Here is a 144179-nt window from a genome sequence, read left to right as displayed (position 1 = left end):
ACTTTTAAGTTGCTTATTAGCTTGTATACACTGTAAAAAAAATCCCAGTAAAATTTACGGTAAAAAACCGGCAGCTGTGGTTGCCAGAACTTTACCGTAAAAAATACAGTAGCAATGTAAAAAAAATCTGTTAAATTTACGGTAAAATAACGTATTTCATTAACTGATATAATGTTAATTTACCAACCTAATGAAGCACTAATATCTGTTTTGTACCTTTATAATACACTGACAGTCACCAAACAGTGGTGATAAGAGACACATGATGAATCAAAGTTAATCACAAACAGCTTTTCCACAAGCTGAGCAGGACAATACTAATATATAGAAGGTGTACACCGTGTCATTCACACACACTAAACACCATCATGGTAACATGCATGAAATTTTAAAAATGCAATAAACATTAATTTAACAACATTAGATGTAACATAAAACCCTAATGTACTGATGTACCTAACTGATTAGAAAAAAATAAGAAAAACTAAGAAGAAACAGAGTTATTTCAACGAAAATATCAAATGTGAAGTGTCATGCAGGGAATTGTGGGAATGTCAATTTACGTTTTTTCACTGTAAATTTTACAATGAATTGTTATTTTTCACTTCCAAAAACTGTGAATTTAACGGTATTTTACCGTAAAATTACATTAAATGTACCGTTAGATCTATTACAGTTATTCACCGTATATAGTACGGAAACTTTCTGTAAACCAATTAACAGTTTTTCACCGCAGCATTTTTACAATCTTTTACTGTTAAAATCACGGTCATTTTTTACAGTGTACTACTAGGATATTGACTGTTTATTAGTACTTATAAAGCACATATTAATATCTTATTCTGCATGACCTTTAATCCCCCAATACCTAAAATTAAGTACTACAACTACCTTACTATTTATCAATAAGCAGTAAATTAAGAGTTTATTAAGGAAAAAGTCATAGGTAATAGTGAATATGTGTCCCCCTTTCTAAAGTGTTACCAATCCAAAAACTAAATATAAATCAATTTCTATTCTCATTAGCATAATGTGAAAAAAAGAAAGAAAAGGTATTGTAACTTATAATGTGAAAGGATTCGGTTTTGTTTCACTGTGTTCTGTTCCTGTTTTGCCTGCCTAATTGCTAGTTAGTTTCCTTGATTGTTATTTAGAACCTCACATCCAGCTTACTCTTCAGTTTTTCACCCTCAGTGTCCTGATTTGTATGAAGCCAGACTCAAGTATATTAGTCCTTTTGGTATTCATATAAAATCCCACTTGAAAAACATATAGGCATTCATTTAAAGAGAAACCCATTTATGCCCTATTCCTCCTTGGAACATTAAAAAAATTTAACATCATGTGGAATTTGGCCCAACAAAAGAAGAACTTGTCTCATCCAAATGAATATATACAAGAATTTGTAAGAATGAAATGTAGTCTTCCTCTCCATAGACCAGAGTATACAGATGGATCTAAGACAGAGAACGGTGTGTCTGCAGCAGCAGTGTTTGGTCAAAATATTTTTAGTATCCGTATACCAAGCGAAAGCTAAATTTTTACTGCTGAAGCTTGTGCATTGCTCCTGGCTTTAGAACAAATAGAGAGAACACAACAACAGATTCTAAATCTTGCCTCCAAACTCTTGAATCTTTTAAAACTGACCATCCTATAATAGTTAAGATTAGGGCTGTCACGATATTGGATTTTTCACACCACGGTTATTGTGGCCAAAAAATATAGAATTACTAAAAAATATTTTGCTATCTAAAAGTTAAAGATTTTTTGCATCACGCATGCATATATGTCTGTTTCCCTCATATTAAATATAAAACGCATGTGGACTGATATTTTTCCAATGTCTGGACTCCTTTATTAATGGAGTATATAAACAGATGTTTCAATATATTGGTATTAAATGCATTTTCTGAGAATTTATATTTCAAGTTTTTACTGCAAATGTCGAAATGCGCGCTCTTTGGTCCATCAGTGCTTGAGTCACTGATCACATTAGTTCTCATCAGTCGGAAATACAGATAAACGCTTTCATTTGTTGTATTTTTGATCCTGAAAAAACAGAACAACAAAAGAGCGAATCATAGGCCTACATGGTGTTATGCTTCTTATGCGGACTTTGAAATGTAGACTTAAATCAAACACATTTTAATTCAGATTCTGTATTTATATATATATATTTTCTGCTGGATTCAGGGTCATATGGGACTATTTGGTAATGATGCTGCCTGTTCTCTCTTTGAAAATTACAGACAATTACAGACTGTCAAATTCCTCCATCAGATCTCAAACCTGTGATAAACTTGAAAGTTGTTTTGTAAATTTTATTTTCGAGAGTAGACATGATCAGACTGTTTACACAAGATGCCAAATTGGTCATTCCAGACATACTCATTTGTTTTTATTGAAAGGTGATGTACCACCAGTATGTAACTCCTCTGTCTACAAAACATATTTTGTTGGAATGTACTGCTTTGAATGTCACTAGGCAACGTTTTTACACAGAAAGTTCTTTAATAGATGTTTTCAAAAATGTTTCACCAGGAACAAGATTTTTCTCAAATATTGAAATGAAAAATCTTATATTATGTTGATTATCAACTGTTGTTTTTTACTATTACTGTGCTAATTATGTTTATTTATTTATTTTTTAATGTTGTTATTGCCATGAAAATAGCCATAGATGCTGATATGGCAATAAAAATAAACAAACAAACAAACAAATTTAGAACCTCACACCTGTTTCTGTTCAGTTTGATTACCTTCTCCATGTATTTAAGCCCTGTGTTTCCTTGATTCCCTTGCCCGGTATCGTCTTAGCTTAATGTGGTTGTGTTAGTTGTTCCTTGTTTATTTTATAAAAGACTATTTTTGTTCTCTATTTCTTTCCTTGTTCATTACAGCCACCGTGACAGCTATAGCATATAAATTGTAAAATATTTATGCATATTTTACAATGTATATGATGTAAACTTGTTCTATTCAAGCAGTGTCTTATCATTGACTGACAGAATATGTTTTCACACATCATTTTTAGATGGTAAAAGAGTTATGTCTCATCAATTTAGTCTAAAAACTGATTAGGAAAATTAAAAATAGTTACAGCTGAGTCAATTGTGAACAAATAAGATTACAGAGAATCAGGATAGTACAGTATAGGTCAGATTATTTGATTTACTATTTGAAATCGCTGAATTTAATATCTGAGCAAAGTTTGAGACACTGGCAACACTTTAACTGAAACTGTAGAGGAGACAACTATGAAATTACTGAAGTCTTTTTCTCAGGAGAAAAATCTAAAAAGAAGGAGCGAAAAGAGTCTGCATTTAATCACTTTATTGCTGTCTAGGAGAGATTTCATTGAGATATTTCTTTCCTATGGCATTGACTTCACAAAAATTCAAAATAACTTCCCAGTTTTGCTCTTTTCTATGGATATATACAACATAGCTGCCAGTAGTTATATTCATTTTTATAACACTGTTGTCCTGGAAAAACAGTTGAGACATTAAAGAGATTCTAGAGCTCCATTCCTTTTCCGAATGTTTCAATTTTGTTTCGCGTGTGTGTCTAATCTTGTAAAATGCGCTGTGTGAGCTACTGTTGGTTGAAGGGATGATGGTCTTATCTGTTCGAGATCCATGTAATCTTATTGGCAGGTTTCATATTATTGACTCTTTGGTTCATTGGGGACTCTATATTCTTCTGCTGCTTCTGATGTAGTGCTTTTAAAATACACAGTTGATGGAGGCCGGGACAGAGAGAGCGATTGAGATGAAGCTAGATTTCCTATCTCTTTTTACTTGCTTCACTGGCTTTGTGGGTTTGGGAGCAACAAAAGAGGCTATGTGTGTGTGTGTGTGTGTGTGTGTGTGTGTGTGTGTGTGTGTGTGTGTGTGTGTGTGTGTGTGTGTGTGTGTGTGTGTGTGTGTGTGTGTGTGTGTGTGTGTGAGTGAGTCAGTGAAGAACTGATTGAATTTACTCTACTCTTTCAACAGTCTGTTCGTCCTCAACACCTACACACCTCTGAAATCTAATTTAACTCACACTTTATTTATTCAGCACCTTTCCAGCAAACAACGGCATACAAAGTGCCCCACATGAGAGGCATGACAAATAAGAATAATCAAAGGCAGAGATAATAAAAAAAATAAATACATATTAAATTGAAGTCAAACAAATAGATATTGCGAAAGATATTACGTAAAACAAATATGAATTTAATTAGTTTACCAAATTAATAAGAAGGATTAAATAAACCCAAGGCAAAAGTTATTAACAGACTTTTCAACCATAAGATAATTATTTATATAACCAACCTGCATTTTCCCAAAGGTTTGTCTCAGATCAGTTTTGTTAATCACTGTCACGGCTACACAACCGGCACCTTCAGACACGGACACTTACGCCACGCCCACTCGTTCACAATCACCGGAATACTGAACACCTGTGCATCATCACCAGAGCCACATATAAGCACACCAGTCCCGTTCACGCATTGTCTGGTCTTGCACCGATCCCTACACGTCACTCGACCTCGTCTTACCTGAACTTTGTACCTACCTGTTGTCTTCATCTCCAGTCCTGAGTTCCCCGTCATCATCTGTGTCTTCATCGTCATCTGCCAAGGAAAGTCATCATTGTCATATCTATTGTCTGTTCTACGTGTCAAGATTCTCTACCTGTGTCATCACCTGTGTCTGAAACCTCTGTCAATAAACACTGTTGCACTTACCTCATCTGTGTCCTCGTCTGTGTCTGACAGAAGACCAGACCAGATGCAGAGCTCTTCAGGCACAGGCGGGGACCGCACCACGGATCCCTTCCTGGCACTGGTCAACGCTGTACGGTCCTCACTCCTTCAAAATACCACAACCACCGCACCGTCATCATCAACACCTACTCCACCGCTCACTTCTTCAGCTGCCCCTGCGAGTCCCATGGCCAAACCAGCGACATACAGCGGCGCGGCGGTGCCAAACGCCAACGTAGCCCCGTCGACCTGAAAATTACTACCATACAGGGAAAACCGCTGGGCCGAGGTCATGTCCGTTACTTCTCCCCCACACTCATCCTTCGCGTCGGTCACTTGCATGTGGAGGACATCACATTTATGGTGCTGGAGGAGTCAACCGCTGACATTATCCTGGGACGCCCATGGTTAAACCAACACCAACCGTACATCCATTGGTCAAATGGTGAAATCCTCAAGTGGGGTAAGAACTGCCATGAAAACTGCATTACCTTACCAGTAAGAGTTCTTCAATCATCTTCTTCATCCAGAAAACCACCACTGCCGATCCAATCTACCTCAGTCGAAAGTCCAGAAACCCAAGTCCAAGTAACCATTCCTCCAGCTTATCGGGCGTTCCAGGATGTCTTCAGTAAGCGGTTGGCAACCCAACTTCCACCTCATCGGCCATGGGACTGCGCCATCGACCTCCTGCCTGGGGCTACATTACCAAAGGGAAGAGTATACCCATTGTCCATCCCGGAGCAGAAGGCCATGGAGGAGTACGTCCAGGAAGCTCTTCAGCAGGAGTTCATACGACCATCGACTTCCCCTGCCGCGTCGAGTTTCTTCTTCGTGGCCAAGAAGGACGGAGGCTTGCGGCCGTGTATTGACTATCGCCATCTCAATTCACAGACCGTTAAGTTCAGCTATCCCCTTCCTCTGGTCCCTGCTGCCCTGGAACAATTACGTGGAGCCACCATTTTCTCAAAACTGGACTTGAGGAGTGCCTACAACCTGATTCGCATACGGAAGGGGGACGAGTGGAAGACAGCGTTCATCACCCCGTCCGGGCACTACGAATATCAGGTGATGCCGTATGGATTGTCCAATAGTCCGTCTGTGTTCCAGAATTATATGAATGAAGTTTTCCAAGATTACCTGAACAAGTTCGTCATTGTATATATCGATGACATTCTCATCTATTCTCATCGTTATGAAGACCATGTGAACCATGTCAAACTCGTCCTCCAGAAGCTCCGTGAACACCAACTCTACCTTAAACTGGAAAAATGCGAATTCCACACCTCCTCAGTCCAGTTCCTGGGTTATGTCATCGATTCCAATGGTGTGAAGATGGACCAGGGGAAGGTGGAAGCCATCACTCACTGGAAGCAACCCAACACCATCAAGGAGCTTCAGAGGTTCCTGGGCTTTGCTAATTTCTACCGCCGTTTCATTAACAACTACAGCATGCTCAGTTCACCACTCACCTCTCTTCTCCGTAACCGGCCCAAGTCTCTGTCCTGGAACCCCACGGCCACGAACGCCTTCCATCAGTTGAAACTCGCCTTCAAGTCCGCTCCGATCCTGGTCCATCCCGATCCAAACCGTCAGTTCATCGTCGAGGTAGATGCCTCTTCCACCGGGGTCGGAGCGGTACTGTCCCAGCGGCAGGGGGATCCTCCACGACTCCATCCATGCGCCTTCTATTCCAAGAAGCTATCCCCGGCGGAGCAGAATTACGACATTGGCAATCGTGAGCTCCTGGCGATCAAGCTCGCATTGGAGGAGTGGCGACATTGGCTGGAGGGAGCAAAGGAACCGTTTGAAGTCATCACTGACCACCGCAACCTTGAATATCTACGAGACGCAAAAAGACTCAACCATCGCCAAGCCCGATGGGCCTTATTCTTCACCAGATTCAACTTCAAAGTCACCTACCGTCCAGGAAATCAGAACAACCGTGCTGATCTCGTCTTCATCAAGCAGATCCCGATCCTGAAACTCCAGAACCTATCCTCCCTCCAGCCATGATCGTAAGCCCTATCCAATGGACCATCAACCAACAGATCCAACAAGAGAACCTTCTCCAACCTGCTCCGCCGGGAGGTCCAGAGGGTAGATTGTACGTTCCACCTCATCACCGGATCACCCTCTTGGACTTAGCTCACTCATCTCCGGGCTCTGGACACCCAGGCAGGAGAAGGACCCTCTCGCTCCTTCAACAACGTTATTGGTGGCCATCCATGCCTCAGGACATCTCCCAGTACATCAGGGGCTGCTCAGTCTGTGCCATCGCGGATACCCCTAGGAGATTGCCTGAAGGAAAGCTTGTGCCTCTGCCCATCCCAGAACGACCCTGGACCCACATTGGAATAGACTTTATGACAGATCTTCCTTCCTCTCAAGGACTCACCTGTATACTCGTTGTGGTGGATAGATTCTCGAAATCCTGTAAGCTCATTCCTCTCAAAGGACTACCAACGGCCTTCGAAACGGCAGAGGCACTCTTTCACAACGTCTTCCGCCACTTCGGTTTACCTGAAGACATCGTTTCTGACCGCGGACCACAGTTCATCTCCCGGGTCTGGACCGCATTCTTCCGCCTCCTAGGGGTATCCGTCAGCCTCTCGTCAGGATACCACCCTCAGACCAACGGCCAGACTGAGCGGAAAATCCAGGAAATCGGGAGGTTCCTGAGGGTCTACTGTCACCGTAACCAGGACTGTTGGAGCCAGTATCTGCCCTGGGCCGAATACGCCCAGAATTCCCTCCAGCAGTCCACCACAGGGCTCACCCCGTTCCAGTGTGTGTTAGGATACCAACCTCCCTTGTTTCCATGGTCGGGTGAGCCCTCGGAGATCCCAGCGGTAGATCACTGGTTCCGACAGAGCGAGAGGGTCTGGGACTCAGCTCACGTGCACCTCCAGCAGGCAGTCCGGAGGCACAAGGAGCAAGCTGACGCCCGCCGATGACCCACTCCTCAATATCAACCAGGACAACAAGTTTGGCTCTCCACTCGGGACATCCGCCTCCGGCTGCCTTGCCGTAAGCTGAGTCCCCGGTACATCGGACCATTCACCATCGAGAGGCAGCTGAATGAAGTGACCTACCGTCTCCAACTCCCAGCACAGTACCGCATCTCACCATCCTTCCATGTTTCACTTCTCAAACCCTTCACTGACCCTTTGTCTCCTCCTTCCACAGAGCCTGGTGATGATGCCGTACCTCCTCCTCCTGCCATCGATGAAGACACCAACATCTACCGGGTGAGAGCTATCCTTGACTCGCGGCGACGTGGGTCCCAACTGGAGTACCTAGTGGACTGGGAGAACTACGGCCCAGAGGAGCGATGCTGGGTCAACCGCCAGGATATCCTTGACCCCAGTCTACTCACCGATTTCCACCAGGAACATCCCGACTGTCCCGCTCCTCGAAGCCGTGGTAGACCCCGTCGCCGCCGTCGTTCCCAGCCGTCAGGAGCCGCCCGTGGAGGAGGGGGTACTGTCACGGCTACACAACCGGCACCTTCAGACACGGACACTTACGCCACGCCCACTCGTTCACAATCACCGGAATACTGAACACCTGTGCATCATCACCAGAGCCACATATAAGCACACCAGTCCCGTTCACGCATTGTCTGGTCTTGCACCGATCCCTACACGTCACTCGACCTCGTCTTACCTGAACTTTGTACCTACCTGTTGTCTTCATCTCCAGTCCTGAGTTCCCCGTCATCATCTGTGTCTTCATCGTCATCTGCCAAGGAAAGTCATCATTGTCATATCTATTGTCTGTTCTACGTGTCAAGATTCTCTACCTGTGTCATCACCTGTGTCTGAAACCTCTGTCAATAAACACTGTTGCACTTACCTCATCTGTGTCCTCGTCTGTGTCTGACAATCACGTCTTAATGACTTCAGTTTTAGATAATTGATCCAAATTTATTTTTGACTAATAGTTTGGTACCGGTATACTGTGATAGAACAGAACAGAAAAATGACAAATGAGAGCTTTATAAATATAAATTGTGTCTCCTAGGCAACAATAAGTTTAAATAGAGATAAAATAGAGACTTTTACTTACATATCTTGCTTATCAGATGTTTCTCTTGAAAAAAAAGACCCTAATAATCTCATATCTCTAGAGTTCAGAAGGGATCTCAATAATATCTCAGCCAAAGTCTGCAATCAGAAGTTTCATTATGAAATCAAACTTTTCTCATCAAATACTTCCAAGACAAAAAATGATCTGAGCTGCCATCCACATTCATCTTTGGGGTCAATAAGATTTTTTTGTTTGTGAGAAAAAGTCTCTTATTCTCACCACGTCAACATTTATTTGATCAAAATAACAGTAAAACAATAATACCCTCAAATATTATTACACTTTAAAATGTAATTTATTTCTGTGATGGAAAAGCTATTTTCCCAGCAGCCATTAATCCACATAATTCATCAGAAATCGTTCTAATATGCTGATTTTGTGCTGATTTGAAATACACTGTAAAAATTATTTTCATGATTTGTTATCACATTTTTTCTTTTGTCAAATCAACTTAATTAATGTGGTTCAGATAACATATTATTTTGAGTTTCTGTTGATTAAAGCAATCGCCTTCATTGTATTAAATCAATTTTTTAATTTCAATGAACTCAATCTTTTTAGTTAAAGGTGCCCTGAATGTGCCCTGAATGTGTCTGTGAAGTTTCAGCTCAAAATACCCCATAGATTTTTTTTAAATTCACTTTTTTAACCTATTTTGGGGGCATCATTATAAATGAGCCGATTCAGGGCTATTGGCCCTTTAATTCTCGTGCTCCACGCCCACGGAGCTCGCGCTTGCCTTGAACAGTGCATAAACAAAGTTTACACAGCTAATATAACCCTCAAATGGATCTTTACAAAGTGTTCGTCATGCATGCGGCATGCATGCGTCGGATTATGTGAGTATTGTATACTGTTATATTGTTTACATTGATTCTGAATGAATTTGAGGCTGTGCTCCGTGGCTAACGGCTAATGCTACACTGTTGGAGAGATTTATAAAGAATGAAGCTGTGTTTATGCATTATAAAGACTGCAAGTGTTTAAAAATGAAAATAGCGACGGCTCTTGTCTCCGTGAATACAGTAAGAAACTATGGTAACTTTAACCACATTTAACAGTACATTAGCAACATACTAACGAAACATTTAGACCATTTACAAATATCACTAAAAATATCATGATATCATGGATCATGTCAGTTATTATTGCTCCATCTGCCATTTTTCGCTATTGTCCTTGCTTGTTCACGTAGTCTGTTGATTCACCTGTGCAGATCCAGACGTTAATACTGGCTGCCCTTATCTAATGCCTTTCATAATGTTGGGAACATGGGCTGGCATATGCAAATATTGGGGGCGTACACCCCGACGGTTACGTAACAGTCGGTGTTATGTTGAGATTCACCTGTTCTTCGGAGGTCTTTTAAACAAATGAGATTTAAATAAGAAGGAGGAAACAATGGAGTTTGAGACTCACTGTATGTAATTTCCATGTACTGAACTCTTGTTACTTGACTATGCCAAGATAAATTCAATTTTTCATTCGAGGGCACCTTTAAGTTAAACCAACAATTCTTTTTTTTACAGTGTAGGAATCTTTTATAACTTATAAATGATTTTACTGTAACTTTTGATCCATTTAATGCATCATTGCTGAATAAAAGTAATTCTTTCCTAGCTTTTGAAAGGTAGTCTAACTCTATAATCTTACTATGAACAATCGCCTCATTTGTGCCTGTTTTTCCTCCTCAGGAATCCTGAATATTATATATATTCTGAATATTTTAGATGTTTTGTTATTAGTGATGTCTGTAGCTGAAGTGAACTGAGAATTTGGCGTGGTTAGCAGTGGATAATGCTGCTAATTGAAATGCATGTTTGTGTATGAATGCGCTGTCGGCAGCAGCCGGGGTTGGTGTAATTGGGTGGGTGGTTAGCTGTCGGGTCAGAGTGCTGAAGGTCAAAATCATAGTGAGAGGTTGAAACCAGCGACCCTGTTTAATGAGAACAGCGAGAGAGGCCAGACGGATCAGCGCTCAGGGGCTCTGATAAGAAAAGCATTTGTCTCTGTTACTGCTCTATTGTCTATTCTAGCCCTCCAGCCATCCATGACAGACAGAACTTCACACATGCATCTGATTATGTTGAAGCCATCAGCATGTACAGTGTGGTTGTGCTTGCATTTTCAGAAGGATGGGCTTATAGCGAGAGGAACTAAACAGAGTGTTACTGATAGACTGGGAAGAGAGGTGCTGCAACAATGTCAAATATGTGAGAAATAATAGGTTTTTTGAACATTCAAGCAAGAAAACATATTCTAGTAGACCCCAAAAACAAAATCAAGACATCAAAAATGGGCATAATACTTTTTAATACTTTTGTTTGAGGTTCATTTATAACATCGTAAAATATTTTTTTGTATTAAACCAGTTGGCATTTAGTTTTCCATGAAAATTTTAAATTATTATTATTATTATTTATTTATTTATTTATTTTATTATTTTTTTTTTGTGCTGCTGTGCCTTTAAAAAATATCCTGAGCTTAAATACTTGGCACTTCACTCTTACTTGGCATCTATGGTTCCATGAAGAACCTTTAACTTCCATGGAACCTTTCTATTCCACAAAAGGTTCTTTATAGTGGAAAAAGTTCTTCACACTATGAAAAAAATCTTTTGAAAACAGTTCACTGAAATGTTTATTCGTTTATACGCAGTACTTTCCGGACTGTAATTTAAAGCGTTACCTTTGATTTTAATAATGTAAAAATCTGAATTTTTCAAAATCTTAGTTCTGAAAGTTAATGAAAACAAATGACCCCTTTAAAAACTGTAAACCTGTCCAGTCTGTCATTAGATAAGATACTGCTCTTCTACATCTACATATCACACTCACATCCACAGTAAGAGAGAAATGCAATATCAAACCTCATTAAAGCTAACACAAGGAGCAAAACAACATCTGCCTTTTTAGAGACCATTATTAAAGCACAGAATAAGAAAAATGCAAAACACACAGATGAATAAGAAAAAAAGGATCTCATCTAGACAACCTGTGGAGCATGTTTTTCAGAAACCTTTCATTCCAGCATCAACACACTGCATTAGTCATATCTGTCTGCTCTGCCTGGCCTTTTTATCCCTCCAAATGTGCCTCAGCATGAGCACCAGAGAGAATAGAGCATCTATCTGCAAATGAACTAGTCCAGCTTACAGCAGGCACACCAGCCGACATGGAACCAACAACTCCATCTGATCCCAGCATGCATCTGTAAGCCCACTACCATGGCCGGCACTCTGAAAGAGAAGTCTGGGAGAGGAGAAAGCAGCGAAACCGCAGGAAATATACCACTGCCATATTCAGCACAGCATTGCATCATGGTAACTGCCAAGTGCAATAATTTTAAAACATTTTTGTCCTTTCTGTCCCTCACAAGGAATAGAATAGATTCAGGTCTGATGATGCTGGTGAATAAAATGTGACTTTTGACTAATGACATAACATCTAGTCCTTTTTGCAGCCTATAAGACAAAAAACTGTCAGCTTAGAAAGAACCAGACCAAGGAATGTCAGTAATGCATTGACAACATTTTTGACAACACTGAGTATATGTGACTGATCACTCTCTTTGGAAAAGATTATATACACTACTGTTCAAAAGTTTGGGGTTGGTAAAATTTTTTTTTTTTAAAAATGTTTTTGAAAATCTCTTACACTGTATCCCAACCAGACGAGATGCAGCACCATAACACGTGATTTCCATGTTAATCGGAGTTTTTGTCCTAAAAAACTGCGACAGCGATACGTGACGATTCTATTTTAGAAACGGTTTCTATTTCTGCGACGTCGAGGCTGACAATGATAATCTCAGGTATGCTTTATTTAATGTTAAAAGTGTCTAATGCAAGTTTGAATATCATTTTTCTTTAACTTATAGCCATACTGAAAGCAACAATGGTTAATTCACCTCAAAACATGATAATAAATTGAAGGAAACAAGAAAGTTAAAACTGAGTGTGAACAAACAAGTGTATTCTATGACTGATTATTTTAGTCACTCAGTATCCTATGTATTTTTAATAATGTTAAAATGGTGTAATATTTATTAAAGGATTAGTTCACTTTTAAATAAACTTTTCCTGATAATTAATCATGTTGAACAATTTGAAGCTGCAGTGAAACTAATTTGGACCTTCAACCGTTTGGTGCCCATTGAAGTCCACTATAAGGAGAAAAATCCTGGAATGTTTTCATCAAAAACTTTAATTTCTTTTCGACTGAAGAAAGAAAGACATGGACATCTTGGATGACATGGGGGTGAGTAAATTATCAGGAAAAGTTTATTTAAAAGTGGACTAATCCTTTAATTTATGTACTTTTTTATTATGCAGGCCTACTTTTTTGATTAGGCTACATACTCTATTTCGTTGTGAGTGCAGTGCATTTGCAGCGAGACTCCGCCCACACGCTCTTCTGATTGGCTGATTTTTGATTGATTTTGTTGCGTCACATCAGGAGTGGACAGTCCAGTTGTTTGTCGCTGGAATCTTATCACATCGCGTCTATTTGGGACACGGTGTTATGCTCACCCAGGCTTATTATACAGTAAAAACTTTTCTATTTGCATATATTTTTAAAATGCAACTTATTTCTGTGATGGCAAAGCTGAATTTTCAGTTTCAGTTAGGGTGACCACTCGCCCCGCTTTGCATTGTACCGCATAGCATTTTCACCCCTTGTCCTGCACGTCGCATATTGAGAAAATGTCCTGCATTTTCATCAGTCTGTTGGTTTTTAATTATATTAGGAAAACGTGCATGCGTTCTTTTGCCTTTTTAAGAAAGCATTTTATTTATTCTTTTTGTTGCGTAGTTTTTCACCTATACACACACACACACACACACACACACACACACACATATATATATATATATATATATATATATATATATATATATATATATATATCAGTACAGTCCAAAAGTTTGGATTTTTAATGTTTTTAAAAGAAGTTTCGTCTACTCACCAAGGCTACATTTATTTAATTAAAAATACAGTAAAAACAGTAACATTGTGAAATATTATTACAATTTAAAATAACTGTTTTCTATTTGAATATATTTCACAAAGTAATTTATTCCTGTGATGGCAAAGCTGAATTTTCAGCATCATTACTCCAGTCTTCAGTGTCACATGATCCTTCAGAAATCATTCTAATATGCTGATCTGCTGCTCAAGAAACATTTAATGTGTACAATTGTACAAAATATTTGTGTACAATATTTTTTTTCAGGATTATTTGATGAATAGAAAGTTCAAAAGAACAGTGTTTATCTGAAATCTAATCTTTTGTAACATTATAAATGTCTTTACTGCCACTTTTGATTGATTTAATGCATCCTTGCTGAATAAAAGTATTCATTTCTTTAATTTCTTTTCAAAAAAAATAAAAATAAAAATTCTTACTGACCCCAAACTTTTGAACGGTAGTGTATAATGCTACAGAAGCTTTGTATTTCAGATAAATGCTGTTCTTTTGAACTTTCTATTCATCAAGGAATCCTTAAAAAAAAAGCACACAACTGTTTTCAACATTGAAAATAATCATAAATGTTTATTGAGCAGCAACTCAGCATATTAGAATGATTTCTGAAGGATCATGTGACACTGAAGACTGGAGTAATGATGCTGAAAATTCAGCTTTGCATCACAGGAATAAATTACTTTGTCAAATATATTTAAATAGTACACAGTTGTTTTAAATTGTAATAATATTTCACAATATTACTGTTTTTTTACTGTATTTTTAATTAAATAAATGTAGCCTTGGTGAGCAGACGAAACTTCTTTTAAAAACATTAAAAATCTTAGTGGTTCCAAACTTTTGGACTGTACTGTATGTATATATATATATATATATATATATATATATATATATATATATATATATATATATATATATATATATATAGGCTATACGAGCATATTAACTCATATGCAGTGTTAATTTCGTTGACGAATAATTTTCGTCATAATATAACTATATAAAACTAAATAAACTAAATAAAAATGCGTTTTGAATGACTAAAACTATGACTAAAATCTACTCTAATTTTCGTCAACGAATAAAAACGAGACGAAAATGAAAGAAAGGGACGATTTGGGAAGATATCCAGTCAGGACTGCAGCTGTCCTGTGTGGAAGATGCGCACATTTGAAGTGTAACGTGCTGATCTAACCGCGGGAAAATGCGGCGCTGTTGCGCGCTCTACAGGCTCGAGCAGCAGCGCTTCAGACTGCTTCGTAATTAATGAATAGCACACATTTATGCCAAGCGATTGCTTATACGCTAATGTTGATGAATTATGACAATGTTTACTACACGATGTTTATATGGTAGCATGTTTTAGATGGTTGTAAGAATGCATATTTATCACCCTCATGAGCAGCCTGCTACAGTGCAGACTGCAGACATTTCAGAATAAAAGTCTCGGTATATTTCGGGATGGTTTAAAATTATTACACAATAAACTGTATTCAATTTCATTTCTATTTAATTCAGAGTAAACTACTGTATCTTCTGTCACAGGAAGGAAAGATTAAGAACATTATTTGACACATTATTCAATATATTTTACAAGTATAAGGGTTATTATAGTTAACTAAACCTAAAACCAAAGAAATCTTCATTACTTGAAATAAACATTAACTGAAATAAAAAATAAATATATATAAAAAAATGTAAACCTATTTTATTTCATCTAGTTTCTAAGCTTTAGCTTAACCTGAGGTATTAAAATAACAAACAGAAATAAAAGCTTATAGACATTTAAAAGTAAAAACTAAAAGACATAAACACAAAAAATTACTAAAACTTTTAACTAAAATTACAATGAAAGCAGAAAAACTAAAAATGAAATCTAATAAAATTTTTAAACGAAAACTATAATAGGACCTCAATGATAAGTGTGTCAATCCCTGAAAAGTCCTGATTTTTTTCTCTTTCTGTCTTTTTGCACTTGAACGGTCAAAAACCGTCTGCTTTGGCGAGCAAGTACAGATGGGTGAACATAAATAATTTGGGGAATATCAGATCTATCAGTGTATTGGATCTGTGTATTGTTAACGAAATGCTTAATGCATTATCTAAATTAGATTTTAGTCGACTAAATTTACTGTAGATTTAGTCGACTACAACTAGACTAAAACTAAAACAATTTCCGATGACTAAAATATGACTAAAACGAAATGGCATTTTAGTCAAAAGGCTGACTAAAACTAAATCAAAATTTGGTGTCAAAATTAACACTGCTCATATGGACTACTTGGTTATAAAGCCTCAAATAAGACTTTCTTTTATTCTTTAATCATGAAAATGAAAAAAGGACCCACAGACTGTGACCCATCCATGGTGGAATTTGCTCTCCACAGTCTTGTCCTTTTGGCTCCAGAGACAATATGCTTACACCTGTCCAACAGCACTCATTAGAGACAGCAATGCTGTGCTGATGATTTGACAATTAGAGATGTTAACATCCAGCAGAGATGGTCCTGGATAATATCTGCTGGATGTGTGTGTGTGTGTGTGTGTTTGTGAGTGTTTGTAGGCGAGCACTGTCAGTTTGTATTAAAATGCATCTTGTGAATTCCCAAACTGCTAAACAATAGATCTTCAGGGTGGCTGTTGTATAAAAGAACCAGACAACTGTAGTCTTACTGACAGCACTGCACTGTTGAGATATCAGAGCGACTGCACAAAAAGAGACCCTCTGACCAGACACAGCATTTCCCAGTAATCTCTCTCATCTCTCGCCACCACAGGGAGGGTTTGAATTCATCCACAGCCGCCTCTCCATTTCTGCTGTCCCTCTGGAGGGTAATGTCTGAACATCTGCATCTCTGTCTGTCAGAAAGCCTGAAAGCATGACATTTATGTGATGAAAGAAGATCGTATCATGTAAGCGCACTCATCATCTCTTCTCAAGTATATCGTAGTACTTAATTCTGTTTGCTCTCAACAACACACCCTTTTATGTGTACTCTAGATCAATGTTGGTTGATAGGCAATGTTGGTCCTGGAGAGCCGAGAAGCGTCTCGCTTCAGCCACGGTGGACATCCAACCCGGCCCACATCCAAGTATGACATCAGAAGCCAGAAAGCGTGGCTTTCCAGGACTGACGTTGCCTATCCCTGCTCCAGATGGACACTCTTTTGTCCAAAACTATTTAGCTATTTTGTATGAACGTGTGATGGGTCAATCATGAACGATTCATTCATTTTGAAAGAAATTTTTATATGACTCTGGAATAATGAGTTGTCTCAGAGAGTGATTTGTTAATTTTGTCTTGCCATTATTGTTCTGTGATTTTGAAACCATTCTTTATTCATGGCAGTGTTTTTGGGCAGAATTGTGAGAGAGCCCTACTCCTTTGGATGAAAAGCAACCCCACACATCAATGGTTTCAAGCAGATTGGATCATTAGCCAATCAGGACATGGCATGTTTGCATTTGTTCCCATTAAGTCCCCTCTGTATCTGGAAAACCGATCGGATTTCTGTTTCCCGCACAATATTTAAATTAGGTCTGTGGAACGTTTGAAAGGCAGAAGCTTCAAATGTCTTATAGCATAATATGTCAGCTGGTCATTTTGTGCCAGGGCCAAAAAACTGTGAAATTTGGGGTTTTGGGATAAAGATTTTTTTTAATTTTACATTTTGCAATTATTTGAAATCTCACTCTGCACAATATTATTCTAATATGCTGATTTGCAGCTTTTTCAGGATTCTTTGAGAAATAGGAAGTTCAAAAGAATAGCATTTGTTGGAAATAGACATTTTTTTGTAGCTTTACACATTTTTTGCTATCACTTTTGATCACTTTAATGAATCCTTGCTGAATAAAAGTAGTAAAAAAATTAAATTGTTAAAAAAAATTACTGACCCAAAATTACTGACCCAGTAGTGTATCTATTTGTTTAATTATTTTATGTATCTACATAAAATACAAATAAATGTTAGTTCAGTTTTTTTTTTTTTTGTAACTTGGATGTAAACCAAAAGATTCGATCTCTTGTTGCATGGTATAAACTGTTGAAAAAGATGCACTAAGTAACTATGTAAATTAACAAAATTTAATTAATGAGTCAATACACCATTAATCCTTCATCCAAAACGTGTTTTAGTCTTACCCTGGTTCATTATGGTAAGCCTGATTATATTTTAGACCAAGCAGGAAGCTTTTTGTGGGAAATTGCGAACTTGCGTCACTCGTCTGTGTGTGTCTCATCATATGCATAAATAGAGAAAAGTTGCTCTGGCTACTTTGATGCGTGTATGGTGTGGGAGTGGCATAGGTTAGTTGTCAAAACGAGCAAGAAAGATTGACATGGAGCACACTAAATCTTGAACTTCTGGGGAATCACCTGTTTTAAAAACAGCTTCTGTTTGCAAAAAAAGAACAGAATCAACATTGGCTTGGCTTTTTCGGAGATGGCAAGAACTGAGGGATTTGAGATGTTGTAAAAGATGACATTTTTATTACTCAGCAGTTGAGTAAAGTATTTTATATAACAAAAGCCATATGTAGCTCTCTAACAGAATTCATTGTAAAGCATTATCTGTTGTGAAGGGTCATTACATTATGGTTGTAAGTTGTAACTCTGTGCTGGAATTTATTTTCAAGTAAGTACCATGTCTATTAATACTTTTACATTTACATTTATTCATTTGGCAGACGCTTTTATCCAAAGCGACTTACAAGTGAGGAATACAACAAGCGAGTCGTCATGATGAGGCAAATAGACAAGAAGTGCTCACAATAAAAGTTATAGGCAGTGCTCAGAGTATCATAAGCTACAATAGAGAGGAAGTGAAAGGATGGGTATAAGAATTTATTATTTTTTTTTTTCTTAATAGGTAAAGCTACAGTAATGTCTTCAGGTAGTCAGCTTAAGATTCTTTCCATCTAAACTGGTTATTTCTCTTAAAGGTGCCCTAGAACATTTTTTAAAAAGATGTAATATAAGTCTAAGGTGTCCCCTGAATGTGTCTGTGAAGTTTCAGCTCAAAATACCCCATAGATTTTTTTTAATTCATTTTTTTAACTGCCTATTTTGGGGCATCATTATAAATGAGCCGATTCAGGGCTACTGGCCCTTTAATTCTCGTGCTCCACGCCCACGGAGTTCGCGCTTGCCTTGAACAGTGCATAAACAAAGTTTACACAGCTAATATAACCCTCAAATGGATCTTTACAAAGTGTTCGTCATGCATGCAGCATGCATGCGTCGGATTATGTGAGTATTGTATACTGTTATATTGTTTACATTTGATTCTGAATGAATTTGAGGCTGTGCTCCATGGCTAACGGCTAATGCTACACTGTTGGAGAGATTTATAAAGAATGAAGTTGTGTTTATGCATTATACAGACTGCAAGTGTTTAATAATGAAAATAGCGACGGCTCTTGTCTCCGTGAATACAGTAAGAAACGATGGTAACTTTAACCACATTTAACAGTACATTAGCAACATGCTAACGAAACATTTAGAAAGACAATTTACAAATATCACTAAAAATATCATGCTATCATGGATCATGTCAGTTATTATTGCTCCATCTGCCATTTTTCGCTATTGTTCTTGCTTACTTATCTAGTCTGTTGATTCACCTGTGTAGATCCAGACGTTACTGGCTGCCCTTGTCTAATGCCTTTCGTAATGTTGGGAACATGGGCTGGCATATGCAAATATTTGGGTAACGTAACAGTCGGTGTTATGTTGAGATTCACCTGTTCTTCGGAGGTCTTTTAAACAAATGAGATTTATATAAGAAGGAGGAAACAATGGAGTTTGAGACTCACTGTCATTTCCATGTACTGAACTCTTGTTATTTGACTATGCCAAGATAAATTAAATTTTTCATTCGAGGGCACCTTTAAGCCTAGAAGTGAATATTTTATAAGCTGTGGGATAACCATATTCATCCGCAGAGTTACACAGAGCCGAAGCACAACCAAAACAACGTTCTTCCAAAAATGCATGCAGTTTTGTTTTTTAACCATTAGAGGGCCAAAAGTTACATAGTAAGGGCCAGATTTACTAAACAGGGCAAATAGCGTGAGAGTGCAATCCCATAAAAGCACCAACGGGAGTGGAAAGTTCAGCACACGATCTACTGACGATGCGCAAATTAAAGAACACGGACACAGCCGGATCATTTCCATAATGACCAACGCAATCTACCAAGAGTAGAGCAAATTAGCATCTGGTTCAAGACATGCTTTTTCTCTGGGGTAAATAATGGTGTATTTAACAAAAAGTTTTATTTCACAGCTCTAAATGTTCTTCTAATAAACCAGTAGTTCTAATAAACCATCTACAGACAAACTATAAAAACTTTACTTCATCTCATTAGTTCAATTACGTTTTCCCACAGCGAAAAGGCTCAAAAACATCTGCCCTCAACATCCAGGCAATCTCGACACTTTGTCATGGCCAGTCTCAAGCACACAATTAAAGTGACCATTGACAAAATGTATGTTAAGCTCAAGCAATAGTTTGAGCTCGAGAGATCGCCAGGGTTTGGAGTTTAAGTTGTTTTTATGAGCCACGAGTGAAAGCCGGAGAGCAGAAGAGTGAACGAACAGATGAGATAAAGTTTTTGTTGGGTGCGTTATTGATCTGTGGACTGTGGAAAATCCGTTTCCAAACACAGTAAGTGTCTCATTACAAGCAGAAACTCATTAAGGTTGTGGGGGACTATGGCGCGGCTTTTGTTTCAGGGCAGGCGACAATTAGCTCTCTCCCTTTGAAAACTTACTAATGAACAGCAAGCCCTAAGAGCGCACACACGGTCTCTCTTAGACACAATCACTTTAAATCAAACCCAGACCTCATCTCTTCTCTCCCAGGCCAATTTGCTAAGCATATATTAGTATTTACTGTTCAATTCCACTGAATTAAACAGCTAGAGCAAGACTTGACAACGAGAAGGGGTTATCTAGGCCCACATTTTCCCCACAATTTAATTAATCACAGGAAGAGGGATTGTGTTTCTCGGAGCCTCTTATAGTCTCCAAGAAAACAGAATATTAATCAGGCTCGGCCCGTCGTGTGCTGCTTTCATCCCTGTTCAGAAGGCAATAGTCAAGGAAGCGCTTTAATCCCAGATCGACAGCGATACGAATCAGAGCATTAATGCATTAGCGTATAGTCCCTACGGTCACGGGGACAGATGGCTGGGCCGTCTTTGTTTTTCTTTGCTAAAGATTACGACATGTTGTAATTTTTACAATGCAATTAGACGCTAATGAACCAGGATGAAAGGGTGATCTGTGAAAACTTTGTCGGGATTAATTATCCTCCATGCCTGTACAAACACATTTCAAAATATGCCTCCTCTCTTTAAAAATATGTCATTAGGAGTATGGTTCTTTGAAATACAAAAAAGGCATTTACCCATCATCGTGATATAATAATGCAGTGAAAGATCACAGCAGGGTTTTTCTCTCTTGGGAGTTTCAGTCTGCAATAATCTGAGCTGTGTGAAAAGGAAAACTGAATCTATGTGAGCTATTGCTAAAGTTAAAAATAATAAAGTTAAAACATACAGACCAGAAATAATGATGCGTGTGTGTATGTGTGTGTGTACCTACGTACATTATCTAAAGTGCCTATTGTTTGGCCATATAGAGGACAGCTTTTACATATTACAGTCAATAAACATCTACCTTTCAGTGTGCTCTGAATTTAAGAGCCTATTAATTCACTTCGAGTCCTCCTTGTATCATTATTGAATCATGTAATAAAGTTTAAATGAGGCAATCAGTACTTTTGTTAAAAAAAATGGTTTTAATTTCCTTATTAAATAAAATTGGCTCTGGTTGTTGGCAGCCCTAAATTATCCCATTTTTTATTCTTGTATTCTTCATTATGTGTCTTTTATAAGCTCCTCTTGGAAGGTAATATTCCATTTTTATTCAAACATTGTAAAGAAGCCGATAATGGCTAATTTGTTATTATTTCCGAAAGTGATTTCCATAATTGATCCTGCTTTTAAGAGTCACCTCAATCCTTAAAGCTTTTACTGAAGGCTACCTAATTACTTTAAATCATTCTTTATAAATCATGTACACATAGAAAATGTCCTGAAATATATTAAAGTAATTACAAAATTCTCTAAAGCAAAGAGTTATAAAGTTACAAAAGATCGAGGCTTTGAATTTCCATTCATTGAGTTTTCAGGTTGGCAGTTACAATAGAAATTAAAAGTATTAAAAGAAATTAAAAGACTGTTCCATATTGAAAAAAAAGATTTTTAATTTGATTTTTAATTTAATTTGAAAAAAAAAAAAAAAAAAAAGTTCTGAAAGTTTCACTGTCCAAATAGGAACAATTCACATACATAACTTTCAAGAGAGATCTACAGTATTAGCTGCTGCAGCCAACAAATGTACAAAAGCAGTTCTGAAGTAAGACTTGGACTTTAATTCAGAATCATCTGTAAACTTTAACCTGGGCTTCACTAAACTCCACAGGTATGGTGCACAAATTCAAAGCACGATTACAGGACATGGTAGTAATGGAAATCTCTATGACCGATTAAATCCTCTCCAAAATGAAAGACTCAGAGCTAAACTTATTGGTTGGATCTTATTTTGATTTGGGAGGACCGAGAGAGCACAGAGATATTCATCAATATGAGGAGCCAGTGGTCAAAAAGTGATATCAGAGAATTGTCCCTTTGCAGGTGTGTTTATGCAATAATCACAGTGGATATCTATACGAGAGAGCACTACAAACACAGCCAATATAGCCTGTAGGAGAGAAAAATAAAATCAAAAATGGGATCTCTGTAATATCTCAATTGCAAGATTAAATGTCTCCTAGAGTTTCAGAAGAGATCAACATCATAAAATGTCATATTTGCAACAAGTCAGATTCATCAAATTCATCAAAAAAAAAAAAGACTATCGCTATCCAAAATCAAATACTTCCCTGCTATACACGTAGTATGCAAAAAAAAAAAAAGTACACTAAAAGAATAGTATGTCCGAATACATAGTATTTGAAAAACAGTAGGAGAAAAAAGGTATCCGGATGACTTACTACTTCCACTGAGATTCTGAAGTGCGTATTCGATGGACACTTTACTATCCCATGAGGCCACGGGAGAGGATTTATGAATGGCAGTGAAGCAACACAACTGACACCTTAGGTCACGTGACAGTAACAACACGGCAGATGTAACATTTCTGAATTTCATTCATACTACTCATATTCATACTATATAGAACATACTTTATTAGTTGCAAAGTAAATTCAAATTCAAATGTAGAACCTACTCAGACAGTATGCGATTTCGGACATAGCATGTGTTTATTTCCATGTTTATTTTATACCCCTACACTCTGCTTGAAAACATCTTTAAACAGCTGGAAAAAAACTAAAAATCCAAGGAGTAAATCCAGTCCAAAAAAGTAATTTGTTTGTGTGGTGTTCTTATTCCTATATAATCCAACACTGGCTTTGTCTTCTGTCTGTTAAAAAGAACTCTCTTTTTACTTTTAGATCATAGCCAGGACATCCTCATGCTTTATTTATTTATTTATTTATTGTTTATGTATGTGGTTGGCTTTCTATATGTCACTTTAAATGGCTTGTTTAAAGGGTTAGTTCACCCAAAAATGAAAATTATGTCATTAATGACCCTCATGTCGTTCCAAACCCGTAAGACCTCCGTTCATCTTTGGAACACAGTTTAAGATATTTTAGATTTAGTCCGAGAGCTTTCTGTCCCTCCATTGAAAATGTTTGTACAGGATACTGTCCTTGTCCAGAAAGGTAATAAAAACATCATCAAAGTAGTCCATGTGACATCAGTGGGTTAGTTAGAATTTGTTGAAACATCGAAAATACATTTTGGTCCAAAAATAACAAAAACTACGACTTTATTCAGCATTGTCTTCTCTTCCTGAATCCTCTCCATTGTACTGATTCCATTGAATCCTTTCATCTGTCGGCGTTGGTAATGCACTTTTACATCGCTGTGGTTGTTTTTGGCGATTAGGACATCCGCGACATGCACACTTACGCACCATTTTAAAAAATATAGCAATATACAAACAATGTAGAATAGCTTGAATACAGCGTGCGTCTCCCTCAGACTGTAAACAAAGCTCTGGCGCACCGGATAACACGTCAGCAGCGTCTTACATCAGCAGCGTCACTGCGGAGTCATGAACCACACTCCGGAGCAGAAGGGGGCGGTAATGCACCAATAAGCTGGATGCTAACCGCCATAAAACAGGAAATGAAAAAGAAGAAGAAGCAGACAGTGCGTTCCAAACAGTGCCCAAGGAAGTTGACCGGAAGTTGAAGTCGGCCGGGTGCCGCCATCTTGTAGCAGAACTTCACTTGCGTTAGCATCCCCATTGACTCCCATTCATTTTGGCGTCACTTTGACAGTGAATAACTTTACATCTGAGGCGTTTAAAGACTCCATTTGTCCATTATTTATTTCTAAAGATACACGACAATGTATAGAGGGCTCCATTACCTTCTATGTTACATTATGGCCCCGTAGAAACAGTTTTTGTAAAAATAGGCTAACGATTGCGTCATAACCACTCGACTCTCTGTCGCACAGTAGAGAAATTACCGTAGAGACAGGAGGAGAAGCTCGCAGGCAATCGGGGTGATTATCTTAATATGGCGTACTGGCGTTACATTTTAAAATACTATACAAAATAATTAATCAGAATACTTACTCCTGCTCACTCACGCCAAAGAACTCCCCGCTCAAGCTCGCCGTCTCTGCAAGATTAACAATGGCAGTTTGCACGCACAGCTACTAGAAGATTTACATCTGTCAGACAGGTTGCGGACGTCATCAAGCTTAGTTTGAGTCTGCGCGTCAGAAACGGAAGTGCTAAAAATCGCTAAAAATGGGCTTCACTTCTCTCAATTGAGTTCCAATGGGGTCGCTGTGTCCATTTTTTTTACTGTCTATGGTTCCAAACGGGTGTGTCTCATACGTTTTGAAAAGTGAAGTCACGGGCTCTTTGATCGCCCCCTGGAGGCTGGATGCAGTACAGGTCATAAACCCCGCCCTCTCAATGCAGTCGAATGAGACTTCAGTGAAAACTTAAAAATAAATTCTGCTTCAAATAAAACTTTCTGAAAGATGGTTTTGGTCATTTAAGGTAGTTGTTATCACACTGATATATATTCAATTGTTCGTTTTTGTGATGATTTAGATTTTAGCTAGCAATTTGATGCTATAAAAACGGGGCGTGTCGTCATGATTCGAAGTTGATTGACAGCTTGTCTGAGGACTGTCGGAGCTTCGAGGGGAGATTGAAGATGTATTAACTAACTGTTAATTTTCGATTTCTTTGTTATTTAACACCAACAAAATGAGTTGTTCAGCAGTAAACTGTACTAACCGACCTACAGGATCTGACGGATCACTTAACTTTTTTTCTGTAACATCAAATGTGGGCGTTATAAGCTAATTAATAAATGTTATTAGTTAAGATAACGCACCTAATGTTAACCATGTCGGGAAAAAGCAGGTGATCGTTATCTGGCAGTTACTTATTATTTTTATGGGTATAAAATAATAATTAGCAGGACAAAACTAATGATAGCCTACTCTAATTACAGCAATCGATCTCCTGTAACGTTAGTTGAACTTGATTTAAAATGGAAGGACCGTTTCTGACGATTTAGAGTTGTTTCTAGTGGCATATTATATTGATTTTATCTACTGAATTTGCTGTTTCAAAAATATTATTGCTCTAGAAACAGAATAGCCTATTATTTTATAGGTAGAATTTTAAATTGTGTATAATTTTTATAGTCTATTTAAAATACATGAATGATGACGCAGTCGTCTGGGCGGAAGTTTGATATCGCGACTCCGCCTCCGGCTCCACTGACGATTCCTTCTGCGCATGCCCAGGCTCCAAACTTTTTTTTTTTGACGTATTGCGTAACGTGTCAGCGCCCATTCATCAGCCCATTTTGGCTTCAGTTCAATACAATGGAAGGAAGCGGCGTCGCGTCGTCCATCTTTTTTTTACAGTCTATGGTTCCAAACGGGATATATCGCCCTCCGAAGGGCACTTCGGAATGAAAATAATCATGGCCGCCATATTGAAGGGTCGTTCCAAACCGAAGTGCTCAAAACTGGCCACTTCAAAGGGCCCTTCGGAATTAAGGATTTCGAAGGGAACAACTGATGGACACTTCGGGCCCCCATGATCCTTTGCACAGGTAAGTTTGACGTCACAGAATGGGTACAGGAGGCTCAGAGTTCGATCAACTATAAAGGTATGTATAATATTTTATACATATTTTAAATATATAATATTTTTCTGTACTACTGTAGCCTAATATTTATATGAGTTAGATTTGGTACATTATTATGGTCAAAACGACTTTCTACTTCAACAAAAATACTTTACAGCTCCCTTTATCAGTCCATTCAAATGTTCAAAATACATAAATACAATATAGCCTACATGCGATAAACCTAAAATAAATAAATAAATAAACTAACGTTAAATAAAGGCCGCAGCTTGCACAATCTACTCCTCTTTGATTGTCTTGTTAAGATGACGCAGAAGTGCGTTCCAAAAGAAGAGTTTTTTTGATCCCTTCACCCTTCATCCCTTCGAAGCTCTCACTCCGGAGGATAAACCCTTTGAAGGGATTAGGGCATAGGGATGAGCCCTTCTGAATGGAACACAGGGAGAGTCGTGAATGTGAATTGACAACAGACCCGGAAGAGAATACAATGCTGAATAAAGTCGTAGTTTTTGTTATTTTTGGACCAAAATGTATTTTCGATGCTTCAAAATGTTGTGGATGTCCTAATCGCCAAAAACAACCATGGCGACGTAAAGCACATCCTGATATTGCTGAGTTAGATGCGTTCCTGGGTCAACATATTTTGTTGATCCTTGAACAACATTCTAGTCTAAAAATTTAGTCTTAACCCTATTCCTACCCCTAAACCTAACCTTACCCATAAGTTATACCAAAAATCAGAGGGAAATGATCAATGAATAACACTGATGAAGAAGCACCAATTCATGATTTTAAGCCTAAACTTGACATAATCTGTAAACTTGTCCCTAAAATCTGATTGGTTGATTTGAATGTTGTTCCAGGATCAACAAAAATGTTGACCCAGGAACATGTTGAACTCAGCAATATCAGGTTATGCACGACGTAAAAGATTTTTAGTGCATTACCAACGCCGACAGATGAAAGGATTCAATGTCAAGTCAAGTCAAGTCAAATTTATTTATATAGCGCTTTTACAATTGGTAATTGTTTCAAAGCAGCTTTACATATTAGAAGCACAGAAAAAAAAGGGAAGTGGTTAAAAATAAGCTGTACAAACAAGCGTGGTAATATGTAACATATACAAGATGGTGCTACATTAAGCCAATGTCGGCTGACTCCCAGGGGTGGAAAAAACCCCCTAGGAGAAAACCCAGCGTGGGAGAAAAGTCCTAGGAGGGAAAAAACCCCTTGGAAGATATATATAATATATGTAAATGGATATGGAGATCAAAATCTGAATTATACATTTTTATTATAGAGATTAAAAATAGATTATATATATATATTTGTAAGCGGATACGGGGATTTAAAAATCTATGCAGCCAGAACTGGATCTGTAGGCCCATTGTCTCCTGGGCTGCGTTGTAGTCAGGTCCAGACACAGGTTCTCCATCTGATCTGGATACGGCCTGGATCCAGCACCCGGAAAACCTCGGGATAAGCAGAGAGACAGATATTAGCGTAGATGCCATTCTTATTCTGATGTACAGGTATATCTAGTGTTATAGGAAATGTTCTCGGTTCCGGCCGACCTAATTATTGCAGCGTAACAATCCTTTAACGGATTTGAAAAATGTTAATGTATTGATAATGTGTTATGTGTATGCAAGAGCAAAGAGATGTGTTTTTAGTCTAGATTTAAACTGACAGAGTGTGTCTGCTTCCCGAACAATGCTAGGAAGATTGTTCCAGAGTTTAGGTGCTAAATAGGAAAAGGATCTGCCGCCTTCAGTTGATTTTGATATTCTGGGTATTATCAACTGGCCTGAATTCTGAGATCGCAATAAACGTGAAGGACTATAATGCATTAAGAGCTCACTTAGGTACTGGGGAGCTAAACCATTTAGTGCTTTATAAGTAAGTAGCAAGATTTTAAAATCTATACGATGTTTAATAGGGAGCCAATGTAATGTTGACAGAACTGGGCTAATATGGTCATACTTTCTGGTTCTAGTAAGAACTCTAGCTGCTGCATTTTGGACCAACTGTAGTCTGTTTAAAAGCCGAGCAGAACAACCACCCAGTAGAGCGTTACAATAATCTAGTCTTGAGGTCATGAATGCATGAACCAACTGTTCCGCATTTGTCATTGAGAGCATATGTCGTAATTTAGATATATTTTTTAGATGGAAGAAGGCGGTTTTACAGATACTAGAAACATGACTTTCAAATGAAAGATTGGTATCGAAGAGCACACCCAAGTTCCTAACTGAGGACGAAGATTTAATGGAGCACCCGTCAAGTGTTAGAGAGTATTCAAGGTTTTTTCGTGAGGAAGTTTTTGGTCCAAAGATTAGGATATCAGTTTTTTCTGAATTTAATAATAAGAAATTTCTTGTCATCCAGTTTTTATTGTCAGCTATGCATTCTGTTAGTTTTGTGAATTTGTAGGTTTCGTCAGGGCACGAGGAAATATAGAGCTGAGTATCGTCAGCGTAGCAGTGAAAACTAACACCATGCTTCCTAATTATCTCTCCTAAGGGCAGCATGTACAGAGTGAAAAGCAACGGTCCTAGTACTGAGCCTTGTGGTACTCCATACTGAACCTGTGATCGATACGACATCTCTTCATTAATTATTACAGACTGATAACGGTCAGATAAGTACGATTTGAACCATGCCAAAGCAATTCCACTAATGCCAATATAGTTTTCAAGTCTTTTTAAAAGAATGTTGTGATCGATAGTGTCAAAAGCAGCACTGAGATCTAATAACACTAATAGAGAAATACAGCCACGATCGGATGATAAGAGTAGATCGTTTGTAACTCTAACGAGAGCAGTCTCAGTACTATGGTACGGTCTAAATCCTGACTGGAAATCCTCACAGATTCCATTTCTTTCTAAAAAGGAACACAGTTGTGATGAAACTGCCTTTTCTAGTATCTTTGACAGAAAAGGTAGATTCGAGATTGGCCTGTAATTTACTAAATCTCTCGGATCTAGTTGAGGTTTTTTAATAAGAGGTTTAATAATAGCCTGCTTAAAGGTTTTTGGCACGTATCCTAGTGTTAACGATGAATTAATTATATCAAGAAGTGGACCTACGACCTCTGGAAGCATTTCTTTCAGTAGTTTAGTCGGCATTGGGTCTAACATACATGTCGTTGATTTTGATGATTTGATAAGTTTAGATAATTCTTCCTCTCCTATAGCGGCGAATGATTCTAGTTTTACCTCAGGGACACTACAGTGCACTGTCTGAAGTGAAACTGTAGACGATTGCATGTTTTTAATTTTCTCTCTAATATTATCAATCTTGCAAGTAAAGAAGTTCATAAAGTCATTACTGCTGTGCTCTATGGAAACGTCAGCAGTTGAATCTCTGTTTCTAGTTAATTTAGCCACTGTGTCAAATAAATACCTGGGATTATGTTTGTTTTCTATTAAGAGATTTGAAAAATAAGTAGATCTAGCATTTCTTATAGCCGTTCTGTACTCAATCATTTTTTCTTTCCACGAAAGGCGAAAAACTTCTAGTTTTGTTTTCTTCCAACTACGTTCAGCTTTTCTAACAGCTCGTTTTAGAGCCCGAGTGTGCTCATCATACCACGGCGTTGGATTAGTTTCCTTAATCTTCTTTAGACGTAAAGGAGCGACTGCATCTAATGTGCTGGAAAAGAGAGAGCCAATAGTTTCTGTTGCAGCATCGAGTTCTTCTAAGTTGTCAGGTATACTAAGGCGATGAAACTGCTCGGGGAGATTATTTATAAAGCAATCTTTAGTGGTAGACGTGATGGTTCTACAATATTTATGGCTGGGTGGTGGTTTTGTAGCCTTGGCTAATTGTATTATACACGAGACTAAATAATGATCTGATATATCATCGCTCTGCGGTAGGATTTCAACAGCATCAATATCAATTCCATGCGACAGTATTAGATCTAAGGTATGATTACGACAATGAGTGGGTCCTGACACGTGTTGTCTAACTCCAATAGAGTTTAAAATGTCTGCAAATGCCAATCCAAATGCGTCTTTATTATTATCTACATGGATATTAAAATCACCAACAACAAGGACTTTATCCGCAGCCAGTACTAACTCTGATAGAAAATCAGCAAATTCTTTGATAAAGTCAGTATGGTGCCCTGGTGGCCTGTATACAGTAGCCAGCACAAATGTCAACTTACATAATGTTACATAAAGCACCATCACTTCAAAGGAATTATATTTGAAATTCTTTTGAATGATTCTGAATATATTACTATAAATTACAGCAACACCTCCCCCTTTGCCTTTCTGTCGAGGATTGTGTCGATAATCATAACCTTGAGGACTAGATTCATTTAAAGTAATGTAATCGTCTGGTTTTAGCCAGGTTTCTGTCAAACACAGCAAGTCTAGTTTATTGTCTGTGATAATTTCATTTACAATAAGTGCTTTTGAAGAAATAGATCTAATATTCAGTAACCCAAGCTTTATCATTTGTTTATCTGATTTATCTGTGATTTTCATTTTTTGAACATCAATTAAATTTTTACCCTTAAAAGGTTTCGGAAGTTTTTTGTATTTACTAGTTCGAGGTACAGACACAGTCTCTATGTGATAATATCTAGGTGAAAGAGTTTCTATGTGCTGTGAATTATCTGAGTTCTGTGACGTGAGGCGGCTAGCAGACGGTCGGTTTAGCCAGTTTGTCTGCGTCCTGATCTGGGCCCTGGTTTGTCATGGTTTAGCTCTAAGACTATTTGCCAAATTTCTAGATAGAAGAGCAGCACCATCCCGGGAGGGATGAATACCATCTCTTTTCAACAGATCAGGTCTGCCCCAAAAGCTTTTCCAATTGTCTATGAAACCTATATTATTCTGCGGACACCACTTAGACAGCCAGCCATTGAGTGATGATAACCTGCTAACTATCTCATCACTCCGACGAACAGGAAGAGGGCCAGAACAAATTACTTCTGCTGACATTGAATTTGCGAGTTCACACACCTCTTTAATGTTAGTTTTAGTGATCTCCGACTGGCGAAGTCGAACATCATTTGTGCCGACGTGGATAATGATTTTAGAATATTTACGTTTAGCATTAGCCAGCACTTTTAAATTTGCTTTGATGTCAGGTGCTCTGGCCCCCGGCAAACATGTGACTATGGTGGCTGGTGTCTCTATTTTCACGTTCCGTGTAATAGAATCGCCAATAACTAGGGCACTTTCAACAGGATTCTCAGTGGGTGCGTCACTGAGTGGGGAGAACCTGTTTGATGTTCTAATCGGAACGGAAGAGTGGTGTTTGTTCTTGCCACTATGCCGCCTCACAGTCACCCAGTTAGCCTGCTGCGTGGCTTCTACAACCGGAACCGAATGTGCAGTGTTTACTAGGCTAGTCGCATCCAAAGCAGTATCTAAGGCCCTTTCATTCTCACTATCCTCAATTAAAGTTTGGATGCGTGTCTCTAATTCTGAGATTCTCTCTGTCAGCCTGACAATATCCCTGCATTTATCACATGTGTAAGTCTCACTGCTGACAGAAAGAGCTAAGCTGTACATGTTACATTTAATACACATGATAATCGTCGGACATGACTGACCGTGTGTTTGATGAACGCCGTCCGAAAAACTGCAACGCACACGGGACTCGCTGGCTGGATGTCTCGGTCGCTTGCCGGTGCCTGGGGCAAGGGTGATGTGCGGGACGCTGTACCTCGCGGTGGATCGATGAATGCCGGGCAGCAACGTCTCCACAGCTTCCCGATCTGTCGAGGACAGATCAGAATAACATACATCGGATAAATCCGCCATTAAATCGACAAGGAAGGTTGGTTTAGAGGAAAAAAGAAAGTAGACGGTAGCTAGCAGGCTAGCGGGCTATGGCTAACACTAGGTGATTACGCTGGTAGATAACTAGTAATAAATCGTTCCGTTTAGTAATACTATGCAATAGGTAATCTAGTGAAAAATAAGAAAGTTATATTATGTGAATAGGAATAAAGAGAAGGATTTAGGATAAACTCCACGAAGCTCCAAACGTAGGTCAGACAGCAGGCAGCAGCGTTGAGCAGCGTTGAACCGGAAGTCACTGTTGAACCGGAATCAGTTCAATGGAATCAATTCAATGGAAAGGATTCCGGAAGAGAATACAATGCTGAATAAAGTCGTAGTTTTTGTTATTTTTGAACCAAAATGTATTTTCGATGCTTCAACAAATTCTAACTAACCCACTGATGTCACATGGACTACTTTGATGATGTTTTTATTACCTTTCTGGACATGGACAGTATACGGTACAAACATTTTCAATGGAGGGACAGAAAGCTCTCGGACTAAATCTAAAATATCTTAAACTGTGTTCCGAAGATGAATGGAGGTCTTACGGGTTTGGAACGACATGAGGGTGAGTCATTAATGACATAATTTTCATTTGTGGGTGAACTAAGCCTTTAATTTTGTTTCTGTATTTGAAAGTCTAAAGGATCTTTAAGAAAGACAGAATGCTGAACAGAGACAAACAGCTGATCAAACACTTCACAGGACGTCACACAAAACTGAATCAAAGTTAAACGCTGTTGTGTGATGTCAAAACCGCATACGTGATGAAGGAATGGAAAGAAAGAAAAACATGAAAGTCATTTAAAATACTGGATGGTCAATTCCACAAATGGTTGTTTAAAGACAAACAGAAGAAATTAGCAGAAATGTGTGTAAGCTTTGTAATCAGAATTTCTGTTAATCCAAAATGAATACATACAGTTTATTTCAGACAGCAAATGAAGCAAAATGTACAATTCTGCTTATATCTAGTTTGTAGTACAGTAGTAAAGTTAACTAAAAAATCTCTGAATATCTTCCAAAGAACCTAAAAACTTTGGCAGGACTGATAAAACCTTAAAGGGTTAGTTCACCCAAATGAAAATTTTGTCATTTATTACTTCTCATGCCGTTCCACACCCATAAGACCTTCGTTAATCTTCAGAACACAAATTAAGATATTTTTGTTGAAATCCGATAGCTCCGTGAGGCCTCCATAGGGAGCAATGGACACTTCCTCTCTCAAGATCCATAAAAACATATTTAAATCGGTTCATATGAGTACAGTGGTTCAATATTAATATTATAAAGCAACGAGAATATTTTTGGTGCGCCAAAAAAAACTAAATATCGACTTATTTAGTGATGGCCGATTTCAAAACACTGTTTCAGGAAGCATTGGAGCACAGATGAATCAGTGTGTCGAATCTGCTGTTCGGAGCGCCAAAGTCACGTGATTTCAGCCGTTGGCAGTTTGACACGCGATCTGAATCACGATTTGATACGCTGAATCATTTATGCTCCGATGCTTCATGAAGCAGTGTTTTGAAATCGGCCATCACTATATAAGTTTTTTTTTTTTATTGAACCACTGTACTCACATGAACCGATTTAAATATGTTTTTAGTACCTTTATGGATCTTGAGAGAGGAAATGTCATTGCTCCCTATGCAGGCCTCATGGAGCCATCGGATTTCAACTAAAATATCTTAATTTCTGTTCTGAAGATTAACGAAGGTCTTACGGGTGTGGAACGGCATGAGGGTAAGTAATAAATGACAGAATTTTCATTTTTTTGGTGAACTAACCCTTTAAAGGAGCAGTAAATGATTTCTGAGAAAAGCTGTTGAAAATGGATCGGACCGAGCATCACAACACACTTGTAGCCAATCAGCAGTAGGGGGCGTGTCCACTGGGGGAGGAGAGAAAGAGAGTGAGCAAGAGGGAGAAAAAGAAGGGCTATGATCAGGCAAGAGCTTTAAAGGTACCCTTGAGTGATTTGAAAAAACATTTTAAATTGTTCCCTGATATCTACATAGAGGGTATGTGGCTTTTTTATGGCCGAAAATTGTCCAGATATGGTTTTACAGCTCCATTTATAACCCCACAAATAGCCCCTAGAATAAAAAGGTCTGTTTTTGCCTTATTTGGAAGGCTCATGAATAGTAATATGGTGCTCCGCTCTGATTGGCTGTTTCACTGTTCGGCTCCTTCCAGTAGCTCACACTGATAGCGAACAAATCTGTACTGTACGGCGTGAACGATGGAGAGTTTTGGTATTCAACCTTATATGTTTGAGCCTGTTTCTGACGAAGATGCAGATGTAGAGGAACAACCAATTTTGTTGCGATTGGCCATAGACGTTTCTGAGTGGTAAGTTAGTCTTTATTTTCAGTATGCACCTGCAAAACGTAACTGTTACCTCAATGGAACTAGCATATAGCGTTAACTTTACACTATAACTCATAACGTCAGTATTTGCAACTTTGTTTTTAGCATTGTAAAAAAAAATAATTGTAATAATGTGTCGCTGTATGGTTTTACAATGATAGCTTCTTCACTTTGCAATAACAACTCTAAACAACGAACGAAAATTTGTTTCTAATATATTGACATTACCGATATGATTTTAAATTTGATTTATTTAGCCAACCAAAGTAAAGCATAGAAGACATTCCAAAAAAGCAGTGTCATGTTTACTACTCAGCTGCCGTAGTGTGATTACGATTTAGCTATTAGTAACAAAAACTTACATCGTCTATAAATATCTTTTTCCACAGGTGTACGCATACAAGTCATACAAGTTCTCAAAAATAAAAATATTTGAAAAAAAGTGACTAAATGTCTTGTCAAATGACTATCGTTTCAGTTTGAACGGTGTAGAAAGTTAGCTAGAAGGATCGAGTATCTGTAGCTATCTGTAAGCAAATAAACTAACATAGTTAGCTTCGGTGTAATGTGTTGTTGGTTAAATATAGGTCAAATTATAATTATATCCGACAAAAGAGAATTGGCATATGTATCTACGGTTATGTTATAGATTTATATAACAAAGACAGTAATAAATTTTAACCTCACCGTTAATAGTAGTTACGTAAACTTTGCTATTTGTTACTGTACTAGCATCTTGCATTAGATCTAGACAACACTGGGTACATGGTCGTTAATGTTGTTAGCTCACTAAGAAACTTTACATTTAATCAGAAATAGTTTCTACAGCCAAGATGTGGATAAAAGCACTACTTACTGCTTACGGGAATATAGTTGGAATTACCCCTTTCTTCAGTGTCAAACGCTGAGCGAAGCCTGCTTGATATTGTCCCAGGTTAGAAAAGCTGTCCGTGGTGAAATGGGCAGAGCAAACTAACAACTTTGAGTTAAATTGTTCCGGTATCCGGTTATAGATAAACATCAGCCATGCCTTTTGACAGTTTTTTTCTGGAGGAAGACTATGAAAAGTTTTCACATCCCCTTCACAGCCTGGAACATAACATTTATTTCCATGATCTGCCATTTTCGCTGTTATCCTCGCTTGGCTTGTTTATTCACTCTGCTTGCAGAACTTCCGATGATTCCGCTGGGCGGTTCCGCCTGGCCTGGATCATGAGCATATGCAAATATTGGGGGCGGAGTCCCCGACTGTTACGTAACAGTCGGTGTTATGTTGAGATTCGCCTGTTCTCCGGATGTATTTTAAACAAATGAGGTTTATATAAGAAGGAGGAAACAATGGGGTTTGAAACTCAGTGCATGTCTTTTCCATGTACTGAACTCTTGTTATTCAACTATGCTAAGGAAAATTCAATTTTTGATTCGAGGGCACCTTTAAGACCCGAATTAATATTAAAAAAAAGCTTTCCAGTGCTGGAGAGACCCGAGTGGGAAGGCTTGAAAACGGACGGTGAGGTTGCGTTGTTTCTGCTCCATTTTTAAGTAACTTTGGTTTTGCTGTTTCAGAGAACCAAAATATGCTGTTGTTGTAACGTTAGCTGTAGTAACAGGACAGTTTTGATTGTTATTGTTTTTTTTGGAGCTTGGAGACTAACAACCAACTCTTTTTGTTCTTCCTTTTTGTTTGTTCGTCATCTTCACTTTATTTTTCTCGAAGCGTTATTTTGCTTTGCTTCAGCTATGATTAAGAGACATCCACTCTTGAATTGCATGTTTGTGCATTTTGGGGGCAGAGCAATGAAGGGAGGGGTGTGTTTTTGGGGTTGATTTTAAATATCAACAGTGTTTCTCAGAAATTGCTTACTGCACCTTTAAGGAAGTATTGCAAGTAAATTGCCTGGTGCGGACACCAACAAAATAAGCTAGGGAAGTATTTTATATTATTAATTTTATTTTAAAATCAAACCTTGTTAAATAAAATGTAACTAAAATAAGCTTGTTTGATTGTGTGAGGAGTAATCATTCAAAACATTTTTCCTGTGCTAGCTCAAAGTTTAATGGTGAGCTGCACAGCAAAACCACCTACAGGGCCCTTGAGACATGCATTTTGGTCTGTACAGTAACCAGTTTGCATAAACGCCTTCAGATTCACAGGTTTTGATCATTTAGCTGTACATTTTGTGTGATGAATGGCTTCTTTATTTCAGCTTTAGGGTGAAAGAATCTCAAGTTAAAGGTAAGTCACTGCATTTGAACAAAGTTGGTGAATGCATATTAAAGAAACTTTCACTGGATATACACTGCCAACCTGATGGCTTTGTGTGATATTCTGTACCCACTTGACATCTCTCATTTGGCATTAGTACTTGTGGGCTTTCAAGGCTGTCAAGACTAGCTTTTGGAGAGCCCACATCCCTGTGCTGTCATGGTAACTGTCTTCTGTGCCAGGTGAGTTATGAATATTTACATTTTGATGGATGGTTATCCATCATCTTATCCCTCTGAGACCCACTCAGTCTCTCAGAGCTTTGAAAAACTTACGGAAGTCCAGAGAGATTCCCAAAGATAGCAAAGTGCATAAGTAACTGCATACAATATATCTATAATAAAACGTAACATTCCTATATAACTGTTTTTTTATTTTAATGCATTTTAAAATGTAATTTATTCCTGTGATCAGAGCTGAATTTATAGCATCATTACTCCAGTCTTCAGTGTCACATGATCCTTTAGAAATCATAATTGGAATATGCTGATTTGGTGTTCAAGAAACATTTCACTGCAGCATCCCGATGCAAATAACCCAGCTGCACATAGTGCCATTTCAAACACATTCTCATTTCATTAAACACATCAGACAGTTAGTCGAGGTTACTTTAAAATGATCTCCGTGTTCTCCCTGAGACCAGCAAAAGTGTCTCCAGGTGAGAGTCACTGTAGATTGGATCAAGATTCACAGAGACAGTGTCGAGAAATGCTGTGGGACTGAGTGGCAAAGAGTTTTATTATTTCTTTCTCACCTCTAATTTACTCCTGTACATTCAGAGTCTTGTCTCTTTAAGTACCTGTGTAATGGAGAACAGTTATGTTGATGCATGTTGAGGAAAGGCACAGACTCACTCAGGAAAGGCGTGAAATTAGCACAATTTCTCAGAGGGGCAGAGGACTGAGCCGCGTAAATTGCTCAGTTTCCAATGGACAGAAACCAATTTCCAACATTCCATGCAACACGAGGCCTACAGAGACCCTACTGGGGCATTTTTCAGAACCGAGCGCTGGCAGATTACATCTGGAGAGCTCTCAGTCGGCATGGGGACAAAGCAAGATGTGAAGATTGGCTATCACTATGAACGTTTTATGTTTCGTGTCAGTGGCATATTACAGTCATTACAGTAACGCTCTAAATCCAAGACAATCTGCCTGGGAAAAAGAAAATGCCAGAGCACAGTCATGTCTAGTTTTGGTCTCTTTTTTAACTGTCTTAATTAAGTGACACCTGCTGAAATGTCATATCATGAGGGGTAAAAAAGAGTACTGTACTGTACTATGAAAATGCAAGCTGTTTCAGATATAAAAAACATAGCTGAAAAAATGTGATGTCGAATGCATGAATTCATGACTGCCCACATTTAAGGCCCTGATATACTCACAGCAAAGTTCTTTTTCGCTTAGGGGTAAAGTGAGCAGTGGTATACATTTAGTGAACATCCTGACGCCATCCAATCAATTTCAATTTCTATAAAGCGGCTCTCCAGTGTGTTCATGTTTTTACCTCGCTGGCCTCAACGGACTGATCAGAAGAAATTAACCAGAGAAGATTTCCACATCAAAGTAGGCGGAGCCTCAGAGCCACACCTATCCATTACGTAATCGCCACAGGCAAGCAAAAAGGAGTAAACAAACTCTGTTTTGGCCTGATTCTGTTCAAAATTATGTCACAACTTAGATTTTGATTGTAGTATATTCGGGGCTTTATAAATCAATGACGCCTGTTCAACTAAAATTTATGACCCAAACATTTTGGTAAAATTTATGACCCAAATCTAAACCTAAACCTAACCATAAAGCTCAACCCCTAAACCTAAGAGGAAAACAGTGATTTAAAAAAAATCATACATTTTCAATCCTCATCTTACTGCATCAACAATTTCACCATATCACACAAATTATGATTTGCTATGAGAGTATTGCACCTGATAGGTATTGAAAGTTTGGTCCACTAGTCATGATTAGGGAAAAAAAAAAAACAATGATAAGAGTAAAATGAAAGAATACGGAAGAGGATTAGGGCCAAGCAATAATAAAAAAATAAAACCATCTCGAGATTAAAGTTGTTAAATTGCGAGAAAAAACTCGTTAAATTACGAGAAAAAAACTCGTTAAATTTCGAGAAAAAAGTCGAAATAAAATGTTAAGAATAAAGTCATTAAATTACGAGAAAAAAGTCATTAAATTACGAGAATAAATTTGTTAAATTGCGAATTTGTTCTCATAATTTAACGACTTTATTCTCAACATTTTATCTCGACTTTTTTTCTCATAATTTAATGAATTTGTTCTCATAATCTAACGACTTTTTTCTTGTAATTTAATGACTTTATTCTCAACATTTTATCTCGGCTTTTTTTCTCGAAATTTAATTACTTTTTTTCTCATAATTTAATGAATTTGTTCTCATAATCTAACGACTTTTTTCTCGTAATTTAATGAATTTATTCTCAACATTTTATTTCGACTTTTTTCTCGAAATTTAATGAGTTTTTTCTCGAAACTTAACAACTTTAATCTCGAGATGGTTTTATTATTTTTATTATTGCTTGGCCCTAATCCTCTTCCGTAAAGAAAATTGAAATACATAAATTAAAATAATAAAATAATCCGTAAATTAATCAAATTAATAATTAAAAGGCCTCCATTGCCAGCAAGATAATTGACACTTTCAAACACCCCAAAAGGAACTAAAGACATATTTAAAACAGTTCATGTAACTACAGTGGTTCAACCTTAATGTTATGAAGTGACGAGAAATACTTTTTGTGCGGCAAAAAAAAAATTAAAAATAAATAATGACTTTATTTAACAATATCTAGTGATTGGTGATTTCAAAACACTGCCAAAGTCATGTGATTTCAGTAAACAAGGCTTCATTATGTCATAAGTGTTTCGAAATTTCAATGGTTCACGTGACTTTGGCAGTTTGATACAACCTCCGAACCACTGATTTCAAACAAAAGATTCATAAAGCTTCACAGCTTCATGAAGAAGTGTTTTGAAATCGCCCATTGTCTGGAGCTTCTTTTTTGTATTTACTCTTTTGTACTGTACTTTCTTTTTTTGTGCTTCCTTGTCGTTCGTTCATCATCTGCGCTTTATTTTTCATGAAGTATTTTGTTGCGCATCAGCTGTGATAAACAGACGTCCACGTGCATTGTGTGTGTAACAGTTAAACTACTGCACACTGACGCCTACTAGAGAATGTGGTATTTAGAGTCATTGGTAGTGCATTCACCTTGCATGCCTGCAGAGATCGGGCTGGAGTTCGAGACCGACTCTGAGCAGGGTGGTTAGGATTGGAGGCGGAGCAATGAAGAGAGGGGTGGGTTTGTTTGGGCTGATTTCAAATATCAACAGTGTTCAACAACGAATTTGAGAAATCGCATACAGCACCTTTAAGTAAATAAAATCTGAAATATTAAGCCCCTTTAAGACAAAAGATTAGTGAGACTGAAGAGTTCAAAGTGATCTTTGGCCATTAATGCCAAGACACAGAAGGAAAAAAAAGAAACAGAAACAAAAAGAATGGGAAATAAAAAAGAGGTGTGAAATGATGAGGTTTAGCACAAAGGAGAGTTTATAGATTGGCATATGTAAACATTGTTGGGTAAGAAAAAAAATCAATAATTCTTAATATCCTAAAAAATAAATACAATGACAAACAGTAACCACAGGCTGTCAAGCTCCAAAAGGGACAAAAAAAAGTTTTTAGGGGTCAAGGTTTGGATGGTTAGCATGGTCCAGTTAGTCCCTGTTGGTAAATGCTGTAACTACACTCTGAGGGGAAAATACATCTTTCTCCATTGACACTGATTGAAATGCAGCCGTGTATTCTACTAACATTTGCAATTCAAATACTGCTTGCAAAATTTATTTCTTCAGAATGCATGACTACTTTTGAATACAGTAGTACAGAAACAGGCTTTTTGCTCACATATAGCATCGAAAAGATTAAACATTTAAAGTGAAATTTACAAAGTACTACTTCCACTTTCAGAGTTCTGTATGAGCCAACAATAAAACTTCAGAGTGTCACCAAAGTCTCTCTCAACTGTTTACCAGCTGGATATGTTTTCAATTATGTTAAACACCTTTTCAATCTAATGTTTGCGCCCACAGCAATGCTTTTTAAGGAGCTACAAAACACAGATATTAGATGTTTTTCACAACATGTCATATTTGCGTAAAGTATGTCAGAGTCTATTCTCTGTGGCCGGGAGCCGACGAGGCATCTGATTTGATCAGGGAAAACCAAAGACCCCAGTTAGAACTGCTGTAATGGTGGTCAAAATGAAGAAAAGTTGCAGTGATATTGCATGTAATTCAGTGCAAGCACAACATCTATTAGGATATATTGAGCCCTCGGGATACAGAGATAGCAGGGAATGGAGGGGTCAGAAAGTACCATGTTCCCTCTCGCGAGGATTGTGCGCTAGAACGTTCTGGAATCACTCAGGGAGATTAAAAGGAGAGAGCGGAGAGGGAAAGAGAAAGAGAGAGAGAGAGAGAGGCTCTCTGAATCTACTGAACCTCTGTTGACTTTATAAATGCGATTGGATCTACAGCGCAATTGGATTACAGAGCTCTTATTTCATTACACATTCTCTTCTTTATTGTATTATTTCAGAAAGAGTTGGAAACAAGTCTAATAGCTTTTTAAACAGGTTCCTGTCAGTGGCATTTTAAGCTGCTGTTATTTACCATGAACGTCTCTGCTAGGCAATCGATCAGACGCCTTCATTTCAGCGTTCTGCTGTCACTCTGAGATGAGGCTGTGAAAGAGATTGAGGACAGGAGGGTGGAAAACTGAATGAAAGCCGCACACCTCCCCAGGTTGGCTGGCCACAAGATAGTATTTGGTTCCTTTTCTGACAAAGGCACGTTCTTCTGCCTTCGAATATAACACTAGTGACAGATCCATTAAAAGCTTCAGAATTAATTGAAATTCAAAGAGCTGTGAAAAACATAAGACTGCAGCTATTTAACGTGAACCTGCTGCTGACCTTGTGCTGCATTCTTGAATGCTCTGGCAGGTAATATCTTACTCTCTGATGTGCCAAAGAACAACTAGCGCTGAAATGTGAGAGATCTGCAAAGAAATGATTATAATTTAGTATTGATCGCTGCTCACATTGAACATTTAAGAGACTGACTACTTGCAAACAGCATACTTTTTTGGGAGGGGTGAATCTTATGAAACCATGACAATGTTTCACCGCCAGATTGAAGAAACAAAACTTAAAAATGACATTCAAATGAATAGTTAGCCCTGGGTCACAATAAAGGAGATTCACAATTTAAAATAAAATGCACTACCTTTCAAAAGTTTGGGGTCTAAAAGTTTTTTTTTTATGTTTTTAAAAGAAATCACTTATGCTCACATTTATTTAATCAAAAATATTCCTGTGATGGCAAAGCATCATTACTCCTGTCTTCAGTGTCACATGATCCTTTAGAAATTATTCTAATATACTGACTTGCTGCTCAAGAAACATTTCTTATTATTATCAATGTTGAAATCAGTTGTGCTTCTTAATATTTTTGTGGAAACCGTGATATTTATTTTTATTTTTTTTCAGGATTCTTTGATGAAAAGATAGTTGAAAAGATCTTTTGTAACATTACAAACGTTTTTACTGTCACTTTTGGTAATGCATCCTTATTAGTATTAAAGGGTTAGTTCATCCAAAAATGAAAATTATGTCATTACTCACCCTCATGTCGTTCCACACCCGTAAGACCTTCGTTCATCTTCAAAACACAAATTAAGATATTTTTGATGAAATCCGATGGCTCAGTGAGGCCCCTATTGCCACCAAGATAATTAACACTTTCAAACGCTACTAAAGTTATATTTTAAACAGTTCATGTGACTACAGTGATTATTATAAAGAGACAAGAATACTTTTTTGTGTCGCCAAAAAAACAAAATAATGACTTGTCAACAATATCTAATGATGGCCGATTTCAAAACACTGCTTCATGAAGCTTTATGAATCTTTTGTTTCGAATCAGAGCGCGAAAGTCATGTTTTTGGACCTAAAAACAAATGAGTCCAGCCGGCATTCCTAAATTGCCCAAAATGTCCAGAACTCAGCTTTTGCTTTCTACAGTCACTACTCCTTCTCACACGCAAATCTGGAGTATCATTTGCGAATAAAGCAGCGTTTCCATCAAGTGAGCTGAAGAGAACAAAATCATCACTTCCTGATAAGGAAGTATGAAAAATGGAAGAAAAATGAAAAATGGAAGTTGCTGTAGTAGAAGCCACTGTATATTTATTTTCATATATAATAAATTATTTGCGCCTCAAAGCGCAGATGAAACAGGAGATTTTTGAGGAGAATTTTAAGCTTGAGTCTAGAGAACATTTGAATTATTACACCTCCACCCCCCACCCCCCACAACCCCCCCCCCCCCCCCCACACACACACACACATACAGCATGGTTGGCTGACAGAATCTGTGACAAAGCAAAGGCGCATCATCAGCTCAACTGTAAACACAAAGCCATCTACTAGGAGAGCGCTCCATCACTGTCAGCATGCTCTAAAAGTCTCTCTCTCTCCAATAATGTTTTCATAGTGCAAAAACTTCTTGTCTCCCATCAATCACTGGGGAGTGGCTGATGAAGTAAAGAGGAGGTTAGCTTGTGATGTCACCAGATCCAGTGAGGTGACTCTAATTTATTCATACATATTAGTTACCCAATCCTGTTAAGGCTGGCCCACACCAAAACTTTTTTAATATCTTATCCGATATTCATAATGTGAGCGGCCACAAACATGATGATAAAAAATCATAGATTTTTACAATTTTATTCCTATAGTGTGTGAAGTGCCGCGATGTGACCAAGACAGCACACCACACACTAACAGATTCTATTCACAAACAACCCGACTGAGAACACGGGAAATCTCGCAAAATCTCGTCGTCAGTAGATTAAACAAACGCGGCGGTCGACGGACAAGAAGAAGTGGTGATAATAGTTTTTTGATTGCTTTTTACAGAAAAAAAGAAAAAGGTTTAAGTGAAGTCGTCTTGTGCTTCCATCTTCTGTCAGGCCCTCAACTATAGAATAACAAACAAATTTTAAAAAATAGTTTAGCTTTTAACACCTTTTAATATGACAATGTTTATTTTCATGGACGTAGGTTAAAATAAAAAATAAAAAAATCAGTTGCCATAAAAAAAAATTTACTGTTTCAGTCAGTAATAATTTCAGACCTCCTTGTGCTCTCTGGTATACTTTCTTGAAGATCGAATCTTTCCCAACAGTCCTTTTACTGAATTAATTCCATGATGCACATCAAAAAAGACACGTGACTGCGATGGGACTACAGCATCTTGTACAGCATCTGAAATGCTGTTTTGGTCATTCAATGCCTGAGGAAAAGTCTATCGTTAAAGTGTTTCTGTATAATTCTCTCCCAGTCTAGGGCCTCACAGGGTTCACAAAGTAGTTACTAAGGTGTTTTGAGTGATTGCTAGGCCAAATGTGATGAACATAGTTTAAAGGCTCTAGGAAAGATTATAGTCACAACAAAATACTCAAAATAGAATTATACAAATTATGAAAACAGAATATTATATGAAATGACAAAACTGAGAGTGTGCTTGAATACTTAGAATGTCCTGTTTCTATGGTTACTGTCTCCACTAAATGCACTATATCCAGCTATATTACCCTGCATAATGCTACATCATGTTTAATAAAGTCATACACATATACACAAAATAAACAAAGCATTTCTCACTAAACCTGATCAAGAACATCAAACAGAAAAAATAATTTCTACAAAATATGAAGCCTGTTTTAGGATCATTATGACAATTAAGAATATTTTCATCCCAATTCTCATTATAGTAAGGCATTGCGAAAGAATCTGTTTTTATTACTGTAATGTGGGAAAACATAATTGTGAAGTATGTACATATCACAGTATATGTTGTACTGACTTTAATTATGTTGCTTTAAATTTAAGTAAAAAATCATTGCATTACAATAATAAGAATCAATAATGACAAGTGAACTAATAAAAAAAGTAATGTGTAACACAGTTCGTAAATGTGGGAAGAAGGAGGCGGGAACCGGCGAGCGTTCAACAAAACTTTAATATAAAATAAACAAAGAACAAAACGAAAGTAATGCAGGCAGACCCTCGCGGACGTCTGCCGGTGACACAAACATAATAAAACATAAAATAAAGTCCAGGCCTGGTCCTCTCTCGTCCTTCACTGACGTCGCTCCTCCTTTTATGCCTCCGGAGCTCCTCCGTGAGAGACTCGAGGCCGGCGCGCCTCTCAGGTGATGCTCATTATCACTCGCGTCACCGGCCTCGCGCCGTTCCCTCACGGCTCTCGCCCGCCCTGCTCGTCACATAATGAGTTATAGGAGGGAGGGTTAAATCAATGGCTCGATGCAAAAAAAAAATAAAATTCTAATGCTTCTCAAACAAGGCTGCACTTTCTATGGAAATGAATTCTCATATTTCCTTTCATTTTGGGTTGAAATGTGACATGTTCACATGAGATAGCCTTATGTACAAGGATGAGGCATGAATCTATATTTCACAACTGCCTACAGCACAAAATAATCGCTCTGATTTAGCATTACTTTAAGAGGGGATAAACACTGTAGGGCCATATTGCTTACCATTGTATGAATCAATCCCGCATCCTGCAGCGTAAACGCAGACCAGGACACAAACAGGAGGTGATTTGTGATTTGGTAAAACTGCAGTAAGGAATTCATAATGAACTAATAGACAGGGGAAGATGAAAAACAACAGGGGAGACCCATTAAAGAAGGAACAATCACTGCTATTAAGATCATTATAATCAGTAAGTGCATGTAATAAATGATAAACAAGTTTTATCAGCACCTTTACCGCAGAGATGATGTTTGTTAGTTAAAAAGACAGGTGTTGGACACTACATCCAGAAGATAATGGAATAACAGAGCTCATTATTTCAAGTTAAACACTTTCCTTCAAGAGAGGGATAGTGTAAAAATACTGTGAATGATGAACTTATATTATTATTATAAATAACCTCACTCTGAATATCTAATTATCCACCTATTTTAGATAAATGTAATTTATTTGAAAACTTTAGCACTATTATATTAAACCTGATTATGTCATATCAAAATACTTTCTCCTATGCAAGCTTAATTTGCATAACAACCCGATTTTAAAACATCGTTTTGCAATTCCGTTTGAAGACACTAGTGGCACAAAAATCCCACTTCACGTTTATTTTGTTGTATAAACTATATTGGTTCACTTCTGTAAACTACTTCTTTCAAAGGACTAAGCATAAAATAAATATGTAAGGAGAGAGAGAAAGTAAAAGAAAGAGAAAGGCAAACTACAGTGTCTCCAGCATATCAGTCCAACCTCCATAACATCTGAACTCAGAGGCAAGCAGCACCTGTAGTGACACATTCACATAGTCACGTCCCAGAAAACTTCACGAAAAGTAATTCTGCAGATTTTCTAACCTCATGCTTTTCAATTCCAGCAGGCATGCTGAACAACCAAAACAATTGTAGTGACACCATGCCTTGCACAAAATTTAACCACTTGCTCCTGCATCTCAAGCCATGCATTTATCTCCAACATTGTGCTATTCTGCTAAATCAGGATGAGAATCCCTGTGAAAATAAACCTCAGTAAAGCAATTTAGACTCAATGTGTGCATCTCAAATAGAAAAGAAACATGGGATCTGTGCGTGATGTATGTTGCTAATACAAATCACAGCTGTCAAGCTCTGTAAAGAGCAAAAAACACAGTCCATACAACTTTTGCACAATTTTGCAAGTTTTATGAAGTCACACTATAGCTTTGTGTGGGGAACACAATGAAATTGAACCATATAAACATAAATAATCTTCTCATTCATATTGTAAACTTGAGCACTGACGTGTTTTGACAGATTTGACATCACACAATGTTGTCAAGGTTGTCGTTCAGATATGTAGAATGGAGAATGAGATTTGCAAGACAGTGCCTTTTAATATAACTGAAGAAAAGGATTTAGAGTGAATAACCGCTTAAATTTGTGTCTGTTTCAGAAAACACTCATCATAATTTGATGCTTCTTTTATATTGTCTTTTGATCCATTTTGTGGCCACTATGACTTCTTGTATGGTTAAAAAAAAAAGAAGGAAAAAAAAAAGATTTGGAAGATTTGGAACAAAATGAGGGTGACATATTGGCAGAAGTTTCATAATTTGGGGTGAGGTATTTCTTTAATCACTAGCTGATCTGTGAAAGTGTTTCATTTTTGTCTTTGAAAGCCTCTATCTGACCTTGAACACTGTCAAAGCCTTGAATTTCTCTATATCAGCCCCTCATCTCTTGATTCAGTGATGCCCCTGGCTACAGAGCGAGAAGATGGAGGAAAAAGACCTGAGAGAAAAGAAAAGCCTTTGATTTAGGAAATACCCCATCAGCTGGCAAAGTCATGGCTGACCGTACATTTAACGGTACAGCTTTCCACTGATTTAAGATCAAACTTTTACTACAGCTGGCTGATGTGAATCACTGAAACATAAATTATACTCTCCTTGTAGGAGATAAATAAGATTGAGTGAGCATCGTGTGATCTTACTGGTGTTTATGTGATTGGTGAACCACATGCCAATGTGATGCAATTATATTCCTTTCAGAGCAATTCCCTAACCCTCCTCTAGCTCCAAATTATTCTTCAGAGTTAGAAACCTCTGGTGTTTTAATAACTGCCAAATAAATGCTATTATTTGTAATAAAAAACTTTGTGTCCAATTTTTTGAGGTTCCTGCTATGTAGTCTTTTTTTAAAAAAATTGGGAGATAGTTCCAAGTAAAGTTTTGATGCTTATTGTACCATTGTTAATTATAATTAAGATGATTGCTGAATAATTAACATGTCCATCAGTTAGCCCAATTCATATGAATTAGTGGTGAGAAATTTCAGTGATTCTTTCTGCAAGTTGTTACTCCAAGTATTCGAAATCAGAAACGTAATGGCAATATTTTTTCTCTCACTGAAGACAGTTCATTTAAGACAGTAAGTAAACAGTCAGTAATAAAATAGGAACAAAGAAATTAATTACAAGCAATAGTACAAAAACTTCAATAGAACAAAGACACAAATTAATAAGTCCTACCTAAAAAACTTCAAGCACTAGATAGGCCTATAAATAGGCTACTACATAAATTGTCTAAAGTAATCAAATATACAAAAACGATTCAGTCAAGAACAATGAGACTGTTTGAATAACATTAATGGCATAGAAAGCAGCAGATATATTAGGCTTCTGTCACTTTAAGACCGAATGCATTGATCTAATATACTGATACACACGTCAGACCGCAAAAGCAAGCTCGAGGGAAAAGTTTTGCATTCCGCTGAATTCCAAAGTTCAAGTCTGGTGAACTCTGACCTGCGAATTCGCATCACGTGAAGATGTGTGACCAGCATAAGATCGGTACGTCACGCCGTATTTTTGCAGTAAAGTTACATTTTGAATGTATTACAATTTGCTATATGTTGAATTCATGTATATAAAAAAAGAAGCTGACATCATATCACGACCGTTGCAGTGTCCGAAGTCTAGCGTGAGCACAGCTTAAGGTGCGAAAAAGAACTTAGTTCAGTACTCACGCGCTGTATGAGCAAAGGCTTTATGTGCACCTGAAACAGTCTCTGACAGCCCACGCATATGCCGAAATAAGTCCTCTTTTGCTTCTTATTGCGCTTCAAAGGTTTAAAATAGGTTGTTTTTAAACCGCAAGGCTTAAAAACACTTTCAAATGATAAGTTTACATGACAGAGCAGCATGTCAACTTCACATGAACATAACTGCGATATAATAGTCCAAATCTCTTTCGTTTGACAAATTTCTACTGATTAATCATGTCTACTGGTATATCATCCACTCGCATCTCATCTTTATCTTGTTTCTATTATTACCAAAATCAAGGAATTCTCATGTGAATGGGGGGGCGGACCTTTCACCCTGCAAATGGCTGCTTGTAAACACACTTGTGCCTAATTAAGTCTTCATGGGTTCTACTTTATTGCACACAGATTGAATACTGCTTGTGGTAATTACAACTAGACTCCCATTATGAATGTGTTTCATGCCTTAATTTAATTACGTTTATTAATCAGTGCTAGAGAGCAAAAGTGCTGGAGAGAGAGAGACGAAGAAGAAAATATAGAGTGAGGAAGAGAATATGAGTTGATGGGGGTGTTTATTTGTTCTAGCTTAGGTAGAGAGATATTGCATTGTGCTTTGCTGCCCATAATTGGATCTGATAATGATGAATTATGGAACATTTCCAGGAGATAAAACATTGCCCAGGCGCTTATTTGAAGCTGGGGCAATATACATCAAAATGAGAGGTGTGGAACAGCCACCCCCCTCATTGAGCGGAGGTGGGGGCCTTAGTGGCCTTTCACCATCAATTTCATTTATTTCTCTCAAGTAGAGAAGGAATTATGTCTATAAGCAACACAGCAGTAGCTGCACAAAGCAAGATTAGGGATGAAAAGTGGACAAGCTATTATTAAAGTAATAAGGGAGAAGGGTATATATATATAGGGTAATATATGCCACTTGATATTGTGTCATCTCATTTTTAAATGTGACTTAAGTGTCTCTCTCTCTCTCTCTCTCTCTCTCTCTCTCTCTCTCTCTATATATATATATATATATATATATATATATATATATATATATATATATATATATATATATATATATATATATCGAGACACTTAAGTCACATTTAAAAATGAGATGACACAATATCAAGTGGCATATATTTTAAAGAATCATAGCACTATCACCCTTTTTTAGCACTCATGGAGAAAAAAAATACTAAGAAAGCAAGGCGGAATTTCAAACAAGACTGAATTTAACTTGCTCATTGTATAAACATGACTTTGCTTCTAGGTGGACTGATAAATAAATCTGTGCCACTTTTTTGTCAGTTTTGTTATTATAAACTTAGGTGCTAGTTTAAAGTTCAAGTGTTCTTTTGTGTGTGTGTTTGTTTAACTCCTTGCCCTGCTGGTTAACATTAAGCTGATGAAAGTAGAGGCCATTTCCACAGCAGTGCCGAGGTTATGAGAGATCACAGTGAGTGATTTTAACAGGTGCTATAAAACATGAGTGTTTTCTAATAAGATCCCTTGGGGAACAAACAGCCATAAAGAGAGGTAGAATCCAGGCATCCAGGCCAGAGAGAGAGAGAATATGAAGGCAATGAGAAGTAGAAGAACAAAAATGAAAAGTAGAAGGTGTATGAAGTTCTGCAAAAGAAGGATTTGCTTTTGACATGCAGAAAACAAAAAAAAACAAAAAAAATCTAGTGTCTGAGATGATGAAAAGATCAATATTTTTATACATTTCGTTATCATCGTTATCAACATCATTATTTAAAATGAGTCCAAAATCAACATAATCCATTGCGTCGATTACGAGACGATCGATTGCCTCCACATGGCGCACATGTAGCCTACTAATCAAATCTATCTGAAACTTCATGAAACGAATGGCACATCAATTACTTAAAGTGGATGCTCCAGATTGATCAAAATAATCCATTGTGTCAATCACGAGATATTGAAGAAACAATGGAGGAACAATTTTAAAAATTCCTACAAAAAGGTATCTATCTATCAAACGATACCTACCTTTTGACTCTCCTTGCTATAGTTTTGGAGTTATGAGTCTTAACTTTAATATTATTTTTAGAAAGGTTTTCAAATGTGTCTTTTTCAAATGACAACAATTTTTAATGTATTTTTGAAAACTGATAGATCTGGACCCAAAACAGAAAATGTTATATATTATATTTTATATAATTTTATATATATACACTGCACAGCGTAAATGAGTACACCCTTCAGAAACTTCTGAAAGTCAGCAATTACTCAATTACTTAGAAGACGTTAGGGTTCTTTAGATATATAATGTTCCAGCAAGTCTGCTTAAAGAAGCATATCAAAATTATTCAGGAAAATAAGATTTTCTTATCAAGGTGATAAAATGTTGTGTAGCAAAAAGTTATTAAATAAAACTAAATAAAATTTTTCTGGTGTAAGTTTAAGGCAATGTTTGATCAACAGGTAAGCATGTTGAACCAAAACATTTAAAGAGAAGTAATTTCTTGACAATTAAAAGTATAGCCCACTGAATCATTCTCAGACTTGCTGAAAACAATGGAACCACTTGGGGGAGAACTGTCACGAGACTTTCTTAGCACAAAAGAGGACAGTGGTACAAGAGGATTACCAAATCATTGTTGTAAGTGTGAAAATATAACAAAGGTAACACAGAAATTCAAAAACAGTTGACTTGTGACAATTAAGGCCCCTGAAATAATCAGGCCTTCATTTTAAGCTTTCATTTAGTGATGAGGGATTTTTTTGCTAGACAAAGAGCAGGAGAAATACCAAGCGAGTGTCTCAGAGCCAGCAAAAGCTATGAAAAGAGAGACTGTTTATCTCACAGAGTAAGATACAGCCTGCAGAAATGACATGCATGGTTGTTGTTCTCACTGGAACCACCTACTATAGCCAAAGCACAATAAAGTCAGTTAGTCAAAATTAAGGAGGGCATATTAAGTGCTAGAATATTTTACATTTGTTGAATTAAATCTAGGGTGTACTCATTTCTGTAATCCTTAATTTAAACAAAATTGGCTAATTTACTTATTTTATGGCTATTAATGACATATATTTCTCAGTTTTTATTATGTATGTTTAATACATTTGCCATCTTTTCATGAATTGTATTAGTGATCATAAAGAAAATACATCTTTTGTATTTGTTCAGAGGGGCTGTAATCATTTATGCTGTGCACTGTATATATATATATATATATATATATATATATATATATATATATATATATATATATATATATATATATATATATATATATATATATATATATATATATATATATAATATTTATATTTAAATATGTGACAATTATAGTGGAGGACAGAGAGAGAGAGAGAGAGAGAGAGAGAGAGAGGAGCAATGCACTAGCCTTTGTGACAAATCAGGTCCAGTAAAGATACCCATTTAGATATTTAGATATAGATATTTAGAAATAACTATGTTAAAAATCCAACTTTTTAAGTTTATGAATCTATGACTACAAACTATATTTGTGAATTCATATGAGGCTTGCCTTGTTATATTCCTGAAGAGGGCAGCAGAGAGACACAAAGTGCACACTGCATACTCTCTGGTTTCATGGAACTTGACTCTCCTCTACTGTTCATTCAAAAAACTATTTTCCATTACAGTTGGATTTTTTTTTTTTTTTTACCTTAACATAAAAATGTCATTTAAATTTAATATAAAGAGAATGTGCAGGTGATAAATACAGCAAAGCCAATTAAATGAATTTTCTTATTTCACTGCACAATGATGCATATGTTTTTATTTCCTAATATTTTTCATAATTAAACAAGACACAACGGTGCCCTTCAGAAACATTTGATTTTGAAGCCTCCTTGTGAATATGATTTATGATGCTATATTATTGTCTATGTTCGCAAATAGAATACTATATCTCACTGAATGTTGCACGGTATAAACAGTAAGCATGTCACATGACCTCATAAAGTTGCATGCAAGTTGGACCAGTTATCATTTACCGGTTAATTAAAAATGGTTATTTAACAGTATTTATTTAATTTTGTGTAATAAAAAAACCTGAAATTCTGGTAGTCCAATAACTAGAATTAGAAATTAGAATTATTTTATTACACTGGAAACAGAAGGTCAAATTGAGTGCATTGCATTGTGAAACAGTATTCCACTGCTTTGTTGTAGAGGCTACTGCATATTGTTGTATGCTTATTGTTTAAATACCTGTTTTTTTAATGTATTATATGATATTTGTGCCAAGATATAATAGGCTTAAATCTCACACACCTAATGCTTGAAATGATTCATTGTTATTCAGAGCAGGGATATTTAGAGTATTTTCAATGGCTGTAAAAAGCTGTATAAAGCTCCTAGATCACTTATTATTTTCCACAGCACATATTGTCTGGGTTTTTTTGTCTACTGAATTTTCATCTGCAGAACAATCCAAAAACATTAAATAACAGTACAACCCACTGAAAAGATGTATCTCTATCCCTCACAGCCTCGCTTTCATTCCCGTTAAAAATTAAAAGATGTTACTGCTGTGGCCCCACAGTTTCATGTCTGGAAGTCTGTGTAAAATGAGTTTTTCTCAAGTCTGATAGTGTAGGGGGATGCCTCTCTTCACCAGCCTGAGTGTTTTCCACACCTACAGCTACACTAAACATGCTATTATACACCCCCAACATCATAACCGTATTGTGGAAACCTGCTGACAACTGACTCATAATCAGCTATTTACTGCTGTTATCATGTAGACAAACTCAATAAGATCAGATGTGAAGGATGTAGAGAATGTGATTAGCATCCATTAACAACTCAAATCAACATCAACACAAACCTCAAACATTAAAAATTTAGCCTCGCTGTGGTGTACCCCGGCAATAACAAACAAAAAGAGAGAGAGACTAAAATCTGAACAGAACAGAAATGAATTTAACATTTGTTTAGACCTTAAGTTTGACACTGTAAGGGTTCAAATTTCAAGTGAACCTGTGGCAAATGTATGAGCGATGTCAGTTTTTATAAAAAGGTTGATAGGCCTTGTCTATGTTCCACTTGTCTCAAATGTTCCACAAGACCACATGGTGTTCCATTTATCAATTTATGTCAAACAAATTCATTTATTCAGCAAATCCTCTTTCACATACGATATCTGTGTTAGAAGAGCAGTAATAGTGTAATATAATAGTGTACAGTCAGAATATTGTTATGCAAAAGCAACCCTTTTCAGGGTGATACAAGACCCCACTGCATAATTATCCTGCTTATTATGCAAGTAATTGAACACAGAATATTAATTTAACATATTTTATTACCTCAAAATGATGTGCAGAAATGAAGAGAGACCACAGTGTTGGGTTCCTCAAAATATTAGCTTCTGGCAATATGAACCAAAAAAAGTTAAGAGGCCAAGTAGTTAAGTAGTACTGTATTAATTACAACATTTCAAATAAATCATATAGAAATTTACTAACAAGGTCATGTCTGAGAGTGTCTTTATGTGGGTACATGTATATTTGTAGAGTTGCTTTGATATTAATAGTCAAATGTGATTTGCAGCTCAGAGTTTCTTGGGCTTGAACATCTCTACAAAAGGGGGGCAGAGCAGAAAAATTGAGAACTACTAGTGTAATAGCTTAATAATGCTTCACTTCCTCATTGTTTGGTTTCTCATGGCCGATTGAATGTCTTGTTCAGTTGTGTACTGAACACAAGAGGGCAGCAGCAGCTCATCAGAACAAAGATCATGGCTGTTCAGAATGGATTAGCTTACTGCTTACTGACAGCATTTTTCAATAGTGTGTGAAACAGAATGCATTATGCAACAGTACAAATGATTAAAATAAAATGACACATCAGTGAGTGGTGTCCAGTTTATCTTGGAAGGTTATTTATTTGCATTTTTAATCAATTTTGTCCAAAATGATGTCTGCTCAAATGGGTCAAGAAAGAGTTATGAAAACGATCTCTCTTCAGCCCTGTGAGGAGGAAGAATGAAACCTGCAATCTGTCAGCAAAAAGGAAGATTCTGCATTGGAATTAACAAACATTAAAGGGACCCTAAGTTGTTTTTTTCACACTTTAAATGGGGAATGAATAATAGTGGCTTAGAAAAAGTTTTTAGCAGTTGTATTCTACACGGGTGGCCATCATGTTAAAGGTGCCCTAGAACTTCTTTTTAAAAGATGTAATATAAGTCTAAGGTGTCCCCTGAATGTGTCTGTGAAGTTTCAGCTCAAAATACCCCATAGATTGTTTTTAATTCATTTTTTTAACTGCCTATTTTGGGGCATCATTAAAGCTGCTGTCCACAGTTTTTCCTCTTTGTCGCCATCTCTGTTTGAAACATGCAATTGCAGTCATATGCGGAACAGTTATCTGTATGTGCGTTGTGCGTCGGCACAGCTCGTCAGCGCGGATGAATCTAATGCTTGCTGTCAGTCACCGCACCGGTGTGGATACTGTACTTCAGAATCACAGATTCTACGTCTTGAAAGTATGACCAATATAAGAATTTTCACTGGAAAATATCATCTGAACAAGTAAGTAACATTTTTGCCACTTTTGTTCTGACCAACTGAGGAAAAAAGCATTAGGCCTACAATAAATCACGCTGCCAATGATTAAATCTAACGATCGCTTAGCTCGGATCATGCCAAACCGTGCAAATTATTATTACTGTTATATTGTTCTTAAATTGTTAATATTAACAACATTAGCATTGCGTGACTGTGTATTTAGTGTGTATTAGCGTTACCTGTAGATTTCAATTTCTGTATCCACTCCACAGTCCAAGTCTTTTGCTTTTTGACTACGGGTGAATCTCCAGTTGTCACTGATGATTGTCATTTGGATCTTTCTGGATTACAATCCGCCATCAAAATGATAAGTTTAATTATTTCAGCTGCTGTGAGAAAAAGCTATAAATGTGCCAGCTACCAGCAGCTTCCTCAGATTATAGCCTGGGACTCCTTCCTTTGTTTACGGACGTGACGTAATGACGCACAGAGGAACTGCTGCATGCTTTAATTTCCCGCGGAAATCCGCCATGTCGCTCTTATTATAAAATATTATTACAAGCTTACTGTTGTGAATCGAGACAAGATAATTAGATAGTTTTGAACAATGGCTGGTTATGTACTTGTTCAAAAGTTGATTTTGGATAATTTTTAACCAAAAAAAGTTGCGGACTGCAGCTTTAACTATGCACCGATATATAGGTTGCGGCCCCTTTAATTCTTGTGCTCCCCCTCCCCCGGAGCTCACGCTTGCCTTGAACAGCATAAACACAGTTTACACAGCTAATATAACCCTCAAAATGGATCTTTACAAGATGTTCGTCATGCATGCTGCATGCATACATCGGATCATGTGAGTATAGTATGTATTTTGATGTATTACATTTGATTCTGAATGAGTTTGAGGCTATGCTGCGTGGCTAAAGCTAACATTACACACTGTTGGAGAGATTTATAAAGAATGAAGTTGTGTTTATGCATTATACAGACTGCAAGTGTTTAAAAATGAAAATAGTGATGGCTCTCTTGTCTCCGTGAATACACTAATAAACGATGGTAACCACATTTAACCACATTTTACAGTACATTAGCAACATGTTAACGAAACATTTAGAAAGACAATTCACAAATATCACTAAAAATATCATGTTATCATGGATCATGTCAGTTATTATTGCTCCATCTGCCATTTTTCGCTATTGTTCTTGCTTGCTTACCTAGTCTGATGATTCAGCTGTGCACAGATCCAGACGTTAATACTGGCTGCCAATATAAATTCAATATTTAATTCTAGGGCACCTTTAAATTACATAGAATTCCAGTTGCAGTCTATATGTCAGGTGTACAGTCGGGTCCAAAAATTTGTAGTGCAAATTTAATTCTATTTTAATACAATTTAAAGGCACAATATGTAGATTAATATATATTAAAAAATATAAATAAAAATAATAATAAAAAAAACCCCACTAGTGTTATATCTTTTGTTGACTTGTATATTTACATTATCCCAAATGTTTCCAAGAATAAATCTAGAGAAATAAGCAATTTTAACCAGGACACGGACTATGTCCATGTGTTGCAATGTCATCATACCTGCGTTACTCTCAATTTCTGGTTGAATACATTTATAGACAGAAAATTAATTATGTTATATAGCTCAAAACATTTAGTCTTATTATATTAATATGCTTTTCTAATATCAATTTAGCTTACTGCATTGTGTAACAAGTGTCTCATAGCAGACGCTGAGCGAATGCACAGAATAATGTTATAACATCATTTTCAACACACTCAAATGTATCTTATATGATAAACTCTTAACCGGAAGAGGCGGAAGCGGTGACTGTGGCATAATAAAAGTTCCACTGCTCATGTGAGTCACGCTCGTCTCTCATTAGCAACAGCTCCAGCAGCCTTGTTCAGCTCTCACAGCACTCAGCCATGCTCTGCTTCATACTACAGTAATGTTAATAATCTCATGATTTCTGCCCGAGTCCCGTCAAATTCTTTTTTCCCTGGCTGTGAGGTGAAGACGACATCTCCCATGATTCCAAGCTCAATCTCGCCATCATCAAGCCATGCCTTTGTTAGGCGACCTCTAGTGGCGAAAAGTTACATATTGTGCCTTTAAATAGTATATTTGATTTTTTTTTAGCACTGTTTATAAATGTGATTATATAGTTAGTTTAATTTTGAACAGTGCTGCCATGAAGCTGTTTGAAACAGTATACAAGTGGGAATAGCTTGATATTTCCAACAAATGCATGAATGTTGTAATAAGATAATTTTCTAAAGTACTTTTTGCCAAGCACTAAACTAATAAAGTAAACATCTGAAATGTGTTTGTGTACTGGAAAGCAAATTAGCACAGACAGTTGGTCAGTTGTGGACTGAAGATGTTTATTTGGTGTACATTGAAAATTGAAAATTAGCAAACAAAACCCGATGACCTAGAACAATGTTTAATATGAGTCCAGGCAATCTGGCTGATCTAATTTCAGTTTTCTAAAAAAGGGAAATCTTGCTCTGCAGACGCAAACACGTTACAACAAATGAAGACCTCAAACATCATTCTGTAGTGTAAGAAAAACAATTCCAAAAGTGTTTCAAATATGTTAAGAAACAAAAAAAGACTACATATTGTATATACTTGGGCAGTAAAAAGTAGATACACAGCATTTTGTGTTAAAATAAGAATATCTGACAAAATATATTTTGTTTACAAAACTTTGATACGCGAGACTACACTTAAAGCATCTGTTAAATGGTGTGTTTATATATTATCATACATGTCCATATTGCACGAGAATCATCGGAAAACTTGGTCCTCCCCTTAGCACAGACAGAGAAGTTGTAAGTAAATCTGATCTGTCTCAACTGGGAGTAGAAGCAAAATATTGAATATAAATCATACAAGCATCTTAGAGTACATGTAAAAATGAATAACACATAATACTTGGTTTTAATCTCTCTCTGTCTCTCCTTCTTTTTGTTCCATCCTTCCCTCTCGGTCTCCAGCACTGTGCTTTTTCCTTTGTCATATTACTGGTCCCTTGACTCATACAACAGTTTGGCAGCCTAGACAAGCAGGGAACAGAAAACATAATATTAACATAACATAGAGGAGTCTTGAAGTTCAGAAACTCCCTTCAGAAAACACAGTCTCATAGTAACAACTATGGCTCTGTGAAATTGTGGTGCTTAACATGGCGGCTGTAGGACTGGAAGTCCTGCATGATATATTATAATATATATATATATATATATATATATATATATATATATATATACACTACCGCTCAAAAGTTTAGGATCGGTAAGATTTTTAATGTTTTTAAAAGAAGTTTCGTCTGCTCACCAAGGGTGCATTTACTTAATTAAAAATACAGTAAAAACAGTGATATTGTGAAATATTATTACAATTTAAAATGACTATTTTCTATTTGAAAATATTTTAAAATGTAATTTATTATTGTGTTGGCAAAGCTGAATTTTCAGCATCGTTAATCCAGTCTTCAGTGTCACATGATCCTTTAGAAATCATTCTAATATGTCAATTTGCTGCAGATTTATTGTAAACATTTGTACTGTAAACATTTATTGTTTACAATTGTACAAAATATTTGTGTACAATATTTTTTTTCAGGATTCTTTGATGAATTGAAAGTTCAAAAGAACAGTGTTTATTTGAAATCTAATATTTTGTAACATTATAAATGTCTTTACTGTCACTTTTGATTGATTTAATGCATCCTTGCCGAATAAAAGTATTAATTTCTTTCATTTCTTTTCAAAAAAATAAAAATAAAAATTCTTACTGACCCCAAACTTTTGAAAGGTACTGTAAAATGTTACAAAAGCTTTGTATTTTAGATAAATTCTGTTCTTTTGAACTTTCTATTAATCAAGGAATCCTGAAAAAAGAGTACACAACTGTTTTCAACATTGATAATAATAAATATTTATTGAGGAACTCAACTAATCTTCATATTAGAATGATTTCTGAAGGATCATGTGACACTGAAGACTAGAGTAATGATGCTGAAAATTCAGCTTTGCCAACACGAGAATAAATTACTTTGTAAAATATATTCAAATAGAAAACAGTTATTTTAAATTGTAATAATTTTTCACAATATTACTGTTTTTACTGTATTTTTAATTAAATAAATTAAGCCTTGGTGAGCAGACAAAACTTCATTTAAAAACATTAAAAATCTTACCGATCCCAAACTTTTGAGCGGTAGTGTAATATATATATATATATATATATATATATATAAAAATATATAAATGTGTGTGTGTGTAAAAACTTCAGAACAAATTTCAGAACAAATGTACCATTATTGCATGCTTTCATATAAAATAAACAAAATATACATACCCCCCCCCTTTCACTCACACCTACTTTGTGCATGGCTACAAGCCAGGCAGACGCGACACGCTTGTCATCAGCAGTGTCCATGTGGAGCTCCTGAAGGTTCTGAGATCCTGGTGGCTTGTACTGAAGCACCATGCCACTGGCACGGAGAGAACCCCCTAAAAACAGGTCAAAGGTCAGTGGTGGGATTCAACACAATATTTGTCTAGGCAACTTTCAGAGTTTGCCATGACAATAGTTCCTTTTACAGTTAATTTAGTTGTACTTTGTACATGCACAAATTAGATTTGCGAATCACATAATACGACAGCAAAACATTGAAGTCTGGTGGACCATCACATTAAACATGCACATGTGGCCTTTCATGAGACTGCCTTGCTTTGACTCCATTACTTACACTGGGGTCACAGGAAATGAGTGCATGCAAGGTCACTTATATCATATGACAGGAACAGCAAGGAAAACAAACTAAATGGCACATATTTTTGACAAGGAAAAATAAAATAGACAGCAAGGAAATAGACAGAGGGACGCTGACCTTCAGATATTTGACTGTCCAGCAAGCTCGTGTACGAGCATATATCTTTCTCTTAATGCAGAGGAGAACAAAGAAGTTAAAGAAAAGAAGAGAACATTAAAAGGAAAGAAATATAAACAAACAGAAAAAGATTTATCTGTACAGGTATGCATCAGACTGTAAGTAGATGTATAGAAATTGGCCCTCAAAATATATTTGGACATGCAAGTCACATAAAAAATGTCTGAATATTTTTGCATTAGTTACAAAATATCAAAACAAGTGGCATTTATGTGTAAACAGACTTTTTATAAATCCTCTAAAAATTGCCTTGGGACCAGTACGTTATAAAGTCATTGCAAAAAAAAAAAAAATGTCTCAGAAATGTGTAGTCCAGAGAAAAGCTTTAAGAGAATTTGTTTGCACAAGGTTCGATACTTTATATATAATGCAATGACATTTTTAAGTGGGGTTAAAGTGTCCGAAAACTACTTTGGGCCAATGTATGTGTATTTCTCCATTGTTAAGTTCACTCAGTACTACAGTGCAATGTTAATACCCATCAGCATTCAGTTAAAGGAGAAAACAATCCAGCATTCATGTAGTCATGTGATTATTTGAAGCTTCATGTGTCATAATATGTGAAGCTTTTAAAGAAATCTCTGTATATCAGATAAAGCCTGTATACAGTACTGTATGATGTAACAGAATAAATCTCAACTCATAATCATATCTCTTTATATCTACATGCAAGAATTTGTGTTTAAAAGCAAACCCTAATAAATAAGATTAATGCTGAATCCTCACATTCTTTTGAAACATAATGGAGGTGGTAAAAATCTTTATTGATTTGTATTACAGGAAGTTATGTGCATCTGGGATCAATCCAGAAAAGACGTTCATTGTAAGTAATTTATGATAATGTGATACTAAGACTTTGGTGATGATGCTCTTTTAAAAGTGGGCTGGTTACTAATTAAAAACTGGTTGTCCCAGTTGTCCCAAACAACAACAGACTAGGCTGAGCATAACTAGTAAGTTTACCTTGACTTCTTTAGCAGCAATGCTTTAAAGAAACAATTTTCTCAAGGGTTTTTTTTTTTTTTTTCACTTATTTAGCAAGGGCACATTAAGTTGATCAAAAGTGACAGTAAAGACATTTTTAATATTACAAAATATCTCTATTTCAATTAAATTAATTTCTTCTGAATGTTCTATTCATCCAAAAAGAAAAAAAAAAAAAAAAGTATCACGATTTCCACAAAAATATTAATTGTGCAGTAAGCAATTTTTCTGAGAAATGCTGTTGAAAATTTAAATCAACACCTAATCATACAATTTTGTGAAAGTGTGTGTGCTGAAATACAAAATGTCTTTGTAACACTCCTAATTGTGTAAATAGAGAAAAAACAAAGTAAATCAGACCGATCCACAGAGCACCTCAACACACCTGTAGCCAATCAGCAGTAAGTCCGATCATGATGGGGGAGGAGAGAGAGTGAGCAAGTGGGATATTTGTAGAAAGACTGTAGAAAGGAGAGATGGCTGATATATTACCAAAGAGGAAAAGTCAGAGGAATATAATTGGAAAAAGAAGGGTTACAATCAGGCAAAAGCTTTCCGGCACCGGAGAGACATTAGAGAGCAGGAAGGCCTGAAAACGGACACCAAGGTTATTTTGTTTCTGCTCGATACGTGAGTGACATTGGTTTTGCTATGTTTCACAGAACCAGGATACGCTATTGTATGCTGTTGTTGTTTTTGGATTACAGCCAATTCATCCATACTTGTGCGAACTGTCTATGGTTAGTGGTTGTCTGTTTTGCCTAGTGTGTTTGTTATTTTGGATGTGGAGCAATAAAGGGAGGGGCGTGTTTGTTTGGGTGTTAATTTTTAATATCAGCAGTGTTTCTCAGAAATTGCTTTCTGCACCTTTAAGGAGCACAACTGTTTTCAACATTGACAATAATAAGAAATGTTTTTTGAGCACCAAATCAGCATTTTAGAAGGACTTCCGAAGGATCATGTGACACTGAAGACTGGAGTAATGATGCTGAAAATTCAGCTTTGCTTTGCAACACAATAAAATAAAATACATAATAAATATGTTAAATATATAAAACAGTTATTTGTAATTGTAATAACATTTCACAATATTACATCATTTGACTGCATTTTTAAATCACATAAATGCAGCCTTGGTGATTTGTTTAAAAAAATCTAATCAAATAATTGTTCATATTGCTCTGACAAGTTTCTCAACAAAACCTCACCTCCTGGGGTTGACCCCTCAGTCAACACCTGCATACTGGAAATACGAGATAGCTCCACCTCAAAATGACTGTCACCGTCTAGGAAGAGATACCTGAGAGCAAAAAAAAGAGAGACTTTAAGATATGCTACATTACATCTAAAGAAGTCAATTTGTGGGTGCCTACACGCATACCTGTGATTATTGGACAAACGGCAGACCATGGTCTCTGATTTCTCTGAGGAACCCACTTTGACCATGAAAGTTCCTCCTACAATGCAGGAAAAAGGCTGTAAAGTCTGCCAGAAGCTAGTTATTATTGTTAAAGTTTTAAATGTGGATATGTTTCTTACAAAAACTCACTTCGCTTAAGAAGGCCTTTATTAACCTCTTGGAGCTGTATGGATTATTTTTATGATGGATGGATGGATAGGGTGAACCTTGGCTTGAGGGTGAGTAAATCATGGGATAATTTTCATTTTTGGGGGAACTATCCCTTTAAATCCAGATGAATGCACACATCTGTGTGATGTACACTACCATAAGTTTGGGGTCAGTAAAACTTTTGAATGATAATGAAAGAAGTCTCTTATGCTCACCAAGACTGCATTTATTTGATATAAAAAATACAGTAAAACACTAATATTTTTAAATAATATTACAATGTAAAATAGCTGTTTTCAATCTGAATATATTTTATTAAATTTAATTTATGGCAGAGCTGAATTTTCAGCATCATTACTCCAGTCTTCAGTGTCACATGATCCTTCAGAAATCATTATAAGCTGCTCAAGAAACCAGTTGTGAAAGAACAGAAAACAGTTGTGCTGCTTTTTTTTTTTTCAGGATGAATAGAAAGTTCAAAAGAAATTTTTGTAACAATGAAAAAGTCTTTCAAAAAGACTTCAAAAAGTCACTGTCACTTTTAATCAATTTATTGCATCCCTGCTGAATTGATTTATTTATTCCTTCCTTTCAAAATAAAACTCTTACTGACCCCAAACATTTGAACAAGTACCATTGAGGAAACATTTTAGGAAAGAACTGATATTAAAATTCTGGCTGATACCGACATGCTGATTATTTTCAGGGTGAACACCAAAAAATAAATTGTTTTAAATGCTTCAAGTGAACTTGGGTCTGACAATATATTAATATACAGTATGAAACAGCATTATCATTTTGAGATGTGCTAAAGATTTAATGTCAAGTCAAGTTACGTTTATTTAAGTAGCGCTTTATACAATACAGATTGTTTCAAAGCATCTTTACAGTGATAAGACACAAAGATAACGATTCAATGATGCAAAAAGAATTCAATTTAATTCTGCTATAAATCAGCTCTAAAAACATAACAGTAAACAGTCATTATTCAGTTGAAATCAGTTCAGTGTTGATTCGGTTCAATAACTGTGTAAAGTACATCAATTATGAAACGAGTTCAATTCAACTAAAAACCAGCTCTGCAGAAAACAGTGATGTCATCATCCAGCTAGGCTGAGTTCTCATCCAATAGTGTCAGTGCAGTCAAATCAGTAATATTGCTGAATATTAATATTTAACAGTGTTGCTGAATTATTTGTTTAAATTACATATTCAGTATAAAAAGGTTGATATTCAATATACAGTACTGATTTATCATGCATCCCTAGATGTGATCACAGAACTGTGTATTTTATGGGATTCCATCAGAACAGCCTTTGCCAAACTCACTCATACAAACACAGAGTGGCTAAATTCTATTTCCATCAGCAGTGAAGTTGAGTCTCAGGTAAAGGATTACTCATTAAGTCAGTGTACACTGAAGTAAGCTACAGGAGTTATGCAACATACATACGCTCTCCATGGTCTATACTTAGCAACATCATAAACTTTAGTGAGTCTATGCATGCAAAAGTGGGTATAAGTGTGTCAGTGGTCTCAAGCTAAAAGCATTTGAGTGCGTGTTTGTTCAACCCACCGGCAGTGAGCACTTTAAGCTGTTTGTCGTAAAACTCCACCTCTTTCTGTGAGATGAGGCTGCACTCAGCACACTGCCTAACCGGATCCACAAAACACATCCTGGGCAGAGCCACTTTCTGACTGCAGCATTTATCACAGAAGCACCGACCACAGCGCCGACAGTGATGCTGACATATAAAGAAGAAGCACTTATTGCTTTAAATCCATTGCAGTTCCCTCAAACACACAATAGTGAAGTATAAAACATATCATGGCCGAATTACAAATATACGTGCACACAAGCTATGGGTATGAAAAAAATCATGATACCATGAGTAATTTATTCATATCATGGTAACATTATATTACAATATAGTTATTAGTTTTAATTTCAGGGAAAGGACATTTACAATATAATGGATGTAAAATAAAACATATAAAAAAACATATAGAATGTTATGCCCTAACACAAAACACTATCACATAACCACAAATACAGAGAAATATAGACACACTAAAAGAACAATCAGTAAGAAGAAGGAAGAAAAAAGGAGAAAAAATTAAACAGGAAGGAAAACTTGCAATGGCAATATTATTGCAAAACTAAAAACAAAGACACTTAGGAACAAATAAAACTGAAACTGAAGCAACAAAGTGACTGGGAGTCAAATGATGAGGTTTTTGCGAACATCTATTAATCGAGCGATGTAATGTGGTTGAGAAAAGTTTAACTTCATGCAAATGAGCAGGGACACAATGTGGACACCCACATACAGCAATATATATGATAAAAATAAATAATGCATTCTAAGTGAATTTGATATATGCACTGATAATCATTCATCTTCATCATTCACTGCAATTTTATTTCAAAGAATGTTCATTTTTAGCAGCAAGAATGCCAATTCCTTGTCAAATTGTCAAATGACATGCCATTTTTCCCAGCAATATGTCCCATTTTTTTGTTTTTATTACTGTTACTACCTCGTAACACCCTGCAACTTTTGTACTTTCCTGTTCTTGCATATTTTACTACTTTACTACTATGTTATCAACTATTTATTAGTACAGTCAAATCGATTAATCTCAATTAATTGCATATAACATAAAAGTTTGTTAAAAATATATATATAATATATATATATATATACACAGTATATTTTATGTTAGACTTTTATGTTAGATTTTATGTAGATTAATCACGATTAATCGATTTGACAGCACTACTATTATATATTTTAAGCATTGTCAGAGTAGCTGAACAGGTTTACATTCAACTGCAAGTTGTATTCTGTGACAAATAAATAAATCTTTAATTTTAAATCATTTGTTATCAGACTTTGAAAGGTTACGGACAGTTATGCAGACTTCCAATAACGTTAAGATATCCAGATGTAGGAATGCCCACTATGAGCAACAATATAGCGACTTCCAGCGATAAAACTGATGTCCTGTATGTGCAAACACCCATAACTCTGTACAAAATTACTCCTGACACAAGATGGATTCACATGCTTACCTTTCTGGTGATGAAGTCAAACTTAGTGTCACACTGCATACATCTGGGGCACTAAGAGAGTATAAGAATGAAAAATGAATTTTTTATAGGCTCTTAATATAGGGAAGAACAGGAGCCTGTATAACTCTACATGCTGCAAGAGTCAATAGTATTTCATTGGAAAAGTGTGGCAGAACACCCTAGAGACTTTAGCTGCATTTAGTTCTCATATCTGGGCGTAGCAGTAATACAATGAAGGCCAAAACCAAAATACACAGGGCTTTTTGCTAATGTTATCTTACAGCGGCCATGGTAAGCCAAAACAGCTTGTTTGAGTAAAATAAAACAGTTCAGTACATATTCTCACCAATAAAGCCCTAATATCATGAGCTCAGCTGTACAATTTATTAACATGCTTACATAATATAGTACAGCTTCAATAATATCTACTCCCAAAATCAAATCCTTGACTCGTATTAGTTCACACTTCACAGCATTGTAAAACATTCCTGTTAAGTATACAGGGAATTTCCTGGACAAGTTGTTTCTTCCTTTAAATTTAAAGCGCGAACACAGAATGTGTTGTAGAGATATAATAGCCTATTGCACGTTAGTTGTTTCTGCATAGCTCAGCATAATATTAATGAGTGGGCGTGGCTATCCATTTGACAGTCGCTTTTCTGTCATATAAAGAATCACTGGAGAAAGTTTGTTTCATGACACATTCCCCAAAAATCAATCAATAATCCACATGGAGAGTTGTTGTCCAGTGTTGTTGTCCACAGTCGTGAATGTTCGCTAGCATACACACACTCTATAAAGCATTGATTTTCATGCATGGGAGATCAAATCTGTTCAAAAGATCCGAGTCTTGACATCTTTTTTTCTTTGTTACATCATCTAGAAAACTTAAATATTTCCTGTTGGCTCGGGTTGCCTTGAGCAAACAACGCCCAAAGACAGAGACAGATCGACCACAGCATCATCATCATTATCATCTGTGATCGAGATTCATTACCTCTTTATCCGGAACCCACTGCGGCTCATCCAGGGAAAACGGACTGTTGAAAGCGCCGTTTTCCGGTACCATGCGGAGTCCGCTCGGACTGCGGACCAGCTTTTTACCGTCAGGTAGCGCGGACATATTTGTGTTTTTGAGTGCGCAGCTGCTGCTGAGAACAACAGCACAGACATCAGCAGCACTACCAGTCACACAGGCACATCTTCAGAATAAGAGTCCTTCCTTCATTTCACCATATAAAAAAAAAAAAAAAAAAAAAAAAAATATATATATATATATATATATATATATATATATATATATATATATATATATATATATATATACACACAGTCGTGCTCAAAAGATTACATACCCCTTGCAGAATCTGCAAAATGTTAATTATTTTAACAAAATAAGAGGGATCATGCAAAATGTGTGTTATTTTTTAATTAGTACTGCTGAATAAGATATTTTCCATAAAAGATGTTTACATATAGTCAAAAAATAGATTAATTTATAAAAATTACCTGTTCAAAAATTTACATACCCTTGATTCTTAATACTGTGTGTGGTTACCTGGATGATCCATGACTGTTTTTATGATTTGTGATGGTTGTTCATGAGTCTCTTGTTTGTCCTGAACAGTTAAACTGCCCAATATTCTTCAGAAAAATCCTTCAGATCCTGCAAATTCTTCAGTTTTCTTCAGCATCTTCTGCATATTTGAACCCTTTCCAGCAGTGACTGTATGATTTTGAGATCCATCTTTTCACACTGAGGATGACTGAGGGACTCAAACTCAACTATTAAAAAAGGTTCAAACATTCACTGATGCTCCAGAAGAAAACATGATGCATTAAGAGCCGGGGGGTGAAAACTTTTGAACAAGATGAAGATGTCCAAATTTGTCTTATTTTGTTTAAATATCTAATTTTTTCATTTAGTACTGCCCATCAGAAGCTACAGAAGATACTCACATGTTTCCTGGAAGACAAATTAAGTAAAATTTATCTTGATGTTCAAATTAAAAAAGTTTTCACCCCCGGGGTCTTAATGCATCGTGTTTCCTTCTAGAGCATCAGTGAATGTTTGAACCTTTTTTAATAGTTGTGTTTGAGTCCCTCAGTCATCCTCAGTGTGAAAATATGGATTTCAAAATCACACAGTCACTGCTGGAAAGGGTTCAAATATGCAAAAGATGATGGAAAACTGAAGAATTTGCAGGACCTGGAGGATTTTCCTGAAGAATATTGGGCAGTTTAACTGTTCAGGACAAACAAGAGACTCATGAACAACCATCACAAAACATAAAAATTTAATCGTGGATCATCCAGGTAACCACACACAGACCAACAGCACAGACATCAGCAGCACTACCAGTCACACAGGCACACCTTCAGAATAAGAGTCCTTAATTTCACCACATTATATATAATTTAATTTAATATAATAATAATTGTTGTTGTTAGTTTTTACACTACCTTAAATGTTAAAAGGATAATTCACCCAAAAATGAAAATTGAATGACAAATCAAAATGAAAAATCATAATTTACCAAACCGGTATGAATGTCTTTCTTCTGGTGAATACAAAAGAGGATATTTTGAAGAATGTCGGTAACCAAACAGTTGATTGGCCCCATTGATTTCCATAGTAGTTTTTTTTTTTTTTATAGGCCTACAATTGAAGTCAATGAAAAATTATATTCTTTTGTGTTCAACAGAATTCATTTATGTTTGGAACAACAACTTGAGGGTGAGTAAATGATGACAGAATTTTAATTTTGGGGTGAACTGTCCCTTTAACATTCAAACGATACACCGCTTTCCCAAATCCTCACAGTGTATTGTATTGTGTAACTTAAAAGTTTTTGGGCACAAAACTAAAATAAACCAATACTTAATAAAAATGTTTTCTTTTAAAGCCTTTAAAAATATTTGTTTAATAAAATATACGAAAATACAAATGCATGTGTCCTTGATTTTAAAATAAGAGTCCTCTCGATTTATTATTATTTTTATTATTATTATAACAATAGCAACTACACCGTTTTGAAATATGTGTGATATTTTCAGAAAATTGTGCAATGTCTCGGCTTTCATTATTGATCCTGTCAATTTCTATTTAAAATTTAATTTGTTTTAGCTTTTTCAAAGATTAGCAAAGCTTTTAAAACGTCATATAAAATACAATGTCAATACAACATGTAACTGAATATCATATGATTTTTTTTTTCTTCTTCAGTTTTTTTTTTCCCGGAGTCTGATGCATCAGACATTAGCAGAAGTGATCAGTGATCCCACATCATCCCAGTGTTTCTTCGAGCGCAATGAAAGTGCCACCGTGGCCTTAAAAAGACAAACCTACATTATTCTCTCAGTGTTGCTGTGCTTGATTTTCTTCACCTGCGTTACAGTGTGTGTTGAAATGTAAATACACACTATCACGTTATCAGTATATATGTATTCAAGTGTGTTTCAGTGTTAGTGTTCAATCTGGATCACCGCAGAAGGAGCACCAGAGGAGGGAAGAGAGAGGAGATCTCCAGAGCAAAACTCCTGCTGTCCAAAAACAACATGTTCTCCAAATTTACCTCCATCCTGCAGCACGCTGTCGAGGCGGTGAGGGCTTTTAAAACTATCTGACCACATTTAAATGACTGTTAGACTAGGAAAATGAGAAATGGGAAAGTGAGAGTCGGTTAGTGTTGATATGCTGAAGGCCTGTTAGCCGAACACAAGAGCTAACAGCTTATGTAGTAGATAACACATGACAGACAAAACCTCTAAAACTGTTTTAACTATCTCCTCACGAGTGTTTAAGGGTGTGCGTCCGCTCGGTTGTGGTTTATTGCGTTTTTATGATTGGTCTGGACATATTAAGCCTTTGTTTGCTGTGTATTTTAGCAGCTGTGCTAAATCTTGCGCAATTCGTGAATTGTTCGGTTAAAGGTCTTCATGTTCGCGAACCTCTCGGTTGTTTAATCAATATAAAGTAATATTTATCACATTTTAGGAGAGATGTTGTCTGCATAATGTTAAATGTACATTAAGTGAATCCGTGATAGCCAGTTAGCATGCTAGCAGCTCATTTGCAGGATGTAAACAAAACGGCTGTTACTATGACAAGCGTACAAATAACAACAAATGTACGATTGTCTTAACCTTAGTTTACATTGTGGCATCTAAATACACACACACATACATTCATAAATACTTGTATTAATGTACATGCATTAAAAACGTTTAGACACTTGATTCACATACACACTTGGTTGTATGAATGCCTTTACATTAAAATGTCAGTGCAATTGCCACTTATTTTAAAGAAGGTTAGCACAAACACAACGTGCAAAATGTTTCACAAAAAAGTTTTAAATAGATGTACTGTTCAAAATGAAGGGTCCTGTGACAGCATGTGTTTTTTTTTTTTTTTTTTTTATTAAATAATTTCAAATAACAAAAAGGCATTAACATATTATCAATGATAGACATTAACAATAAGACCAAACAGCATACAGTAAACAAGATAATAATAACATAAACAAAAAAACTAACAAACATGAAAAGCAAATTATAACAGAGTTAATTAGATTTCAGGGGGGGTTAATCCATATATATTGCCAGTCATTTTTAAATGCTTCAAAACATGGAGAAACTTTAACAAATCTACATTCGTGTAGGTAAAATTTGGCTACAATCAACACATTATTACACAAAAATGCAATGTCTTTGTTGTCCAAAAAGACACCAGATTTAACAATATGATAGTCAAAGGCAGGTATTCAATTTTTTGTCTCCAACCACTCATACAATCTGTCCCAAAAGGACTTAACAATCGTACAATTATAAAAAGATGTTCCTGAGATTCAATATCTTTTTGATAAAATGTACACGCATTGCTATCCAAATTAAACATTATTCTTAGAAATTTGTTACATGGATGTTGTTAATTGTTTTGAAATGTATTTCTTTCATTTTAGGTAACAAAGGAAATGACAAGTATCTGGTTCTAACTTTGATAGTGTCAACTTTGGAAAACCTTGGAGATGGATTTTTTTTCTTTTAACAGGAAGAGGAAAATATTATTTTGTATTAAGTGATCTCAAAACATTGTTATTACATTTTTCATCCAAGATATTATACTTGTCAGTAAACAAATCCAGAGGTGTGGGTATTACAGAAGAATATTGTAATATACCTTTAATTAGATTTCTCAAAGCTACAGGAATAGCTTTGACAACTAAAGAATATTGTCTATATGAACAATCCAAATTAATCTTTATCTTAAGATTATCATAACTTAACATATTACCATCTTCATCCATTAAATGTATTACAGCCCAAACTCCTTTTTCCATCCATATGTGACAGCATGTGGTTGTGAAACTCAAATTGTCAGTCTGAGGACAATGACTTAACTTCATACATCCACTAAAATCACCTAAACACAGTTAAAAGTAACTGACAAAATGTTTGTAGAGGACGGTTGATTTTTTTTATTTTTAACTTATTTGTCCAATTACTATTGTAATGGTGTAGTGTTGCACACATGCATGCATTGTTGCTGTAACATGCTTAAATCATACAGTAGGCATTTTATTTTTATGATTGTTTTATTTTTCAGCTTGCGCCGTCGCTGCCGTTGCAAGAGGACTTTGTCTATCATTGGAAGGCCATCACACATTATTACATAGAAACCTCAGGTAAGAGATCACCTGCTCTGATAGTCAATCTCGATTGTTGTGCTTTATTACCAAAGAACCATACATCATCTTCTGTTCATGTTTTTGTAGATGACAAAGCCCCAGTGACAGACACCAACATTCCCTCCCATCTGGAGCAGATGCTGGATATTCTGACCCAGGAGGAGAGGGAGAGAGAGTCAGGAGAGACAGGACCTTGTATGGAGTATCTTCTCCACCACAAGATCCTGGAGACGCTCTACACTTTGGGCAAAGCAGATGTGAGTGTTTAAGTTACAGTTAGTGTTTTTTTTTCATTAGCATAATCATGCCTAATTTTTGGAACAGCCCATGTGCCTATAATGCCTAAAATTGCTGCCTATGCAGCCAGTTCACTAGGTTTGGGAAGAGACAGAGTAAAAATGATGTGTGGCCAGTAGAGACTTACTCATTGTGAGTCATGTTTAGTAAGAGACACTGTCGGTTGCTTTGATTCATTAGGAAAATAACTGCTGGCTGTGAAAAAACGCAGTGTCACAATCTGACTTAATGAACCTTCACTCTGGATGTAAAATAACATTTTAGGTTATTTAACATATTAGGTTCTAAGTATTTTTTACTATATGCTTCAAAAATTATAATATCAAAAGACGTTGATCCGTTCACATGTGTGATAATTTTCATTTCTACCTTTCGAAAAATTTGCAAATGTTGCCTACTGGCAATATTAATGATGGGCAATATGTTCATTGGATCATTTAATGATCAGTATATGATGATGTTTTGACATACATTACTGTTCATAAGTTTGGGGTAAGTGGGGGGTGTTGGGGGGGGGGGGGTCAGACATTGTTACTTTTATTCAACAAGGATGCATTAAATTATTCGAAAGTGACAGTAAAGACATTTATTATGTAACAAAATTTCAAATTTAATTTCAAATTTAATGTTCTTTTGATCTTTCTAATCATCAAAGAATCCTGAAAAAACATGGTTTTCCACAAAAATATTAAGCAGCACAACTGTTTGTAACATTGATAATAAAAAGAAGTGTTTCTTGAGCAGCAAATCAACATATTAGAATGATTTCTGAAGGATCATGTGACACTGAAGACTGGAGTAATGTATGTGAATAAAAGCCTAAATTCAATCTATTCATCATATAAAGTGATCGAGTCTATTCACAAAATTTGTACTAAACCTCTCAATTCATATGGATTAGTTTTACGATCTCTTTATGGACTTTTTTTGGAGCATCAATGTGGTAGTTGAGTAGCTGTCAATGGAGGAACAGAAATCATTCTGATTTTATTAAAAATATCTTCATTTGTGTTCCGATGATGAACAAGTCTGGGTTTGGGACAATATGAGTAAATGATGACAGAATTTTTATTTTTGGGTGAACTGTCCCTTTAAATGATATTTTTTTCTTTGATCTTGATCATTGTACAGTAAAGCAAGGGTTAATGTCTTTTTTTTCTCCTGTGTGCTCTTCCCCAGTGCCCTCCTGGAATGAAACAGCAGGTTTTGAGTTTCTACACCAAACTGTTGGGTCGAATACGGCAACCACTCCTGCCTCATATCAACGTGCATAGACCTGTACAGGTGATCAGAATTATAGTTTTAAATTGTCTTAAAAAATAGAAAAATCCCTTGAATGTTTAACCGACCATGCATGTTATATCTAATGGTGTTTCTTCAGAAACTGGTCCGCCTGTGCGGCGAGGTTCTTGCTGCTCCTACAGAGAATGAAGAGATCCAGTTTCTGTGTACTGTCTGTGCCAAACTTAAGCAGGACCCTTACCTCGTCAACTTCTTCCTGGAAGTGAGTGTTGGGGGATGTGTGAAATTGTTTGATGGTTCAAAATGGGCTCTATCCGTGTAGGCACCATATACTAAGACACGATCCCAACTCTATGGCTATATCTAACATTTGCATTTCTCCATGTGTTTCTGCAGAATAAGAATAAAAGGTTGGAGGCTCCTAAAGATGGTGGAGCTGATTTGGTGAAAGATCCATCTTCTCCAGATACAGGACAGAATCAAAACCAAAATCCCAGTCTGGTCACAATCGCACAGGAAGTTGCAGCAGGTCAAGCCACAAGCCCAGGGGAAGCAAGTCCGTCCTCCGTCCACACTACACTGCCAAACAACGACAACTACAACCTAGTCAGCTCCCTTCTTAACCTCACTAAGAGTCCAGTAAGTGCATCTCTGTGTCTCTAAACTCTCCCCACTTCAGGCTGGTACAAGACAAGCCATCCTGATGAATTTGATTGTATGGGTGTCAACTGATCTTGTCTTTTTCTCAGGATGGGCGTATTGTGGTGAAGGCATGTGAAGGTCTGATGCTGATAGTCAGTTTGCCTGAGCCAGCTGCAGCCAAAAGCCTCACAGAGAACACCGAGCTCAGTCAACTCCTCACAGACCGGCTGGCACAGTTCTACCGCGCCCTTCCCCAGTCCATGGACCCTCTAGACATTGAAACTGTGGAGTCCGTAAACTGGGGGTACATAACTTTCTAATTCAGTACCTATATTATATTGCTAACAGATGCAAAATGAATACTAAATAAATGTTTTTTTTTATTTTTTTTTATATATAACTTATAAATATCTTTGTTGTTGGGCAGAAACCTAGTGTCTCCATATTTCACCTTTTTATATATATATATATATATATATATAATATATCATTACCATTGGTCACCCTTTACATCTCTCTGTGGGTTTTGCAAATATTTAACCATAAAAAACTCCATTGGATCCTCAAACTCTATGTAAAACCTCATGACTCCACCCCGCCTCTATCGTGAATGAAGTGCCACACCCAGTTTGCACTCTCTGCTTGTTTGCAATGCAAGAGTAAATAAAGGCAGCACTTTCGTTACCTAGAAACAGCATTACTTCACAGCATTTCAAACATGTATGCTTCTGCCTCAGATGTGGCCATTCTAAAGACGGATAAAACACGTATGTCTGACATTCGCTGGTCAAAAACCTCGTAACGCAATTTAAGCTTGATTTTGGTAAAAATATTAACAGTATAATGATACATGCAAGTGTCTCGCCATATATAAAGCCACAAAATCAACCTTTACAACACAGTGTTTAATTATTTAAAACAAAACCGCATTTTTTTCCCATTTCTTGAAAAGTTTGAGGACATACAAGTTTTCCGCCCGACTGCAACTTATTTATTTATTTGTATTACATTTTGACAAAATTATTGCCAATTAGATTAAAAATGTTTTCACTGGTTTCTAAACTCTTGTATTTTTGTAACTACACTACTACTACTGGATTCCAAGTACAATATAATATTACACATAATATTTTAACTAAATACAAAATGCTGTTGTTTATTTTCTATATTTAAAAAAAATAATAATTTAAATAAAAAAAAATCAGTTGTATTGCTTAATGCAACATTTATGATGATTTATTATGTTGCTTAATTTTTATTACCAGCAAAACCATCACAAAAATATTGTGAACATTCGTTCTTTTGCTCAGATATCCGTAAAACTGTTTTGAATGTCTTGAATGTTGAGCGTTTGTGTATTTGTAGGTTGGATGTGTATAATCTAAAGGAGGATGCTGCTGCTTTTACGGGCAAACGTGCCCTTATTTCCTTCCTATCGTGGCTGGACTATTGTGATCAGCTCATCAAAGAGGCTCAGAAGGTAAAGACGCTTATTATCAAAAACCAGAAGATGGGTAAATATTGAATCCTGCTCAGAATCTGTCTACAAATGGCAAGAACATGTATAAATAGACACTTCTTTTGTTTAAACCAGATGGGCAGTTTCATAAACAGAGGATGAATGTTCACATATTGATGTGTGTTTTGTAACATTTTTGTGTTTTGCTCCTTAGACAGCCGCTGCAGTTCTGGCCCGAGCCGTGAGAGAGCGGTTCTTTGTTACTGTAATGGAGCCTCAGCTAATGCAAACGTAAGTATGTAAGCTGTCTCAGGTTTGTTTTTCCAGGCTCACATACTTTGAAATTGCACCGGCACCCCAAAGCTATGAATTGAACAGAAAATATGAGTTTTCTTTCTCACATGCTTTCTTGTACTTTGTCATCGCATTCCAGGTCAGAGGTTGGCATTCTGACTTCCACAGCCCTGTTAAACAGGATCATCAGACAGGTGACGTCAGAAGCCCTACTTCAGGAGACTATTTACTTCCTGTTGGGAGAGGGAACAGGGCCAGAGACACTTGCTGGCATTACCCAGCATCCCCTGAGACACAGACTCATAGAACATTGTGACCACTTGTCAGATGAGGTAACCCTGGCTGCTATGACTGTATTAATCGATGCATTTCATCCTCCTTTGACCAGATGATCTAAAGGGTTTGTGATGATCTCCTGAAGGGAAAGTCAAATATTAACATCTACAAAATATTTATTTATGCATTAAATTATAATCTAGTATACTATATATTCAATATAGCTTGCTTTTATTTTTTATGGAATGGAATGCCTATTGAATTCAAAATCACCTTCCTACCAGTTTGGATTTTTAAAATGGTGATTTCTAGACCTGCAAAAATCATGGAAAGTTGTAAAATCTTGGAAATACTAATATGAATATGAATCTCTGTAAAGTCAATTTTTGTTCAAAAAAAAATTATAGAGGTTTAGGGCTGACAAAACAAGTTGAACCCCTGATCTTCTGTGGTTTAATATGTTAATTGTACTGTGATCTACATTTAGAATAAAAGATGAGTGTGTGCACACATTATAGATTTACTGCAGCAGTTCTTAATCTTTATGTTCATGAATTTCTGGTTCTAGATAAGCATCATGACCCTACGGCTCTTTGAGCATCTGCTGCAGAAACCATGTCAGCACATTCTGCAGAACTTGGTGCTGCGCTGTTTGGAAGAGCGCAACTACATGGAGAACAAACAACCAGAGGAACGAGAGGAGCGCGAACACATGGAGAACGGCCAACCACATGACGCCGTGTAAGAGCTGCTGTCTCCGCTGCTGCTAAACTTCCAGATCATTCTGATCAATGCGTCTACATGCTTCTAGAACATGCAAGATCATAAATGAGCTGCAGTTTGTGAATGAATAAAACTTAAATGCAAGTCAACCAAAGTGATATTTTTGAAATGTGTTTGGATTGGTTGTTGTATTAATGATACTAATTAATTAATAATTAAAGGTAAAGAGTGAATTTATGTTAAAATACTTTTTGATCTTAATATGCAGAAAACATAATTAATTAAGCCATTTGTAGGGTGACTTCCCCCGAAAAAGTGAAACACTGAGTCTCTGTGGCAATATAAAACATTGCTCTGTTTGTTTTAGCATGCAGTGAAACATTTTCATGACCAATGCATTGAATTTAGGACAGGACTACCTGTTTGGTCAAATTACACACTTCACCTTCAAATTAATGCCTCATACACTATTTCATTTTTGTTTTTAAACAAATGGACACACAATAATACAATTACATTGATTCAGCTGTTGTACCGAATCACAAAGTGGAGAGGAATGTTGCTTATTGCACTTATAAAACACTGGCAACAGTTCAATAAATAGTTACATTTATTAGTAATAATAATCTGACTAAACAATTTTTCCACCAAATAATATTGGTCGTAAGCCTTACTGTGCCTCCCTATCCTTTAATATTTATTTTTCAATAATGTGTCTGCTTTATCAAAAATGTGCCATAAATCCATAGTCCCTCATTCTAATAAATGGGACTGTATAATTGTGGTGGTGCACTACAGTAGTTGTATATCTTTATTCCTTTAGAAAGTTTGCTGTAGTGATGCTTTATACTACAGTTGTTTTTGTTCTTGGGTCATTTCTTGTGAATCTTTGGAGATCAGAGCAAATATTTCTGTGAGATGTAGTATGCATGTAATAGTCTAATTTCATTGATTTGTATTGTTTCCCCAGAGATCTAGAAGAAGACCCGCTGTTCTCAGATCTTTCTCCTGATAACAGACTCTCCAGCCCTGATTGGTTAAGCTGCTCTCCGCCATCAAGCACAGAACATGCAAAGCCTGATGGGAAGACAGAGGTTCACAAAATAGTTAACAGGTAGTGCAGGATACCCTTCCATGTCAAATATGACCAGTTGTGACATGCCAGATTCATCATTTAATATGTAATAATTCTGTGCTCTCTCCCTGTAGTTTCCTGTGTTTGGTGCCTGACGAGGCAAAATCATCCTATCAGGTTGAGGGCACAGGCTATGACACCTACTTGAGAGATGCACACAGACAGGTGAGGAATAAATAAAATAAATAGAACAAAGTGTGGTGAATAAATATTCAATATATTCCATAGCTTTAGTTAACTGATGCTTTAAGATAAAATTAAGTAAATATAAATGCATTTCATTTCATAACCTCATCAGCAGTTTGTTGTGAATGTCTGTCTCTTTTTTTTTTTTTTTATTTTTTTTTTATGGATATTCAAATATTTTTGAAGTGACACCATGGTGTTGCTAATACAGCATTTATGGATGGAATGTTGCAATTGATATTTGATTATGTAAAGAACTTTGAACTATGTTTTATGTCTGAAAGGTGCTATATAAATAGTTTATTATTAAATAAATAAAAAAATAGCCAAAAGTGCATTACAATTATTATAAGATTTATAATAATAATAAAAAAAATCTAGAATAAAATGTGTAATAATGAAGTCTCTATTGCCCTATATAAATTGCTCTGTTTATATTTGAGCATGCAGTGCATCATACCAACATTGACATGACCTTTGGAGTGATTATCATCATATTTTGTTGTATGTTGACAGTTTCGGGACTATTGTGGAGTTTGTCAGAAGTGGGATTGGCGCAGCAGTCCAAAACCCTTTGAAAAATGTAATTTGGACAGTCCTTTTTTCGAAGGACACTTTCTCAAAGTGTTGTTTGACAGAATGGGGCGAATCCTCGATCAGGTGTGTGTGAACTGAAGATATTTACTGATGTGTGATAGCTCTTAACATGACAAGAAAAGAAAAAAAGTTGAACATACAACTTCTGCATTATAACCCAAATCTGTATACATTCGTATTGCTTCAGAAGACTTAAAATGTAGTGCACAAGTTGTATGTACTACTTGAAAGATGTTTTTGTCATTTTAAATCGCACATTCACTTTCTTTACATAGATAATACATTTGTAAAATTATGCATTTTTATTTAAACTATCTTTGGATGTTGGATGTCCTCCTGATGTCTCTCTTTGTTTCTCTTTCTCCATCCAGCCATATGATGTTAACCTGCAGGTGACATCTGTGTTGTCTAAGCTATCTCTGCTGCCTCATGCTCATCTTCATGAGTACCTGTTGGACCCGTACATTAACCTGGCGCCAGGCTGCAGATCTCTCTTCTCAGTCATCGTCAGGGTATGTCTGCTGTTCTCCACACTGAATTCCCTTCTGACTGGATTTATATTAATTTTGTTTTTTAGTTTTTTTAAGGTGCAATATGTAATATTTTTGCAGTAAAATATGCAAAAATCACTAGGCCAGTGTTATATAATTTGTTCACTTAAAATATCCCAAATGTTTCCAACTATTTGTAAATTGTGAGAAAATTGCAGTTTTATACAAGGCTTCGGGACGTGTGAGGAGTCACCTGTCAATTGTGTCATACCCGCGTTACCCTCGGTTTCCGGTTTTATTTTGTAGAAACCATGGAAACACCAAAGATGCTTTAATATATTACATGTTTTATTAGACAAGGGATCAACTGTTTTGATATATTTATAGACAGAAAATGAATTATTGTTATATAGCTCAACACGTTTAGTCTTGTTGTTTAAATCAATTTTCTTGAATTTTTGCAAGTGCCATGCTTTACCATGCCTCAGAGAAAAACACTTTTGTCAAGTAGCTAAAATATCATAATCAGATGCTATTTTATTTATTTTTAGTAACAGTAATACATAATTTTCTCCATCATACAATACGTTTTAAAATGAATCGCATGCCATTTATCAACACAAGCCATCCAATATTTAATGTTATTCTAAATTCGATCTATCTTACTGCAGTGTGTCTCAAACAAGTGTCTCGCAGCAGCCACCGCGCAAACGCACAAGATATAATGCTAAAACATCATTTTCAACACACTCAAATGTCTCTAATATGATAAACAGAGCTGTGTTACCTCATACTCATGACCGGAAAAGCGAAAGCGGCGCTGGCGACTGTGTCATAATAAAAGTTCCGCTGCTCGTGATGCTTATGTTGCGCAATCGTTCCAGCGGCCTCGTTCAGCTCCCACAACACTCGGTCCTGCTCTGCTTCATATTACAGTAACATTAATAATCGCATCCATGAACATGATTTCTTCCCGAGTCCTATCCCTATTCTTTTGCACCGTCCGTTGAGATGGAGACCACATATCCCAAGATTCCGCTCTCAAACTTCACGTCATCAAGCTACGCTTTGTTTTGAATAGGCTTCTAGCGACCTCTAGTGGACAAAATTATTACATACTGACTGTTTAACCACCCATTATTTATTTTTGATCAGGTGGTTGGCGATCTGATGTTGCGAACTCACCGCATCCCTGATTTCACCCCTAAACTCCTGCTGGTGAGGAAGAGACTGCTGGGACTAGAGCCAGAGGGGATGAGGTAAGGCTTGGATTTATGTATGTGTATTTGCAAAAAAATCGTAAGCAAATACTTAATTTTCTAATATGAATGCATAAAACAATGCCATAGAGGGCCTTCGGTGAAGTTAAATCATTGAAGAAAACCATTTAAACTGGTTCATTCATGCAAATAAATTGAATATACCAATTTATATGTACCTCAGGGCTTGACATTAACTTTTCTCATTTTTTTGCTCACCAGCCACTGTAGCTAGTGGTTTTCCAAAGTTACTAGCCTCTCATCATTTTCACTAGCCACAATTTTGACATTGACACCATGGGAAAACTGCCATATAGATTATTTTTAATATTACCTCATAATTTGGCAGCAGGTATATTAGACCGCTGTCACTTTAAGACCTGATGCACAGATCTGTTATACTGTTACACATGCGTTTTCTTTTCAATTGTTTACGTTCACTTAAAACATAACTGTGATTATGAGAATACTCACCAAGACCGGCATTTTGTCATTATTTTGTGTGTATTTGACTGTTTAAGCACAATATATATGCAGAGAAAACAAACTCAATTTAGTACTGAGAGGCGGCTTTATGTGCACGCACTTTGGATGTGAGCACAAAATTTGTGGAAATGTGCGCAATACGCACAATCCTACAATGAAATTCAAGCCCTGTAACTCCAACAATATTCATCCTGAGCAAATGAAACAATTAAGGGGAGGCGTGTTTGTGTGAATTGAATCGAAACGCAAACTTGTGAATTGAAATCGAATTGTACAATTTGTCAATGCCCGATCGGAGACTTGTTTCTTTGCTGTGTATTTGTTTTTCTATGATGAAGAGGTTCATTTTTGTCTTACAGCATCGATCACGTGACGTTGCTCGAGGGGGTCATTGTTCTGGAGGAGTTCTGCAAAGAGCTCGCGGCTATCGCTTTTGTGAAGTTCCATGCATCGGCCTCCACTTCTCCCTGATTCTCTCGCCATTGTGCGCAGGACACAAACAGATGAATAAACAGACGAAAGGAGGCATATGACACAGGAACGACAAACCCAACTGTACTCATCCCTTTGCGCAGACTGCTGCCTGCGGCAGGACTCGCATTCAAGGATGTTTTATTCGCGTTATCTCTGGGATGTTTCCATAACTATGACAGAGCGTACTGTTTTAAAGGCACAGAGAAGGAGAATTTTGTAAAGAGAGGAGTGAATTGTGACTCTCGTGGAACAGTCCATGTGGAGAGAGGAGAGAGGATTTTGTAGCATTCATATGTAAAGAAAAAAAATGATAACTTAAGAACTAAAGAATGGTAATGCCAAAAAATTAGATTCTAAAGTAGAAAAAGAAATTGACTTAAATTTGATCCAAATAATGAAATTAAATGAAATATTTAATTATTGATTATTGTTTGTCATTTGCAGTATCAAAGATGCTGTCATCTGTTCTCTGTTCTTCTGAGAAAAATAGTGTGAATACAAATGTCAAATGAAACGGAAGTTAATTTGTAATGAAAAATTACAATAACTCAGGATTCAAAGTCTAGCTGTTTTTAAATAATTGGAGAACTAGACAACGAGCAACGTTTTTAAACAAATCCTCTCTCATTTTTCTTTCCGGTAGTGTTTGCCAACACTTTTCTTTTAAAGCGAACCGAAAGCAATGCGGACTGGATTGATTTGAGACTGGGCACATTTGCACTCAAACCAGTTTTCACTGGTGCATCCCCAGAGAGCTGTTCATCCTTTATGTTCCCGACAGTGTTCCTAAACCATTTTAGTTGTTTAACTTGACATGTTGTGTGTGTGCCTTGGTCCCAGCTAGACAGTAGCTGTGTACTTCATCCTGTATCATCATCATCATGTATTTATTATTGATTTTAAAAAAAATTGTTTTAAAGGAATAGTTCACCTAAAATAACAATGAAAATGAGTCCGTCCTCATCTTGTTGCAACTCAAGATTATATTTGTTCCATGAAATAGCAGAATGTTCGAGCAGCTCGTTTTCCGTGCAGTAAATATGAATGAGGATGTATGCAAAAAGTACTAGAAAAAATGGTGACGTGCACTTTATTTCAAGCCATTGAGATATATATTTGTGTGAACTAAGAGGGAAATTTAAGTCGTAAGGGGATAGTTCACCCAAAAATAAACATTCTGTCATTTACTCATCCTCAAGTTGTTCTAAATCGGAGTTTCTTCGTTCTGCTGAACACAAAAGATGATATTTAGACTAATGTTGGTAACCAAACGGTTTCTGGTCCCCATTGACTATAGTATTATTTATTTTATTTTTTCGTACTGTGGAAGTCAACGGGGCCCATCAACTGTTTGGTTACTGACATTAGTCAAAATATCTTCTTTTGTGCTCAGCAGAAGATAGAAATTCATACAAGTTTGGAACAACTTGAGAGTGAGTAAATGATGACAGAATTTTTGGGTGAACTATCCATTTAAGTCAAAAGATTTTCAGTAAATGGCATTTTAAATTTTGATCTTTTACTCACACAAAGCCATTATATGATTTTGAAAGGCTTTGGAATATATGGCACAAGTCATATGGATCACTTTTATGATAGTTTTATGGTTTCTGTCTTTTTTTTTTGTCTATTTTCAAAACCTGGTTGTAAAAATCTCCATCATCGATTGGAAAAATGAGAAAGAAAATGGTTCAGAACAATATTAGGGTGAGTAAATGATGACAAAATGTTTTTAGGTGAACTATTCCTTTTAAAAATTAGAAATGAACAGCTACTTTAGAGTTTATCTGCTTCCTCACAAGGGATCTTTAATATTATACTTTTGCATTGTGGCATTGTGGAATTATACCAGCAATAGTGTTATTCATCAGGCTATTCATTTCTTCATCTGCTCCTGCTCTTTGTAAAGGACATGCTGTACTAAATGCACACTGTGTACATTTGGCAAGGAGGGGCACAGCTTGAAATAGGGTTGGGTTTTTTATTTTATTTTTGGAGAGATGGCTGCCTTGGTATCGTGGCTTTATTTAACAATCTTTACAGGGTTCAGATTTGTATCTCAGTCATTACCTTGCATTTTTCCATCCATAACACAATTGTATGTTTAAAGTTGTGTCTCTCAAGGTTTGCATTTATTTTCAAAAATTGCACACTAGTCTCTGTATCCATTTTACATGTGCAGAAAAGCTAAATGTCTGTCTTTTTAATTTTATTTTTAATTTTATTTTCTTTCAAAACCAAAGGATGTATCATCATAGGAGCAGCATGTCTGTTTCAGAGAGAAAGAAAAATAATGCATTTTTTTTTTATTCTTGATCATGCACATTTTATACCAAGTTCTGAACTGTGTATATACAAATGTACAGTTATAAAAGTAGCTATGTCTGGTGTGAAATGCATGCAAGGTCATATTTAATAATATGCAGCAGAGGAAAGCATATCCCTAACTGCCCTTCCATTCAGTTTTTTTTTCCTTTCTACTTTTGCTTATTTATGGGGATATTTGTGATGCCTTATTTTAAATGCAGTAATCGGTTATAACTTAACCTCTGCAGTCTTGATTTTGAGTACACTTAAGAAAAATTGGTCTTTGTTTTAATGATGTCTGTTTTATTTAAAAAAAAAAAAAAAAAGTTGTAAAGCAGTGTATTCCATTGGTTAAAGAAAATTCTCAGATTTCTCCTGTAAAGTCCCCCCCGCCCCCATGTAATTCTTCTGCTTAGACCCTATCACTGTTCTGCTTGACTGGTTTATTCCCATTACTTGTACAGATGTAGCTCACTAGTCAGACATGTCAGAAGGTATCTTCTGTTGAATTTGAGGGTCACTGCCATGGTGTCACGATGTGATACTTTTTAGAAGAACAAAGTTGTTAACAGGTTACCAATTTCAGGATGAAATATCATGTAATCTCAGTTGCTTGATACTGCGGGCCTGGAAATCTCTATAATGAGGTTTGCTGTGTCCTGCGGCTTTCTCTAATTCATTTCACTCCGTCCCAATTAAAATATTTGCTTTCTTCGAATTTGTTTTGAATTGGTTTTGCAGTGCAGTTTATTCTGACTAAATAGAATAGAATGTTTTTAGATTTTGAGTAAGTAATTACAAACAAAAACCGTGTGTTTTATATCTATTACAATACCCCACGGTATGCACAGAACGATTAAAATTATCATTATTATAATTATTGTTACATTTAATTTATTGCCACACTTTAATATGTGAATTATATTAGAAAACTAAACGCATTTAGCATTGTCAGAATTTTATTTGTGCATAATGAATAAATGCGCTGCACACTGGGATTTATGGCTGCTATAAACTTGACCCGCTACAAGATGGCACTGTTTTCGACACTCTTGATGCTTCGAATCAAATAATCAGAGAGAAAAGTTTCAAAGATTTAAGAGGCTTCTTCTTCCCAACACATTGGTTTAAGGCCTTTTTGCAAATGTTTCAATCAAGTTTAGCTGTTTTTGAGCCTGGATTTTAACATTTATGTGTGGACTAAACTAGCCAATCAGATTTCTTTCCAATCATCCCCCACCCATGCCCGCACATACACACATTTGACTTTACAACACATGCACACATTTTAGCTGCATTCACGTCACCTCGTATTTACCGGAATCTTGAAATGACAACACGTGACGTTATATTCGGAGCTGTTCACGTCCTTTTGGTCCTTGGACTGGGAATTATGAGTTTCCATGGCACCACTATCAACACCTAATAAATCAATCTACAGCGGTCAGGTGGTACAGCGGCCACGTGGTACATCTGGGAGCTTTCAGAAAACTCCCAGCTTACAAACTGTAATTACGAGCTCTATGAGGACGTGAACGCTTTTTACAAGCTATAATCTTGTAACTACAGGAATTACGAGGCCGCGTGAACGTACCTTTATATTTATTTATTAAGTCACGTCCCCCAGTGGTGAACCACTTAATTTTCGAAACACTTAAGACATAATGAAGCCTCTTGAAATCACGTGACTTTGGCAGTTTGATACACGATTCGATACAAAAGATTCGTAAAGCTTCGAAGCTTCATGAAGCAGTGCATTGAAATCGCCCATCACTAGATATTGTTGAATAAAGTCGTTATTTTTTTTTTTTTCGTTGCTTCATAAGATTAAGGTTAAACCACTGTAGACTGTTTTGATGTCTTTAGCTTTACAATACCATACAAGGAATAAGGGTCTTATCTAGTGAAACGATCGGTCTTCTTTTTTTTTTTTTTTTTTTTTTAAATACAAACGTTTATGCTTTATAAACACAAAATATCGCCTTGCACGTACTTCCCGTTTCTGCATTCTTCAAAACGCTTCCCTATTCTACTTACGAAAAAAACGAAACTGGCGCCACGTTCATTCCGTAAGTAGAATAGGGAAGGCGTAGGAAATTCAGCGTAAGCGTTTTGAAGAATGCGGAAACGGGAAGTACGTTCAAGGCGATATTTTGTGTTTATAAAGCGTAAACGGTTGTATTTTTTTTTTTGAAAATGACCGATCGTTTCACTAGATAAGACCCTTATTCCTCGTCTAAAGCCATTTGAAGCTGCACTGAAAATGCAATTTGGACCTTCAACCTGTCGGTAGCCGTTGAAATCCACTAACGTTAGCCTATGGAGAAAAATCCTGGAATGTTTTCCTCAAAAACCCTAATTTCTTTTCGACTGACCAAAGAAAGACATGAACATCTTGGATGACATGGGGGTGAGTAAATTATCAGGAAAAGTTTATTTAAAAGTGGACTAACCCTTTAAAGTCACCAGCATTGTGGGTGTGAGACAGGAGAATTTGATAAAAGTACTATTAATTTAACTTAAAACAATTTCAGCATTTCTGGAGCTTTCTTTTGTATTCTGCGTTGTGATTTAATCCGTTCATTTGATTTCATTCCCGCGCTCCGATGAACACGAGTTGACGGGCACAATCCCACAATGTTCTGGGCTGCCTTAAACGCAGACCTGGTTGACATCCATTTACTGAAAGTGAAATAAAACTTCCTTTGTGTTTTCGCTACAGACATTGGTAAAATAATATAATATAAAATTAACGATCTCGTGGCCTTGCTAACGGAACATCCAACGGAAGTTCGCGAAATGACATATAACTAATAAAATATACGTTACTACTCGGATTAAATGGTTAAAATATTACCTAAACCAAATAATAATAAACAAAATAATCGAAATCGCTACTCATTTTGCATTATCACATGAATATTACCAAATTGAGACAGCATTGCAACTGCGGTGTTACGTCATCTTCTGGCAAACCAAGAATGTTTTGTCTGCAGCTCCCAAACAAACCACATGAGGGCATCATTACAGCGTGGACTTAAAAGCTGTCCAAAAACGTCCAAACGCCAGTGGGTCTGTTTCTTTTGCTCCCTCTGCTGAAATTATAACTGAACTTTAACACAAAAAAACAAAACAAAAACATTTGAAGATCTGGAAACCAAGAAAAAAGCCTAATAAAAACATAACCATAAGTAGTTTATTCAATAACGGCTTATGAGTAGAGCTCTTTCAATGGGACAGTTAATAACATGATAATGAAATGATCTGAAAGTATGTAGGGCTACAAGTTTATGGTTGGCTGTGATGATCAGACACATAACTACACAGAATTATCACAGATTATTTAGGCTATTAAAACACATAACCGTTAAATACACATAATAACATATTAATTGTGCAGTGTTTATTGGATCTAAAGATTGCAGAATGTCCAAGTGGTTTTGTTTCCCACATCTCGGCATTTTGTCATTTTAATGCTTTTTCTCTTGTAAATCAATATATCAGTGTGTTATTGAGTGATGGCCATGTTCCCATGTTCAGCAAGTAAAGAGCGTGAAGGAGTGAAGCAGCTTACCACAATCGCACATCCGAGCAATCACTTTACCATTCTTTCTTAGCATCATCTCCTCTTATGGGAAACCATAATCAAATATGTGACTCTGGACCACAAAAACAGTCATAAGGGTACATTTTTTGTAATTGAGATACATCATCTGAAAGCTGAATAAATAATCTTTCCATTGATGTATGGTTTGTTAGGACAATATTTGTCCAAGATACAACTATTTGAAAATCTGAGGGTGCAAAAAAAAAAAAAATCAAAAATCAAAATCAAAATATTGAGAAATCAAATGAAGTCATTAGCAATGCATATCCACTCAAAAAAATATATATTTTTGATATATTTACAGTAGGAAATTTACAAAATATATTCATGGAACATGATCTTTACTTAATATCCTAATGATTTTTGGCATAAAAGAAAAATTGATAAGTTTGACCCATACAATGTATTGTTGGCTATTGCTACAAATTTACCCATGTGATTTATGACTGGTTTTGTGGTCCAGGGTCACATATTTGGATTCTGATCTTATAGGCATTGAGCTTGTTTGCAAAAACTCCACTATTAAAAAAATCACTCCTTTTTTTTTTTTTTTTTTTAGTAAAAATATCTAAACATCCTTAAACATAAGTTCACTTTAGAATTAAGAAAAGGTCCACTTTTATTAAAGGTGACACAAAATATGTACATTTGGAGATGACCACTTTTACAAATTTTCAAATAAACCAAAACTTTTTTGTGATTTTATTTAAAACAGTTGTGTAAGATTGAATCTAATCCTACTACTTCATTTCACAGCTTCATTGAAAGCAGTTTTGGATCAATGTGCAAAGTTTGGGGTTGTCAGATTTTTAAAAATTATAAATAGAAATAATAATGGGATATTAAGCCTTACTGTTTAATAATAATCAGAAACAATTTTGTAGTTATGACTTTTAATCTTTGCTAATAATGAGAAACCTCATAATGATTTCTCAAAAATATTATGAGACACTAACAATAATCACAATTTTTCAACTGTGACAGAAACCAACTTCCACAGTGGTTGACAAACCTTGCTGAATAATCTGAAGTGGCTAACTAGAGGAGAGCATTTCTTTAACAATATCCTGGATGGGAGTGTGTTTGTTTGTTTGTGTGTTCTTGCATCTCTGTGTCCGACAGTAGCGCAGCTCATCCCGTAAATGCCCCGCCCTGCCTCTGCACCAGGGCAGCAGACTTCTACCTGTTAGACTGCGGCATCACTGGCCTATCCTTGGCAACCGGTACCGCGGTAACCTGAGTCTCCTCCTCCACTTCCTCCCAGTCCGGACACCAGAACGCATGCAGTGAGGACACATCGCCTCAGCACTTTCGTGAGTGTGTGCGCGAGGGCGAACGAGTCTGGTGTGCGTGTGTGCAAATGTGAATTATTGATGAGGACGCAGCCTCAGAATGTCCTGCCGGGGCCGTCCTGTGAGTGTGTGAGGTTGAAAGGGTGAGAGTGTGTGTGTGTTTGCTTGTTAGTAGAGATGGGGGATAAGAGTACAGTGCACCAGCAAAAACAGCCTCCTTACGATGGACTGTGCAACTACGCCCAAAAAATTACCTCCTGCTTCGGACTTGATGGTAAGCACTGTCTCAGACATCCCAGTGTCTTTGTGCATGTGATTTATGTGTTTATCTCTATAGAAGGCTTGTTTTCTTTGTGTTTACGCTTGGTTGGTGTTCATTTATCATTGTTTTCCTTTGTAAGGGAGTTGTCTCTGATATGTGCGCTGGAGCTGGATCAGTTTTCTTGAGGTGAAATGGGGAGGTTTGCTGTGCAGCAGAGAGATTTATTCTCACTGTACCTCTGCTTTTAATGTGATGTGTTAGTTTGTGCTAAGCTTATTTGCTGTATAGTCCACTTCACAGAAGAAGCAGCAAACTCGTTCGGTCCCATGTGTATAGAGAACATGGTATTCAATGGGAGTGTGTGAAAGGAAAAATACAAATCTGAAAGATAAAACAATGTAGGTGGTATCTAAAACATATGAAGAGGACATTGTCCTGCCCATTCATTTGCTATGTGGTGCCAATGTGGTTTTGCTCAGTCTTTTTACATCACAGCAGATTCTTAAAGGGATAGTTCACCTAAATGAAAATTCTGTCATCATTTACTCACCATCAGGTTGATCCAAACCTGTATGAATTTCTTTCTTCTGCTGAACACAAAAGAAGATATTTTGAAGAATATGGGTAACCAGACAGCTGGTGGGCCCCATTGGCTTCCATAGTATAAAAAAATATACTATGGAAGTCAATAGGGCCCATCAACTGTTTGGTTTACAACATTCTTCAAAATATCTTCTTTTGTGTTAAGCAGAAGAAAGAAATTCATATAGGTTTGGAACAATTTGAGGGTGAGTAAATGATTCTTGGCTGACTTATTCCTTTAACTGAAATCAGTGGATGGATGATTTCAGCACTCAAGAGCATGTTAAACTCTTCAGTCTTTTTGCTGTTTTTATGCCAAGTTCATGTTTCAAGTTTGATGTTTTCAGAGCTCGAGTATCAGTTGAGTAGAGTCTAAGATGATGTAGCAGTTTTTGGCATCTGCTGAGATCACAAACAAAAACAGCTGGAAGTCACTTGGCAATTTTTAGGATTACAGTAGTTTTGGAGTTATAATACGGCACTGATCAAAACTGTATATATATTGTCAAACTTCAGCAAATCAGCATATTAGAATGATTTCTGAAGGATCATGTGACACTGAAGACTGGAGAAATGATGCTGTAAATATATTCAAATAGAAAAGTTATTTTAAATTGTAAAAATATTTCACAATATTACTGTTTTTGCTGTATTTTGGATCAAATACATGCAGTGAGCAGAAGACACTTCTTTTAAAAACATTTAAAAAATCTTACCGATCTAAAACTTTTGAACGGTAGTGTGTGTATGTGTATATGTATATATGTGTAATCGCTTGCAACACCTTTAATAACAGACATTTCTAGAATTAAACACTTGTTTTAGACAATTTACCCAACAGTCACCAGATACATGCATTACTAATAAATACTTTTTATTTATATAAGGGGTGTAACGGTACACATATTCGTACCGAAACCGTTTCGGTACAGGGCTTTCGGTTCGGTGCATGTGTGTAACCACTAATTAGAGATAATTAACCACTAATAAGAGATAATCGCAATAAGCTCTTCATTGTGTTACTTTCGATAAGAAACAAAGTGTCATCCTTCAAATTCTGTCCACAAAATCATGAAATTCAAACAGAAAGTGCTGTTTTGACGCACTTTGATGTGGCGTGACAGATCACTGTACGGGTACCTCAGTTCATCCGGCAGCGCGGAGCGCGAGTGAACGCAATCATCTCTTCCTCTTTAATACTAGTTACAGAATAAACTTAAATAAACATCTGAATGTATGTTGAAAGATAAAGTATAACTTACTGAAACTTATAAAATCTATCGTTTAGTTATCGCTTATTTAGTGTTGAATGGCGGAAAGACATCAATAAAACAGCTTGTAAACAATATGTCATGTAGCATTTACCTCAGAAAAGCCATTTAGTGTCCACAGCTTGTTAGTTCGCCAGAGAAATTAACTCTTTTGCTTATTATATGCACTGTATTAGCCCATATATTCATTATATTTTAATCTATTAGAGATGTCTTGATTATTTAATATGTTTAAATAAACTGTCATGAAAATGATTACATTTCAACAACGAATTGGAGTAAAACTTAATTTTATAATTAGATTTAGAAGTTAATGCAAAAACTGCCTTATGTGCAGCTTACATATTTGCATACAATTTGTTGTTTGAGTGTTGATTATTATATCTAGAAATAAATAGCGATTGAATTTAGGCTAATAGTTTGGGCTCAGATGTTAACCTTTAATATTATAGTAGCATAATGTTCAAGTAAGGGCTCCCTACATAGTTTATAGCATCAGCAAAGATATTTTTTTTTATCCTTATGAAACATTTAGTTATAATTTAATTTAATTTAATATATTTAAAGACAAAAACACAATTTGTTCAGTAAACCACTATTTAATAATAAAAAATGCAATTTTACGTTTAGTTTTATCCACACCTGCTGTACCGAACCCGTACCAAACCATAACTTTAAAACCAAAGTACGTACCAAACGGTGAGTTTTGTGTACTGTTACACCCCTAATATATATATATATATATATATATATATATATATATATATATATATATATATATATATATTAGAGAGAGAGAAAGAGAGTTTCAGATTGGCTAAATAAGCTCTGATTATTGTCTTCTGCTATTGAAAACCACTCAGCCTGAAGGCCCTTTCACTGATTCATGCCAGCATTGTCCAGTGCATTGAATTCTTTCTTGAACTAATTTAAGTTCACCTAGAGCTTCCAGAGACTGTAAAGATTAACATTCAGCACGTTCTTTTTCCTTTCTGTGATCTATCAAAGCACAGGGACTTTTTCTGTTCTAAATGTTTAAGGTACATTTCCCACTATCTTGCTATCTAACAGTCTTGTAAAATAGCCCTTTTTGTGTAATTTTTTTGAAACACTTTTCATGATGAGGTCAAAGCAGTGCATGAGTCACGTGAAAGGGCCTTGAGAGAGATCGGAAGAGAGCTTCATATAACAGAGAAAGCAGAGCTCTATTATTTATGAAGCCCTATATCAGCAGAGGAACATTGTGAGAAATGCAAGTTCATCCCTTTTTCTCCCTCTCTCTCTAACCTTCTTCCATCTCCATCACTCTAAATCCATCTCTCTTCTCCCCTCCCTCTAAAATCTAATTTTCAGTTGACATGTAAATTATGTTCAACATTTGACAGTTTAAAGATTACATGCATACTCTAATCCGCCTCAGTCTGTTGAAAATGTATCAGCATCTGCTAAACCCTTTGAGGCTCTTTTCGAAAACCTATGAGCTGCTATGTTGCTAAGATAATGACATGATACTCAGAGAAAAATATGCATAGAAAATTTTTAGTTAAAATAATTTTTTAATAAATTAAATTGTGAGTGCACGTGTATATAAACTGCATTATCTTATTACCTTCTGTAATGGATAAGTATATGATGCAGCAGTTTGTTCAAAAGAAGTTATCTTAGAAAGAAAGATAATTACCTTTCTGTACAACCTTTCTTAAAATGTTGCTTGCGTATGCATCACTGTAGGAAGGAACAGAGCCTGTGTCTGTTTAATAAGTATAAACTGCTGAGCCACAGCCTCTCTAATGTTTCTGAGTGCAGAAAGACCCTCTGCGGGGTCTCTTAAATCTGATTCTTTACTGTGTAATTTCATAAAGGCAGTAGGTTAGTGTTTTCTCCAGTATTTGCCATTGTTTGATGCATTATCTCGGTCATTCAATGACAGTGACTAAAACAAAGCTTTTTGACATTGTTGGGGTAACGCAATCAGTTACTCAATTACTTTTGAGTTACATAATTCAGATGACCTTTTTCAAATAATTAGTAAAGTAATGCATTACTTTTAAATTTACAACAAAATATCTGAGTTAGTTTTTCATAAAAGTAACATACAGTATAAGTACTGTATAAGTAATGTTTTCTCATTTATTGACCGACACCTCTTCTGTCTCCATGTTGAGAGAAATGTGCACTGTGTGTAAACATGTTGGTTATTATAGTTCTAGACTAAATGTCAGCAGGCATTTACTCATCTCACTTGCACAAAAACTGATTCAGTATTCCTCAAAATGTATAAAAGCAGTGAAATACAAACTTGCAATAATACTTTTTGTATTTAATCTCACTTTATTAACCCATATCTTTGCTGCTGACCAATTCAATCATAATATCAAAAATGACTTTAGATACACATCACATTTGTGTTTCATTTTTGCTTTTATTGCTGAAGTAAGACTTGAACTTTCTTCTCCTGCATCCTATTCTTCTGCAATTCAGAATGGAATCACAGCTGAAAGGTTTGTTACTTGTTAGAGCTGCGCCTTCTACTGTACAGGCGCATTAATTAACATTTTCTATTGCGTGAGGCTTATTCATTTCACTTTTGGTGTGAAAGGGCCTTTACATTTGCCAAAAATAGAACTTTTTTCTATTAAAAAACAAACTAGCAAGCCCAGCCTAGGTGAGGAAAGGTAACGTGGAAGTAATGTAACACCTAAAAAGTAACCAAGTAACAAAATTAGTTACTTAGGGAGTAACGCAATATTGTAATGCATTACTTTTAAAAGTAACTTTCCCCAACACTGCTCTTCGAACAGGATTAGTTTCCTAAACAATGTTTGAGTTACAATTACTAATCTAGTCTGTTGTCTGGATGTGGGTGTTACAAAAGGTTATGTGCTCTGGATGCAACCACTGCACACTGATGACTGCTAGAGAATTAGGTGTTAGCGACATTGGTAGTGCATTCGCCTCGAATGCCATCAGCGATAGGGCCGGGGTTCAAGACTGACTCGGAGCAGGGTGGTTAGTATTGGAGTGTGAGTTTTGGAGGCGGAGCAATGAAGAGCGGGGTGGATTTGTTTGGGTTGATTTCATATATCAACAATGTCCAACAGCATTGTTCAAAAACTTGCCGCACCTTTAATCCTAATTTCATAATGTCAGACTAATAATATTAATGTTATTATATGCTCTCCTTTTAAATTATTTAATCTTTTATCATTCATGTAACTATTATTTGTTTAATTATTTAATTTTTTCCATTGGTTGGATGCCAACGCTATTTACCACCCAGAAAATTGGCAGAAAGCCCAAAAACCCATAATGAAGGTTCGCCAGGCAGCACAACAGGAAATTTAGCTGTAGTTACAATATTTGATGAAGGTCAAAATAAATGACAAGCAGTGCAGCAATCCCATATATTATTATCTGGACATTTTAAATATATTCTATATATGTTCTATTGTGATATAATAATATTTCACAAATTGTATTGCTCAAGAAGAATACAGACTGTGTGAGCATATATGAAAAATTAACATTTTGATTACTGCTGCCATAATCATAGTCTTTCTATCGTTGTTCAGATTGTTTCATTCTGATGGCGCTTTTCTTTGGCTAAATTAGAAAATCCTGTGATTAAAGATTTAAAGGAGTTTGTGGGATTATTACTAATCTATATCTCTCAGTATCTGCACAGATGTGATTTCAGATAATCTCTTGCATTATTTTAATTGTATTAATAGAAAACAGTCAGCAATTTCTAAAAAAAGCATCGAAATGTGCGAATAAGGGCTTGGTAATTGTCTCAAAGGTGACCATTCTTGATTTGGATCAAGAACAGGGTATTTTTAGTTGGGTCGATTGTGCAGCAGCTCTGGTGGCATCGTCTAGCCAAGAGATAATCATGGGGTAGACGTCAGGGTTAATCCTCTTAGGAGAAGGCAAGGAGCTATCCAAGCCACTTCTTACTTTCCACTCTGGATCGGGGTTCACCTGTGGTCTTCGCCTGAGATTGCATCTGGCAACCACTAAATCGTGACGAGTAAGCATTTGGTTGAAGATTTAAGATTTGTTTATCTGAAGATCAGAGGGTTTTGGTTGGAGTTTGGCCCTGTCTGCAGACTCACCTGCTGGAACGTGGCCCCTGAACGCTGGGTCAAAGGGCTTTTTGAGAGATCACCGGTCATCATTTAGTCTGGATATTGACTGTTGTGGAGAAGATTAATTCCTAAAGCATTTTTGGCCAAGTTTATGTATTTTTGAGGACTTATTGTGCACCACAGCCATGCCTTCCCTTCCCACTTTGAACAGCCTGGGGAAACTCTGCGGCTCGGGACGCAGTCAGCAGGTGGATCGCACCCGGATCAAACGCACAAACTCCATCAAACGCATGTCTGTCATAGAAGATGGACGTGTGGCAGAAGTGCTGTACCTCATTCCGAAGCAGTCTGTGATGCAACAGCTGCCGTTCATCAACCCTGAAGATTACTACCTGACCGAGAGCCTGACACCTGGTATGAACGGTTGTGCTGAAGGGTTAAGCTTTATATTGTTCTTCAAACCTAGCACTGCACATCTCTTGTTCATTGCATAATACTGTCATAAGTTGAATATCATTTAGATTAGTTTGCTCCAGACACCAGTGAAATTTAGACCCATTATCAAATGAGCAATGGTAATTGTAAAGTTCAGTTGTTCATTTTCAAGATGCGTAGTGTGTAGTCAGTGTTGGGTGTAATGCATTACTAAGTAATTACTGTAATTCTGTCATGACAACTTACAGAGAGATTGGCATGGTAATGGATAAGGCAATGATAATGTGTTTGGTTTTGGTGGAATAGATCTGTTACACTGCTGCTGCTGCTTGCAGAGCAAGTACAGAGACTTGATACTGCCGATACATTCACAGACATTGCTTGTTGTGAGCATGTAAGACATGCTGCTGCACATGTAACATACATGAATTAACCCCCATAGGGGATCTATACAGGTGGAGCTGGGGAAGGTGAAGGGTTTCTGAAAGCGCTCTGCAGACTGCTAACAGCAACACTACCGGTATTTGTTTGAAAGCTGAGCCGCGGTTCATTGGTCACTGATGCAATCAGCTGTGCTATGTAGATAATGATGTGAACGCCAAATGAGTTAAAGACCAGCATGCGCCATCTAGAGTTTCATGCCAGAACAAAGTAATTTAATTACTTTTCCCTTGAAAAGTAAAGTAAGGGATTACTCTTAATTGTTCTGTAATTTAATTACAGTTTGATGTAATTGCATTAAATACTGTGTAGACCAGGGGTGGCGAACGTCGGCCCTGGAGAGCCACATTCCTGCAGAGTTCAGTTCCAACCCTAATCAAACACACCTGAACAAGCTAATCAAGATCTGAAGGGTTGCAAGAAAGCTATAGACAGGTGAGTTTTTATCAGGGTTGGAGCGAAACTCTGCAGGACTGAGGCTCTCCAGGACCGGAGTTTGCCACCCCGGTATAGACGATAGAACAATTCTATTTAATACAATAGTGGAGTTAACATCAGAATTTAAGGTCTAATGTTAAAATGTTTTTTTTGTTTGTTTGTTTGTTTGTTTGTATGTTTGTTTTATATATATAAACTTCTCCCTTTAAATACTTTGGTCAGTTTAAGAATAATTTATGCAATTTTATATTATTTATTTGATAGAATTAAAAGAGAAGTTACATGTCTCTTGTATTGTTCAGCTGGTCGAGGTTGATATGAGATTTAGAAAGTAATTAGTAATAAGTATTGCAATACGTTTTAAGAGAGAGTAATTAGTACAGTAATCCAATTACACTCCAATTACACTTACTTTTTTTAGAGTAACTTGCGCAACATGATCTCATTATTATTCATATAATTTTATATGGAAAGATTTTTTTTTAAGCACAACAGCTTCCAAAACATTAATCTTTTTACATAGGCTTATGCAATACTTTGGCTTGAATAAAATATTAAATTCAAGAATTTCTTAAATTGATTTTACTGTATATTTGATCTTATTATATTTGTTATTGATTAGTGTGTTTTTTTTTGTTTTGTTTTTATTTTTCAGAGAAAGACCAGATGCATTTCCCTCATTAAAAGGTCTTTCTCTGAGAGAAATAAAAAAAAAAAGTTTGTCGTATACATGTAAAAGGCTATAGATGCTGCCAATACATAATAGCATTGTTCATGTCAGTGTCTATCTATCCAAACGTACAAAAATGTGCAATTTTTGTATGAATACGAATGAGATCACACTGTCCAAATAGATCTTCAATGGTTGGCCGACCCTTTTCGTTCAATAGACATGTTTCCCTCATGTTAGTTGTGCTGTGTGAGTTTCCATTGAGTGTAGGTGGGCTAAAGCAGATTATGAAAGTGAATGTCTCAGTTGCTAAAAAAGGATTACATGCTGTTAATGGGATGGAAGTAATTAATTATGCTAATCAAGAGGTAGTGTTCATTCAAGTGCCAGGAAACATCTTAACACATAAAACTTTTGTGAGTGTGAATGAGGAGGAAAGAGCATTATGCAATTTATTAATCAGTATATGATGTCAAAAAATAATGGTTATTGCTTTTCAAAAATGAGGTTTATGTAACTGTAAACTTTATGTAACTGTTTACAAGGATGCTTGAAGCTACCAAAAAGGCTTTACTCTGGTATTACAACCATCAGACAAATCCAGCATGTCAGATTTCCTCCATCCACAGTCTTCAGATTTCTTGGGATTTGCTTGTCAACTCTTGTTTGGTTAAAGATTTACAGATCACAGTGGCATGTGGAAAAGGAACTTTTGTATAAAAATACAGTTCACAGTTTCCACAAACGTATTCATCAGCACTACTGTTTTTAACATTGATAATGTTAAAAATGTTTCTTTAGCAGCAAATCAGCATATTAAAATTTTTCTGAAGGATCATGTGACACTGAAGCCTGGAGTAATGATGCTGAAAAGTCAGCTTTACCATCACAGAAATAAATTACATTTAAGAATACAGGTGCATCTCAATAAATTAGAATATCATGAAAAAGTTATTTTTTCTCTGTAATTTAATTCAAAAAGTAAAACTTAAATATATTCTAAATTTATAAAGTAAAATATTTCCAGACTTTTTTGTTTTCATTTTGATGATTACAGCTTGCTGCTCATCAAAATCAAAAAATCTGTATTTAATTTCAAGTTCTATTAAATTACCATTCTCAGTATAAATACTGGGTTTAGGTCAGTAATCCCAACAGCAGTCATGGGGAAGTCTGCTGACTTGACAGTTATCCAGAAGATGATCATCAAGACCCTCTACAAAGAGGGTAAGCCACAGAGGGTCATTGCTGAAAGAGCTGGCTGTTCGCAGAGTGCTGTGCCAAAGCATATTCATGGAAAGTTGACTGGAAGGAAAAAGTGTGGTAGGAAAAGGTGTACAAGTGAAAGGAATGACCGCAGACTTGAGAAGATTGTCAGGCGAAGCCAATTTAAAAACTTAGGAGAGCTTCAAAAGGAGTGGACTGAAGCTGGAGTCAGTGCATCAAGAGCCACCACCGCACACAGACGTTTTTCAGGAAATGGGCTACAACTGTCACATCCCACATACCAAGCCACTTGTGAACCAAAGACAACGTCAGAAGCGTCTTACCTGAACCCCATAGAGAATCTATGGGGTATTATCAAGAGGAAGATGAGAGACACCAGACCCAACAATGCAGATGACCTGAAGGCCGCTAACCAAGCAACCTGTGCTTCCATTATACCTGAGCAGTGCCACAGGCTGATTGCCTCCATGCCACGCCGCACGTAATTCATGCATCTTTTTGAGGTAGTGAATTGGTGGGTTTTTGTTAAATGTGAGCCAAAATCATCACAATTAAAAGAACCAAAGACTTAAAGTTCTTCAGTCTGTGTGCATTGAATTTATTTAATACACGATTTCCACAATTTGAGTTGAATTACTGAAATAAATGAAATTTTCCAAAACATTCTAATTTGAGATGCCTGTATATTCAAATTATTTTAAATAGTAATATTATTGTACATGTTTTTAACTGTATTTTTCATTAAATAAATGAAGCCTTAGTGAGAAAAAAATATATGTTGCTGTTTGTCGCTTGTAGACAATAGTGACAATGAAACAACTCGTGCACAGTTAAATGTACATTTATTTCTATGTTTTAATACACTGTATCAATTTAAAAGTAATTAAAAAAAGAAACTCAAGATTTCTGTAATCTGTTTAACTGCATATTTATCGATTTATTTTCAATTCAGATTTTCCCCATCCTGGCATTCCATAATAAACCATATAGATTCACTTGGCCCAGTGAGAAGAGTTTACTTCCTGACATTACTGTGGAGAACTAAGAGCTTTTACAGGGTCATCTGAGAAGGGCAGAAAGATGCAGTAATTATGGAGTCTTACAGTGGTGTTATCGGAAAAGTTAATGACATGACAAATCAATGAAAATGCTCTTATGTAAATAACAGTGAGTCATAATTATTTAACAGTGCAGTACTTTTGCACAGTGATTCAAACAAATTGCACTGAGTTTGACTCATGTGAAACAATTTTAAAATCCAAAGGACTGGATTATGAATGGGGCGGAATATGCCCCAGAACCTCAGTCTAGGACCCTTTTAGTCATCTATTATTAGTCTACCAAAACAAATGTTTCCTAATTTTTGCACAAATTTAAATATAGTGAAAATAATATGCTGTGGTTTAGCCCATCCTGTCTTATGCTTGATGTAATGTTGACATCATGCAAGTTGAACCTACAGCAGATATTATTAATATAACTATCCATTTCCCTATACACAAATGCATTTGGCAGATGCTTTTATCCCAAAACTTAACCTCCTTGTCTTTTGGAATCAAGCCCATTTCTAATGCACATCTTAACCATTTGAGTGAAAATAACACATTAACACAGTTGCATAAATTTAGTTCTCCAGAGGATTTAGCTTTTAAATATGTATTCGCTATGCACTAAACCAGTCTATGATGAGGTAAGGTATGTTTTTGCTTTCGGAAAAGTGTTCATTGATGCTTCTAGTCAGGTCAAGGATGTGTTCTGAGGTCCAGCTGCCACCTCAGGTAGATGATCCTCAGGTTACCTCTGATCCAGACTTACATGGCATGGCAACAGATTGCCTGTTCGCTGATTGCCTGATGCATTTTATACAGAAAAAGCTCTCTGAAATTTCCAGATTAATTCTGATTGGCTGGCATTCAGGGATTCACCAGTTCACCTGGAACTGAAGCTATGTTTACAATGTTGAATGAGAGCTTTTAAAGAAGAAACAATCATTGGATTTGCCAAAGATTTCAAATTTTTTCAAGTCAGTGACATCAAAAAGTAACTTTTTATGGCACTTACTAGTAACTTATAGATATTGATGAGCAGAATTTTGCATTCTGCTTTGTTTTTGAGATATGTTTGTGCAGTGGTTCTCAGACTTTTTTGGTCAAGCCCCCCTTTAAACCTCTAAAAAATCTGGTGCTGCTTTATAAAGGACGTTGTTGCAACGGCTGTTTTCTTGTGAACCATACTGCTATGTAGTTGATTGGGAGGTTTTTGCTGTTCTGTTATTGTGGTGTCAGCTATTTTTGATAAACCCATTCAAAATATGTATGAACAAAATGAAAGGCAACAGACAGAGAAAAGTCCTTTAAGAGCCCTCTAAAAAAAAGAAAAAAAGAATCAGTCACTGGTTAAACTTCACTTATAATATATAGTGAATTATTTGTAATTTATAAGTTTTTTTTGAGCACAGAATGATGTAGTAGACTTTCTGCTGATGTAGTTCTTTGAGAATGAGTGTCACTCACACAGCTGTTGTACTGTGATGTGGCTAATAGGATCATCACAGCTTAATCACAGGGATATCTATAGTGGATCGTGCCATGTCTGCTGTCATGTGTCACAGATCCCTTGTTCCCCTGGACTCTAATTCCCATGATCCTCCTGTTCTCCACACCTGCACTCACTTCCCTCGTCATCTCCCCATCATCAAAGATCATCTTCACCTGGACCTCCTCGTCAGCACTCCCCATATAATGGACTCACTCCCTTCACTCCCTGTCCGTTCTCTGTTGTGTTATGTTTGTATTTGGTGTTCCCTGCCTTTGGTTTATTAAAGTATCTAATATTATTGTGGAGAGCCGTATCTGCCTCATCTCTACACCAGCAACCGTAAAAGAAGAACGGACCCTAAACGTTGGATTTTCCACAAGAAAAGAAAAGAATGGAGACTTTCCCCAGCTCCTTGGCTCCTGCTTCTCCCATGCCTCTAAGCTCCTTCACAGCCGGCGATCGTCTCATCGGGCTCCTACAGGTGGGTCGTTCGCTGGAGAGGTATGTGGAGGAGTTCGTTGAGCTCGCTTATTTGACTAACTGGCCCGACGCTCAGTTGATCGCCCTGTTTCTGGATGGACTAGACGACGACACTATCCGTTTTGATGAACCTGATTATCGTTTCTCCTTAAGTGAAACTATCAATTTAATTTTGTGGTTAAATGGCTCCAAATTCTTCATGGATGAGGTTCAGGATCAGTGTATGTCTCCAGTCCATCCAGAAACACAGTTGGCCGGGCCAGTCAGTCAACCTCCGTCTTCCTCCGCATACCCCTCCAGTGAACTCCCTGCCTGTCCCTCACTGAACCCACACTCCTCCACTGGGTCCCGAAAGCGGAGGAGGAGGAAGCAAGCCGCTCCAGTCTCCTTGGAGCCCGCTCCAGCCAGGGAATCAACCCCAGAGCCCGCTCTAGCCCTCTCCGAGCCTGCCGCTCCAACCCTGTGCGAGCCGCCCGATGATGCTTCTTGGCTCATTGACTTCTGGACCGAGCCAGTATCTCCAGTTTCAGCCATCGAGCCAAGTTCTCCAGTCTCCGCCGAGACTGGAGCCAAGTTCTCCAGTCTCCGCCGAGACTGGAGCCAAGTTCTCCAGTCTCCGCCGCGACTGGAGCCAAGTTCTCCAGTCTCCGCCGCGACTGGAGCCAAGTTCTCCAGTCTCCGCCGCGACTGGAGCCAAGTTCTCCAGTCTCCGCCGCGACTGGAGCCAAGTTCTCCAGTCTCCGCCGCGACTGGAGCCAAGTTCTCCAGTCTCCGCCGCGACTGGAGCCAAGTTCTCCAGTCTCCGCCGCGACTGGAGCCAAGTTCTCCAGTCTCCGCCGCGACTGGAGCCAAGTTCTCCAGTCTCCGCCGCGACTGGAGCCAAGTTCTCCAGTCTCCGCCGCCGAGCAAGCAGCGCCAGTCTCCGCCGCCGAGCCCTCCGCTCCAGCCGCCGCCGAGCCAACCGCTCCTATTATGAACTGTGTTATTGAACTCTCCAGCCCAAAGACTGTTTTCCCTCCCTGCCTCCCTCTCCCGCCTCCTCCCACTTGTGTCTTCACTGCACCTCCACCTCAAGCCCCCTCGCCCAGATCTCCACCTCGGACCTCTGGGCGATTACCGTCACCCTGGCTCCAACCTCCCTCTGCTCCACCGTTGCCCATCAGTCCTCCAGCCTCACAAGTCTCCATCCTGCCCCCGTTCATACCTTGTTCCCTCGTCAGCCTGCCATCACCTCTGGACTGCACTCCTCCATCTCCGCTCTGTCACTCCGTCCATCGGTTTCTGTTGGCCTCCTCACTCCCTCCGGTACTCACTTTGTTGTCTGTCATCCTTGTTCAACTGCGGCCTTCTGGAGCCCCGGCTGCGCTTCGGTCGGCGGAGCCGCTGGTTCCGCCATCTCCCGGCGGTCCTTCAGCGCCGCCTGGGCACGACGGCATGAAGCCTTCGGTCCCTGACCCGCCATGGCTGCCTTCGGCTCCTGACCCGCCATGGCTGCCTTCGACTCCTGACCCGCCATGGTTCTTGGACCCGCCCTGGAGACCTCCACTCCAGTCTGCTCCTTCACCTGCACCGGCATGAGGTCTCCAGGGCACCCACCCCCCCCTCCCGGTTGTTCCATCTACGGCGCGAGGACGCGCCTACCGGGAGGGGGGGGGTAATGTCACAGATCCCTTGTTCCCCTGGACTCTAATTCCCATGATCCTCCTGTTCTCCACACCTGCACTCACTTCCCTCTTCATCTCCCCATCATCACAGATCATCTTCACCTGGACCTCCTCATCAGCGCTCCCCATATAATGGACTCACTCCCTTCACTCCCTGTCCGTTCTCTGTTGTGTTATGTTTGTATTTGGTGTTCCCTGCCTTTGGTTTATTAAAGTATCTAATATTATTGTGGAGATCCGTATCTGCCTCATCTCTACACCAGCAACCGTAACATCATGATCCCAGACAAACATTTGTGATCTGTAAGGATATGTCAGGTAAAGACAGCACAGCTGGTCTTTCTCAGCAAAGATTCTGACATTGCAGTTAAGTTATTTATGACTAGCAGCATGCACTGAGCACATGGTTTTTGTCATTTAGATTTTTTTTTTTTTTTTTGTACTTTTCTTTTATTTGCGGTTTAGTGTTTAAAGCTGCTTTTTTGTTTTTTGTTTTTTGCTGTTTTCAGTGACATGTATGACATTTTAAAAAATAACATTTAAAGGTGAAGAGTGTGATTGTTATTGATTGATTGATCGCTAAAATCCAAGCTTAATATGCAGTTATGTGCTGCTGAATCCTCTGAAAAATGTCAACACTGTGGCTGAGTTTACACTGGCACAAAAAATCCGATCTTTTGCTCACATCTGACACAGATCGGAATTAATGCACTCCACACGAGATCCGATTTTTTTCGCATCCGATCTGAGCCACTTCCAAATGTGGTTTTAAATCCGATACATATCCGATCACTGGACATGCGACCTGCGTCTAAACACGCATATCCGATTCCCATTGGAATTCCAAGCCGTGGCACGTTTGCTCCCTAAAAGGTAGCTTTAATGTTGTATTATGAAGCAGGTGTGCTTGTATGCACTTGCACTAAAAATTCGCAGCTTCAGGTGGGAACTTTATCTAGTTATCTATTAAATTGCGCACTCACACATACATTCAGCAGCTGAATGTCAACCTTTGCCCGATTAATTTAAAAGAGACCGCCGTATTGTTTGTTTTCTGTATAATTCAAAAGCTTCACTGTAGCTACTCAGATTAATTCAGGTTTTTGGAAATCTAATCTATTCTTGCAGCTCGCCACGGATTTGGACGATGACTGGTGATCATTTATATGTAAATGACATTAATTAGGTGTCGTTTAAAACACGGAGAACTGAACCCATTCAGCTGCGTTCAAGATCATTTGCGATCTATAGATTTCACATCTGAAAGAGAGGCGTACGCTCGTTTTTTGTGTGTACGTTCATTCTATCAATCACACGTCGAAGAAATGATCGTAAGATCAAAATTGTGCTTGTAAAAGTACTGACAGCTTTTTTTGTTTGAGCATCCCGACCAGCCCGGGGCCGAAACATTGGCTCAGCCTATATGGTGTAAGTTTGTTCAACTAACAGCAGGCGGTTTGAAAAAAATCATAATTTTTTAAATTCCATTTGCTGATGTTAATGCCAAAGAAATGACACACTTTACTATAACTATTTGAATTTAATATTAGTATTTATATATTTAATATTGTAACACAAATGAACCACATTACTTTTTTTCTTTTTAAGTTTTCCTTTTGATATGAACCACATAACCTTTTTAATGCTTGCTTTAGCTTAATTTAGCCAAATTGGCAGCTATATTCATAAATTCTGCTTGGCAGAGCAAGTAACTGCAGACTGCAGAGGTAGATGGGCGAGTCCTTGAATTAATAAGACAGAAAAGGGGGATGGGACAGGGGTGGGGGCGGCAGGAGGAGGAGACAGAGGGGTACAGGGGAGCAGGCACGCGCCGGGCTGCCTCTGTTGTTTTAGGAGACGTTTAAGCTTTCTCTTATTCACGTTTCTCTCTTTTATTAATCTGTATTAGTTCACTGGATGCTTAGCTTATTGAATGCGGCATTGAATCTTACTGGATACGACTCCGCCAGGGCTGATTATTGATCCATCTTGACTTATCACTGATGGTCATGGTCAAGAAGAAAGGTAATTGAGTGTATGTGTGTTTTGGTGAGAGTTACTGACCATCTTTATATCTTAGTGTGGTCACATTGCACACTTTGAAGAGTAAATAGTTCATTATAAGCTCAGAAAACAGTCACTTTTATACCTTTCAAGAGGTTTATCATAAGTGTGAATTTGTTCATCACATGCTGTTCTTTCACCGCTATCAGAGATGCAGGTTGGATCTCACCTCTTATTAAAGGGGATTCTGACACTGTATTTTGTGGTTCATTTCTTAAACATAGGATGATAATCTTAGTTTCTGTCCAGGTTTTTTGGATTTAGTTGCTGTGGCTGAGCTATTTGAATCATAGGAACTGTTATATAAGAGAAAGAGTCCTTTGTGCTGCAGTCACACCTCTCAGGTCCACAGGTTATTAGATCGGAGCTGTCGGTCATTTCATTGTCGGACTGAGTTAGCGGCACGTCTCCTGCTGTCGCCGTTGTTTCGGCAGTGTTGCAGTTCTAAATGGGACGCAGAACCGTGAGGTGCACACGCGCAGCCCGCAGCCGTCACCATAGCAACACTCACAGGAAGGTAGAGTCCATTGTTGTGTCTCGCCTGCAGTGGCCTCTTTCGGTTTTAGGGTGTCTTTTTTAAAGATGTCTCATCCCTGCTGCAGTTCATCTGCAGAGACGCAGAGTTTCCTGCATTGTGTCTTTGACTAAAATTAATATGAATGAGATGTTTACTAGGTCTTTTTCCAATACAGAGGAAAGACTGCAAGTGTAAAGTGCATCTTTGTTAGCACAAATATTTATGTACGATTAAACCAAAATTTTATACATTGTAACTAAGTTAAACATTTTAAGATTTGTCCTCATAGATTTACATCCTTATAGACTTTCGGTATTGATTTATTTCAAAATATAATTAGCTCTTTCCCTTTTACTCATTAAAATCAATGGTAATTTGAAAGTATGCAATATTATGATACTACAGTATTGGGTTAAGTTACACTTTATTTCGATGGTCCACTTCAGACATTCTACTAAATATAAGTAACTTATATTTACTAAAAATAAAGTGTTAGCAGATATTAATTACTGATAGTCTAATGACTGCTAGTTGACATGTAGGTGCAAAGTTACTTATAGTTAGTAGAATGTCTATAGTGGGCCATCGAAATAAAGTGTTACCTTGGGATGCTCCATGAAAAGTGTCTGCACTGTACATGCTCTTACAAAAAGTACTTTTGTAGTACCACGGTACTAACAAATGGTGATGTCACTGTGACTTTATTCAAGTATTTCTCAAATGCTTATGATTCAGGACCCATATTTTACTTTGGACATCAAGTAACAAGCAAATTTTTTGCTAAAACTGTCAAAATTATAATGTAAAAGTAAACAAAATGTCCTTCAAATGAACAATTCTTAATTATTTTACCTTTTGTACTTTTATTCATGTTAAAAAACTTGCCCGTGGTGGCATGTGTCTAATTTGAACAGTTTCTACCAAGTTGCAGATGAATTTACACAACCAGCAAAATATCCTCCCACTTATGAAAGTTGATTAGTGCATTTCTTTTGCTATCATATCTGTGCATGATTATATGGTTAGTTGCATTTTATTATTGGCATTTTATATTGTTTGTCCCTTGCATTCGCATATTGCTGACACCGTGAAAACAGATGGTATTTCAAATAATTGCTGTTCTTTTGAGCTTTTTATATTTATGTTTTCAACATTGATAATAATAAGAATTGTTTCTTGAGCAGTAAATCAGCATATTAGAATGATTTCTGAAAGATCATGTGGAGACTGGAGTAATGATGCTGAAAATTCAGCTTTGCATCACAGGAATAAATTACATTTTGAAATATATTCAAATAGAAAACAGTTGCTTAAAATTGTAATAATATTTCACTGTGTATTTTTGATCAAATAAATGCAGTCTTAGGTGAGCATAAGAGGCTTCTTTCAAAAACATTAAAAAATCTTACAGATCCCAAACTTTTGAACAGTATAATGTACCTTGGAATTTACATTCTTCAAAGAAAACCATGGTATTACCATCATGCTAGTGTCCCAAAACAAATTAGGGGCCTAGTGGCACTCGCATTATATTTAATGAAAATACCATGGTGTTTTGGGGTTTTTTTGTTGGTCAATTTTTTGTATTTTGGACTATTTTACAGCATATTTTTGTGTTCTGTATATTTTTGCTGCTTAGAGTATTGTGCCATTAGCTTAGCAACATGCCAATGCAAAACTCTATTGAAAATGAACTGCATTCCATATCATAAACTAATCAAGATTCATTCCAGTCAAGGCAGCTATCTACGTAGACAGTAGAGAGTGAGTCCATTGAGCTGTAGTCTCCGTGATGCTGAAGTAATATCAGTAATGCTTGGCTCTCAGAGCTGGAGGTTAACTGCTCTGACCGGCCCACTTAATCTTGTTGTGCCACTTCAGAGCTTAATCAGCATAAATGCCTGCTTGTGTGGAGGAAGTGTTTTATAAAGCTTCACAAAGAGTTTGAAGTATGGTAACTGTCATCTCCTGCATTAATACGAATCTCATTCTTTTTTTCTATATCCAAGTGAAACAGCTTCTTGAACAAGAAAAATGTAGGGCAGGACTTGATTTTTTTGCATCAGGGATTCATTGTATGGTTGTGGTTTGCTATTGGTGGATCTCATGTGAGGGAAGATGTTTTGATTATTAGATTAGAGCACATGAATAAAAAAAAAAAGAAGATGTGCACAGATAAATCATGTATAATAAATACTGCAATATTCCATTAAAAAAACAAAGAAGTGTTCCATTTCATGTTGACTTGAAATCAAAATATATTTACTTGAGAAGGAAAATAACTTAAGATATTAAGTCTTGTTTTCTGAAAAATATATTTTTAATATTTTTAAATGTACTTTCACTGATATTTTCATAATGCTTTGTAATGGATATGATGCTTCATCTCTGGCAGTGAGAGATACGGCTCTGATCCCACTTTCCAGTGCTTTGTTTAGCCTGGGACGTGAGGGTGAAGAGGGTGTGGAAAGGGGGCAGGGGAAGAGAGTCGACTCATAAATATGTATGAAAAAAGTCTGCGTCTGTGAAATGAATGTCCCGCGAGACTTGTACTATCCAACACGGATGCACTGGAACACATGCACACACATCCAGACCTTCCCTGTGATGCTGATTCAATAGTGCAGGGACTGTCTGTGTTTGATGTTCAACACTTCGGGACAGAATGAGTCGCTCCTTCTGGATTAGTGTAGACACAGAGAGAGGGAATGATGGGTTGGAATGGAGGTATCTTGAGAGATGCTTCCTTAATTTAGGGATTTTGAGAAGGTTTTGGGTTGCACTGCTCTATAGTGGATATGATATTACCATTTGATCAAAAAACAAGTTTGATCTTCATTTGCAGCTGTAGTAGTACAGTCGGTATGAAATGAAAATTCACCTTTGTTTTCTAAATGCATGTTATTGATCTTATTGTGAACAGTTAATCCATCCATCATAGTTTTTACCTTGTAATTTTTCATCAAAATGTCATAATTTGGCATAATGACTACCGATTTCTTTCTGATGATGTATACTGGACAATCATTTGGTCCACTTAAGCCCGTCCCTTATACAATCGACTGCAAGCTCACGTTCAGATGTGCCGCCATTCAATCAGGAATCACTGAATAGAACTAAGTCCCCACCCTACATTTTTTAGTTTTCAATAATTTGTTTCAATCAGATGTACGTCACAATACAGAAGAAAAAGCTGCTTCTGTTTCAATGTGAATTTAAAGGAACAGATCATCCACAATGCGAGTAAATTATTTAAATCATTATTCACATGTTGTGAAACACCATCTCTGCATCTGAAATCGCATATTGTATAATAGTTACTACATTTGGTGTGAAACTTATTTCCAGACCATTAAAAAAGTGAGTTCTAAATATTATAAATGTGTGTAGTATTATGAATGAAATTTGGACGTCCTATCCACCATGTTGTCACTGTCATATGACCTACGGCGTCAGTTGCGTTGCTTCACTGCCATTCATAAATCCTCTCCCGAGGCCTCATGGGATAGTAAAGTGTCCATCGAATGCACGCTTCAGAATCTCGCTGGAAGTAGGAGGTCATCCAGGTACTGGATTGCCTACTGTTTTATGAATACTGTGTATTCAGACATACTACTCGGCTCACATACTGTAGGCATATTCAGATTTTATTTGTGTGTGTCATAAGCAAAAGGACCTGTCATTTTGAATATGGGTTAAAAATGACATGAGATAATGAAAGTCGCTATTCTACATTTCTTTGCATGATCTATTCCTTTCAAGCCCCTGCCGTCACATTTTAATAACACTCATAATTGTAGATAATGTTTTGGATAAGTTTTGGATAATGTGAAGCCTGAAACTAACACAGAATAAATGGAAAACCAATGTAGATCAATAATAGTAAAAGCTTTGTGTGTTTCAGTCTGTGCTGAACTCTTTCTCTAGGGGAATGAGAAATGCTCGTTCGTGCAGTACTTCTCAGTGCTGAATTGATAATCAGGTTTTGAGGACATCTGAGGTGAGGAGGTGATGTTTTTAAAAGGGGTATTTGAAGGTACATGATCTGCTGTACGAATTCTACAGGAAGTAGAGACGTGTATCTATACAGTCTGTAGGCCCTGCTGACTTTCACATTTCTGCACTGATTGCAGTTTGATTTTTTTTGCTGAATATTCTGTTTTATATGCCGTTATATGATGACTTTAAGGTGCGGTGATGCTTGTTTTTCAATGTATACTACCGTTCAAAAGTTTGGGGTCAGTAAGAATTATTCATGTTTTGGAAAGGAGTCTACTTGTGCGCATGGAGGGTGCAATTATTTTATCAAAAATACAGCAAAAACAGTAATATTATTACAATTTAAAGGAACTGTTTTCTATTTTAAAATGTTTTAAAATGCCATTTATTCCTGTGATGCAAAGCTGAATTTTCAGCATTATTACTCCAGTCTTCAGTGTCACATGATCCTTCAGAAATATGCAGATTTTCTTCTCAAACATTTCTTCTTATTGTCAATGTTGAAAACAGTTGTGCTGCTTAATGTTTTGGTGGAAACTTTGATACTTTTTTCAAGATTCTTTGATTAATAGAAATTTCAGCATTATTTTAAAATATAATTTTTTGGTAACACTTCAGGGTCCAATTCTCACTTTTAACTAGTTGCTTATTAACATGCATATTACTAGGATATTGGCTGTTTATTAGTACTTATAAAGCACATTTTAATGCCTTATGCTGCATGACCATATTCTACATCCCTTAATCCTACCCAATACTTAAACTTAACAACTACAGTACCTTGCTGTACTGTAGTACATTAAGCAGTAATTAGGAGTTTATTGGGGCAAAAGTCATAGTTATTAGTTAGTTATTAGTGAGAACTGGACCCCAATCCAAAGTGACCTATTTTTTTTACATTATAAATGTCTCTACTATCACCTTTGATCAATTTAATGCATCCTTGCTGAATAAAAATGAAAATTTACTGACCCCAAAATTTTAAATGGTAGTGTACTTAAGCTTGATTTTGTAATACAAACCAAAATGGACCATGTAACTGAACAGAACAGTAGAATTAAATGTATTTTACATGTAGTAGCTCTATACAAGCATCTCATATTCCACACATACTTGCACTGTCACCCTTTAGGTACTGGTACAGACCATGACAAAACTTTTTTTTCTCTTTCTGTACAGTGTCCCATACACAAGAAGCTCACCACCAGACGGAGAAGCCTCTGATACGCTGTGCTAAATGTGGAGAGGTGTGCAAGGGAGAGGTGTTACGCGTACAGGCCAAACACTTCCACATCAAGTGCTTCACGTGCAAAGGTTAGTGAATGACCACTTCTGTTAGGATTTCTTCGAGAGGAGGGTATATGGGTGGGTAAATGTATGTTTTAAAAAAAAAAAAAAAAAAACACATGGAGAGAATCAGCTTTCATTTCTGCTCTGACAGCAGCAAGACCACGGCGAATACTTTGAGTGAGTGTTAGAAATCAGGAATAGTGAGAGAACATTGTTCTTGGTACGTTTTTCGTCTTCATACCAAATGTTTAAGCATTAGGTCAGTAGGTGTTTCCTATAAATCACTAGACTCTTGTGTGAGTCTCTTATTACTCACCTCTCCATTCAAAATTCAGGATCACTGTGTAATTGTTAAGGGTGTTATAGATGAGTTCCGGCTTGACCTATTTAGCATGTGTTTCTCAGAATCTAAGTCTTAAGAACAAACCCTACCCACTTGTGTTTTTAGTCTATATAGCATTAACTCTATAGGGACAGGTGATGTCACCAACGACACTGGGTCACTGTTGAAATGGCAGCATTTAACATGAAATTTAAGCGGTTTCAGTAGTGTCTTGTGGCGTGCCGTGCTATAATTAATTTAAACATGATTGTATTATTATATTTGGTTACACTTTATTTTAAGGTGATGTAGTTATATTGTAATTACTCAAATAAGTACTGAGTAATATTAATTAGCTAAATGTACTTAGTATAGAGTTAGGATTTGGTTTACAGTTAGTTACTTGTAATTATGCATAATTTACTGTTATTACTATATAGTTAGTACATGTATTAACGTGTAAATACAATTACATTAAAATGAAGTTACCTTATATTTTATTATTTTGTTATTTAATATCTTTAATTATTCCTTCTATAATTATTATAAAGATGCAGACCTGAAAATAATAGTCCTACATTACGAAGTAAATCCTGTCTTGCCTGAGCTGCGATCCAACTTTCTCTCTGTCCCACTGTACCACTGAGCAGCAGAGAGATCAGCATTAGGATGTAAGATCTGCTGTGTGAGTGCAGTGTGAAGTGACACAGTGACATCAAGTATGTAGCATATGACAATTTTTGGGATTAATTGGTGGAAGTAGCCTTGTCTATATATACACTACCAGTCAAAAGTTTAGACATACTTATTCTTTATCTGTTTTTCACATTTTAGAATAATAATCACTGAAATGAAATAACACAAATTGACGTATGGGAATTTTGTAGTGACCAAAATGTGACATAAATATTGTATGCTGGACAGTTGTTGCCAGCTGTTTTGCTTTTTTTTACTGTTCCAACTCTTTGATTTTTTTTAAAAATAAACAAATGAATTCTACAAATGCATTATTCTATTTCACTGCTCTACTTTTCCATTGTTTTTCAATGTAAACACATGCTAGACGGACATCTTTAACCATTGCTCTCAAGTCTTTTGCAGTGTCTCGTGCATGACACAGTGTTCTAAAAATACCATGCCAGAATTATAGTAATTATGAGATTCCAAATTGTAAAAAGTGTTCATGTCCTTGTAGAACTCGTAATTACAACTTATAAACTCAGAATTTTCAGAGAGCTCCAACTTGTACCCGCTGACCGCTTCAGATTTATTTTGGCGTTGATAGTGTTACAATAAAAACGCATACTTCCGAGGACGTGAACAGCAGAACGTGACAGGTTGTCATCTGTTAATTACAGTAATTACGAAATGGTGTGAACGCAGAATGAATCATACCAACATAATGGAACAATGAAATGAACGACTAATTTTAATTTATTAAATGCTTTCTTTCTGTCACTCTGAAGCAGATGGCAAGGTTGGTTGGGGAATCATTTTAAAAATCTTAAAATTATTAACATTATTAAATAGTAATTGCTTTACTTAAGAAGTAACATGTTACTTGTATGTTACTTTTGCATAATAAGGTAACCTGATTGTTTTTTTTTGTTTTGTTTTCAGTTGGGCACAGAATCCCTCAGCTTCAACTGCAGAAACATCTCAAATATATCTTGAATATTTAATATCTCTCCTGGTCCTGTATTTCTCAGACGGGACTGAGTTCATGTCATTCTCTCTGACCTAACTGACCTCTTAAGACTTCACAGACAGAGACTCTGTCACTGTCTCAGGGAGAGTGACTATTTTAGACTAGGGATTTAACAGATTATGAATTTTAAATATGCCAGTTGATAATGAATATGTGATATTATACTATTTTTGGTCAAATCTGGATTGAACCTCACAGACATTAGATTTGAATTTGAACATGACCTATAGTGATCAGGGCCGATAATCAGCATAAGAGCTAATCATCTACTTTGTGTTCACCACCCTCAGGGATTATGTCATTCTTACTGCAAATCTGTGTAATGATAATCATCTTATCTAATCATCTAATCACTCCAGAGCAGTTTACAGACAACTAGCTCATTGTATTCTTCATTTATAGGCCACCTGAACACAACCTTCCATAATGTGATGTACCACTGAATCATGTACCCAAAGGCCAACATGTACTGTATTAACAAAGTGGTTTTTGAAAAATAAAATGCACGTTTTAGATCATTTTTAACATATGAAATTAACTTTTATGTCATATAATACAGTAAAAATAAAATCACAGAAAGTTAAATTCATGCTTTCAAATTTTTGGAGTTTTCCAATTGCATATCTATCTTTGGAGTTTATATTTAGCTAATTTCTAGATAATCATTCTTATACTTAAAGGCATGTATATGCATGAAATTTTAAAGCTAAAACATAGAGAGCTCAGCTCATTATTGAAATAGAGTTTAAAGTCTGAATCTTGAAGTTAATGTATTCTTTTGTGTCTGGGTCGTCCAGAGATGAAAGTCAGATTGTAGGAAATGTGTCAAAGGACGTTGTTACCAAGTTCATTATTTATTCATTTATTCTATCAGATCAAATGATTCAGTGCTTATTTCCACATTTTCAAAGGAGACGCTGTCATATTCTTTATTCCCTTTAGCTTGATATTGCTTGTGTTGTTGAGCTGCAGGTTAAAGATATTGGGATGATTATTTTTTTTTTTTTTTAAATAAATGTGTACTACACAGTCTTTTTTGCACTTAGCCCATTTTACGTTTTTTTTTATTAAAATATTTCAATATTAAAAGAATACATGTAATTTGCATATTTATAATGAATATTTCTCTCGCTTTATCTGTAAGCCTAGCGTAGGGTGGCGTTGTCCTCATATGGCCCTTGCAGAAGTTTCTCAGTGCATAAATTCATTTTATCGGAGCGGATCGTGTAGAAGGCTGTGAGAATCACTGAAGTCTGTTACATAACAGCACTGCAGAGCTTTACTGTGCACTACGTACACATTGTACACATTACTTCCAGTCACTCATATTCTCAGTAAATCGCACATCCTGCATTAGTCACGGCCGCTATTCTCCCAACGGGGACCCAGGATGAGGTGCGGAAAGCTATTAAAGATGGTTACCTGTCAGTATTGTTTTTGTTAATGTGTGTTGTGGACAACAAGACTCCAAACAGAAATAGCTGAAGGAGCTCTTAAGACCTTATAATGAAACACAATGAGCTCTAAGTGTGTTTCAGAGAGCCTGTTGGTTCACTTTAGACATTTCAAGGTTTCTGACTATTATGTTTTCTCAAGATCACAGTTTGGCCATTGTCCTCCACTGAGGTTTATTTTTACACTTGCTATTCCTAGTGCACCAATTATGCTGCATTATCTTGTTACAGGAAGAGAAATGTAAGCCATTATAACCCTTAAAAAAAAAATGAAGGTTCAAACAAAAAAATTCACTCACCAACTATTGTTCCAAATATACATATATATATTATACCCATAAATATACTCCCTTCAGAACTTTAGTCTAGAACTAGTTTGGAATAACCATCATATTCACACAGCGCACACAACTCCTCCTGATTTCTCTCAACATAGGGACAGGAAAGCTGTCAGTCCATGTTTGAAGAAGTAATTCAAGAAATAATATAAAATATATATAGTGTCCCAATCATCCTGAATTCCCCCTATGTATACACACCATAAGATTTTGATTATAAGAACCAGCATTTGAAGGGTTCTGTGTGTTTTGCTGTAGTATGTGGCTGCGATCTGGCTCAGGGAGGATTCTTCATGAAGAATGGAGAATATATGTGCACTCTTGACTACCAGCGCATCCACGGCACCCGCTGTAACATCTGCGGAGATTTTGTGGAGGGGGAAGTGGTGACCGCGCTTGGAAAGACCTACCACCCATCATGCTTTGTGTGCACAATCTGCAAGTAAGAGCCTAAGGAAACCCACACACACACTAGACATTATACAGTCATTGACATTGTGGTTTATGGTGAACCCAACACTGGGAGGAGTTTTATACGGGGATCGTATATTTTATGACCTACAGGAGACCATTTCCTGCTGGAGACAGAGTGACGTTCAATGGCAAGGACTGTTTGTGTCAGTACTGTGCAGAGCCCATGTCTCCAGGACCCACCAAAGACGTCGCCGGACCCAGCAGTGAGTGCAGGAACCTGAAGCTACAGCACCGCACATCTAAACCTTTATATGAGTCAATGTCACAAAACCAGTCAAGAACATGCAGACTCATATTTTTTGTTAGTTTGTTTTTTTATGACACTTAAAGGATTTGTTCACTTTCAAATGAAAATTACCACAAGCTTTACTCACCCTCAAGCCATCCTATGTGTATATGACTTTCTGCTTTCTCATGAACACAATCGGAGATATAATAATAAATATCCTGATGCTTTATAATGGCAGTGAATGGGACCAATGAGTATGAGCTGAAGAAAGTGCTTCTATCCACATCCATCCATCATAAACGTGTACTCCACACAGCTCCGGGGGGTTAATAAAGTACTTCTGAAGCAAAGTGATGCATTTGGGTAAAAAAATATCCATATTTAACAAGTTATGAAGTAAAATATCTAGCTTCTGCCAGACCACCTTCCGTATTCAACTTTTCAACAAGAAAGTGCAATGCCTCTCGCAGTTCAAAAAGCTACGTCCTACACCTTTCCATTTCAACTTACGTAAAAAGCGTAACGGCAGTTCTGTTTTTTTTTTTTTTTTTTACTTGAATACGGAAGGCAGTCTGGCGGTAGCTATATATTAAAAAATATGGATTTTTTTTTACACAAACGCATCGCTTTGCTTCAGAAGGACTTTTTAACCCCCGGAGCCATGTGGAGTACACATTTATGTGGATGGAAGCACTTTCTTCAGCTCATACTCGTTGGTCCCGTTCACTGCCATTATAAAGCTCGGATGCGTCAGGGTATTTATTAATATATCTTCGATTTTGTTCATGATAAGAAGAAAGTCATATACACCTAGGATGGCTTGAGGGTGAGTAAAGCTTGGTGTAATTTTCATTTAAAAGTGAACTAATCCTTTAAACACATTTCCAGCTAAATTAATAAAAAGCTCATCTGGAGTCATTAAAAAAGTTTAATTATCATGAAAATAATATCACAATATTATTTCTTTTAATTTTGGCCTTACCATACTATTTAAAATCTTTCATATCTATAGTACTAAAGTACTAAAAAAGTACTAAAATCTTACTCAATTTATCTAGCCAGAAGAAATGAAGAAGTTGTTTCCACATTTCATCATACTACATTTTCTCATTATGTAACTTTGATGCATAAGCAACTTATTTAATCACAACTTCCTTAATGGTCAAACATTTAAACTTAAAGAAATACAAAAATACCATCAGTGTACATTAAGTATAGTAAGAGTACATACTTCTACATACGGACATTACATCCACACAACAGTATAACTTAATGGGAAAGAAAGTGATTGTATAAAATCCTGTAAAACCACTTAGAGATGCACTGGCACAAATTTACACGTGAAACAGTAAATTATTCAGACCCTCCATCTATCTTTGTTCTCTCTTTCTGAGTGTTTAGGGCTTTTTTGGCCAGGATCCACCTACTATGATAAATAATTAATATTTATTTCCACTTAAGTCTTTAAGCCTGGCTACTAAAAGCCAAAGATCTTATTTCATCTATAAAGTAAAAAGTAAAATGTGAAGAAAAAAAAAAGATAACACTAATGGGGGTAATACAGCAATGATAAATACCATTGTTTGAGTCATCAGTGTTCTGATTCGTAGTGGATCAAGATCCTTGCTAGAACCCAAATTTGTGTTCACAAAATGCCAATTTACGACACAGCGATCAAAAGAGTGGAATAAGTTTTTATTTTATATTTGGACCAGGCTCAGGCTTTGAGAAGCATGCAACCTTATCCAGAGTTGTTTGTGAAACAATAAATCATGTGAAAATATATTTTTTTTTAAAACATTACAGGAAAAAGTAAGTCTGTGTGGCAAATCAGTTTTTCTTGTGTGTGTGTTTCAGGTTGTGCAGGCTGTGGCAGAGATATTAAGAATGGTCAGGCTCTGTTGGCTCTCGAGAGTCAGTGGCATTTGGGCTGTTTTAAATGTAAGGCCTGTGCCAAAGTATTGACTGGAGAATATATCAGCAAGTAAGACACATTCATACACAAAATCCATCTAATCCATCCAAAATGATGGTTGACTGCATGCATTGTTTGTTTCTCTATATGCGCACAGAGACGGCGCCCCCTACTGTGAGCAAGATTATCAGGTCCTGTTTGGAGTGCAATGTGAGGCGTGTCAGCAGTACATCACGGGTAAAGTCCTGGAGGTACGGAAACAAACACACACACACACACATTGAGTTTGCATTTTATGAGGACTTTCCATAGACATTATGATTTTTATTCTGTCCAAACTGTATATTCTATCCCCCTACTAACCCTACCTGTACCCATCACAGAAATTGTTTTGCATTTTTACATTTTCAAAAAACATCATTACGTATGATTCATAAGTTGTTTTCGCCATGGGGACTAAAAAATGTCCACAAGATAAAACATTTCTGGTTTTACTATCCTTGTGTATATCAGTGAATTTTGTCCCCACATTTAAACTAACAGTCTTTTTCTTCTGAGAAAATGCAGCAAAAATATTGATGGCACATCTTCTTTGTAGAGACATATCAATTTTTTCTTCAATAAAATGTCTTCTAGAATGAGAATGTCCTGTTAATTATAATCACCAACCACTGATCTAATGCTTCAACTGTAAGCAGAAAGTAGCTTAAAATATTAAGCAAATAATGAACACCCTCAGAATATGTCCAGTTTCCTGTTTGAATAGGAAATATGTCAACACAGGAAAGTAAATTGCATGTGGCAACCCAACACAGCACTACAATTGTTTTGTTTATATTGTATTCAGTTGTTTCATGCAGTCATCAGCCAATAATTCCCTGCATTAAAAACACTTTCTGATCAGTAAAAATCATGTTTATCTGTGTTCAAGTATTTAATGTAGTCTGGGTCATATTTTCTTTTTAATATTTTTCAGAACAGACCCATTTTGGAGTCCTGACCCACCATTTGAGAATCACCGTTTTAGATCACATGCAACATGAACAGCATATTTATCACTTGACAGCACAGCACATGTGTATGTCCCACAACAAAAGACGGTTACACTTTATTTAGATTTTCCACTTTGGTCTATTATATTACAGTTGACTATAAGTAATGTTCCACCTACATTTCAAAAAACTCTCAATAGAGTATTAGTTGAGTATTAGTAGACTGTTAGGGGTAGGATTAGTGTTAGTAGAATAAGTTGACATGTACTTGCAAAGTTATAATCAGTAGAAAAGTTAGAATCAACATAAAGAGTTAGCAGATATTAGGCAGACAGACTACTAAAACTGTAATGAGAGTGAGGGTGTGTTCACACTTTGGTTTGGATTAAAACAAACTGTTAGTGCAGTTCATTTGATTAAAGGTGATAGAGAGGATTTTTTCGTCGAGAAACCAAAGACTGTTACTGAGTTTTTGAAATGAGCGCATGCGTAAGAACAACCCCCCTCCTTCGAAGGAACGCCTCCCAAAACTCGTAAACACTCGTATTGGAACACGAGTGTTTACCACCGGCATTCGCTGTGTTGTGTTACTGGATTCATTATGTCGGACTCACCGCAGGTAACTCATAATCTGCAGTTGTTACTCCTGTCTCATGACAAAAACATTGCATGCGGCGCCTGTGGAGTGTGGAAAGTTACTGGAGCGCGCAGCCGCGCTCGTCTCTCACAAGGAATGTCATGGCAGTGATTGACAAGCCAGAGGGCCAATCCGCGCACGTCTCTCACAAGGAACGTCATGGCAGTGATTGACAAGCCAGAGGGCCAATTGGCTGATGTTTTTAAGGCCCTACCTCGTGCACAGATGATGTATATTAATATTATTCCTTTCAGTGCACCTAATAAATAGTCTTTTATCAGTTAGTAAAGACAGTTTCAAGTAATATTGCAAAAATGTATAAAACAAAACATCCTCTTTAGCACCTTTAAGTGTGAACGCTGCCATCCAAACTCTGGTGCGCACCAAACAAACAGACCAAGACCCCTGAAAAAGTGGTTCTCTGTCAGGTTCCATACGAACTCTGGTGCAGTTCGACTGAAATATGAATGCAACATGGACCTAAGACATCTAAACAAATCAAAAACAGGACATGATGTCACAAGATGTGACCCTAAAAAGGACAGACTGCTGAAGCATACCTGGTTCTTCTTGCTATAGGCGCAATGTTGCCCAATACAGTTCTATACAGGCGTCAGAAATGCTGTCTTCTTGCAACAGATCTTTGTTTGTGTGCACCGGAGGAATTCCTGATGCGGTTTTGACTCATTTACACATTTTCCAAGCTCTTAGTGAGTTCTCAGCTAATAAAAAGACCTTTGTTCATCTTCGGAACACAAATTAAGATATTTTTGGCGATTTCAGAACACTGCTTCATGAAGCTTCGCGAATCTTTTGTTTCGAATCAGTGGTTCGGAGCACCAAAATCACGTGATTTCAGTAAACGAGGCTTCATTATGTCATAAGTGTTTTGAAATTTCAATAGTTCACGGGACTTTGGCAGTTTGATGCGCAATCCGAACCACTGATTTGAAACAAAAGATTTGTAAAGCTTCGAAGCTTCATTAAGCAGTGTTTTAAAATCGCCCATCACTAGATATTGTTGAAAAAAGTCGCTATTTTGTTTTTTTTGGCACACAAAAAGTATTCTTGTCGCTTCATAATATTGAGGTTGAACCATTGTAGTCACATGAACTGTTTTAAATATGTCTTTAGTACCATTCTGGGCCTCAATGAGCCATTGGATTTTATCAAAAATATCTTAATTTGTGTTCTGAAGATGAATGAAGGTCTTACAGGTGTGGAACGAAATGAGGGTGAGTAATTAATGACTGAATTTTCATTTTTGGGTGAACTAACCCTTTAAGTTTAGTCACAAAATATACGGCATAAAAGCCTTTTATTTCCATTTTTTCATATCTTTAAAAATGACAATGTAAATGCTAAGCGAACCAGGACTAAATGTATCATTTTTCTTTTTGTTATGTGTTAGTTATGTTATGTAGTGCACCTCAGACATGTAAGTGCAACATTTCTTATAGTCAACAGAATGTCTAAACGGGACCATCAAAATAAAGCGTTACCAAAAAAGACTCTGATTGTGACAGACCTGCAGCTCAAAAGCATGTTACACATATCTGATCTCTCACAGATAACCGTCTAGAGTTTCACAACAGGCTCACAGCCCACTCTGAAGTATCGCAATAGGAAGCTTCATTCGGCTAATTGAATCTGATTGGCTGTTAAAGAGACACTTGCCCTTTTTCTTCACACTTTAAGCTTTTCGTGTTTGTTATAATGGGATGTGTTTGTGCATCGCTGCTCTGGAGTATAACAGACCCTGTATGAAGGACTTTTGAGTAGTTTGAGATCACAAGATACTACACAGGGCCTGTAAGTCTCTCTTAAGACTGATTTTTGTGTATGAGTATAGCTCAAACATTTTCTGATGATTTCTGCACTGTAAAGATAGACTGCGAACACAGAACATTTCTGTATTATATTTGATAAGCTCATTGGATCCGGTCATTTGAATAAAATGTGTCGTCTCACATGATACACATGCAAAGCATCAGTTTCTCTGTAACAGTCTGTTTGAGTTATCTGACTGTAATGGTTGTTATACAGTTTAACTTTAAGTGAGTACATATAGTAATGTGTGCAACTATCCACAGGCAGGGGACAAGCACTACCACCCCAGCTGTGCTCGCTGTAGCAGGTGTAATCAGATGTTTACAGAAGGAGAGGAGATGTTCCTGCAAGGTGAGTCTGAGCCTTTCGATCCTTGAACCTTTGTCATTTTACTAAAATTGTATGTCAAAACCCTGTTTTTTTTTTTTTAATGACTTGACTTGTCTGGTTCAACTACACTGCAAAAAAATTAGGTTCTTCCTCAGTATTTTTCACAGTTCACAATACAACGCGTTTTCAAATGTATCCACTTGGGTCTTCGTTCACAAAAACACTGTCTTAGTGTGGACGAAAAAAGAGGAAAAAGATGCATTTTCAAACAAAACATATTAGTGTGGACAAGGCCTAAATGTAATGAATCATGAATTGTATCTTTATGGTGTCTATAAACATGATTTATCAAATGTATTTTTTTTTTTTTAAAAAGACTATTTACTTACTGGACTATGTTTAACCAAATTTATTTATTATAATTATATTTCAAAAAATATATAATGCCAGATAAATTAAAATAGTATTTGCTGTTTTGGTGTACAGTGTTGCGTTTGTTGTCCTGTTTCTCTAGATCATTTTTGCTGAGCATGTTCTTTTTTTGTCACCAAGGCTATATTTATTTGGTCGAAAATACAATAAAAACAGTAAGATTATGAAATATTATTACAATTTAAAATAACTGCTTCTATTTGAATGTATTTTAAAATATAACTTATTACTGTGATGAAAAGTTCAGCATTATTATTCAAGTCTTCAGCGTCACATGATCCTTCAGAAATCATTTCTTATTATTATCAATGTTGAAAACAGTTGTGCTGCTTCGTGTTTTTGTGGAATCACCACACTATTTTTGATGAATGGAAAGTTTGAAAGAACAGCATTTATTTGAAATATAAATCTTTTGTGACATTATAAGCATCTTTATTTTCACATTTGATCAATTTAATGCCTCGTTTCTGAATAAAAGTATTAACTTATTCATTTTTAAATGTAATATATGTCCACCGTGCTCTAGATATTGAGATTGTCATCTGTCTTTAAAAAAAAGATCAGTTGGCCAATAGTAAAATTTACCTCTGAAAATTATGTATATATTGATTTTAATTCTCCTCTATGTGCATTGTCAAAAATGACCCAATTCACATGACTTTACTCTAAATGTGGCCTCTTACCCTGGTTGTCTTGGATGGTTTATTTTGCCATCTGTTTCATTGTTTATGCAGGATCAACAGTTTGGCATCCAAGCTGTAAACATTCGCCAAAGGGCGAGGAGAGACAGCGGGTACGTTCCTTCCCATATCATCCGGTGTTTACATGTTTGTCTTGTATTGTTGTTGTCTGTGTGTTTTTCTCAGCTGACTCTTTTCTGAAAGTAAACCGATAATATCTCATTGCTAGCTATGAGGTTGTATGTTCTCCTTCTGGCTGTTTTCTTGTAAACTTGTTGCTCAAACAGTCGTTCCGGGAACACCGCGATAGACTAGGTGATTGAGAATCTTTTGTGATGTCCAACCAAACCCCTGTGTCTTCCTCCACAGCTATTGCCTGCATCTCTAGCTCTCCTCAGCAAAACAGAAAGGCAGGTACTGTACTCGCTGTCAGCTGTGCCATGGCATCGCATGACCATGTGCTGCCCCCTGGAGGCGGCGGGTTGCAGTGCTCCCTCACTGGCAGTACACTGCAGCACACTGCAGCTCTCAGACCGCCTGCTCTCAGTTTTAGTCATAAACCATCATTAACATCTGGTTTATTCCATCTCATAGATGCTGATGCCACAGAACAGATAGTAATCAACATCCTAGTTACTCTCTTTAGTCAATTAGTAAGTTGAAGGTTAGTTATTGCTGTAACCTTAAGGAAACCCTGATTCACATTCCTTTTCTGCTATGTTTGGTCTTGTTATTCTGCTGCAGTATTACCAAATAGGCCTCAAATCAGCCATAATCACGCATGGTGCATTTCAGCATTTCAGTATGCTGAGTAATATCAGATGCACTTACATTTCCTGCTGTTGGAAACATGAAATTGCCATTGACATTCATTGTGTGGATAGCAAATGAATGATTTCATTGGTTTTTAGGCTGGTTCTGTCATCATTTAGTTCTGGCAGTATTGTGTTTTGGCCCATATTTACAGGTCAAAGCAGTGTTATTATTGTTTATTATGGTTTTATTAATATTTTCAATTAGCTTTTTATTATTATATTTTTAGTTTTCCTGTTAGGAATTTGTGCTTTTGTCATTTTATTTTTTAAATATTGCTATTTAATTTTATTATTTTTTTTGTTTGTTTGTTTCAGTTTTAGTTAGTTTTAGTTTTTATTTAGTTCCAGTTTGCTTAAATGTAAGCTTAGTTTTAGTTAAGGGTCAACGTTTTCTTAAAATATTTGGATGATTTGATGTTAAGAAGGATTAATTAATTTATAATGTATTTATGTTCATTTCAGATTTGTTGTGGATGCCTTGTAGGTTATAATGATAGATGAGTCATAGCATTAATCAGCTGATTGACACTTCTGCACCCTGATTGGTCATGAATATTTTTAGTGTAGCCTACACTATAATAGTGTATATATTATGGTGTATCACTTTACAACCATGTGCAAGCAGTCACAAAATGTATTGATGTATTTCAGAAAGTCAAAGTTAGAATGAATACATTAGACCCATATTATATGCAGTACAGCAAATGTAAGTGACAACTCAAAAACAAATCCTCTGATGAAGGCAAGTTTATTGAATAATCATGAATCATATTAATCATTATAAACTGATAGTTAGCTGTTTAGATGCAAATGAATTATTTTTATAATTTTCTCTGCTCATGTTTTTATGTAATGTTTATGTTCATTATAGTTTATTAGTTCTAAACCTCTGTTTGTTCCACAGCCGACGCGCTCGTCGTCCGAGAGTATATGTTCCAGACCTGGTTCAAGCATACCTAGCTCACCGGGTCACACCATATATGTAAGTGCGTTAGTTCATCATTGAGTACAGTAAACATATGTGCACACACTCATTTAGCTGTCTACAGGAGGACATACCATATACATTTCTATTCCAAATAAATTCTATTTATCAAAGAATCTTGAATCCTCAGTTTCCACAATAATATGAAGCAGCACGACTGTATTCCAAATTGATAATAATAATAAATGTTTCTTGAGCAGCAAATCGGCATATTAGAATGATTTCTGAAGGATCACACTGAAGACTGGAGTAATGATGCTCACAATTCAACTTTTCCATAACAGAAATAAACTACATAATCAAATATATTCAAATAGAAAACAGTTCTTTTAAATTTTAATAATATTTCACAATATTACTGTTTTACTGTGTTTTTGATCAAAAAATGCAGCTTTGGGAAGCATGAGACTTTTAATGCTGATTACTCAACAAATATCTTTAATTGTGCATTTCATTGAACTTTACAATGTTATAAATTGGCTTAGGATGTTAAAACAGATAGAAGTCCTCATAGATAGCACTCTTTCCTATCATTGTGTCTGGGTTTATCCGTGTTCTTTGTATGTTTGGGTGGGTTTGCACTAGTTTAGTTCAGTTTCCTGTGTTTTCAGTTAGTTACCTTGGTTATTCATTGTTTGATTAAATTGGGCACCTTTTATTTCATTTTGTTGATTGGTTTGGTCTGTGTATTTAAGATCTATGTTTTATTCACTTCATTGTTGCATTATACCTGCTTGTGTGATTAATGAAGAGTGTTTTGTTTCTAGTTCTTCAAACTGCTGCAGATAGATCCTTCTCCTTATCATTACTACAACCGGCATGACACGTTGTGAATTCTGACAGCAGTGTTGAAATATAAATAACAGTTAACTTATTAAAGCAATAACTGTGATAAAATCACTATAACATACAGCCTCAAGTGGCATTTTGCTTCTTTTTTTTTAATTCTCATGATCAGACCCTTTGATTGGTCTGAGAGAGGCTTTTTATTGAACTTTATATTTTCACTGCTGTCATGTAGAAATTCAGATATCTGTGTGACTCCCTGTCTGTGTTTGTGTTTCCCTCTAGGCAAAAGTAGACAATGAGATCCTTGATTACAGGGATTTAGCAGCCATTCCCAAGGTCAAAGCCATTTATGACATTGAGCGTCCAGATTTAATCCACTATGAGCCACTTTACACCACCACACTGGATGAGTCAGAGGAGAGAGAGAGTGTGGGAGAGGTAAAAATAAATCAAAAAGAAGCTCTCTTCCAAACCCTAGAGACCGTTCTGTCTAGACAGCATCATAGGTGACATGCTCCTGATGTGTAGACTGGTTCAAAAGGTAGGCTGCAAAATTATATGCAAATTCTACAGCAGCATTGCATATACTTAAATACTGTAGGTCCTATTTAAGTATGGGTCTGCAAACTTACATATCACAAAGTCACTACAAAGGGAGTTATTCTCTATATCAGTGCACACTGTTTCTGAACTCCCTGAAATGCCTCGAGTGTAGTCTTGAGTTTTCTTCCTGGAACGAACCCTTCACAGTATCCCTCATAAATAATTCCCACCCAAGGAATACGCAAAAAAAGGTAACGAGGCCTGGTTGAGTTGCGTTAGTAGTGTGTTGAAACTCATGGTTATGGTAAAGGGCGGGACATTTCTGAAATAAGCACGATTCGCTTAGTGGTTGACCAATCAGAGCACATTGCACTTTTCGGAAGGAGGGGCTTCATAGAGACAGGAACTTAATAGAGCGTTACTGACAGACTGGGAAATGAGGTGCTGCAACAATGAAAAATATGTGGAAAAATAAGGGTTTTTTAAAAAAATATTTAAGCATGAAAACCTATTCTAGTGGACCCTAGAAACAAAATCTTGACTTTGAAAAAGGGCAAAAATTTAATTCAGCAGATGAAAATATCATAGTATATTATAGGATGCTGCCTTAGAGGTACATATGTAGGTAGTAAATAGGGATGCGGCTCACTAGGGTTTGAAACAGAGCTCTCAGTGTTCAGTATGTTACATTTTTCTGTCTGTGTAAAAGTGATATTTATTCACTTACAGTAGTACTTTATTCACATTCACCTGGAATTTATTATCCCAACACCTACACAACACCTTTCTGTCAACAGCTGCAGAGCTCCAGGAGAGAGTGTTCACCCATGCCAGATGACAGAGTAAGTTATTCACATGACCTGAACACCTTGAGACCATATTGTGTCCCATGTATGATTTAATGCTTCAGATGGGTTCTCAAGATGGATGGATGGATGTGAGTGAGTGACAGTGCGTGACACAGCCTTGTTTCTGAGGTTTTTTGAGAGTCGGCCCCATAGTTTGTGTATCCACTTCTTCAATTTAATGGTGTCCCAGTTACAATGTGAATTTCTTCACAAAATTTTCTTTGTATATGTATGTATGTATTTATTTATTTATTTCCCCTTTTGTTTCAGACCAGGTCACCCACACCGACTGCTGAGGTAAGTCAGGTTTAGAGTTTTATTTTGCATGCAGGCAAAAATAAAAGTATTACATAATAATACTGAATATTTTTGTTATAGTATAAATTGCAGTTTAGTTTTCATTCTAAATATTCAAGAATTTGTTAATACAGTAAATCATCAAAAATGGCATTTTTGTAACTGTGTATGTTCCCTGCATTTGTTTTTTTTTTTTTCCCAGGGTTACTATGACATGAGAGAACGAATCCTCCACAGATCGACGAGTCAGGGCTCCATCGGCTCGCCCATTTACAGCCGCCACAGTTACACACCCACCATGTCACGCTCACCACAGCATTTCCACAGACCCGGTGAGCTATGAACCCTGTCTGGTGTATCCATCAGTCTACTGTGTTCATAAGAATCAAATGAATATTTCATCAAATCAAAATTTCTTTTTCTTTCATGGATTATTTACCGCTTTCTAATATGGCACATTTCCCCCAGGGTCCAAGTTTAGTTTTAGAATAGAGAAAACCTATCCAAATCCCCTCTAAAAATTAGAACTTGTAGAAACTACCATTGAAAAATTTGGGGAAAGTTTTAAAAAATAAAAAATAACTTTTATCCAGCAAGGACAAAGCAATATTAATTATTCCAAACTTTTGACCAGTAGTGTATATGTTGGTAAATGTTGTTATTTATCACTAGGCATTGTTACATTTGTGCATATAATATATAATCAAGTGCATATATTGTGCATATATATGATGATATAAATGACCAAATCATCTTTCTTATATTTATTTATTAAAAAAAGAGTAAACAATGCTTAAATTAGTTTTTAACTTTAACTGAGTCAAATTGAGGCTACATATAGTGTGTGTGTGTATACACACACACACACACACACACACACACACACACAGAATATTAATTATTGTGAAATGGCTGAAAAATATTGGTTTTAGCTATTTCGCCCAGCCCTAATTTGAACTATTCTCCCTATTGACCTTTGACCCTGTTTCTGATTGGAGGCACTGAGCCGTCCAGTGGTCGGAGTTCCCCAGGGTCCAGCACCCCTCCTCTCCCCCTGACCCCTAAACATTTTCACCTGCCAGGTACTGTTGGGAGTCTTCTAGTGGCCCACTGTGTGTCAATCCCAGCATGCCCCTGTGTCTAAGCACTTTTTCACAATTCATTATATTTTCTATGTTTGGTTGTTATGTCTGTCTTAAAGTGACAGTTTAGCTAGAAATGAATCTGCACGAGCTAACAGCACTCACATTTTTGTTCATAAAATGTAAAGACCTTATATGTTACTTTGGTTATGGAAAATCCAAACTGTGCTTGATGCAGTTGTCAGTTTCTCAGATTGTTCATCGGTGCATTTGGAAGTGTTATTGCTTTTCTTTCTCTTTTTAAAACCCAGTAGCTCTGATATCATGAACTAAAATTTTAAACATTCACTTTTTCCTTTCTTTCAGATCAAGGAGTAAACATCTACAGAAAACCCCCTATCTACAAACAGCATGGTATAGTCATTCAGAATTTTTAGGGGTCAACGCATTAACTTTTACATTGATGAATGATTAGAAATTAGATTTGGACACATGCCTATTGATTTATAATATACCAAAGCAGGATTTCCCAACCATTTTTGATATATGTACCCACATAGCCCCATCAAATTCTGTCATCATTTGCACCCTCATGTCATTTCAAACTTATATGACTTTCATTCATCTTCGGAACACAAATGAAGATATTTTAATGAAATCGGAGAGATTTCTGTCCCTTTATTGACAGTCTACGCAACTACCACTTTGGCAAAAAGTTCATAAAGAGATTCTAAAACTAATCCATATGAATCGGGCAGTTTAGTCCAAATTTTCTGAGGAGACTGGATCAATTTATATGATGAACAGATTCATTCATTTTTTATTCACATATAAACATTCATCAATGCACACATCAGTTATTGTAAATGGAAACTGAAGCATGCTTACTTGATGTGCGAGAACCAATTCTTGCTATAGCTTCCACAAGAACCAATGAGGTTTCATCACATAAAGTGATCGAGTCTTCAGAAAATTTGGACTAAACTGCTCAATTCATATAGATTCGTTTTACGATCTCTTTATGAACTTTTTGAAGCACCAAATTGGTGGTTGTGTAGCTGTCAATAGAGGAATAGAAATTACTCAGAACATTTTACAGGTTTGGAACAAGATGAGGGTAAATGATGACAGAATTTTCATTTAAGGGTGAACTAACCTTTTAAGGTACTATCATACACCGTCACCAACACCAAACCTTTTAACTCATATTATACTGGATATTAATTATATTTCACTTATAATTATCACTTTTTAGCCAAGTTCCTTCATCTTTCTTCATTGAGACTCCTGAGCTAATTTGTAAAGTTTTCACAGTCCAAGGGGAATCAAAATAAGACAAGTTTGAGAAGATAAAAAAAAGGCTTATCTGAGAAAGACCTAATGATAAAGTGAAACTCAGGTAGAACATTTAACAAAATTAAAGTAATATGCATTTTTTCTGTGGTGAAATTAAAATGTCATTGAAGCTCAAGTATGAAATATCACACAAAAGCAAATACACTGTCATTGGTACAGTTTTTAATGAGAAGATGTAACTTATAGGATGAAGACTTGCAAGTTTAACACAGCAAAATGACAATGTTTAAGCACCCGCTAAAGAATGTGCACACCTGGTTGGGAATCACTGTTTTTAAGCATTGCATTGTGACGACTGCATCTTATTGAGTTCATAAAATGCCTGCTGATTTTTACTTTGGTACTTAATGACTATGTAGTTTTATCATTGCAAGTATTGATGCACTCATGCTGAGCTGCAGTTAGCTGTTCTGTTTACTGTTCAAGTCAGTTTTCGTATTCAGTCTTATTCAGCATCTGCATGACATTTAAAACAACATACTGAATAAACAGGCACGTTCATGTTCCCTTTAATGCTGCTTGGCTCACAACAGCAGGGCATTTTTACGGCCTGATCGATAAAGAAACAAATCTTAACGGTTCAGTGGTAACCTAACAGCCAGTGTTGATTTGAGTTACCTTAACAAACTAGCAGTCAGAAGATTCTTATTGAGAGAAAATCTTAACAAGGTTATGGAATTTCAGAATATTTCACGCCATGACTGTGTATGGTTTGTATGTCACTTTACCATAATTCTGTGTTTTTGTTTGTTTGTTTTTGTTTGGAAACTGTGAGTCCCTCCACCTCATTAATATCTGCTTGTGTGCCATTTAACACCACCTCAATGTAAACATGTAAGTATTGTTTGAAGTCTTCTCAACTTAGCTCATTTCACTATAAATATTGACATCAACCACTCATCATTAAAGCATCTTCTCCTGATGAGTGCCTGATGAGCTTTCATTCATATTCATCAATAACAAAGCTTGCAAAAAACTGCAAGATTTTTAAATTAGATCTCCAAGTTGGTATCTGCTAATGTATTTAGTGACCCCTTATTATCAAACATGTAAAGTCATGTAACATCTGTTATTTTTTTAAATAATGATTACATTGACAGCTTGTTGCTGACACCCTCGTATTATTGTTTGTCAACAAGCATTGAAAAAAGAATAAGTAAATAAATAGGCCAAATCTTAAATTCATTGACATTTAAAGGGGTCATATCACACAATTTTGTTTTTGTTTTTTCTCTGAGGTCCGCTTATATTAGTATATAATATAGGTGCTAAAACATTATGGGCCCTATTTTAACGATCTAAACGCAAAGTGTAAAGCGCACGGCGCAGGTGCACTCAGGGCGTGTCCAAATCCACTTTTGCTATTTTAACGACGGAAAAACGGTCCGTGCGCCGGGGCGCATTTTTGAAATGGGATGTCCCTATTCTCTTAATGAGTAATGGGCGTAACGTTCAATAAACCAATCAGAGTGTCATCTTCCATTCCCTTTAAGAGCGAGATGCGCTCGCGCCATGGCGGATTGCTATTTACATGGCGTACACACGATGAGTCAGTTAATATATATATGTGTGTGTATTGGCACGATTGTTCAATTAATTAGCCAATTTCGTTCATCATTATAAGTAGTAATAGGCTGAATTGAAAATAGATAGCCTAATTCTAATACACGCAATGACTATTCATCATTACATTTTTATATTTATGTAGCCTACACAATAATATTCTTTTACACTGTAATCCTTTTGTTTTTAATATTTGGCATGTTTGTGTGATGCGCATCCCTGTGTGTAATAAGCAAAGTCAACGCGCACTGTGGACGCGCCCAGAGGCGCAGTTTCTACCAATGCGCTCTAACAAAAAAATATTGCGCCATTGACTTTAGACTTTAGACCAGGTTTGAGTTGGTCTATGGCGCAGTCTATTTTCAGCTCCTTAAAATAGCAATGCGCCTGAACACACCTCTTTTTTAGACCAGCACGCCCATGGGAGCACTAACTGGCGCAAATGCATTTACTAATTTAAGGACGTGGCGCTGAACGGGAAAACGCGAACGGCGCCGGACGCAAACTAGCAAACACACTTGCGCTGCGCCTTGCGTCGCATTGCGCCGGGTGTATTATAGGGCCCTATAAGTTGACAGTTTTGTTTTTTTGTTTTTTTGCTATTGTTCCTTGTGTGTAAACGCCCTCTTCGCATGTGAAATGAGATGCATGTTTGCTGTGGAGTTCAATGTAGTTTATTCTTCTCCATCCCAAAACAATCTGCACTGAAAAGTGTGGCTAAATTATATAAAAAGATAAGCATAAAATTATAAGGGATCTCATTAAAAATGTTAGGATCATTTGGAATCATATGCAGAGCGGCAGGTGCTACACACCAGGGTTATAGATATTTTATATCAGACTAAAACCATAAAAAAAAATCCATTATTTAAAAATATAATAAATGTTACTTAGGACGTTTTTACTTCTATTTCTGTATGCCTCCATAGTACATTAATCTCTTTTACCTCAAAGGAGAAATGATCTTCATGATATGACCACTTTAAAGTATAGTCATTCGTAGATAGATTCTTGCAGGCCAGATCCCGCTGCCTTCATGCAATGTGTTCTGAAGCCAGTGATGGTTTGTCAGATTGCTGCATGGCTTATTGTGATTTATGAAATAGCTGTGCATGTTTAGCATGCAAGAAAACAACCAATAGTCTCTAATAGTAAATATTGTGAATGCAAGGAGATACAGTATGGCTTGCAGCAGGCGTTTTTTTTTTTTTTGCTATCTGTTGGTTAGATGTTGGTCTAGCCACACTGATGGTCCAGCTCCCCCGGTTTATTGATCTAGATTCAGCTGCCTTTGCAGCCCAGAGCAAGTCTGCTGATGACATCATCAAATCGGCCAAATTCCCCTCAGCGTACGCCCCTGGTCCAGACTACCCAGCAGTGATACAGACAGACTGCTGGTCCTTCCCGATCTCCCATGCTGCCCTAGGTACTGTGGTCATCCATGATGCATCTGTTTCCACAGTCTCATTGCTTCTACCTTAAAGGGGCAGTGGGCAGTTCACCCAGTAAATGACACTGTTTGGTGTCATTTACTCGCCCTCATGTTTATTCAACCCTCTTTTAGTTTCTATCTTCTGTGAATTCTATCTTCTATCTTATTTTTTTTTTTTTAAGTGTCCCAATTATGCTATTTTAAAAGTTCCTACAATAGGTTTACATGCGTCCAAGGTAAAAAACAACACCTTTTTTTCTCTCATAATATACACTGAACATCACCTCATTTCTTAAAGATTCTGAAAATGGTTCGTTCAAAGATTCAGTATCTCTAAACCCCTCATTTCTGCGAGCCTACTCTGCTCTGATTGGTAAGACAGCCCCGTCTGTTGTGATTGGTCTAAACCTTACAACACATGTCAGAAACAACACGCCCATTACCATATCTAAATTTCAGCTCCAGACGCTTCCTCAGTGCTTGATACACAGTGATACGAACAGTAATGATGGCATCGGTTTTACCGTATCAATTCCAGCACGAGTACTCATCCATCCAAAGTGGATTTGCAGCACAGAAAACAGAGTCTTCTGAACATGTCGACAACACAAACCAAACTCTTCCAGACCTCATCTACAACTACAGTGTTTGAGGGTGGGTCAAAGTAGACATTGTTTGTGGGCAGCCAATGAAGACCATAGACTGGCATTATGCAAATTTGTTACATTGTTACGTAAGTATGTGTCTGGAATTACAGACGACTCATTTTGGCAGTTCAGAATCGATTCTTTCTTTTGGGAAACAATAACTTTGTCGTGTACTTTAATCTTTAAAACTTAAGACTTTTTACATTCACAAACAGCTACTATATTACACACTGCGTGAAAAGGTAATATTCGAAAAAGCATAATATGGGCACTTAAAGAAAGAAAATACGATAAGTATTGACATGAAGGTGAGTAAAGTTTTATTTTTGGGTGAACTACAACCTTGCCTTCAAGATGTAAAGCAGATTTATTAGCTTGTGTATTATGCTAGTATTAATGCTAGTATTAAGTTGTTTCTTCCTGATTTAGGTATTAATAGTTTAATATTCAATATTTTATATAGAGTATGTAAAATTTGTTCATCGTTGTTTCAAATTATTCTATTCTTGCCTTGAAAACAGCTTTTGGTGCTGAATTGGCATAAAAAATAGTGTAACATTAAAAAGTTATAAAACCAAATACTGAGATTGACTTCAAACATTTGTGTTGTCTTTCTGTCCATGTGTTGCTGTGTAATCGTCTGTCTTGATGTAATCCACAAGTGATCATTTCATTTATGTACTGTAGGTGTCAGGAAATATTAAAAACCTGATGTAAAGTACGTTTAATCATATAAAATCAGACTAAAGAAAGCAGCATTTCACATAGCTTTCTGCTCTGTTTACATTAGCTCTCCCCTCCATCCTTTATTTCAGGTATTTGTGTGTGTAAACGTTTCCTACTAATGTGTTTTTATTGGCGTTGTGATGCTCAGGATCAGACGGGAGGAGAAGGTCAAGAGAGGAGGATGAGGAGGAGCTTCAGAAACGCAGACAGATTCAGGAGGAACATCTCAACAAGGTCAGGAACTGAAAGAATGATGCAACACAAAGTCCAGCTCTTGTTCCTGTCTAAATGGCTCCATGTTTCTGATTCTAGATCCAATCTGGTTTGGGGAAAATGATCCTTAAAGAGGAGATGGAGAAAGAGAAGATCCGAGAGCGTCATGCACGGAGCCTGTCGGCACAACGCTATGAGCATGGAAGCAGTAATGCTCCTCAGTATAATAGACTGAAAATTAGACATTCATGTTCTGGATCTTGACGTTCTTCATGATTGACGAACAGGGTTGCGAGCCATTCAAGATTGAACGGAAAATTAAAGGGTTAGTTCACCCAAAAATGAAATTTCTGTCATTAATTACTCACCCTCATGTTGTTCCACACCCGTAAGACCTTCATTTATCTCTGGAACACAAATTAAGATGTTTTTGATGAAATCAGAGAGGTTTTTTTATCCTCCATAGAAAGCAACCTAATTACCACATTCAAGGTCCAGACAAGTAGTAAAAACGTCATTGAAATAGTCCACGTGACTACAGTGGTTCAACTTTAATGTTATGAAGCGACGAAAATACTTATACGCGCAAAAACAAAACAAAAATAACGACTCCGTATTGGCCAGCCCTGTACATGTGAGCAGCACGATGCAACCATGTGCTGCTGGTGCAGGAGCCGGCCAATACTTAGTCGGCGTTCTGACGTTGAACCTGGAAGCACTGAAAATAAACAGCGGATAAGGGAGAGACGAATTTGTTGAATAAATTCGTTATTTTTGTTTTGTTTTTGCTCACACAAAAACTCTAGTTGCTTCATAACATTAAGGTTGAACCACTGCAGTCACGTTGACTATTTTAACAATGTCGGATTTCATCAAAAATATCTTAATTTGTGTTCTGAAGATGAACGAAGGTCTTACGAGTTGAGGGTGAGTAATGAATGACAGAAATGTCATTTTGGGGTGAATTAACCATTTAATATAAATATGATGCGGAATTTAAGGAATGAAATAGATTTAAGGAAGCAGAAATAATGGAATGAAATATATACTACATTTATTTAAAAAATACATATTAAAAAGAAAAAATATATATACTGTATGTGTGTGTGTATATATATATATATATATATATATATATATATATATATATATATATATATATATATATGGGGGGGAGTTGTATATTGTGTGAGTGTGTGTGTAATCTATGTACATTATTGAACCCAATTTTTTCATGGTGACTTTGTACTTTGTTATTACAATTGCAGATCAAAATTCACCCTCTAAAACAGGCTCACTGCCTGGATACGGGCGAAATGGACTGCATCGGGTAAGATGCATTCTTTTGAGGTATATGTGGGAAATTACTTACTAATATAATATAACAATATCATATAAAATAATAATATACTACAGTAATTACTTACAGAAGAGGATTAGGGCCAAGCAATAATAAAAAAATAAAACCATTTCGAGATTAAAGTTGTTAAATTTCGAGAAAAAACTCGTTAAATTTCCAGAAAAAAGTCGAGATAAAATGTTGAGAATAAACTCATTAAATTACGAGAAAAAAGTTGTTAAATTTCAAGAAAAAAGTCAAGATAAAATGTTGAGAATAAACTCATTAAATTACGAGAAAAAAACTCGTTAAATTTCAAGAAAAAAGTCGAGATAAAATGTTGAGAATAAAGTCATTAAATTACGAGAAAAAAGTTGTTAAATTACGAGAACAAATTTGTTAAATTAACATAAAACATATTAACATAAAATTAACATAATTTAACGACTTTATTCTCATAATTTAATGAGTTTATTCTCAACATTTTATCTCGACTTTTTTCTCGAAATTTAATGATATTTTTCTCTTAATTTAACGAATTTGTTCTCGTAATTTAACAACTTTTTTCTCGTCATTTAATGACTTTATTCTCAACATTTTATCTCGACTTTTTTCTCGAAATTTAACAAGTTTTTTCTCGTAATTTAACGAGTTTATTCTCAACATTTTATCTCGACTTTTTTCTTGAAATTTAACAGGTTTTTTCTCGTAATTTAATGACTTTATTCTCAACATTTTATTTTGACTTTTTTCTCGAAATTTAACGAGTTTTTTTTACGATGGTTTTATTTTTTTTATTATTGCTTGGCCCTAATCCTCTTCCGTAATTACTAAAAAGATATTACACTGTAAACAAATTTTTTAAAGTTGTAAATAAAACAGATTATTGGAGTACATTTTACAAGAAAATACTGTTTCTGTTTTTATTCTTTCATTGTGTTACTTGCCATTTCTTTGTAATTATTTGAGAAATGTATTAGCAGTTTCTGAGTGAAAATTGTGTCAAACTGAATCCCACACCAGTTTTTTTTTTTTTTCACCCAGTGTAATCAACCCAATTTTATTTTTTTCCCCCTAATGTTTATTTCTCTCCAGCCTCAGTCGACTGATTTCACACAGTATAACAGTTATGGGGACGTGTGCGGTGGGATGAGAGGTTAGTTTATCTGTCTTTTAATTTAACTGAACTTAAATTATGTAATGAGAGCAAATAATAGTCAAGTATGTATTGGTCTATGTATTATGGAAGTAGTATAAATGCATGTGGAAAAGTTTTCTCATATTGGCCATTTTAATGAATGAAAATAAAAACAAATCTTTTTTTTTTTTTTCTTCTTAACAGAGTTTCAGGTACGTAGATATTATTACCAGTTTGTAATAGCCTACTCATTCAAACTACATAATGTAAATTAAAATTGTCATGGCTCATTAAAGTAGCTAGCTTCATTATCTCTCTCTGTCTATGATTTGTTTCTAGCCCATGCATGATGGCCACCGTACAGCCACCAGAATGGACAGAGGAGTGTCAATGCCTAATATGCTGGAACCAAAAGCAAGTGTAACATTAAACTAGCAAACATTATCTGATATTGAATATGAGTTCAATGATTAGGCTGCTTAGCATCCAGGGAACTACTTGGTCTGAACGGGCCTTAAATCTGGCTATATAGTTACATTACATCCAAGGACGACAACTGTAGCGATAAAGATATAGACTTATGTAGCTCCGCCCCTTTTCAGAACTGTGCTCCGATTCTGTCTTCCAGTTTGTATTTCCACAGCATAAAGGTAAGATCTTATGGATTTATGAATGAACTGCTAATTTTAATATCTTCCCGGTCTACTGGACATTTATGACTCATGATAACTTTCGTTAACTCTACAATAAGTAAATCCACTTCACCGACGCAATAGAAATAAAAATCAATCTAAAATAAAAGAATAACAGAGTCCACACCACAACTATAAAGGCACAGAGAAATTATATCGTTGGAATCACTTTCAGAATAATTTTTTCCACCTGAAGAACAATAAAAACATGACAGCCAATCAGAATCCATCCTGCTTTAAAAAGCTTGAGCATTTAAAGCAGCAGATGACAAAACTTGTTATAATAAAAATGAACACAATGATATTGAGTTATAAGAGTTTGTGCACTTTTTTACTGATTGATATGCGTCCTTTTAAGGTATATCCATATGAAATGCTAAAGGTAACCAGCCGCAGTCGCTCCAAACTGCCCAGAGATGTGGACAGAACCCGACTAGAGGTAATTGCTCATAGTATATGTATCACAAAACATTATAATATAATCAAGATGGTGATTTTTGTACTTTTTGTTCATTTTCCACCTGCATTTCTAGCGCCACTTGGCTCCAGAGATGTTCTTTGAAATCTTTGGGATGGAAATTAAGGAATTCGACAGGTTACCTCTGTGGAAACGCAATGAACTAAAGAAGAAAGCCAAACTCTTCTAACCAGGATATACATCATCTACTCACAAATATTGTATCATACAGCTGTTTACTAATCTTCTGTTAAAGCTATAGCCAGAAGAAAGTTCCATGCTGCAATATTATCATATGATGTCAGTTTGTAATAAACAGAGGGTCCAAACATTTCAGATATTTCTCCAAAATTCGCAACACTTTATTTTTTGTGTCTGTCGCTTTAATTTTCCCTCTCCCAGAAATGAGTCTTTCTCTTTTTGTTCTTGTTGCATATCTTGGCAAATCATGTTCATGCAGGTCTGATAATCTGAACCTTTGTACATTTACAGTTATAATCCATTTAATTCAGTGTTCCAGTAAAGACTCATATGTTTGCATCACTTTTTGTTCAGGGAGGGATTGTAGATGCTACACTGTGTGGCTGTCTGTGTCTTTGTACCTGTACATGTAAATTTTGAATGCATTCAAAGAAACGTAATCCATAGTAGCACATATCCATGTATTCACCCTTTATTACTGTACCAGCCTCCAAAACATCTGTAAAATTAATGGTGAAATGTATAATTTCTGTGCCAATAGCTGCACCAAACAGAACTGAAAAAAATATTGACTGCTGTCAAACAATCTAGTTATCATTCCCAGCTATCAGGGAATGTTCTCAGAACTTTGGCTAACGTTCTAGGTTCTCTCAAAGTTATGAACAAATGTTCTTCTGATAAAATTAACAGAATTAAGTTATCTGGTCTTTAGTAACGCTATTAAAACATTAGCACAAAATTTTTTATTTAAACATCATTCATGGACCTTTTTTTTTTTGAAACATTTTCGTTGGATGTTAATCTGTTTTTTAAACATTCCTAACTACTTTTTTCAGATGCTTCGTACTTGCAAAATGATTAAAAAAAAAATAATAAAAAAAAAACATTTACAAATCAGAACGTTCCGAGAGCATTGAGAAATAACGTTTTCATAACATAATGGGAACATTAGCAAACGTTCTTAGAACATCTTTTCTGTTAGCTGGGTTGGTTGAACCAAAGTAGTTGGTTGTCCCAGTTAGGCTTCTCAAACCGGTAACTTTTTCATTTGATACCACTAGTGGTGCAGAAATTACACACTCCACCTTTAAGCTTTCTGAAACTGTTGAATCAATGCTGATGTCCCTAGTATATTGTATATTTAAATAATAGAATACAAAGTTAAGGTAAAAATGAACTGCATTTGACTTTTTTTTTAAAGAGCTGATACTCACACTGCCAATTTATTATATTTCAATTGTATTTCTACAGTAAAGGACAATATTTCAATGTGCAACTCTCAGTAAATCCAAATGAATTACAAGAGAAAGGGCTCTGTATGAGCTGTAGTCTACAGCTGTTTTTTTTTTTTTTTCATCCTCATTAATCAAATCATACGTATTATTGTGTATACATGACGATGAGTATACGTGACGATTTCTTTATGCACACAATGATACACTGGGCTTCCTATGAAGCTTATTAGCTGGACCAAATCAAGACATGAATTCAGATGAAAACATTCTCATTAAACACCATGATCATCTACAGCAACAGGTTTGAATAAAAGAAAATATACTGTGTTTTTCCTGTGTCCTTAATATCACTTTCCATCCTGTTCTTAAGTCCTGTAATATAACTTTCGGCCCACATCTGCCATGCGTGGTATGATGATCTGGGCCACATGTGGCGTGGAATGATGGCACTTGGGCGGACCGCTCCTGTTTGTTAGGTGTGCGTTTCCCAAAGCAAACTATGGTCACTAGTTCCGTCGTTATCAATAGAGTTTAATGGGACTTCAGACCATAACAATACTTTCTCTCCCCAGATCTGAGCCACAAGCAGGCCATAGCAATGCCACATGTCGGCCAAAAGCATAGAAATAAACCAGAACTGGACCTTATATGAGCCACAAAATCTTTATATATTATTTATATAATCTTATAGCATTAACAAGCAGAATCACTGAAAGAAAGACGAGAACAGAAAAAGAGACAAAACAGAAACTACCCCTTACGGAACAAAAATATATGGGAATATACTGCAAAATATAATGCGATATATTACATAATACATTTCCATATATGGTGAAACTAGTGCTAATATTTTCAATATATTGCAATATATGTATTGACCATGTATGGCTATAAATTGATACATATAAAGTATTTATAAATGAAGACAAAAATAGCATTACATTCATAAAGTTTTATCCTTTATTATGTACATATATTGCACATACATACAGTGGGTACGAAAAGTATTCAGACCCCCTTAAATTTTTCACTCTTTGTTATATTGTAGCCATTTGCTAAAATCATTGAAGTTCATTTTTTCCCTCATTAATGTACACACAGCACCCCATATTGACAGAAAAACACAGAATTGTTGACATTTTTGCAGATTTATTAAAAAAGAAAAACTGAAATATCACATGGTCCTAAGTATTCAGACCCTTTGCTGTGACACTCATATATTTAACTCAGGTGCTGTCCATTTTTTCTGATCATCCTTGAGATGGTTCTACACCTTCATTTGAGTCCAGCTGTGTTTGATTATACTGATTGGACTTGATTAGGAAAGCCACACACCTGTCTATATAAGACCTTACAGCTCACAGTGCATGTCAGAGCAAATGAGAATCATGAGGTCAAAGGAACTGCCTGAAGAGCTCAGAGACAGAATTGTGGCAAGGCACAGATCTGGCCATGGTTACAAAAAAATTTCTGCTGCACTTAAGGTTCCTAAGAGCACAGTGGCCTCCATAATCCTTAAATGGAAGACATTTGGGACGACCAGAACCCTTCCTAGAGCTGGCCGTCCGGCCAAACTGAGATATTGGGGGATAAGAGCCTTGGTGAGAGAGGTAAAGAAGAGCCCAAAGATCACTGTGGCTGAGCTCCAGAGATGCAGTCGGGAGATGGGAGAAAGTTGTAGAAAGTCAACCATCACTGCAGCCCTCCACCAGTCGGGGCTTTATGGCAGAGTGGCCCGACGGAAGCCTCTCCTCAGTGCAAGACACATGAAAGGCCCGCATGGAGTTTGCCAAGATGGTGAGAAATAAGATTCTCTGGTCTGATGAGACCAAGATAGAACTTTCTGGTCTTAATTCTAAGCGGTATGTGTGGAGAAAACCAGGCACTGCTCAACACCTGTCCAATACAGTCCCAACAGTGAAGCATGGTGGTGGCAACATCATGCTGTGGGGGTGTTTTTCAGCTGCAGGGACAGGACGACTGGTTGCAATCGAGGGAAAGATGAATGCGGCCAAGTACAGGGATATCCTGGACGAAAACCTTCTCCAGAGTGCTCAGGACCTCAGACTGGGCCGAAGGTTTACCTTCAAACAAGACAATGACCCTAAGCACACAGCTAAAATAGCATGCTTTGCTTCTGACTGTTAAAGGTGAGTAAATGTTAAAATTAAGTGCTATTTCATGTGTTTTGCTCAATATTGATATAAGGGGAGATCTGTTAGTGTATAAAGTTGTATTGTTTTGGAATTTAAAAGGTTTTCTGGTATGTGTGAGTTTTTGGGGTTACCATTGTGTTGAAGAGTATAGAGCCTGTGGTAAGGGTTATGATTGGCTAAACACCATTAAGACTATAATAACTTTATTAAAAAAGTAGTGGCTGTGTGCGCTATAGCACAGTGATAGTCTCTTTGGTAGGACATTTAATACATGCAGGTGTGCTTTTGTTAACTAGCTTGAAAACATGAAACATTTAAAATGTTAATAATTATAAAATGCAAGGAATGTGTTACATAATATATTTTACCATATTTACATTTACATTTATTCATTTGGCAGACGCTTTTATCCAAAGCGACTTACAAGTGAGGAATACAACAAGCGAGTCGTCATGACGAGGCAAATAGACAAGAAGTGCTCATAATACAAGTTATAGGCAGTGCTCAGATTATCCTAAACTACAATAGAGAGGGATTAGAGGAAGTGAAAGGATAGGAATTAGTAGTTTTTTGTTTGTTTTTTTAAGATGAGGTTAAGTGCTCACGAAAGAGATGGGTTTTCAGCTGTCTTTTGAATATTGCCAGGGATTCCGCATTCCGGATGGAGGCAGGAAGATCGTTCCACCAGCAAGGAACAGTGAACGAGAATGTTCTGGAAAGTGATTTCGTGCCTCTCTGTGATGGTACCACAAGCCTTCGCTCCTTTAATGAGCGCAGGTTTCTGGTAGGAGTGTAGACTCGTAAGAGTGAGTGGAAGTAGGAGGGTGCTGAGTCTGTGGTAGATCTGTAAGCAAGCGTCAACGCCTTGAATTTGATGCGAGCAGCAAGTGGTAGCCATATATGTGTATATACTGCATGAGTAAATATATCTGCAATATATTATGCATGCAGTACCATATCTGATCACATATAAATCTATATATTCTGAAGCATATTACTGAATATAAAATTACATACATTATTATACATTAGTAAATATATTATCACATAATTTTCAATATATGAAAAGCGGCAATTCCTTATGTATTATTCAATATATTGTAATATATTTACGCAATATATTTTTCTGTATATTTTCAAATATACTGTTAAATCGTGTTATATATTGATCATTCATACAGGGAAATATATTTTCTTTCCATAAGGGACAACTGATTTCAGCCACAGCCTTAGATGAAATCAACTGAAGGTAAAAGAAGACATTAAATCTCTCCAGATGTCAGCAGAGGAGGAGCATTACAGCTTCACATATTACTAACCAGATTGACTTTATTTCTGTAATTCATCTACAGAAGTTCTTATTGAGAATGAACATAAATTGGTGATTGGTGTTTCCATTAGTTGGACTCTTAACTCTTATAATATGTTTTTCTTCTCTGGCTGTTGTGATAGTGTGTTTGTCAAACACATTTGCAGTAGCAAAGAAAGCTGAAACGAGATCAGATGATGATTTTTAGCTATTGATGGCTTTATAATCATCATTGTTACATGTGCATGTGGTTTTGATTGATTTATTTTTGTGTAACAATTTGTCCTCTAGGGTGCGGAAATGATTTTGTTATTTGTGTATTTGTTTTATTAGGAACTGATTTCCTGTACCTGAGGACTGCGTATGAGTTTGGCATAAGAAGCCTCGTTGCCATATCTGGGCGGCAGGATTTAATGCAGCGTTTTGTTTGTTGATATTTTGTCTTCCCCGACTTAGCTTCCTTCCACAGTTATGTTTATATACTTTCTATAATAAATCCCCTATTGGAACAAGCTTTGTTGTGACATGTCTGTGTCCGTAACAATCTTGAAATAGCCTGAATCACAGATGTCATTTGAATGTAACAATTGCGTTGTGCCATTAAGACATTTAAATTACAAACCCTGTTTTTTGTAACATGAGATCACACAGCATTACAAAAATCAGTTAATAGATTGAAAATAAAATCCATGAACAGAATGCAATAAACTTCAATGACAAACACAGATATGAGCAATAAGCGTATGGATCTCAACAATGGTGACAAAATATTCAGACATTCAGATCAGCTCTGGACATCACAAGAAGCTACTAAAAGACAGAAGAAAAACCACAGCAAAAAATAAAGCAAATAGTTAGAATTAAAGAAAATAATAGGACAATTGTGATGCACAATTTATTAATGCTTTGATGCATGCTGAGAGTTTTGTACTATTGTCCCCAGCATGCATTTCTGCATGACATTTTGATTGTTGAGATTAATGTGCTGATTCTTGATGCCTTTGTGTATCAACTCAGAGTTATTGTTAATTGTCTGACTGATTGTTGTAATATAGCATATTGCACTAACAAGGTTTGTAATGTACATGTATTAACTGAACAACACAGTTATTAGATTCAAATGACATCAGTTAATCAGGCTATTTCACAATGATTATAAAACCACCAATAGAAAACTATCATCATCTGATCTCACTTAGTCTGCATTTTAATTCATTTTAATGTGGAAGGAAAAGCAGTGTGATTATAGTGTTCAATGTCCTAAACCTGGCTCACTACTGAAGCTAAGTGGGCTCAAGCCAGGTTGTGACATAAATGGGAGACCTTTTTTGAAAAAACTTGATTACAGTTGGATGATGCTTTAGTGAGGCCAGCAGGGGGTGCTCACTCCCAGGCGTATATGGCTCCTAAAGTCAGAGTGCACTGGTAGGGGCACTAGACTGTAAAAGAACCATCCTTTAAAACAAGGTCCTAACTGGCTAATAATTGAATTATTAATTTGACCTCATTAACTAAGGCAGTAGCACATTCTGATCAGTGTGGTTTCAGTACAGTGGCTCCAGGACTGCCAAATCGCCAAAAAAAAAAAAAAAAAAAAAAAAAATGGTTAACAGCAATATCGTGTAAAAGCATACATTTCTTGTATATTAGCACACACTCCCAGGCTCCTAATGTCAGAGTACAGCTATACAGGCACTGGACTGTGAGAAGAACCATCCATTAAACTGAGATCCTGACTATATGGTAGAGCTTTACTATAGTGTGACTATTCTCTATTGCAAAAGATGTGGTAGCTCATTCTGAGAGACATTTTGAGCCACTCAGGATGTGCATATATATATGTGAAGCAGTACAGCTGTAGCATCCTATGGCCAAACCTTGGTTTACTAAAGCTAAGCAGGCTTGACTTCAGTTGTTTTAATAATGAGTAATGATAACCCACACATATTGTTTAGAATGTATTTTAAGCTGATTTCAGGTTACTTACTATGATGTTTCCGCACATTTGGTTTCCATAATGTAGGCAAAACCTGACACAGAGACGCTCTCTCCTGTCGATGCTGTGTATTGATGACATAAGAGTGCATGTAATGTATGTGGTGCCAGACGGTGATCAATTCTGTGACTCCTGTGTGTCTTTGTAGGTTGGGCTATTAACAGTCCAGTCTTTAATTAAGCTCATGCTGACCAGCAGAGAATGTAATGCTTCTCTCTGTCTCTCTCTCTGCATGTGTGTGTCTCTTTACTAACGTGAACACACTCCATCCAAGATGAAATGAAAAAAGATTATAAATATAATTCATTTAATACAAGTAAAATAATTAATTGTATTGTTGTTCTTTGTAAATGTTAGATAAATTGCTTAGCAATTCTGTTGTAATCAGTTGTGATTTTTGATAAGCTAAGTCTCAAGTGCGATTTGTATAAGTTGCTGCCAATGTAGTGTTCCGAATTGAGCTTTTGTGTGTGTCTGTCTTTCTTGATGGCTGGAAAGTATGTGTGTGTGTGCGTATCTGTCAAATGTTGACCTGGATTAGCAGGAAAGAGCAAACAGATCATAAAAAAGCCATAAAGATGGGGTTCATTGTCCAGAGCAAACCAGCTCAACAAACACCGCTCTCTCATGTGCACTCATTCTGCTGTTTTTCTGTCTGCATGCATCTGAATATCTGCTTGTGTGTTGCTTATATATGGATAAGCAGATGCCCTGCTGTAAAATTCCTCTATATTTATTGATACACAACCTATCTCTGAGTTTCTTTCCAACTCTTTCTTATGCAGTGAATTGTGAACCTATTGACCTTAGTTCAGGTGGGATCTGGAGCAGGTGACAGAGGTTCAATAAACATGAGGTTCAATCAGACATTGGCTATGTTCAGAATAGCATACTTTTATACTATTTCTGCAGTATATAGTACGATGTAAAGTACGACAGTACACTGAGTGCAATATGGTATCTCACAAATTATGCAATGTGCTTGAAATCTCCAGTGAGAACAGATGCAATGATGTAGATAGTTTTTTTTTCACATTTGATCAGACTTACATGTTAAAACATTCTGCAAAATTGGATTAAATGCAAAATAACATTATAGCAAACTATGTTTGAAATGTCTATCTATCTATCTAGACATTCAGACATGACTTTTTATACTTTTTTTTTCTTTCTCTTTTTTTTTTTTTTTTGCAACAGTGTTGGTTGCAAATATCACAGGTGGTTTTGTGTCTTATATCTG

General features: G+C 36.6%; 3 protein-coding genes across 18 annotated transcripts; 2 read left to right on the top strand and 1 right to left on the bottom strand.

Annotated features, from left to right (window-relative positions):
* Positions 1 to 57126: 57126 nt before the first annotated feature.
* zfyve21 (zinc finger, FYVE domain containing 21) lies at positions 57127 to 66546 on the bottom strand. Of its 2 annotated transcripts, XM_048204530.1 has the most exons (8): positions 66354 to 66546; positions 65357 to 65407; positions 63857 to 64025; positions 62092 to 62167; positions 61919 to 62010; positions 59667 to 59717; positions 59156 to 59286; positions 57127 to 57825 (listed from the first exon to the last, which is right to left on the bottom strand). In XM_048204530.1, the coding sequence occupies exons 1-8, from the start codon at positions 66477 to 66479 to the stop codon at positions 57790 to 57792; spliced, it is 732 nt and encodes a 243-aa protein (XP_048060487.1). In that variant the 5' UTR covers positions 66480 to 66546; the 3' UTR covers positions 57127 to 57789. The 2 variants fall into 2 exon arrangements, with proteins under 2 accessions (XP_048060487.1, XP_048060489.1); XM_048204532.1 differs by lacking the exon at positions 59667 to 59717 and having other exon boundaries at positions 66354 to 66545.
* Positions 66547 to 68599: 2053 nt separating this feature from the next.
* On the top strand, positions 68600 to 81029 carry fhip2a (FHF complex subunit HOOK interacting protein 2). The gene is made up of 17 exons (XM_048204529.1): positions 68600 to 68959; positions 70965 to 71043; positions 71134 to 71303; positions 72523 to 72627; positions 72725 to 72847; positions 72982 to 73224; positions 73335 to 73531; positions 74593 to 74707; positions 74901 to 74977; positions 75120 to 75312; positions 75825 to 75997; positions 76950 to 77093; positions 77189 to 77279; positions 77817 to 77960; positions 78269 to 78409; positions 79544 to 79647; positions 80493 to 81029. The coding sequence occupies exons 1-17, from the start codon at positions 68915 to 68917 to the stop codon at positions 80602 to 80604; spliced, it is 2256 nt and encodes a 751-aa protein (XP_048060486.1). The 5' UTR covers positions 68600 to 68914; the 3' UTR covers positions 80605 to 81029.
* A 4074-nt stretch (positions 81030 to 85103) lies between these two features.
* On the top strand, positions 85104 to 137805 carry ablim1a (actin binding LIM protein 1a). 15 transcript variants are annotated; one of them, XM_048204527.1, is made up of 24 exons: positions 85104 to 85324; positions 109669 to 109803; positions 113860 to 114043; positions 114166 to 114278; positions 116162 to 116288; positions 116377 to 116470; positions 119942 to 120029; positions 121175 to 121233; positions 122840 to 122917; positions 123992 to 124147; positions 125050 to 125094; positions 125371 to 125397; positions 125600 to 125729; positions 126396 to 126479; positions 126846 to 126893; positions 130678 to 130824; positions 132352 to 132437; positions 132516 to 132624; positions 133685 to 133746; positions 134851 to 134911; positions 135098 to 135105; positions 135233 to 135307; positions 135944 to 136024; positions 136119 to 137805. In XM_048204527.1, the coding sequence occupies exons 3-24, from the start codon at positions 113895 to 113897 to the stop codon at positions 136230 to 136232; spliced, it is 1941 nt and encodes a 646-aa protein (XP_048060484.1). In that variant the 5' UTR covers positions 85104 to 85324; positions 109669 to 109803; positions 113860 to 113894; the 3' UTR covers positions 136233 to 137805. The 15 variants fall into 15 exon arrangements, 13 of the variants coding, with proteins under 13 accessions (XP_048060484.1, XP_048060474.1, XP_048060473.1 ...); XM_048204517.1 differs by lacking the exon at positions 85104 to 85324 and adding an exon at positions 86891 to 88087 and having other exon boundaries at positions 130696 to 130824; XM_048204516.1 differs by lacking the exon at positions 85104 to 85324 and adding an exon at positions 86891 to 88087 and having other exon boundaries at positions 130684 to 130824.
* The last annotated feature ends 6374 nt before the right edge of the window (positions 137806 to 144179 follow it).

This window comes from Megalobrama amblycephala, linkage group LG10, assembly GCF_018812025.1.
Source record: "Megalobrama amblycephala isolate DHTTF-2021 linkage group LG10, ASM1881202v1, whole genome shotgun sequence".
Classification (NCBI taxonomy): Eukaryota; Metazoa; Chordata; class Actinopteri; order Cypriniformes; family Xenocyprididae; genus Megalobrama; species Megalobrama amblycephala.
The sequence above is the reverse complement of the archived record's forward strand: the minus strand, read 5'-3'. Positions and strand labels throughout refer to the sequence as shown.

Excerpts from the sequence above, each read along its gene's own strand:
- fhip2a (XM_048204529.1), top strand. The coding sequence starts at position 68,915 with ATGTTCTCCAAATTTACCTCCATCCTGCAGCACGCTGTCGAGGCG. Across the intron at positions 73,532-74,592 it reads GTGGAGTCCGTAAACTGGGG|GTTGGATGTGTATAATCTAA; the intron begins GTACATAACTTT and ends GTGTATTTGTAG. Across the intron at positions 74,978-75,119 it reads GAGCCTCAGCTAATGCAAAC|GTCAGAGGTTGGCATTCTGA; the intron begins GTAAGTATGTAA and ends ATCGCATTCCAG.
- zfyve21 (XM_048204530.1), bottom strand. The coding sequence starts at position 66,479 with ATGTCCGCGCTACCTGACGGTAAAAAGCTGGTCCGCAGTCCGAGCGGA. Across the intron at positions 64,026-65,356 it reads TTGACTTCATCACCAGAAAG|CATCACTGTCGGCGCTGTGG; the intron begins GTAAGCATGTGA and ends TTTATATGTCAG. Across the intron at positions 62,011-62,091 it reads CGTTTGTCCAATAATCACAG|GTATCTCTTCCTAGACGGTG; the intron begins GTATGCGTGTAG and ends TTTTGCTCTCAG.
- ablim1a (XM_048204515.1), top strand. The coding sequence starts at position 87,991 with ATGGGGGATAAGAGTACAGTGCACCAGCAAAAACAGCCTCCTTACGAT. Across the intron at positions 109,804-113,859 it reads CAAGTGCTTCACGTGCAAAG|TATGTGGCTGCGATCTGGCT; the intron begins GTTAGTGAATGA and ends GTTTTGCTGTAG. Across the intron at positions 121,234-122,839 it reads AGGGCGAGGAGAGACAGCGG|CCGACGCGCTCGTCGTCCGA; the intron begins GTACGTTCCTTC and ends TTTGTTCCACAG.